Source organism: Hippoglossus hippoglossus, chromosome 5 (assembly GCF_009819705.1).
Source record: "Hippoglossus hippoglossus isolate fHipHip1 chromosome 5, fHipHip1.pri, whole genome shotgun sequence".
NCBI lineage: Eukaryota > Metazoa > Chordata > Actinopteri > Pleuronectiformes > Pleuronectidae > Hippoglossus > Hippoglossus hippoglossus.
Genome location: NC_047155.1, coordinates 21,733,790 through 21,849,956, shown reverse-complemented (window position 1 = coordinate 21,849,956; position 116,167 = coordinate 21,733,790). Strand labels below are relative to the sequence as shown.

Below are 116,167 nucleotides of genomic sequence, written 5' to 3'. Positions count from 1 at the left end.
GCAACGGCATGCTAAAGAAGTGCAGTTCCTTTGTTCTCATGCCACACGCAGGAAAAGGCCACATCAATGATGTTGGCTGTTTCCAGTGAATAGCAGAGAAACAGAAAAAAGAGTGGCGAGAGAGAGCTCGGCGAGAAAGTGAGCATATGAGATTCTGGAAGGGACTCAGTCCTCCCTGTCACTCGACCACCCTCTCCAGAAAACACAAAGAGCATTATGCATGAAGCCCAGAAGGTCTCTGAGCATGCACCATGCTGTTGCCCAGCTCCGCCGTTACAAAGTCGCTCCGACACCATTCCTCCAGGAATTCACAGTGCTGCATAACACAATAAAATATGTTCAAATCAATGAGGGGTTAAGAGGTGATAATTCTTACAGCTTTCAGCCTTGACCACCTCCTCGCTGCCCCTATTGAAGTGTGACTAACAGCCACCTTTCAGATATGACATCTCCTTCCCTCTGGGTGGAGGCAGAATAAAAATGGCATGCAGGAGCCATAAAAGATATTCAAATACGTTGTGTCCTTTTTCCTTTTGAAGTCTCAAAGTGCTGTCTTGGATTTTTCAGATTTTTGTGGATTTTCTCCTGGGTAGAGGAGCAAAACTGCCTTATTCTGCAGTAAAGTTTATAGTGTTGGGACGCCAGATACGGATTGTGGCAATCACCCAAACATTGTGCAGATATTTTTTAGCAGACACAGTTAGAAGGGGAACAAAGACAAAGATAAAAACCTGAATCAGACTGAATGAGCTATGTGATGGCATGTGCTGATAAAAAGGCACCTTATAACACAACTACTGGCACAAATCCCAGCATGTCAAGGAGTCTTATGGATAAAACCAGTCAAAGATCTTGCTGATATATTTTTTTTGTCTCCTTTTCCTGTATTCATCTGCACGGCTCAAGATTTATTCTCATTATTTCTTTACTGTGAGGGTGAGAAAATATGACTTGAAATTCATATCATGACACAGTCTTGACACTAATAATTCATTTATCGATATACTTTTCACCCTATTCATGTTAAATGAATACATGTGTAACCAAGGACGTGTGAGACACCATTCAGCATGGGGTGAGACAGTGAACTCTTCCCCTGAAGACCTTAAAGGGGACATAGCATGCCCATTTTACCACAAGTTGATATGGTTCCTTGGGGTCTTAATGAAATGTCTGTAACATACTTTGGTCAAAATACCACAAGGATCATTTAAAACAGCACCCTTTTTACCCTGTATAAAACAGCCCTCTACAGAGTGACCTGTTTTGAGTGCCTGTTCCTTTAAATGCTAATGAGCCAGCTCCCCCCTCCCCCCTCTCCCCCCATGATTTTAAACGATATAAATTACATATTTTATATGATATAAATTATCAAATATGCATCCCATACTTTGTATTCCCCTTCTGTTGTCCTGGAGTTTTAATTTTCCCAATCACATAATTAAATGTCCCCCTCTGCCCATCCACTACCAGCACACAAGCAGACAGACAGAGAGAGAAAGAGAGGGGTGGGGGGGGGGGGGCTATGAAGACCATCATTTACCCCCGGACCCCGACATTCAACGGGTACAACAACAAGCGGAGAAAGCAGAATCGCGGGCTGACCTTATATATACAGTCTATGGGGCTGACCAGCGCGGAGAAATGCACGTCCCGTGTGAACAGCCAGGCGGCTGCGCGCTTGAGAACGGCGCTGCGCTGCCTCGCAGCGGCGCTTCCGCGTCCGGTGTACCCCGGCGTAACTACTGTAACCCGGCGTAACTACTGTAACCCGGCGTACAGTAGAGCTGAACACTGCGGAAGTCTTCCACACTGCTGGCAGTGTGGAAGACCCGTGTGCTCGTCCCGTGTGAACAGCCAGGCGGCTGCGTACTTGGGAACGGCGCTGCGCTGCCTCGCAGCCTCGCTGCCTCCGGTGTAAACCCGACGTAACGAGTGTGGGGGGACGGTGGGGGGTGGGCCAAGACCATGTAAGGAGACTTCCAGTTCCTTGTTACGACACAAAACCCAGGAAGCTCAATCGAGTCGCTCAAGCATGACGTTTCTGACTTAGAGGAACTATAACAAAACGCGCAAGTGTTTTTTCCCCAGAGTTTTTGGGTTGGTAGACATGCCAGATACCCACATTAACCTGTAGAAGCACTAACAAAGTGGAATTTGCATGCTATGTCCCCTTTAAGAACATCTTGTTCTGCGAAAAATAGCAAACACATACTCTGTATTGCTGTCTTCATATACACCCAGATTTTCTCCGTGTGAAGTAAATTATTTGAGAAGTTGCCAACTTTTTAAATTCGAGAGCCTACTCCAGTCATCCTCACATAATCTATACGTGGTCAAGATTAAGGACTGAGGATGTTGAACCTCTTACATATTGTTAAGCCCTATGACAATGGTTGGGCACCGAAATCCAGTTCTAATCAGACACCAGGATGTGCAGCAGCAATAGCCACGAACCGAGTGCTGGGAGAAACAGCTTGAGATGGTGGCGGTCTGCACTTGTTGTTTTCAATCCGCCAGTAAACCGATGGAAGGAAGGGAGGAGCATACTGCTTGTGTGACCCCTGCACACCAAGCTCATCAGCCGTCAGTATGAGGGTCCCTGACCCCGGCTGTGGGGAGACAATTGATGACGAATGCGAAGCTGAAATATTTTTGCTGTAATAACCACTGAAACTCTTATTTGGTGGTAAATAAATGTCATTGGGTTAGGTTTTATTTAACGTAAACTTAAAACTGTTAAAAGTGAATCTGTTAAATTTCACGTTCCAATTTGCCTTAGCATTAAAAAAGCTGCTTTTATCATTAACCATTGTTTTGTTCTTATTTTAAGAAAAGAGTGTTGGTTCTGGCACCATTTCGGCACCGTTATAAAAGTATTGATTTATAGCACCGAAATTGGAAAAAAAACAAATGATACCCAAACTTACATGTGATTAGTGAGAATGGACTATACAAATATATTTTGATTTGATTATACATATTCCACAGTGAAAATGAAGAAAACGGCATCATTAAGAATATGGACTTCTGTATGTTGACCCTGATTCTAATGATTCAAGAAGACGCTGTAATAGCATGGACCTCTCTGATCAAAACTAAATCTCTGGAATACACTTCACAGAAACACTTTAAGAATAAGGCCACCATGAAAACTGCAGTGTAATGGCTGAGCTTTGTGAGGGGCAGAAAGACACGTGTCATTTAGAATTCAGCTGTGTCACCCCCGAGTCCGAGCCGGTCCAGACAAATATTGGTTTTGTGTCAAAAAGCTACTTGAAAGTAAGATGTGATAATCTTTCTGCTAATGGCCTGGCAAAGGCCTCCTTATTATTCTGGCCCCAGCCTCCCTCTACTTAGGGTGTCTCCACAAGGTTAATTAGTGGAGGGTCCCCTGAGGTTCCCCACGCGATGTAGGCTTAGGATAGTGGAGGTGCCTCTACACAAACAAGGTTAATGGAGCCTCAGATAACTGCCCTTCTTCTATCCCCCTCATCCACATGCATCCACATGGAGAGTGCATGCTACTGCTGTGCCTGGGTTATTCATCAGCCTTTAAGGTGGAATGGCTGGCTGCCTTGGGAGTTTGAACTGTAGGTATTAGCTATTGAGATGACATTCACATCTGCTTGCGGTCATTGCATTATTTAAGTAATACTTCAGGTGGCAATGGGGAATGGCAGTATGGTAAACAACCAGCTCCTATTTCCGGCTATAATGTGTGATGAAAACAAAGAGGTTTAATCATCATGTGTCAGAGTGCAGAAACAGCAACAACAGGAAACATTTTCGCTAATAAAAAATGCAGTTGGATATCATTTCGCTGGGAAAACCATTTTCAGAACTATCATCCATCAGTGATCTTGCAATGTAGCAGCTTTTCTGATGTAGGCAATAACGTCCTATTGAGCTAATCTGGAGCCCATGGATGTATCTGTCATCATTTCCCAGGAGAGAGAGAGAGGGAGAGAGAGCGATGCAGTAACACCAGGCCTAAATCAAAGAAATAACACAGAGAGAGAACGGGGCCCTGCGAAGGTCAGGGTGTCACAAATGATTTTGCATCAGGAGTCACACTCCGAATCGCACCCTTGAATAAAGTGTGTCTTGGAGCCACTCCTGAGATGTATAGTTGAGCACATTGCACCTTCACATTCACACCTCGCCTGCCCCACCTTCCTCCTCCTCCCACCCCTGTGACCTCCATCAGCAACAACATGATTTATCACACCAATATCCCCTTCAGCACCATGCCGATTGCTTTGATTTCTCTATTGACATTTCCTACCATCCCACCTGCATGCATTTTTCATGCTCGTCCCAGAACGCTGGACATGCATCCAGAGATGATAGTCATGAAGACACTCTGCGTTTCTGGAGTTTTATGTGCAACAGTCATGTCTACTTTTTGGTCTATAGGTTAAGACGCTGGCCAATGCAGCTCAGTCTGTCTCTGCACATCTTCTTGTCCATGTGACGACAGGGGATGAGAGGCATCCTGCTGCTTCCTCGAGGTCACAGGCAAGGAGGGCGCTGATGTGCTGGAGGTCTGTGAAGGGAATGAAAGGCGGGAGAGGAGCAGCTAAAAGTTTTAAAGCATGACCCAGTCCTCCTTTGGTGACGAAGGTGGCACAGCGTGTGCCGAGAGGCTTGTGAGGGAATCTGGCTCCTCTTACACTCTTATATGCACATCTAAGCACTTTCCCAGCCTTTGCTGTCCCTGCCGCTGTGTTTATGAGTGATTGTGTTTGTGCATGTGAGGATGTGTGCGTGTTTGCGGCCGTCTGTGCGTGCTCCTGTGTTTATCAGGTGCGGTGCTTGGTTTTGTTTTGGTTGTGAATTCCATGCTCCACAGTGCAGTAATCCATGCTGTGTGATACTGAAGCCTGAAATAAAACGGGGGCGATCTATTGAAGCCGGCATCTCAGATGTCACCTCTCCATGCTGCTGAAGTGTTTCAGCATCAGTTTCCCATTGTGGGAATACAGGGATGCCTCCATAACTCCTCCAATTCGCAGAGCAGCAAAAACTCTTAAATGGATATGATCTGCTTGGTATCTCCAGTGTAAAGATGTTCAGCAATGTTCGCTCATGCATCCGCTCGTGTGCACACATGATTACCAGATCGATCATCTTCATGAGTGCTTCTCTAATGTGACATCATAATGTGACATCTCTCCTGTTTGATCCAAGCCAGTTATTTCCATCCAGGGAACTGCTGCGAAAACCTGCAGGAACATGGCTCACATGTAGACCCAGCACTTCACGAGCTCTTTTTGATGCGTCTGTCTCCAAGCATGGAGACCCACTGACTGTGTTATTCCACCGCACGTTAATGGAGGGCCTCCAGCTGAGCATGGCTGACAGACATCTGGAGGAGCGAGATAGCTAAGATGTGGCAGCTCCTGTCGCTGTATTGATTCACTCTCCAGCACTGACATCCAGAGCAGACACGAGCCAGGCTTTGGCAGTCTTATGTTCTTGGGCTGTTATGGATTTAGTGAAAGTTATTGCAGGTGATGCTGAGGTGTGTCAGTCAGCACCGGGGGGAAAAGTCGTCCCCGCTCTTCTGCTGGAGTGAAAAATGTTTACTGTGTCATAATGTGTCCGAACTCTCAGGGAGCAAATGGTGGGATGAAAGGATGGGCTGGAGCTCATACATATGCATGGCTGTGACATTGTGAACTCCAAAGGTTAGCGCAGAAAATGATGACTAATTATGTTTGCCGTCTGTCATATCAAAGGATGTGCTGAGCACGGGGTGGCGATGACCGTCCCCTCCTCCGTCCATCTCCTTCACTTTCTTTCTTTGTCCCATCTCTGTCACTCCTGTGTCTATGTGGTGTCTCTCTTGCCTGTTTTAATTTCCCTGTCAGGCAGTCTGCTTGCTGTCTGTGTGACTAAGCTGCTAGATTCCTGGCTTGTTGACTCAGCAGTTAAGTGCATTAATTTCCCATCTCTCTAACTCATTTTGTATTCTGTTGGTTAAAAAAAGAAAAAAACTGTTCCCTGGTTCGCTAATGCCACATAAATCTATATGTAAACATATAGTAAAACAGAGTCTAAAAGTGCAGCTTTGAGCGGGATCACGGCACTGTAACCAAGCTGAATAGCTTCTTTCAGAACTTGCATGCACTGATGCCTCCTTATTCTGGGATGCGCTGTCTGTACTTCTGGCCTATGTGTCATATACATATATTCACCGAGGTCAGAGTTGGTGCTTGGCAATGTCTGATTTTCTTAGAATCTGACAGACGTAGTGTGAGTGCGGGTGGAATAAAAGTAAATTGACCAATCTGGATTCAGTAGGAGAAAGGGTCATTAAAGTGTCCAGACTATGTGTGTGTGAGTGTGAGACAGGCAGGCAGGCAGGCAGGCAGGCAGGCAGGCAGGCAGGCAGGCAGGCAGGCAGGCGAAAGCAAAACCGTTGGAATGCTTGCAGGCCCTTCTCTCTCCCTCTCTGGTGATCTGCTACGCTATGCTGTCACGTTAATAAGATGGGCAGAGCCGGGCAGTAATTGTCTCATTGACTTTTGAGGAGGGCCCTGCAGTCAGGACCACGGTGCAGAATTCTCCTTTGAACCCACATCTTGGAAACGAGTTTAACAGGCAGCTCAGACAGAAAAAGACGCACAAAGACGAGAGGGTGAGTGACAGTATGGAAACTAAGAAATACAAGGAGGACCACAGAGGGCAGGAAAAGAGAGAAAGTATTACACAAAACAAAATTGTTTTGGCCCAGATTTGGCTCACACTGTCATCCGGCCCACATAACACATAGAATGATGGCACTTGGGCAGTCCACTCCTGTTTGTCAGATCTGAGCCACAAGTAAGCCATAGTAATACCGCATGACAATCAATTAATTAAATTTGTTTTGTGTTAATTGGGCCATAGTCATTTTTTACCATATGGGCCACTTTAGGTTCACATCCAGATTACACCTCGCCCAGAGCTCCGCATGTTTGCCAAGAAAAGCCAACATTTGATCTGGGATATTTGGGCCACATTTGCTATTTTACAAGTGGGCCACTTTCGGCTCACATCCATTTTGTCCGGGCCACACGGAGGTCAGAAGTGCTGCATCACCGCCTGAAGTGGCTCACATCCGTAGGATATCTGGGATCAGAGGGTGACATCTGAGACTGAAGTGGAAAAAGACAGTGGGATGACAGATAAATAGAGATAGACAGTGTGGTCTAGACTCTGGGCAGGCTCAGGGTGTTATTTCCCAGCTGTGGGCCCTGTGGGTTATTGGCCCAGCACCACGGTGCTGCGTAAGTGTGACATGAGGGTCGGACCTAACCGCACAGCCTGTTGGGAGCTGTGGTTTTCCCTCTCTGCTACTCTGACAGCTTGCAGCTCACTGACTGTAAACTGACGATAGATTATTGAGGGAAGCCGCAAATTAGTCGATCTGCCTCCACGTTTGCTCACATTCCTCGGGGGAGCGGAGCAGAGGGAGGAAAAGATGGTACATGCAATGTTATGATTACCTAGGGGCCACTACGACTGGTTACAACAAGGAAAATGATCTAAAATGTACAAAGTCTGACTCATCACATATGTTTGGGGACTGAAATAAACATCTGCATTTTCACAGCTACACAGCCACGTGTGCTGTATCTGTAAATTCAGATGTTTGATATTTACCCACACATGCCGTTAAAGTAGGAGTCTCAGTCTCTTGTATTTCAATGTGTTTTCTCCCCAGAATATTCAATATGTTTTTTAAACTCCATGTGTTCTGTTTCAAATTCACATTCTCTCTCTTTGAATGATGAAAAAAATGCTGTTTTTCTCTCTATTCAGTTTTTATTCTGCTTTTTTCTCCCTGATAAATATATATTTTTTGAAATCACATAAATTAAGCTTCATTCGGTGTCATAAAGCTGTACTTAGAAAAAAAAAAAACATACAATGAGAAGAAGTGCAAGATATAAAATCATATAATCACTATGTAATCTTTTAAAGTATAAGAGGAACACATAATTGCAGTGGTTAATTAAAGCTATCTTTACAGCAGCTAGAAACTAAACTAGCTAAAGCGGTAAGATTTAAGTTTGGTGTTTAGTGTGTTGGCTTTTATTCTTTGTATTGATTTAAGTTTTAATTAAGCCTTCAAGGCAAGTAAGAACTAAATACCCTGCTTTTCTAGTCGTATGTTTTACAATCATGGATTGTTTTATACAGTTTATTAATTCTGAAAGTAAGAGTACCTTGACGGAAGCAATTCTGAATGTTTTGGTGAGATAATATAAAAATATACGAGATAAACTTCTCCTGTAAAGGGCCCACTGAGCTTTCAAATACAAAATTTTAAATGGTTTGTAAAGAAGAAACACCAGTTGCTTTGTATTCTGGCAGAATAATGACATGATTGTGATCACACTGCAGATAAAAAAAACTGAGTTTTTGTTCTGCGATAAAGGACAACATCCCAAATGAGAAAAAGTTGAATTGCATTAGGTAGGGCCGTTGATATTCTGACAGTCCTGTCTGAATATCAATTCCCTCGAGAAGAGAAAACGTCCCCAGTGAAACAAAGAAACAAGAAAATGTTCAAGCGAATCACATTTTAGTCATTCTGCTCGGCTTTGGTTCTTAGTGGATTCTTAGACTTAAGTTGCTAGTGCCACTCTTCACTGAAACAGAGACAAGGGCAGGCGTTTTATGCATGCGGCAAGAATTGTTGACATATTGAAATATTATGCCCGTGCAGCACTTTTCACTTCATTTGTGCTCTGACTCTGTTTTTACATTAAACAGCAACCGAAGAACGTTTCACTAAGAATATGGATCACTGACTGTCAAAACCTCTTGCTCAAAAGAAGAGAGTTAAGAGCAAAATATCAAATAAACATGAGGAAAATTCCCTCCTCGTTGACACTAAAGTGCTTCATATTCACATTTTGAACTTCGAGGTTCTACGCTGGAGATTTAGGTATTTGACCATAGCAGGGCTTAGAAAGAAGATCTATTGGCTGTAACTGTTCATCATCATTATTTCCTCCCCTCTGACTTGCATACCTGCCAACATTTTTCCCTGGAGTCTCATATTCAAGGTCACCACCTGACACCCTCCTGTTGTGTAATTTCTCTTGGGAAACTCTTTAAATCTGCATGGCCCTCAAACTTTTCTACAAATTCTCATCATACATGGATCCATTAGTTCTGTACGTTTGTCTAATGTTATGAAGTAGGCAAATGGTGCATGAAACATAAGCAAGACCATTTTCACCTATTTATCAATTGGTTAGTCACAACCCGAAATTCAAGTGGTGTGCATTGTGCAGGCAGGGTATATTTTGCAGAATGGAAGGTACTTTTCCTTCCATGGAAGGGTTCTCCCACCCATGACCTCACTATTACCATCAACAACTCTGTGGTAGCCCCCACCCAGACTGCTAGGAACCTGGGTGTGACAATCGACAGTCAACTCTCCCTTACAGCCCGCTCTACCCTCAACAAAATCACCACTGTTTGCTGTCCTGGCTCCCAAATGGTGGAACGAGCTCCCCATTGACATCAGGACAGCAGAAAGTCTGCACATCTTCCGCCTCAGGCTAAAGACACATCTCATCTGATTACACCTTGGTTAAGATGATGATGTCTAATAAACCACTGTCAACTCTGATGTTGTTGCACTTATATATTGAACTTAAATGTAGCACTTTTTAGTTTGGCTTTTTTTAAGCTAATTTACTTGCATGATTCTTGCTGTTTTGGGTTTGTACCTTCATTGTTGAATGCACTTATTGGAAGTCCCTTTGGATGAATGCGTCAGCTAAATGATATGTAATGTAATGGATACTTACAGCTAATGTAGCTCAAAATGTGAGGGCAGGACGGACCAGTGGGCAAGACTTTTGCAAAGTCTTAATGTTGATATTGTGCAAAAATATATATATATATATATATATTTGCGTTCAAAATGGCAAGAATGCACCATTTAGGCACAGAATGGCACACCAGTCATATTGACCTTCATCACCAAAGCTGCTATCAGACATGCACTGAAGTCTGGACATTTTCTTGGAGGTGCTGGATGTGGGAACACAAATGAACGCCACAGTTTAACCCGACACAACTCGACCAAATTTCAGAGAGAGTCTATGAGAGAATACAGCAGTCTTGACAATTCCCAGCAAGGGAGTGGGCGTGTCAATCATGTTTCTAACACGTAACAGATGAATAACTTGAATAATACAAATGTCTCAGGATCAATCAAACTATGAACTATGGTTCGGATCGTTTGTAAAAACATTTTTGGGACAAATTGCAGGAAATATAAAAAGAGGTGTCTTGCAGGATCGCTTGTTGTACCTCAAACAATATCATGTTTGTTCATCAAGCACATTTGCTGGTAGTAACAGAAGTCATAGTAGAAATGAACCAGTTCATTCATTTTCTCTATTCACACAAATAAATTGTTTTTTTTTTTGTTTTTTTCACTTTATTCAAAAAAGTTGCAAATATGAAAATACAACATTGTGGAGTTGGTTTTAAAACCGCTTAATCTCAGAACGTGATCGCACATTTAGAAAATGTAATTTTCATTTAAAAAATATTCTGATGTTGTCAAAGAAACTACTGTGAACATGTATCCTGATGGAAAAATTACAAAGAATACAGAAACACATGTGAACCCTGATAATAAAATAAGGAAAAGAAGAAATAAATACATATCGTGTAATATCAAACCTAAATGTTGGAGGGTATGGTCTTGTCTTCCTCCGCTCCCTGACACTTATGGTCTCTAAAAGAGAATCTCATCCCCTTCTCTCTCCCTGTGTCATAATCACTGCTCTTTATGCTTGGTTTGCCCTCTCTGCCCTTTCAAGATGCGGCATGTAATGAGGGCTCTGGAGGAACGTGTGAGTGGGCTATTTAGCTATTCAGACAAGATCAGCTCACACATCCCACGCTCTCTAACTTGACTCCCTACCAATACCTCTCAGCTGAGCACAGTGATTCTTTGTCCCGCTCACAAGGTCACATGCTGGATGAAGCTGCGGCCATTTGACATCTGCGTCTGGACTTTAAGCGTCTGATGAGTTTGTGTAAATCACATGGTTAAAAGTAGCCATTAGAGTATTTAACTCCAGTCCACTGACAAATGTAAAGATGGATTGTGATTATTTTAGAGTTTAATTGCTATAAACCCAGCTTAAAGAATTCCCTCTGCTAAATTACAAGTAACCAACCTACAAAAATGCAAAAGTTAATCCATTAGAGTGTCCAAAGACCTAAGACTCTTAAATGTATGAATAGATTATTTTATTTTTGTGTCTGCTTATTTACAGACTCCATTCCTCATGTGTTATTTAGAATCACAATTCCTGCATACACACACACACACACACACACACACACACACACACACACACACACACACACACACACACACACACACACACACACACACACACACACACACACACACACACATGCACTAACACTGAGTGAACTTTGTCTCGATTCAAAGTTACATGATGCACACAGAACCTGACCTGTCTCTAATGGGATTATCCAGATACATTAATCAGCAACTATAACTAAGATAACTATTTTTAGGCTGCACTCATTAACATCTTACAGCACAGCAACAAACAAAAATAGCATATTGGCCTCATGAATCCTTAAACATATACACACAGTCTGCTTATATAAAACCCCAAAAGAGCTCCAACAGTGGGATTTGAATAAACACATGCACACATCCCTGTGTAGGCATTCATCCATCCTTGCATGAATCCAAACATGCACAGCCAAAATACCAAAAATGCATAGCCTATATGCAGCAGTTAAATCTCCAGTAATGTATTATGAGCCAAATTCAAGTCCTAAATACTGACCTAAACCTATACCATAAAACATTTAAATTATAATGTTTTTTCTTGTCTGACAATTAGTTTAGTATCATTTTTCCTCTTGTTTTAGCATTCTAATCTTCTATTCATTCCCTCATCCTTCGAATATGAAAAATACAAGTCATCTGTGTCATCATTATCTCAAATCTGGAGAACGCGTTATATAAATAGATAATACATTAATAATAATTTCAATAATTTAATCATTTTCAGACACAAAAGTCAGAGGCCAAGTCAAAAAGGACACACACGCACGCACACACACACACAGGTTTGTGCAGGTATCCTTATGAACCCTGCCAAGGAGGATATTTTTTCATCTGTATTATTTGTTTGTTGTCTGATAGTTCGCAGGATTATGCAAAAAGTACTGGGTGGATTATCACAAAAGGCAATGTTGGAGCCCTAGGCGAGATTTCAGATTGGCGCCCCCTCACCACCATCACACACACACACACACCCACACACAAATTCCTTCCTTCACTCCAGGAGTTACATTCATTAGTTAATAAAACAAGTTAACAAAAAAATGAAAATGAAATACTGGATGTGTAGAAAATGCACATCAGAATCCATTTGGTGTCTGCATTTTAATGCTATATGAACAAGGTTTGACATATGGATATGTAAAACGTGAGGAAATGCGATACATTATTTATTTCACATGCTCTCCAATAGCCTGTCAAATTGGATTGTGTACAGATGCACAAACAGGCAGACAAAAATGTAGGCTATAAAAATATATAAATATATAATAAAAAATATAAAAAGAGTCTGAAATCTGCTGTACTGACAGCTAGCTAGCTATTCATGTCGACAAAAAGAAACATTAATGATGTCCAATTCTCGTGCGAGCAGCCGCCTGGCTGTTCACACAGGAACCGTTTTTTTCTCCTCGCCGTTCAGAGGTAAATGATGATGGTCTTCACAGGTGGCTGACCTACGCAAGCCTATAGCTGCACCCCACAAAAGATTGTGTGCTTGTGTGTCTGTCTGTTTAGACACAACTGACAAATGTTTGGAATAAGTACATACTTAAATGTATGGGGAAATTTCATCATGTGGGGGCAAAAATTGGGGACATTTCAAACTCCAGGAGAACAGCGGGGAAATAAAAAGTATGGGATGCAGATTTAATCATTTATATCATATATAATATATCACTTATATCGTTTAATATCGATTGTCAGTGTGTTTTCTGGCCCTATTCGCTCGCGGCAAGCGGAAATAACAGATCAGACCCAGAAACCATCGCTGCAGATCGCGAGCCGGCCGCGGCACTTCCCGGCGCTTCCCGGTGCTGATGGTGTGACGATGCTACATTGGTTGACATTGCATGTATCATGTCATGATAAATCAGCCTCTTGTGGCGCCCTCTTAGCATTTTGAGCCCTAGGCAACGTCTATGTCGCCTATGCCACGAGCCGCCCCTGGGTATGGGTCAGGGAAGAACCCAATCAATTATTGGAATGGATTTGAACTAGGATCTAAGATTTTTTTCACTTTCTTGGATGTTGATGAAAAAATCAATCATGTTTAGGGGACTGATAATTTTCAGTGCATGCAATTTGGCGGAGTTATGCGCTCTCTGAGTGCCATTTAGCTTAGGACATTGTACTGACTTCTATTCATTGCATACAACCTAATCAAACCTTATTCCTAACCTTAACCATGACCAATTCATGTCTAACCCTAACCTTAACCTAACCACAATGCACATCCTAACCTTAACTAACCTTAACCAGGACCAGGCTTTGGTCCCCATGAGGTGCACTGGTCCTGACAAGGTCATTGTTTATGTTGGAACTTAACAAAAACACAACCAAGTCTGCATGCCTGCACACACACACACACACACACACACACACACACACACACACACACACACACACACACACACACAAACACACACACACACAAACACACACGTTACTGAGAACATGACCTTGGTGTCACGGTGGCGTCGACCTTTGCAGGAGAGGATTTATTTTCTTCTTATCAGTTTTAACATGAGCATTCACAGAACAACAGTGGTGAATATTATTTAATATAATATGTGTCTATCAGGAAGATCATTTTCTAAAAGCAGTAAATAATGTGTTTGTATATGCTAATAAAAAGTCAGTTGCAGACCTGAGAACTTTTCATTAGACAGAAGTTTCAGGCTCTAACCTCTAACATGTAACTACACTTCATGGTTGGTTCACAGTTGACAGTGCACGTGTGTATGCGTGCACACTGGACTGTGCGTGTTCACGTGGTGCATGTGTGTGTGTGTGTGTGTGTGTGTGTGTGTGTGTGTGTGTGTGTGTGTGTGTATCCCTGAAGCCCCGCCCTCCTCCGCCCGTTGACCTATGAACGGCTCAGCGTTAACGCGCACATGCTCGCTACGTCATTACTCCGTGGCTCTCCGTGTCAACATGGCGGCATCCATGGCATCCCAGGCTGCGGCGAGAGGACTGAGGACAGCAGCTTCTAAACACGTCCTCCTCGACAAACTCAAGGTACAGCTGCAGCTGACATGACCGGGGATGAACGTCCCTCCTCTCCCGGGTCTGGTTTGCTGTCGTATGTTTGCTGTCATCGTCTCAGGGAGCTGTCAGTGTCGTTCGCCTGCTAGCTAGGTTAGCATGTGTGAGAGGTGTCAGATCAGAGTTGAAGGGGGGGACAGTCCTCTGCTCATGTAGCTCATGTCCTCACTGTGACCTACAGCTCCTGTAATGACTGTAGCGTTCATATAATGCAGTGTTAGTGCTGCTCGTTAAAATTACACGGACTTTACTGGGACTTAAACTGGTCACTTATGCACTCTTGTCTTGTTGCTACAGTCTTTTTCTACCACTCTTGACTTAAGTGTAAAATGCATCATGTTTAATAGCTTTGAATAACCTGTAGATTTGAATCAAGCCCTGTGCAGTGGCTCATCATTAACAGCACAGACAGTGCATGTTCTCAGTGTGGCCATAAAGCTCGGAGAGATAATGCTGTGCCTGAAGTTTCAGATAAGACCACAGTGTAAAGGTGAACTCCTGCACTTCGATCCCGATCTGTCCCTGAGCTGCAAACAATTGCACAACGCAGTTCGTCTGATTTGTCTTTGGACAACATGATGCCAAGTGATCACAGTTAACGTTGTCTTCTGCTTTGCAAACTGAGCATTAGACTGAATGATTTAAAAACAGGGGTTCTCAGAGGGCTGAGGTACTTTGGTGGTATTTTCACACTTTTACGTTATGTATTAAAGGTTCATTGTGTAGAATTTAGTGACATGCATGCATGTTGCAGCTGATAACCCCTCACCTCACCCTCCCCCTCCAAACATGAAAGAGAACCTGTGGTAGCCTTAAGTCTTTATAAAAAACTCAAAAGGTGTTAAGTTTGTCCAGTTTGGACTACTGTAAAAAAACATGGCAACCTCCGTAGAGGACCCGCTCTAGATTATTTAAAGGGTAAATAAACAGCAATTAATACAATTTTAGATGATTACACACTGGTGAAATCATCAATAGGATGACTATTTTACATAGAATTTTGGCCAATAGATCCCTTTCACCTAAATCTTACACACAGGACCTTTAAAGCAAAACGCATGTTGTTTTAACTTTACTCTCAGTCCATGTTCTGACGTGGTATCAACATCTGCCCGACTGCTCCCACCAGGATTTGTCAGTGCTTAGTACAGATGTGAACAGACCCAAATGTGTCCTGTGATCCCATCACTCAAACCACATTCAGAGGTGATCTAGGAACCATGTGGCCACATCCTCTTTGCTGAGTGAACGCAAATGATGTCTGCTGATCTACAGTTTTACAATGAATCAAACATCAAACACCCCCCACCCCCCTTCTCTGTAAGTGCTCTCGCTCATGCCGACACACACACATTGACAATGGACACATCTGTAAGCTCTGTACTGGCTAAAAACAATATAATTTAGTCTTCCCCAACAGAAATGATGTATGTTTGTCTTTGCATATAAAGCAGGGAAGTGAGATCCAATCACAAGTGGTCACAGGAGAGACATTCAGGAGTCTTGTGATCAGATCTCTCAGCACGGATGTTAATACCAGTTCAAAACAGGACCTTAGACATTGGCAAGAGGAAAAGTGAAACAATGATGCTCAATGAGGAAGTGAACACTTTGTCCTGAAGTAATCCTTCATATTTTCCGTGTGATTGCACTGGCATTGGTAAAAAAAAGAAGCCATATGGTGAATGGAGTTTAACTCCGATGTCCTCATCCTCTCATTGACATCTGACAATCTAACAGTGTTTGTCTGTTTCCCAAAAATTCAGTTAAGTTGGACACCTGTAGACAGCCCATCGTCCCAGTGGCCTCCAGGCAGCTTACTGAGTTGGTGTGGAAGTAGTTCAGTCTTTTTGAAACCTTTATCTTTGACAGATGTAGTTCTTGGCTGTTTGACATATTTTCTCATTTTCATTTCTGCAGTAAAGATGTCAGGAGATGCTACAAATTCCCTTTTCACTCGTCATGAGTTTACCTTCTCTCTGGCAACAGAACAGGCTACATCAGCCTTCTGAATCTCCTGCAGTTTGCACTGGACTGACCAAACAATGATTAACTCTGGAAGACTCTCTGTGAATAGACTCAAACACTTGCTAGCCTAGCAACATTAAGCTGCAAACAACCCATAATGCAAAACTCTGTAAAAGACTGTAATGGAATATTAGAAATAAGAGACAAGATATTGTTTTATAATATATCATAAGACAACATATGTATGTATGTATTTATTTATTCTAAAACAAATGATCATCTTATATATAAAATTAATCACTTTTTATCAGAATATATTATAAGACAATATATTTTATTTTAAAATATTGTAATATAAAGTGAGACAATATATTGATTTATAACACATTAAAAGAAAATATACTGTCTTAAATATATATATGATAATACATTGTCTTATTTATAGGACAATATATTGTCTTACATTAGGGTCATTACGTTTTTTCTCTCCCTCCAGAGGTGTAGAGAACTCTCAGCATAGGTTTTTTTTCTGTTCATTTTGTTTAGGTGCTGCATCTAAGTCTTACAATTATAGGGACATTGTGCTCCCAAAGCCACAAAAAGGAACCAGAAACAAGTGTCCCTGTCTTGTATTGACTAACAAAGAAATTCCCTCTTACAGAGATAAAAGCAGAATGGTATTTTTGTTATTTAATTTCAAGCTGTAAGACACACGCCTAAATAAATCAGCATGTTCTTGTACAAGCTGCTCCTCGGTTGGATGACTGAAAGGACAGAGCAGGAACCTGTCCAGTCAAGTAGGGACAGTCAGTTAGGCACTATTTTAACTGTACACATGGATTTTTTTTTTAGAATATTGCTTATAAGAAGGCTGTGTTCAGGGAGAAGGCTGTTAATCTATCATGATTCCCTTTTATACATTTTTTTTATTAAATCTATAAAGTAATGAGATACTCCAATGGCAGTCTCCAGACTTTTCAACAAACAATAGTTAAACAGTTAACTACTTTAAACAGTAATAATTCCAGTGCTATACTAGGTTTGTGCGTCCTAACTAAAGTATCATAACCCAAAAAAGGGTGATTTCATATCCAGGTAACACAACATATTGTTACTCGTTTGTCGTTATTGTAGATTGAGGTCACGTTATGACAGCTGTAACTTGAAGGTCATTACCTCCCGTGGGCAAAAGAAACTTGCAATATCTGCAGCTGGGTTTTGTTTTGAGCACTCAACTGTGATTCTCGTCCATTGGCTCTGTCCATCCTGTTTGACATGATTGTTGCAGATATACAAATAGACAAATATTGCTGTAAAGAGTGTGATTTATGATCCAAAGGAATATATGGTGGACCGCTTTATTAAACGATTTACGAAAACAAAGTTTTTCTGTTTTCCTGAGATGAGATATAGTGTTATATCACACAGCCTCTGTGTCGCACTATGTTCAGTGGCTGAAATCAGGGAAGTGAGTTTAACGACCATTTAGGATAAATGAGGTAACAAGACATTGGAGGTCTGGCTGTACTTTTTGAATGCGACCTTTTAACGATAATCCATGCACCAAAGACACATTTTACAAGGGTTTGGCATTTAGCCATTCTTTTTAATTTACAACATTGAATAGATGTATAGCAGATTTCCCTGTAGGTCACTCCTCAAACAACCAAAGAAATGTCTGGTTGGAGAGTGATTCATTATCCTCGGAAACACTGTTCAGAGTATGTCGAGAACAGAAAGCCGCTCAGAAGGCACAGGGTGACCCAATTAGGTTGCCGACAGGTATTGTTAGGTCTTGGAAGTTAAAACAAAAACAAAATGAATAGTTGAAAGTACAAAGTACAAGTTTAAAATTCAGCCAAAGAGTTCTTACACACACCCATCCTTTTTTGACCTACATTGAATTAACTAATCACATAGAAATAAACTTTCATCACAAATTATTATCTATCTTGGATATTAAAGCATGTCCTTAAAATGTAAACCCTTGACAAACTCACACTGGTGTTACTTACTTTCTTTCTGTCTGTCTGTCTGTCTGTCTGTCTGTCTCTCTGTCTCTGTTCCAGCTTCTCTCTCAGTCCATGTGATGAAAGTGATGATCATAGTTGTTCTGTAGCACCGTATCAGATACTGAACTGATTGTCAACAAGGTGTTTCTACAACAGAATCTTATCAGCCCGGACAGTGTATCAGCTCAGCTTTGTGATCATTTGTAAACAACAATGCACAATATTTGTGTAGTTAGGATTCACGATGCTCTTAGAGGGGTAGTGGGATGTCGTTTTTTTCCCCTGCCCTCGCGCTCATTCTCCCTCTCTCATAAATCAAATCTCCTGAATTCTTGTCTGCACAGCGAGATAATCCTCAGGCTGTTTTTCACTGTCGCTGCACAGTGGTGAATTTGTAAACGTTTGCTAAGTTTTTTTCTTGTGTAAGGTGTTCCTGCTTAGTAATAACCTAACGGCGTTGAAGCCCAGCATGTTTTGATGGGAAACACTGGGAAGAGAGGTGGCTCAATGAGACTCAGTCCTGAATATTTTACAGAGGGGGGTGGAGAGCCCTCTGCTTGCAACGACTTCTTTTGCTGGAACTTCAAACGACGGGCGGCTTCCCCATCTGTCTCAGCAAGAACACATTTACATTTCCTCGCCGCAAGGGATACTGGAGGACAAAGTTAGCTCTAACTGGATTTGAATATCGCTTCACCAAGGTTAATAGCCATTTCTGTAGCTGGTGAGGTGCTTAGGCTTTTTCAATAATTTAGAAGGGCTGCAGTCATTAGGAAATGTTGGCAGCCGCTGAAATGGGGAATACAATGAGTGAATGCGCTCCTATCAGCTTAACTTCGGCTGTTGTACCAGCATAGATAATGAGGGAGAAGGGGGAGTGATGCTGAGAATTAGTTACGAAAACAATGTCAGTGATTGCTGACAGCTGTAATTCATTAAAAGTGCAGTATGTTGAAGATTATGTTCAGCTGCCATATTAACTTATACATCATCTTTGAATTTAGATCTTCAAACATATTATAAGTGTAATTTGGATTTCATAATTGAGTTTGCCAGAGGCCACTCCCTGCGAATTTCAATTTTCTAGTCATGCCGTCCTGACTTGCCCTCGTCCATGGCTGAATCTGGTCACCTCATTGTGTGTCATGAAGACAGTGACGGTGCCGTTACTGTGTCCGTGGCGTGAACACACGTGACCCTGGTCATTACTTGCATTAACATATGTCATGTGTGATCCAATCAAAAGTGGACAACTCTTAAAACGCCAGTTCATACCTGGCATGATTTGTCTCCACATATGTCCCCAGTGACCACTTGCTGTTGGATCTCACTTACATGCTTATATGCAAATAAACATATACATCATTTCTGTCAGTCTAAATTATGATAAACCAGATTGTTTTCAATTTTTTTGTGTGTGCATGAAAGAGAGAGAGGGAGAGAGAGGCACACCTGAACACCTCTACAATGAAACATGATTTTACATCTTATACAGAATTGGTATAGTCGGTAAGAATGTGTGTTGAGTAATTGGATGTCAAATGCTTCCTCACTGTTTTCATACCTGTGCTCAGAGCTGAAAGCTTGTTATCAGATCACCTTAAACAGATGCTAATATTAGTTGTGAACAAGGCCCATGTTGTAGAGCAACATCACTGCTGCTATTGGTAATTGAGACTCCAAAGAACAAGATACCAAATATGTAATAAATTGTATCAGTACAACCAGCAGTTGTACTGATACAGACTCTAAGCTAGTATGGGTTTGAAACAAATTGTATGTTTTCTCTAAAGTTGATTTGATTCTTTTATTTTGTATTATAATTTTAGACTGTTAAGGCACCCGGTGACATGAGTTTTTTGGCATGAGTGGATGGATGTTGTTGCCATAGCGATTCAGCAGTTGTGGCTTCAGGTAGATGCTTGTTGTGGATTTATAAGGAATTGAACTTGATGCCTTCTTATTCCTGTTATCTTCCCTTCAGACTAAACACCTTTTTGAATATTACTCAGTACACCCTCTCTTATTAGCTATGCTAATTACTGAAATCCCTATCTGCAGAGACACAACAGTCAGGTTTTCCTTTCTTAAGCCTGTCTGCAGGAGATTAGACCTGCCATGCCTAAAGACCTGCCAATGATGCAAATCTCACTGATCTAAATCCTGGAGCCATGCTCTACTGCTCTCGCCTCTGTCTCAGCTCCTCTGTTCTATTCCTGGATCTTGAACAGACATATGTCATTTCTCGCTCGCTACTTTAATGGTCTGGATATGACCTTAGCCTCCAACAGGCAAAGACATAGAAAGCTACAAGTGAGAAATTGTGAATGGTCCACGTGATTTCTGATATCATTAGTGAGCAGCCTGTACATGATAGATTTATAAAGAAAGTCAATCTTAAAAACACCATTCTGTAGCAGCTCAAACAGAAAGTATAGGCTAATCAGTCAGTGTGCCTTTCAGGAAGATGCATTCAGATCCTTAACTTAATAAAAAATACCAATATAGCAATGAAAAAACTGCTCTGATCCTACTTAGATAAAAAGTACATGAATAATAGGAGTAAAATGTAGTTTAGGTATTAAGGTAAAATATATAATAAAATTACATCTGTAGATTAATACTGTAGCATCACTGCAAGCAACTTGTAACTGTTGCTGCAGCTGAAGCTAGTTTATACACAGTTTCATATCCAAGGACAACATACAAATTCAGTCATGTGACCATTAGGAAGAAGAAAAAACTAAGTTCTGAATAACAAATGTGTCTGTTTTCAGACTTTTTTTTCCCAATCCTCAGTTTCTTAGTTATAGATATTAGATCATTTGAACATTTATTGAAATGAAACCACGTGAGAAGTTTAGAGGGAAATATTCTGCCGTCAGCACTCAAGTACTTGATTAATTAAAGGAGACCAGGCTAGATGGTTTTCTGAATTAGCCCACTAATGCTTCATGAGGCATGCTCCTGCTACATAGCTGGATGGAAGTGGAAGTATGCCTGTGATTCAGACTAGCCTGTTTATGCAGAAAATCCACATTAACTCTGCCTCTTTGCCTCCTCCATTTCCTTTTACTGTGTGTCACCTCCATCACAGCTTACTGCGCAGTGCTTGTCTAATTGCAAGACTGCTTGTATTTATGAGTGGCAACTAAGTAGCAAACTGCCACCTCGTTAGCAGGAAAACATTCGACTGCAATCAGTGTGGCAATGATTTTGATAGGCGTTCAGAGTACTGCGCTCTCTGATTCAGCCTGTGCTCATGGAAGTGGACACTATAAAGTTCCCCTTTAAATTCCCTCTGGATGGTTAGCTAAATGGATAGGGAAAAGAGACGAGTTCATAACCTGAATGGGAACAAATCAATTACATAGAATTGGTGAACTGGCAATCTGTTAATTTCTTAAACATTTGATAATGCCCCTTAAGGAGCATTCTGGTTAATTAACTCTGCAGTAATTTGTCGTCACTAATTAGGCAGTGTCATTTCAAAGGGGTTCGGGTCTAGCCATGACAAATAATGAAGATTTTAACCCCACCAGACATCTGGGGTTATGGCTTCATAATACGAGATATTCTGTGCCTCTGGAAGCTCCAGTTCTCCCATCGCTGTGGTTTGCAGTTTAGAACAAAGTGCTCAGCTTTGTGCAAGAGTTAGGGATTTTGTTTGAGCAGGGGGAAAAAAAGATTTTTTTCTAGGACCCGATTCTACAGAATTGCACATCACATTTTCTGTTCCCACAATGTGGTGATTCATGATAAATAATGTTTTTTTTGTGTGGAATGATATGTGAATATTTAAATACATTTTTTAGGTCCCAGCTCTACTATGAGATTAAATGTTCCCATTATTAATGTTCATTTACACAAAAATAGTTTACATTCTCAAGGTTTAATGATTTGCTGAAATGTAATAAGTTACTGAACAGTTTACATTTACTGAGGGGAAAAAAACAACAAAAAACAAACCACTAGAAACAGCAAATGTCCGAATGTAAAATAGCAAAAAAAAAGCATGCTTCCAGTAGCTGCGCAGTAAACCAGACTAAGAGACTGTAGCCGTGCTAAATGCTGATGACTCTTGGTTAAATGCCCATATTTGTTCATTGACCAAAGTATTAAACAATGTTTGCAAATCTCATGGCAATTCATCCAATTGATTTAACTGTAATGGAGATATTACAGTTTAGACTGAAGCTGAGGAAAGATGGATGGACCTGTAGACTGGCCGGCAGATGGACATTGCCATCCATAGAGCGGCTTTTCTGGCATTTCTGAATCATCTTCACTGAAAGACAATTTTGCTTAAATTTTATTGCTTTGTCTTTTTTTAATTTTCGTTTTTTCCAATATTATATTTTTAGAATTTCTGTTTTTCCATTTCTGACATTTTAGCAAATATCCATAAAAAAAAATTAGCAGGTGCGATTGGAACATTCATTCAAACACGGGATTTGGTTATATAGCCGAACTGTAATGACCTGTTCAATTCCAAATATACAGTCTAGCACTGTAGCAGACCATCTTAAATGGTTTTAAATAGTTTAGTTAAATAGTTTTAAAGACAGTCTTGAATAAATACAATTTAGCTGACGATTTTATCCAAAGTGACATACAATAAATGCATTCATTTGAATGTTCAACAACATTGCAATCAACTTGAATAGAAACTTAGAAGACTCCATTTCCTTGTGATCCTCCGGAATTGGAGTCTTCTAAGTTCATCCTCTTGTTCTTCATGGAGTGTCATGCAGGCCACATCAATACAGATTTGCAATATATCCTCATGAATATGCCTCCTTAAAATTGTGCCTTTGACTCAGTAGAGTTGAAAGTAATAGCCTTTCTTTATTTTGCATAGACTCTCAAAGGAACCAATCCTGTATTGACATATTGAAATGTTCCCATAATGGAGCCTCACTATGTTTAGCCTTTGAACACTTGCTAATGTTTATAGCCTGTGTGTTTATTGGGATTTTGTCTTGTGCTCAAGTTATATTCTGAATTGCTGCCATTCTTTAATTCTTTAATGTAGCTCTTTGTTGTGCATGTAAAAGCTTTATCTATATTTATAATTTATAAATGGCTGGAATAAAACACCAATGAATAATGAATAACAAGGGTAATTTATAACATTTTTATTTGCTTCTGAAGGTTGGTGAGTGATTAAGGCTCTTGTTCAGGTGTCCTATTAGGTATCGATTGGCTCATGCAGCAGCAGCTTCTTTGCATGTGTTTTCCACATCATCAGTCAGAGCAGTCTTTTCAACATGCCGTTGTTCTTTATCAAACAGAGCGCTGGGTACTAGGGCTGCCAGTTGTTATTCAAACTTCAAACGCTAACTCGTATGTGGGAAAAATTATATTCAAATGACTGACCTGTTTAAATTCTAGACCTGCAGTCTATAATGCATCTGAGCATTTGCCTTGTGGTCCAGAGGAGAGTGGTTCTTAAAGTCAGCTTGACTAATTGCTACTTATTGACCTATCAGTAAAACTAAGCTAATGAATAAAAATGACACGTGGCAAGCAAAGCTGTGCTGATTGGATAACCAGGGCATAAAAACATCTGTCTTGTGATCATATGGAGTACAAGGCTTGCATTTTAATTAGTTTGAATGTATAATGTGCCAATTCATTTTTGTTTAAATTGACTTGTTTTTTTTTGGTAAAATCACTACTAGATACCAGAGCTATGTCATTTAAATAAAGAAATCCTGAAAGCACTGTAGGTCATATTTTTACCAATTAGGTTGGACATAGTATGAACATAAATTTGGCTCTTCATACATCCTTCACCCGTTAGTTCAAAACTTTAGAGCAAACAACTTCCGCATAAATACTGACTTACATCAACAAATATTCTACATCATGAAGATTCTGGATTTAACTATCGCCACAATTGGTATAGAGTTTGCATGCTGTCCCCATCCCTGCCTGGGATTTCTTTTAGTGCAGTCCGAAGACATGCAGGTTAGGGTTAATTGGCAACTCTAAATTGTTCGTAGACGTGAATATAAATGGTTGTCTGTATATCACCTCTGAAATAGACTGGCGTCCTCAGTCGGTCTTCCGCTACGTGCACCTACCTGTCTGTGCATTGATCAGGAATGCAATGCTTGACACAGTCCATTTAGCTGTTAACATGTCCCAGAGATGAAGCCGCCTGTAGCTGATTACTTTAAAGAACAAATGAGGACAGAGAGAGAAGAAGAGAAAAAATCGACCAAATGCTCAATCCTACTTCCAAGTAGTTACTTGTTTTGCACGGTATTCTGGGAATTTTCATCTACCACTCTGAACGCTCTGTTCGGAGGGCCATCTAGACCACTACTCGTTGATCTCTAAAAGAAATGGGACATGCAACCCTATATGGTAGTGGTAAGTATGCTGAAGAGGGGACTGCTAAGACACTATATGTTATGATCTACTGTCTAATGATTACATTTATTTTTGATTAATTACCCCCAAGCACCACATCAACATATATGAATTTTGTGGTGTTACTAAAAGATAGCCTTGGCTGGATGGTTAAAACCACAGTACTGCCATCCTTAGTTTGATATATAGCCCATGTTCAGACACAATGTTCCTTTAGTGTTACAGCTGCCACGGCAGAATCACATCTTCACTTACTACTCACTGGATCCTGACGGACTTCACTTCCACTCAAGGAATGAATGAGTTTTTTGACCTGCCATTTCAACCCTTTGAATTTTTGAGTGACAGATTGATGAGCGCTGCAGCATTGACTGGCTGCTGTTTATGGGCCTGATCAAAGGTGATTGCCTGCTTTGTAACCTTCCCCTGTAAATTAGGGCTTATGGCTCTAATAAATTTCCAAAGGGAGCCAGAACAACTCTGTCAGATGGCGACTTTTTGACATTGTGTCACTCTCTCACAGTGATAAAGACAACTACTTTAAATTAGCCCTAGGTTATTGACTCCTTAAGTTTAACAGAAGGGCAAACGACAAAGTAGTGGCATGTCTTAAAATGACTTTGCAAAGTGTCGAGATCAGATATCCCGCCACTGTGATGACACTTCTCACAACAAGTGTGGTTTGACATTGTGCATGCTGCTCTCAATCAAACATGAGACTGCACACTTTGGGCCTCTTAGGAGGAGTCCTGATGTTGCATGATGTTGTGCTGAATACCATATGGACTAGCCAAAGAAGTGTTGGAGTATCGTTGACTACACCAAGATTTCGTCCTTCAATGCCACTCATGGATTAGTACCACATAGACAAGGACATGTCAACCTGATGCAGCTGCTTCCATAGCACTGTCTGTCCTTTGTGTGCCTTTGTGTGGCCGTATGGTGACATGGTTTATTCAGCACTTTTCATTGCTCCAACTATTTTTTTTAACATATGCATTTCAACATAATTTAGTGTTAGGAAAGGTCTTTGTCAGTTTTTGTCTTAATGTCTGTTAACCCACTATTCTGCTGTAGATTTTGTATTTATCTTCACATTATTCCACTACCTGCTAGTTGGAGGTCTAATTGTGTTTATACGCTGCATGACTTTTCATTCTAGACATTGTTAACCCTTTTTAGAAAAAGGTCATGTAATGTTTTCTATTGCTAATTGTATGATTGCAAGGGGTTACACTATAAGGTCATGAGTTCATAATTTTACAAATATGATTACCATGGGAACATGTTTTAAGACACAATTTAGGCGAGGGTTATGGAAAGCCATCAAGATAAAAAGGATGCTGGCCAGCTCCTCTCAAATACACTTTGCTTTATAGTTTACCTGAAATAACCTCAGACAAACTGTTCAATTTAGATGGATTTGACACTTGCACTGGGCCGCACCTCACTATGTGAGCATTCCCTCAGTTGGAAGGTTTGATCAAATCATAAATCAAAAGCATCATTAAGATCTCACTGAAAGTACGACTTTTGTCTTCGACTTTAAAAAAAAAAAGTTCTTCAAGAAAGAAAGCAAGAAAGTCAGTATCCACCTCAGCTGCAGTGTATTGCCGTGACATTTTGTGATCACTCACTGAATATCAAGATTCTTGCTGTAAGCCTGCTGAAAGCAAAACTCCTCCGTGAAATAAGTGCTTCTACAATATGACTTCAGATTCTTTCTCCTCTGCCAAGTTTGATTTTGTTGAGAGGTTTTTGCTGTGGGTTTAAAACACAATGGAGATCATGAGGCTATTATTAGACTAGTGTCACATTAATACTATGTCTTCATGGATTGAGTCATGGTTTATTTTTACCTCCTGGAAATTCCTGAAGCAAAGGGAAAACCCAGGTACACATGTTTCTCCTCATCTCCCTTTATAAAAGGAGAATATTGCTGTTTTTCATTGTGTCCCACTTCTCTCCAATTGGATACATTTTAAGAGGAAGATCTTGAGTGCTTTTGTGTGTAGACGAGTTTGCTCCGAATACTTTATCCCATCTAGGACCTATATCAGAGCATACAACTTTGTTTGTGCTGTAGTGTCTCTTCATCAGTGTGTGTGTGTGTGTGTGTGTGTGTGTGTGTGTGTGTGTTTTGTGTTTGTTAAGATAAAGTAGAGCAGTAGTTAGGTAGAGGCAGTGGGTAAGGTTGTCTCCAGAGTGCTGCTGATGATAATTACTGTAGAGAGAGTGTCTCCTGGGACTGGAGGCCAGCTGCTTGCTTGCTTGCATGCATGCCGAGCTGCCATCCACCACTTCAGGGCAGACATGCAGCACTCAGATTATTCTTCTCCTGTCTTGTCCTGACTGCAGCAAGATCATGATGTGACTTTCTGATAGCATTAAGGAGGACTAGGAGTGACTGAAACCGTAACTGTCATGATTAGTATGCGGAGGATTTTGAATGCGTGTTATACAGGAGGGACGTCTTCATGATGTCTTTCTTCTTAAGGTTGCAGTTTAATCTGTAGAGTTGTTCTGGTGGAGTTGTTTGAAACAAATGTTTCTATTTGTGTCATCCTGTTCCTGTATTCATGTTCCTCAACATGGTGAGATGGGAGACTCCTTGATAATATCTTATACTGTCGTCAGTTTGTTTTGCCAGTTTTGTTTAGTCTTTATTTAATCTTGGCTTCTGAGAAGTCCAGTTTAGTCTTTAACTCTAGGATGGCAAAACGCTGCAGTTACTACAGTACCCAGGAACCTCAGCCATAATTGCTACAGACGAAGTCAGTTTAGATTTGATTAGTCAATTAAATTAGATTAGATAAGAGCTATAGCAAATTCAGAATGGATGGTTATTGCACAACATTACATTTAAATTGATAAACTGACCGAGAGTCTCAAAGTATTTGGGCCAGAATCTTTTGTGTGTTATTGGGATTCTACAAAGTGTAATTTTTTAGCTTCAGATCACCTTTTAGATGCACACAAAACAGAATTAGGCTGTAAAGTCGACTTTTTACAATCCAACCAAGACTATTTTGATCATAGTATTTAGTATGTTGTTTCCATAAACCTTCAAACACAGTTGTAGATTGTTTTATCGATGAATGTTCTTATATTGTCTTTTAAAGGGATAGTTCACCAAAATATGAAAATGCACCCATTATCCATCTTTATAAGCAATCTTTAGAGTTATAATCTCATTCTATAAATAATGTGAAAATATCTCACAGATCACAGTATGTTGGCAGGTAAAGCAACAAGTTGCTTGTTGTTTTGGTGTTCACTTCTGCCTGGTGTTGAACCAGATGTGCTTACATTTAGCTTCTGTTTTAGCATAGCTTGACTTTGAAATGACAGGTGTAAAAATCAAGCCTCACTTCATCTTTTAAATTTGGATTTCAAATAGTCAAGAATACTTGCACATCAAAAAGTCTTGAACATCATAAGAGTATTAAACAATGTAATAAAATAACAACTGTTGTTCTTCATGGCTCATTAAGGATGTGAGTTTCTGGCTTCAGGCTGCCATCAGAGCATAATAAAGAAACTCATAAGAGTAAACGATTCACACATGGAGAAAAGAAAGTTGATTAATGCAAGTAATCATGTCTTCAAATAATGGCAGCCAAGTCAAACTGATTTCTTGACTTAGATTTGGTAAATCGGTGCAAAAACCCCTATATATATATATATATATATATATATATATATATATATATATATATATATATAATGAATGTGCAGTTTCACCAAGTGCCATTTCATGCACTTTGGTCAAATAAAAAACTCAATAATAAACCAACTACATGCCTCAAAATGCTGGCTATAATTATTGATTCTGAAGTTATTGTAGTGTATTAATTGTAGATCCTCAAGAAGAAAAGGCAATTTGTTTCTGATTACTTTTTTATCCAGCATCCCAATGCTTTCACATTGCAGTCTTTACCTGCCAGCCTAGTGTTGACGACACTTTGCTTCAGTAAGTTAGTTTGGTAGCTCAGTTGTCACCTGTGTGGAAAATTGTGTTCAGCTTCAGTACTCACAACGTAAATTACAAATAATAAATTAAAAAATACAATGGAAATGTAAAAACATTCAAATCTGTCAATATGAAAGCATTTAGGGTTGAATTATAATAATTCATTGTAGAATATAGAGGACCAGGGTTTTGCCATCACCATCAAGATTACTATTTAAATATGGCACATACACATTATTCGGCTTGTCATTTCCTATCTCTGCAGGTAAATTCTCAAAGTGTCTGTGCAAGGAGGGAACGAGTACTACACATTATCTGAACATAATTTTTTTATGTATAGTATGAATTACTTGCTCAGTCAATTTATTTTTACATATATTTATATACTAATGTATAGAAAGTGCAGTGTAGAGTTGTGAGAGCGACAGACTCTGCAGCCCTCCATCAATCAGGCCTTAGCCACGTTGGGTAAAAGGCATCTGAAAACCCACTTGGAGTTTACCAAGAGGCATTTAAAGGACTCTGACAGCCAGGGGGGAAATATTCTCGAGACTGATGAGACAAAAAACCCTTTGGGAAGAACTCCAAGCACCATATCTGGTGAACATCAAGTAATGCTCACCACCTGGCTAACGCCATCCTTATGGTGAAGCATGGTGGAGGCAGTATCATGCTACAGGAGTTGCTTGACAGCAGGGGGACAGGGAGAGGGATCAGAATTGAGAAAGGATGAATGTATTTTGTAAATGTTAGATTAGAGTTTTTGATTTTGAATAAATATGCAAAAATAGTGTATATTAATTGCAGAAAAAAGGGCACAAAGTGAAGGTGCCTGAATACTTACGAAAGTGACTATATTGCAATGGCCAAGTAGAAGTCCATCTTTGATAAGGATTATCTATGTGTCTGGTACATACTAAAAAGTGCCCTAGGTTCCTTTCCACTCCCTGGTGTTTTGCCTCAAGTAACTGTCAGTGCCTGGAGGGACACCTCCAGCCCCACTTGACTTCCCCAGTAAGCAGCAGCTGTTATTTTGGGAAGTCTGCATAGCTCCTTTCTACCCTTATCTCCACTCCTTCTTTGTTTGGTTGACAGAAGAGCCATTTCATTCTGATAATGTATTTTCATTGGATTATGAGGTTTTGGAAGGTTAACAGCAGATTGTCATGGTTTTGCTTATCTTAAATGGTGAGTCTTTGGCAGGAATTGAGATTTGAATATTCTTGTCCTTTTAGACCAAGAAGGCTTCAGGTCACATTATTGTCATCTACTAGTGATTTTATAATATTTTCCATTTTTAAGTGTTTCTGTATGCATATTTGTCATATGACTCGTGTATTACAACATTCTTCCTTTAAGAGGTAGTCATTGTTTCCCATGGTTTCATTCTTGGGACATGGTAAAGTTGGTAAAAATGGTTCAACTTCTAATGAAACTGATTTCATGTGATCAGACATACCAGATTTACCAAACTCAGTTTTTATATCATGTTGATATTTCCATTAAATCCGACAGTCCAGCAATTAAAAATAAAGCCAAGGGGCAGTGGCAATTTCACAACCAAAAGCTTGAACCAATACAGTTTAGATCACAATGCTGATATAACCACCATTTTCTCCCTATCAAGTAATGTTACATGGTGAATGCACTTGTATAGCCTCTTTTTACCTTTGTGGTTTACAAAGGGTCTTACAATTTTTGCCTCTCATTCACCAAGGCCAGGGTTTTAACCACCAAACCTGCATTGAGTGGACAACCTGCCACCCGAGCAACATCTACCTCAAGGTCCATCATCTGATTGCAGTTCAAACTTGTCCTTATTTTGATGTGTTTGGGATCTTTGGATTCAAAACTTTATCTGAATGTTAGCTCTGTTAGTTAATGTGTCTCAGTGTGATCTGCTGGTACCTCCTGTTGAAATGATGTTTAGCCTGGTCCTGTGACAGGCTCTCATCTGGCATTTTCTTTAGTCAGATGTAGACCAAAAGGAGGACTGACAGATGGAGGACATGCACCCTGGCAGCAATGCACATCCTCCCAAGGCGAACAGTTTGAATGGCAAGGGAAGTGGATGTTTATAGAGTGAGGCCCTGCAGGTACCTGACAGCAGTCAAATGAGTCCACAAAACAGAGGAAACCTGCTCTGCAGCTTGGCTTGTTAAGGTTGTATGATAGGTTTCTGCTGAAATGGACATGTGGGAATAAAGGACTGGAAAAAGAGTGAATTGTCCTAAGTCTTGGGACACAAGCAAAGTTTGACTCAAAGATAGAAACCATATAGACAGATCCATGTTGTCCAAATTCATTTGACTTTTCAGAAATTATTTCCAGTTTTTCCTGAATTTGTTTTCCAGATACATCTTTTGTTATTAGTGTTGCTTTTCAGATCCTATTGCAGTTCTGCAGTTAAGATAGTGCCCTGGCTTTGAACCAAGTCTGCTGCAAGTGAGTCACATCATCATCATCAATATTGGCTGTTATAGAATGTCATGGAGGATAGATAGCACCACGCGTACACATACAGACCACTATAAGTGAAAACGCATGAATGGTAGGGTATCACAGACGACACTGCACAGGTGACCCACAGATGCCCCTCATTACTGCATTCAGTTATGCGAGACAAGAGGCCAATGTGGATCAGTATGTACTGTTCCCCTAGAAAACAGGCAATTTTGGCTCCGTAGAAGTCTCCTGACAGGCTCTCACAGGAGTTGGAGTGGAAAGGCTTGCTAATACAGTGTGTGGTGGCACAGAGAAGGTTGGTTTTGGCACGAATTCTGGATCTGTGGTTTTGTTTTCTGTTGAGGCACGTTGACAGTTGTGTTTAGTTTTAGATTAGAACTTGGCTTTCCTCCATATAGCGACCATGTCTACCTAATTAATTACTAATAACGACTTAGGGTTAGTTGGGGTCGCATTTTAATCCCTCCATTATATAATGGTTGAATAAATTCACTACCATGCAAACCCTCCACCTTTGTGTTCCTATTCTTTCCCCCTCATGAATGATGGAGTGACTGACGTCTTAAAAAAGTATAGAGTGGGCTTGTCGTGCCCCATGCACCACTGAATCAAATTGCAGCTTAAAGTTGCACACACAGTATTTTACTGTTTCTTACTTTATTAGCAGTCTTCATTCAATGTTTGATTTGCTTGCTCAGCTCTAATGTCTTTGGACATTTTGAATCCATCCTTCATTAGTCCGTCATCTATGCAGTGGTTTTATATATATGTTGGCACACATGCTGACATGTATATGCACTTTATATGCACACATTCAAACGCTTTAAGACTTATCTTGTGCTATCTCAATTATGTTTCGGTCACGTGGTCAACAATTTTATCATAATAATAATAATAATCTTTTTTTTTTTTTTAAAGTAACACTGCTTTGCTCTAGAGGGAAAGTTAAAGAAATCTGAAACTTAATTGTGGTTTAAACTTGTCCTTATGGGCAGTAAAATATAAACTGGCAGCTATACTTCATGTAAAACATAAAAAACTCTTGTCAGGGTTGATCCGCTGTGAGTAAGGGAGTCTTTAGACCATCCTCTGTAGCTCTCCTCTGAATGAAGCTGTTAGAAGTCAAGTTACCCAACATTAAACCTGTTTACTCTTAAACATTCAGAACGTGCTCTGAATGCTGAATGCTGCAGGTTTATAGATTTTTTTTTTTTTTAGTTCCCTTAAACTAAAAGTCTTTGTTTAATAATTGTACTTTAGTGTTCACCCGTCCAAACGAGACAGGACATTTTCTTAGGTGTAAAATTCACAGCTAATGAGTAAACACAATGAAGAGTTTTCATAGTTATTTAGCTACTCTGGATACCTCTTTAAGTAAATATATCTCGAATTACAATGAGATTTGTGGCCATATTGAAAATGGTGCTTTCAGCTGTAACTTTTCATCAAACCCAGCCTCTTAGCCGGCTGTTTGAGTGAAATAATCCACTCACGACTGCCATAATTCTCATCAGTCAGTTTACAAGGACCCAGATTCAATTTCAAGGTGTAGTGAGCTGCTTGATCCTTTTGCCATATTATGGCTGTGTGTTTGTCCCTGCTGTCAAGCACAGAAGCAACCTGGAGCAGCTGCTACTTCTTTTAAAAACTGGTGATGATTGTTAGGAGCAGAGTATCGACTGTGCAGACTTAAGCTGAGTTGGTGAGATGGAGTGTTTGATTTTTCTGTATTGATGTTGTATTGAAATTGTTTTACTAACAATATTCTGGTAGTATTATATAATGGTGAAAAACGCAAACTAAAACATCTTAAAAGTATCACAAGATGTCATTATTCTCTAAACTATAATATGCACATGCTATTGTCTTGTGTAGCCTTAACAGTGGATAACTTAACTTAAAGTCACTTTAAATTTGACTTAGTCAGCAACAATGCATTGCAGTCCTGATGTTATTATGTTAGTTTAATCCTCAGTGGGTGAGGAATACACACACCGAGGCATCATTTACATGCTGAGCCATAATTTACCCCGCAATCCTTGTTTTCACTTACTTAATGGCCTTTCTCTTCTTAATGACTCCCCGAAGATTTTTTCTGTGAAATCATCTGCATGCATGCACAACACATCCATAGCACGTAGTGTGTGCAGGTGCGGAGGGATTCTAGCTCTACCACAGACCGTGTCTCTCTGTCACATTAAAAAGCCAATTTCTTTTTAATAGCAACAACAGCTGGAGCTGATGGGCCCTGTGTCTGCTGATGGAGCAGACAGCTCCTGAGTTTGTCCTGCAGCCAGGGTTCGAATTACAGGGAGCTCGGCTAGGTTTATGTAGTAAACTGAACTCATCATCATCTGGTTGCATGCTATTTGAATGGACTTGATTTGAATGTTTTCATGCAGTATTTTGGGCGGTTTATATTTAAGTCAGAATGTCAAAACAGAAACAAGGTTCTCTCTGATAATTTGGATTCACCAAAAAATCAAAGATAACAACAGCGAGTGACAGTGCACTTCTACAGCTAGCCCGGCGAGTCCTGCTGGCAGCGACAGCTCTGCTGCGGAGGAACATGCTTCAGCAGCACCAGACACCACCACCGCAACCTACAGCAGCGAACCTGGTCTGAACCTGGTGATGGATCAATGCCTTTAATTGAACAAGGAAGCAATGGAGTGATTGGAAAAGCAGGAATACCTGCTAACCAAAAATCTAAAGTTAGGATGTACAGTATATGCTTGAAAATGCCCGAAAGGGCAACCGGAATACCCCTGTACTGGAAGAATGGATGAATGGAGATGTTGGTAGTGGGTCACAGAATAACCTACGGAATTGTATTTACAAACATTGAGATAGTGTGGCCCACATAAGGAAATGCCCATTTAATGCAGGAAATGTCTGTCTTTCAGATCTGCCTATATGGTGCAAAGGAAAAATATCCTACAGAAATCTCACTGCTGTACTGTCCCTACAAAGACTTAATGGTGCTTTCACAGGGTTAGCCTGTGCCCTTTAAAATAAGATACACGCTCGTACACCTACAGAGACTAAATTGGAGTATGGGATGATCTTACCTGGAATACAGTCAAGCCGGAAACTGCAAGGGCCCAATAGTTAAAGGGGCATTACCTAATGCAGAGCTGAGTTTTTGTGTTTCACCCAAGTTTAACTTTTATTTATTTTGTATGTTTTTTTCCGTCTGTCTTTATTTTCTTTAAAAATCAAGCACTGTAAATGTTGCTGAACGAGGAAATAAGTTGCAACTGAAAGAATATATACACTTGGACTGCAGAACTGGGTTTGTCTCACTGTTTGTGCCATAACCGCTTGGGGCAAACCTTACAGGTGGCAAATGTGGGAAATTTGCACAAATCAAACCATACTTGTGCTGAAATAATTAGGTGAAATGAGAGCTACATTTTTCTGGCATCGCACATTAGTATTACTATTATCAAGAGCACAGTTCATAGGCTGGCATACCTGATAATTCACATGTGGTGGAAAGGAAAAGGTGGACGATCCTTTTTTGGTATTGTTGAGCTTTCAGAAGGCACAGATGCTGAATCAATTTACAAGAATTTTGAGCAACAGCTTGAGACAATCGGGACTGGACGATGGGTTTATGGGAAAAAAAATCGCCCCTCCTGCTCCAAGAAGTAGCTGCAGATTTACACATATAAATCCTGAAAATAGGCCAAATCTTTACCATGCATAGTGTAGCTAGTAGTTTTAACACTGTGAAAGTGGTATGGAAAGATTATCCGGCATTGACATGCCAGTTCAGAATGATGGGAGACACATCTTGCTGTGACACAGAGAGGCAGAAATTCCGGGGGCCTGCACAAACTCCTCACAAGCACAGGATTTTGGGCTGATATGGCTTGTATGACGGATGTTCTGAACTGCAAAGCCTCTCACTAAAGCTGCAATGCAGAGAAAACATATGTGGTAGATGCATATGTTTCAACATTCACCAAACCATTGACATCTTGACAGCAATGACAACCAGCGGAGAAAAATCAATGCAAAAGCAGATAGCGCATATCGGCTGGCCTGTTCAAAGAATATCCTGTTTCCAGTTCAATCAGTCTATAATCTACACTGTATTGGGAAAGCTATTGTTTCAGCACCATGGACAGCTGCAGTGCTGTTTGTTGTGTGCCGCCTGAGCAGAGGCCACTTAGTTCGGTGTTTGTTTTTCGTGGTCTTAAAAATAACTTTCGGCTCTAATTCCTTTTTCTATTGTTTTGTTGCTATACCCAGACAGAAGTGTAACGTCAGGAAAGTGACAGTCAACGACAGAGACGGACGGAGGGAAAGAGAGAGGGAGCTGCAAGCCACAGACAGCTGTTTTATTTCGTTGTAGTAAAAAACAAGTTGGCTGAATAATGTTAAGCATTTTTTTTGTTCAAATGTTGTGTTGTTCTTGAAGGGGAGTAAATTGTGTATTGTGCTTTTGTGATTTTGTTTTCGCTTGCTCTGATTATGCAATTAAATGTATTCCTTGATTGTTATGTTGCTGTTAGTTAACCTGCTGACTGTATTAACTACCTGTAGTAGTAGTAGTAGTAGTAATAGTAAGTACTGGACTTGTGCGCACCAGAAAATAGGGCTCCCCTAGAACCCTGCCTGCAGCTCAGTTTGGGCTGCTTGTCTCATTCCAGGATAATTAGAGGGACTAAGCTTGTAGTGTAGGGTAGGCAAGCAGGAGGGAAGAAGAGAAAGGATGAGTTCTGCCCACTCCCAGGCAGGTGTTGGACATGTTTCAGTGTATAATGTAAAACAGCTCAGAAGAGAGCGCACAGGCTTGGGAAGATGTTGAGCTGAAGAGGGAACATTTGTTGTCATTAGGCATGATGGATTCCTCAATATGGGTGCTTCATTGCTCTGTCTTCACTCTTTCTTCAAAGTCAAGCTTATTCATTCTGCTCTGCCACCCTCCCTCCCCTCCTCTCCAGAGCACCTGGTTGAATCCCAGGAGATGGCTGAATCTGCAAGAGTACCAGAGCAAGAAGTTGATGCAAGAGAGTGGCGTTGCTGTCCAGCGCTTCTATGTGGCCGACACAGCTTCTGAGGCCCTGGAGGCTGCCAAGAGACTCAGTGAGTAGGACGAACACACTCACACACACACACACACACACACACACACACACACACACACACACACACACACACACACTGACACACGCTCAAACACACACACACACACAGCTATGCAGTTCATCTTTCTCTGGAGAGAAACAAGCCGTCTTCCTTGATAGGACTGCAAATTGCTTAATACTGTTACTTATGTACTAATACTAAAATTATACCTTTCTTTGACATGTCGCAGAATATTTACCTTCAGAAAACACATGGTTTATCTTTAATCCTTTTAGTTCATCTAACACAACCAGCCAAAATTGTAAAACAGAAATGTTTGATGTTGCAACATCAGCAGCCAAGGCCTATGTGAAAAAAAATAACATTTTAAAAGAGTATAATTTAAATGAGCAAATAATCATATCAAAGAATGCAGAAGACTCAACAGAGCGTTTTGATTCAGATTTTGGGTCCTTCACAGTTTTCAACACTTGGTGCGTGTCAATGCCGTGCCCTATTTCTTACCATAATAGGTAAGCCCTGAGGTTGAGATTAACTATGTGACAAATAAACTGATGTGTCTGCGTTTGAGCGGTAGTGTCTGTTTTGGGCCCAGTCACATCCCTTTTACTTCAAACTATTTTAAAATGACATGATCTGACATTGCAATTACTACAAACGGTCTCCTGATTTTTTTGGCGCTCTGCTTTGCCATATGCTTGTTGAAATACATAGGAAATGATCAGTTTGTACCTTTTTAAACATGTGGCCACAATGTTTCCTCACTGCACAAGTTTTCTCGTGTTGCGGATTTAAACATTAGTGGATTCTGTATTATTGTAGTGCTGGTAATGAGTTGAATTTTGGGATTTGTAAACCGTGATTTGGATGTAATTGCTGTGTAATTGTACTGATGCACACTGCGAAACCTTGACAGTCCTATTTTGTGCAGCATTGATCTTCGGCCCTGCCACAGGGCGTGCAAATGGCTGTGGTTAATCAGGTCTGAAGTTTTATCAAGTTTAATCGCATCTTCATGTGTTTGCTTATGTGTGGAAGCCTGTGTTTTTTTAACTTAGTGCCTGTGCCTGCTCAGTTTTTCATCATGTCGCTCATCCGCGCTAATTTGTTTCACAACCTCTCGTGTTCAGTTTCTCACGCTTTGCATGTTCTTTTTTGTTTTAATTCATTTATTTTTAATCCTCAGTAACAATTCAGTTTTTGCCGCCAGACACTCGCTCAAAGCCATGTCAGGAAGTGACTGGAACTCCAATATTATTCGTGTAGCACAAATCTTCACAAATGCATTTTGCGTGCATGAAAAAAGATGATTTCACACGCATTTTTATGCACCCACGCATAGCTTTGTCTTCCATTACCTGCCGTCCCTGTTCTTCTCTCTTGGCACACACCAAACTCCCTAACACATACAGTGTATATTTCCACCCATAGCTTTATATTTTATTCAGTGTCCTCTCCAACTATAGCAGCAATTTTCAGATAATGTATCCAGGTTTCGTTGTCAAACAGTGAGATGCCACTCTTACTGCCGCCTTTGGGTTTCCAGTGCCTGGGGCGCTGCTTTCAGTGGCCCTGGTAAGATGCAGAGAAAGATAAACTGAATAGAACGAAGAGGATATAGATTTTCATGACAGTACCTATCTTGCTTGGAACAGGAAGAAATGGAGAAACAGAAAACTCAGGACTGAGGAGTTAGAAGGGATTAGACAGTTTAATAAAAACCAAGGCTAGAATCAAGGGTTGAGTTACTTAAAACTCATCAGTTTCTTCCCACGTCAGTAGTGGCATCTGGCTCTACAGTATTTTAGGACATTTCCATGTTGAAATGCAAAATACGTGCAGAGGGAAAGCAGCCTGATGTCTAAAAGGGATTTATCCAGATTGTCCACAGAATTAGGCTTGTTTGCATGACTGCTGTTTTGAAATATTTTATTATTCCCTTCAACAATATCACTCTTTAGTTTGCACATTGTTGCTTCTACAGAAATGGACGAGACACGTGTTAAAAAGCCCAGCATCTGGATTAGTGACAGTGCATTCAGGGTAACTAGACTGTGGCCGTGACACTTATATCATGAGAGTTAGTAAATTCCCACCTCAATTGGAAACACGTGCCAAGTGCCCTTAGTAAATCAACCCCTCTGTGCTGGGAACAGCATACTTCACAGCTGCTTTATTCGCTCATTCTCCATTCATGCACTTATCTTTGGTCAGTGTCCTTGTATGTGTGTGTATTTCTCACACTTTTTTGTTTCCTGTGTTTATGGCTGGCTCACTATTAAAGCGTGCAAGAGAGCATCTCCCAACACTTTAATTCATGCCCCCTGTGCATGTATATGGCTCACATGTTGGGTCACACAATGAATGTTAGAGAGAGGGAAGGATGGAGATCAGTAACCTCTTAAAATCTGTTGAGCTGAAATGCAAACTAAGACTGCCAAGTTCTAACTCCCTGAGGGTGACGGTAGAGCAGGGTAGGGTTTGAAGCCAGTTCTGGATGGGGCTCTGTTTTCATGGCTTCCACGGTCGAGGACATGGACTTTGACTGTGTTGGTATGGGATGGTTGAGGTATCTGAGCTGACCGGGAGCGACTCAGATGGATTTCTGCATGGTGCTGATATCCTGCTGTGAGCCTCTGGTTTCAGAGAGAGAACCAGTCGAGCATTAAAGCACAGACACAGATGAAGACATGTAAGCTTGCACATATGAGCTTGCACGCACACACACACATGCACACCAACCAGTATCCTCCTCTACTCCCAACTCCCTGAACCATGAAGTGGTTAAGTTGACAGTTCAATTGCAGCTTTTCTGTATAGAAACTCTTCTCACTCCTCTTATGTAGTGTAGAGTCCACTCTCCTGAAGTGGACGCAGATTGATTGGTTCTATTACCGCTGAAGACAAAATAGCTTAAAAATGTTCTCCTTCGCTATTCAAAAATTTAAATAAATATCCCGACATAGACCACTGATTCCCATTAACCTGAATGACAACTCTGACGAAAGAGTTTTACATCGTGGCAGATGGGTGACTCGCAACCAGTTAATGGCTCATGGAAAGTAGGGTTTGTTTTTTGTGGCACCATACTGGGCGATCTGCACAGGGAGTTATCAGAAAGTCCAAAGTTTTTGTAATGTGTGCTCCACTGGGACACTGAGAGAGTGGCACATTAACTCCTGCTGTCTGTCCAAAACCAATGACCCAGATCCACACGTCCACACCCAAGCTCTGCTGATTTTTGGTTTTGTGTGCAGCACAAGCAGCTTTATGTTTGAAAAAACAAACAAGAAACTTTTGCCCCTTGAAGTTACATCAATTAATTTTGATATTGAATAGTTGTGATTCAAAATGTTGAAGATTTTTGTTAGTTTTTTGTTAACTTATCACATTTGCATGTTCTTTTGTCTGGGTATTGTAGTGGAAAAAAGTCTAGTGGAAAATAAGTGTAGTGGAAAATAACCAAGTGTGGTTGAAACCTATTTTATAGTTGAAGAGGAACTTATTGCATACCTGTCTAAGACTTTTATGACCTGAACTGTTTGGGACCTGAAACCTATATGACCTTTCTATATACCTGTATGACCTTTCTATTACTTATTGACTGTCCAAGAACCTAATGGAAATGTATGCAAATCATTTATTCCTGTGTTTTAATTCCTCTCTCAAACTGCGCCTACAGAACCAGTCTGAAGTGGCTCGGACAAACAGCCTTAGTTCTCCTATATAAGATCCTTGCATTTGACTGTTCTCCATCTTCACTCTGAGATCCCTGTGACTCTCTGTGTTGATCCTTTCTGCAGAAAGCCCCTATTAAAATACACATAGACAAATTTGGTGTTCCAGCCTCTTGTATTTTCAGATTTCCATCACAGTATACAAGTATGACATGCTCCCAGAAATGTGCTATGCTATTCAACATCTATTTTACATATAGATGTGTTAAGCAACTAGCACAAAGGGTTAGGTTTTTTATCAGACCACCCTATATTTGAGCGGTCCAGATCGAAATAATTGTCCAGAACAGATATTAGAGGTGTCAACGTCTGTGTGTAGTCAACAAATGACTATCAAATCAATAATGCAATACTTTTTAACGATAGTTATTTTCAGTTTCACATTGAACTGAAGGGATAATAAAAAAATATTCTCTTCTCATGTCAAGTTGAAAAGCAGTGAAAGTGATTAACTTGGTCATTCTAAAACCTTGCACTTTCCCCCCTTTTGAAATCTGTAGTTGTTACTTGGTGTGTTTTGGGTTATTTTCTTGCTGCATGATTTTATGTTTCTATAGACTTTTGAAATCATTCATGAGCTACGTCATTAATGAAGAATGGTGAGCCAAGAATTCATGCAAGTCATGATACCACCTCCACCATTTTGGATCATGAGCAGAATATGTCTTTCTCCACACTTTGGTCTTTCATCGCTTTAGTAGAAGCTCAAAGTCTTCCCATCTGTGGATTATGATAACTCCACTCTTTATTTCACCTGAGGGTTGGTGCTGATGTCACTGACTGATGTCTCGGGGGTTTTCTCAGAGCTTTCGCAATGTTCCTGAAATCATCTGCTGTTATTTGTTCTTGGTCGTCCTGTTTTATGCCTGTTGAGCGATACTTTCTTTTTAAGCACATTCAAAATTCTTGTATTGGCTATGCAATGTGTTTGGGCAAAGGCTCTGATCAATTTATTCCCTCTTTTCTTAGCTTCAAAATGGCCAGATTTTCTCCCATTGACAGTTCTCTGGTCCTCATGTTGGTTTGCCCTTTAAAACAACAAATGCTGTCTTCACATGTGGAACCCAAGGCTAAAACCAAGAGTAGACATTCAGAGATATTTAATGTTAAACACCCGAAACCAAAAAGCACCTTTGAAACAACAAACAGTCATATGTGCTGATGAGCGATGTGTACTGCATTTAGATGTAACTGTAGTTATTTTACAAAAGCAGACATTTTTAACTTTTAATTAGCCATATATATATATATGTTTGTATGTATGTGATAGAGAAATTGCTGCACATAGATGCACTGTATAAATGTGTCTGTGAATGGGTGGATGGCAAAACTATAACGTAAAGCACTTTCATTGAGTGGTCATCAAGAATAGAAAAGTATATACAGTATACTGTATATACATACATACAAATACATACATGTCCAACGCATGACACGTATGTATTTGTATGCAGGTTTTTCTACAAAGGCCTTTTTCCAATCTAGCAGTCATGAGATATCATAGCAACCCCATTAATGAATATAGATTATATGTTTTCCTTGGAAGCAGATAGTTTCGGCCATGCACATGCAACACAAATAGTCACATAGATATACACATATACCTGTGCCCAGCTACAACCAAAAAGAATGTGATTATGCAGTCCACTTTTTGTGTCGCCACCTGCTTGACAGATGCATCTGTTGAACAAATCTTGATGGATTTTCAGCCTGAATTCTAAATCAAAACCACATTTTCCCTCTCCTTCCTTGCTGCGAGAGCCCATCATGTCTGCCATGTCTCCTGCCTCCCCAGCAATCATTCATTGACAAAGCGGCGATAGAAGAAAACATCGCTTCAGATTCCGATCTTCACTGCATTGTGCCTGTGTGATGAATGGGGGCTTCATACAGTTGCAAATATCTATATACACTTCATATCAGATGAGTTAGGAATATGTTGTCCCTCTTTATTGTTGCCATCGTCCTAAAATTGTGTTGCAATTTGTATATTCATATTTTTGTTCTCTCTGCCACGTTCTCAGTTTTTGAAGTTAAATCATTTCTCCGACTCCTTATTCACCTCACTCTACCTCTGCCTTACCTCTTCTCTTCTTTGTGCTTAGCACAGCCTCGCTGCCAGAATGACAATTAACAGAGGTAGGAATCATTCTAATTTATTTCACTTGTCTATGAATATTCAGTGTAACAGAGCAGTTTTTATGCATGGCTGTCAAATCTCATGTGTGCTTATTAGACGCATAGTTAGTTTGATATGTTTGCTCACTGAATAATAGCAAGCTACCTTGACATTAGCCAACTCTTTGAAGAGGCAGGTGTGTGTTTGTGTGTGTGCGTACAGATGTGCAGGTTTGTTTGTAATGTGAGTGTTTGTTAGGAGATGGGGAAAGAAAGAGATATATGGGATCCACTCCGCTAACTTGTGTTCATCTGCCATATATTTATGTCTCAGGTCGACTTGCTTGAAAACACACAAATGTAGGTAGCTGAAGTAAATATAAGTTAATGCTTCGGGGGGAAAAAAAAAACATTTTATTGTTCTGGCTATATAATGCCTATTTTTTTGTCCAGAAAGGAGAGAGGCTCTTTTTTTGGAACTGTGGATTTTGAAGAGCCCTTAAGTCAAGAGAATGAGGTTCACGCTGTGCTTCAGATGATGTGTAAATACAAGTAGCTCAAGGCCAAAGGCACTTTGTTGTGTGTATCTTAAAGTGATTGTTTTCAATCTGCTCATTTAGTTGTCGGCGCTCTGTGGCAGCTCAGACCCCCTCTACGCCTCTGGCCTGTGATCTACAAATAAAGACAGATCTCACTGTAAACCTGGAGCTAGCATCTTATCCATCCATACAATGCTGGCTTAAAGTGTATTGTGCGATGTTTGCTCAAGTGTTAATGCCCTTCATCTAAGGGAGACCTTAGCATTTATGGTTAGTTTGAGGTACAATGCATGAATATAATCTTGAGTAAATGCTCCCCTGGATAATTTAAAGATTAAAATGACTTATGTCGGCGACACAGCCGGCTTCTTACAACATCAGAGGATGGGTGATAATTTGATCTCTTTCGATGAAGTCTGGTATGGTATAGGTTTTCCATTGTTCACTGAAGTGCAGAGGAGACTCCCTGCACAGCAGCCTCTGCTGGATGGACTTCCAGACTTATCCACTGTTTCCCCTTCACTAACAGTGTGGAGAGACATGGGTTACACCAGACATAGAGCCAAGGGCATGTTGAAAGGACCCAGTGGCATAGAGGGCTTGGAGGAGGGAAGTGCACAGGCTGTAAAACCCTGTGCTTTGGTGTGGAGAGGAAAGTGTATACTATTATACCGAAATACCTTCTGCACTTGAGGTAGATGAGTAGGATCATGGCAGGTACTGTACATTTGTTGTTCTCTTTTGACCGTGTGGAAATTAGCCACAGACCAGAAATCAGCGGTCAAGCACAGAATGTGCGGTTGCATTAAAGGCAATTCTATACATCAATGCCTTTCTCAACTTGTGGAATATATGTTACAAAGGTATAAATATTTAACTGTAAGTTTGCAAGAATATCATGTTGAATGTGGGTGTGGCTTTGTAGGGGAAAATGGTGATTTTGACTTTTTGTTTCACTGTTTGCATTTAATAAACATTCAGAGAAGTATATCTCTAAAAAACAAGTTGTCAGTGGTGGTGATACAATAGAGTGGTTTATTAGTAAGGGTGAGGAAAAAAAATGCTGAAGTCACAAAAGATATGGCGTAACACCCGTTATCACACTTGGTGCGCCTCCACATTTTATCTTGCTGGGGTATCAACAGCTCTGCTTTCTGTGGCAGGGTGCAGAGAAGCATTTACACCTCCGACTGGGCCTGGCGCTGGTGTATGAGATCATCTACATACCACCATATGCTTCCCCACCAACCCGATACACTGTCTAGTCTGTACCATCTGTCACAGAAAGGCTCCTCCCCACTATGGATATCACCCCCAGCCATTCAGAGGACTTGGTTGTCCATGTGTGTCATTTGCATCTCACCTGAATCCTCCCGGTCTGGATTCCCTGAAATGCTTTCTCAGTCAAATTTCTGTTTAAACATTGGAAATAATCTGTCCAAATACATAGGTAATAGAAGAGTTCCTTAAATCAATGAATCACTTTGAGTGTTTTTGAGTTGTATTTCTCTTTTTTGAGAAAATATCAAAAGTTATTTTCTTGTTACCTTAATTTTCTCTGATAGTACGATGAGTATCTCTTGGTATGGAGAGGGATGTTGAGAGAAACATGACGATTTCAAATTAAAATGCCGACAGATTTGCATGACACATAAAGCAAATGATCAACAAAGTTCAACTTTATTTGAGTGTCAATGATATGAGTGATTTGTACTGGACATTTGTTTTAATAGATTTGAAGCCCGGTCATGGCCGCTGAATACTGGCTACTGTGGCACATGAGCATCACTCATGCTTCAATTGGTCTTTTATGTCATTGTGTCCCAACACTTGCTCAGTGATCGAGCTATTATCTTGATAATACTGGCCCTAAATTGGATGTTTTATTAAGGCTATTTCATGCTTCATGGAGCAGTGAATATATAAGCGGCAATGCAGTGATATTTCTTTTCTCTATTACATTTCCTCTGTGTGCCTTTTCTCCAATTTTTACCTGCCTGGATTTTAATTTAGCTAAGATCCTTTGTCATTGAATTTTATTATGCTCAGCTTTCTCTTTGTGATACCAATTCTATCTCACCAATGAAAACGTATGGACAAATTAGCCGTTAAATTGCGTGCACACTGAAAAAAAAAAAAGGCGATGTGTTCCACCTTAAGGACACATGGGACCCCTCTTCCTTTTCAACTAGGAACAGACAAATATATTACTGTCAAACATGGTTAAAGCATGAAACATGGTCAGACCTCTCCATACCGCACATCCCCTCCCTTTTCATTCGCACTGTCCCCACTGGAGCCGCCTCATGCACTTCAACACTTCAAGCGCCTTTTAAGACCACTTTCATCTTTCCCTTTCAGAAAATCAGGCAGAGTCTCTGGTGAAAAGCGCTGACAGTAGCAGTTAGTGCTGAGAGGAGTTGGCTCGACCACGGCCCTTTCCCTTTTGTATGCTTCTGAAGTGGTGAGGGGTGAGAAGACCCTCTTTGAGCTCTGTGTGTTTCTGTTCGAATGTACACCAGCTGGAGCCCATGTCATGTCCTCCTCTCGTTGGTCGACTGGACAGAGGCCGTTGAAGCAGCTGCTCATCTATCGGGGCAACCAATCTTAAAATGGGTTCTTGAACTTCAAAAGAATATGCGCTCTCAGTCTTGTGGGATATTGCAGTTTTATCGCTGCCATCTTCCATTTCCATTAGTGAACAGTTTCCATTGTCCCTTCCAATGTTTCCAATGTAAAGGCTGTGGCAGCCCTGTCAGGTTATCACCATTGACAAGAAAGAAGGGTCTCTTTCATCGTGTCTATTTCAAATGAGTGAGCTGGTGTTGTTGTGGTCGGGGAAGTTAACAAAAAACATGATGCTTAAAGAAACCGAAAAATGTGTTATCCAGTTGTTCTAGCAAGGCAATCGATAATGAACTAGCTAATGTCAGAGTAAGGTTGCTTGTAATGATCCTGGTCACAGTCACATATATTCCTCACTTTTAGCTTTTACACTCATACACCAACAAACCTAATCTGAATTTTTCTTCTTTTGCTAAGACTTAGCATCATATGTGACAACCCCCAGAATTGAATTTGATTGGGTCATGTCTCGTGCCTTTGGCTTTGACTTAAAATGACATGACTTTTATTTACCCTTCTGACATTTGGCCATTTTGTGTTTGACCACTTGGGACTCATTTAACACTCAAAACTGCGTCATGGCAAAAGAACAAAATTACGCATTTCTGCGATAAGTCTGAATTCACGTCGCTGTGGAATAATTGACTATTATTGTTGAAGCGTATACTGTATATACTTATGAGACTGATGTGGTCTGTGCACACTAATGGAAGAATTTCACATGATAAATTTACAACCATTAACCATCCTGCTGCTTTTACGTGGCCAGAGTTTGAAACGAGTATTATGTTCATAAATTCTACGTAAATGGGTTGAGGCTCATTTCCATAGCTATTAACTGGTAATGTCAAGTCAAAACAACATTGCTCTTTCTTTCGCATTTTACCCACACATTGTGACCTTTCCCTCCTCCTGTGCCTCACTCCCTCTCTTTTTTAGCCCCACCATCTCATATCTCTGTCCTTCGGTTGTCGCTGTCTCCTGCTTATCCTCTGCACTACAGCAGCACCTCAGTGTCCTTGTTTGCCACTTTGATCAAATTGTAGAAGAAATAAACGAGTGTAGTGAGTTAGCTGGAGCGCGCTGCGAGCTGCGAGTATCTCTGCCTCACCACAACCACTCCCTGCAGTGCTCCGGCTGATGGACAGAACACCTCTCGTATGTTAGGAGGGCCGGCCTGTCACACAGAAAGACAGATGTTTGTCTGCATTTTTTTTTTCTGTCTTCATTACCTGCCAAGAAAACCCACACATCCAATAATGGGGGAAAAGACGGGGACTGTCTGGTTAGAAAGAAAAAAAGGTTATTAGCTTGGGCACAGTGGCCCACTGGCAGAAACGTCCCCAGATTAATTAAAAAACACATTCTAGAAAGGAAACACAATTATGAGAATCTGCAAAAACATAGTCAAGCACACGGACAGTACAGGAGCTAAGATTCACAATTCTCTGGCCTCTCCGAAGACCTGTTGTCATCCCATACATTAGCTGCCTCCGAGTTCTTTCAATTGGTAAGAAAAAGTCATGCAACTGAAATTGTCTTAACAGCTGTAAATAGGCTTTGCAGGGTAAAGCGGCCTGTCTCTCAAAGGCCTGATTTCTGTAAGCAGCTTAGTGTTTCCACCTCCTCATTACGCACCCTAACCTATTCATGTTCTGGGTGAGACTTGGAATTATTTCTCACACATACTTCTGTCATATTAGGATGATTCTAATGTGCCAGAAGAAGTGAACATGTCGCATATTATTTGTTGTCAGGGTACTTTGCATATATGCAGCCCACATAGATGCGTTAGCATGGCCTGAAGTTAAGAGTTGAGTTAAGATGGAAAGAGTGGTGGAGGGAAAATGTGTAAACACTCTTGTCTTCTTTTGTAGGGAGCTCGAGCCATCAGGTATGCTTCATTACTCACCAGTGGAAATGACTGTGACGAGTCCTCTTGCCCATCAGTGCATCAGCAGCAGCAGATGTCGGTAGCTCTATAGTTTTATCTGCTATTGTTGGTGCTGAACTGATGCAAACTATTTAGTGAGCAGCTCATATTTTCACTTATTTGAAACATTTTTTATGTCGACTTTCTAGAGTCTGTAACCAGGGTTGTATTTTTCCCAGTTAACTCTCTCATGATGTGACTTCAAACAAGCAAGTTCGTTTTACACAGAGGCTTCCAAGATGAATGAATCTCCCTAAAGATACCGCTGTGGGCCTTTAGCACCCATTGTTCCACGACATCATCATCATTACCGTCACCTCTGTGTTTCTACGGCAATGAAAAACTCTCTGCCAGAAGTTTGAACTGCACCTCTCTGTCACTGAGACGAGAGCAGGGCCATCTCAGGATATCATTAGAAGTGCTCTCTATGTCTGAAAGGCAGGTGGACTTGTCCTCTAATGAGGAGTCAGGTATCACACAGAGGGGCCACTGTCCGTCTGGGACACTGATATTCTCCTTGCCTTACGGACATTGAGATGGCATCATTAGAGTCAGAGATGGCTACAGGGACAGAGGGATTCACCAGACAAGATAGTGAATTGGTAACGACATGGTTAGTTGTGGGGAACAAAGAGTCGTACTGTTATTACCTCTGACTTTTTTATATCTAAATTTGATTTGTGTAAGTCCCAACATTTGGTCCTACAGACAGGCCACTAGCAAGAGCGTGGTCAGGATTTCTCAGTGTGTGTTGACTTTTCAACCTCAACTGAACTGGCAAATATATTCAGCTTTAAGGATTCCTAAGCCATTATATGTCAAGGTAGATGAAAACCTGCAGATTGTATTGCCCTATCTTTCCTTCCGGTTCATCCGCCATCAATGCATGAATGAAGAGCCATTTTTTGTCTGACCTTTTCACAGCCAGGCAAAATTGGAAATGGTGAAAGTTTACGAATAATATCAGCTTGACCACTGAACAAAGTCATCACACAAGAAGTCAGAACAATACATATGGTCTGCTCCATTTGCTAGCCCTGCTGGCTCCAAATTGTAATTAAAAAAACATAATTTGCATCTAAGGCAATTACTCTCAATATTTTACAGAAGTGTTTTTAATACACATGCAAGGGGAACAGCATGAACATATTCACCTCCATGCTTATGCAATTATGAAAGCAAATTGCAAAGCTCCGTTTTGAGTTATTAATTCCCTTCATTGCCTATGGTACTTTCAGCTACAGTACGTTATGACTTCATAGTTCCCAGTATCAGTGAGCCATGGCTGTGACACAGCTAAAAGCCCTGTGGCGAAAAGCGGGAGTTGCTCCAATCGCTTTCTGTAGCTATCAATATGCAGTTGACAACATAATTGAGCCAAAAGATGAAAGCAGCTGGAATCAAAGATTGTTGTTTCGTCTACTCTATAGGACTTGATTACCACCTGAATTATAAATTATAATATATGAATTACACTTTAATGGTCTCTGAGAAATAAAGACTCCATTTTTTTAAATGTATGTGTCCACCTGCTCCATACAGCAGTCAACACCGTCATGCAGCATAACCAAGAGTTCGGTTATAATGAGCACAGAGACTAACACTTAAGAAGTCTTTTTCTGGGTTTTTTCCTTCCCTGTAGTGTTAATAGCATTTATTGATTGGAAGGCTCAAGTTCTTGTTGGTGTTGAATTGTGGCTGTGTTAGTTTGTGTTTGTTTTTGCCTCCCTCCCAAGAGTTTGATTAGTCCTCTCCATTTAGCTGCTACATTACTTTCATTTCAACACACATGCAGGCTGGGGAGAGCCACCCTGATCTTTTTCTCTCCTCATGCAGATGGTAGCCACATCTTTCGCTCTCTGGATTGGCACTCAGCCTACATCTGTCCCACACCAGCCAGAATCTCCCTTATGGCACAGCCTCGAAGGTTTAATTAAATATCAGACCAACGCTAACTCTGCTGCCGGCCACCCATGGGCTACATGGAGCACAGGGGGGGTAGGCCTTTTTTAAAAGTGCACAGAGAGAGAGAGAGAGAGAGAGAGGGTGAAGGAGACGGTGATTGTAGAAGTTACATCCTCTTTGCCAGCTGCTGTCACTGGCAAGCAGACTGGGAGTTGATTTGCACTCATTACTGGGAAATGAGTAAGGCCCGAGGATGATAACCGCATTACTCCGATTGCATGTGATGTGATTGGAGATGTTGTGCGATGTTAATCTCCTCCTCTGTGTCCCCAAGATATAGGAAACAAATGGAGATGAAAATCTTTCTCTGCATGTTCACAGTAGGTCATGTATGATACAAATGGAAGTAGAGGACTATTATGCAACAATATGTCCCTTTCCCCAAGAGAGCTAATAATCACTTTCTGTAGGAGCAACTTGGAATTTTTTGTGGTAGAAAGTCAATAAATAATGTTTTATGTATGTAGTACATCTGTACGCTAGGCATTGCACACTGCAAGTAATGAAAACATACATTCAAGGAAACATTTTGGACAGATTCCACAATATATTGCTGCCTGATAGAATGTACTTCATTGCTCTCAGTTTACAGGACTATTATTGCATTTTTTCACTGTATGACCACCTTGAACTTCTCCAACCGTGCTCGCTGATGTCTTTACTGATTAACTGCATCACAGTGTCTGGGTTCAAGATAAAAGCAGGACTCCGGTGTTACTACTTCTACTGTCTTTTCCCGTTCACTCTCCACTTTGCTCTGCACTCATTAAGGACCAACCTTTGTCTGTTACTGGCCATCTCAGGACTGTCAAACTACCAGATAATGGTCACCCTGGTTTTTACCATGCTCCATGTTCGCCGTGATCTTTGAGGCCATCATTATCCCCCCCATGTATTCCAACCGAGTGTGGTGTTCCACTGTTAATCAGAGGATTTGATGTGATTCAACAGAGATTTTTTGTTTTGCAGTGGGAAAATCTTGTTTTTCATCTACATTGACATTTCCGTTCCTCTCGGTTTGTCTCTTCTTTGATAAAGTTTCCTGTTATTATCAGCACATTGCTCCTTCAGTGCCCATTCATAATTGCTGATATTGCGACAATATCTTGTTGTGTGCCGCATAATAAGCAGGTTTGCTATCAATTACTAGTGCAGCAGGAATGAACACCTGCCTCCTTCTCACCCCATTACCTTTCCTGGCACAATACACGCCGTTTAATATATTAATATGTCATTTTAGAACCACATCTAGCTTTTTTAAGGTCATCATCAGTGGGTCGATACTCTTCATCTTTGTCCACACTTCAAACAATGCTACCTCCTTTTTGGACTGCACCTTTCTTCTTCCACTTGTTTCTTTTCTTTTTTTTTCTTTTACAGGAGAAGTCATTTTCTCTATACTGTCCCCCTCTGCTGCACATGCCCGCAGGACACTATTTCATCTTGCTTTGAACTCTTTCTAATTTTGCGCAGTAGCAGTTTTTTATTAACATATTTATTCATTTATGACTCCTCTCAAAGCCCTTTGCATAAGAGCACACCTTCTCTCTCTCTCTCTCTCTCTCTCTCTCTCTCTCTCTCTCTCTCTCTCTCTCTCTCTCTCTCTCCGCAGAGACTGGGCCTCACTAATGCAGTGTTAGTTTAATCCCTGCCATGCTGTCAGGGGCTATTTTCTTGGGGTCCTTGTCTTACTACAGCTACAGTGAACACATTCAGAGTTCTTAGGTTCTCTTGGCTCACCAGCTCCTGTCTCCACTCCACCCTGTTTGTAGAGTTTTGTGTTTTTATGCATCTCAGTGAAGGGAGCAGCTTGTCTCCAGCCCTCCCAAGGTCAAGGTGTCTTTGTAGACTTTCCACGGATCATCCCCTTCCACTCTCCCTACCACCCACTTCCCATCCCGATGGCAGACACCCGTCAATGGCTGAACTCCCCCACTTAGATAATAATAACCTAGCCAGCGACCATCTTTCATCATGTATTCTCACTCCATTTGAATAGAAGGAGATTCTGAATGCTGGATGCTGAATAGAGAGCAGAGGGCCCTCCTCCTGATTTGGCAGCTCTCACAAGTTGGCAGTGACAGAGAAGGGGATGGTGTGTGGTTCAATAGTTGGAGCAAGGTCATGTGGCGATTTCCAACAGTCCTGCAAGTGCTTCTTGAACTCAGATTGTGCTCTTGGATAATAATTGTAAGAAAAACCCAAGTAAACCGTTTAGATATTGTGCGACTTTTGGGAGCTGATACTAATATTAGGAAATAAAGAAATTCCAATGTGTTCATATATATATTTTAAGAAATGGTAATAACTCCTAAGATGTCGCCATTAAGAAATGTAATTGAGGCTTGATCTTTTACTTAAACCATAAACTTTAATAAAATAAGTGTTAATCAAAAGTAAACACAAATACAACCAAATGTATAGAACTTGATTCAAGAAAAAAAAAAGAAAACATAAGAGCATGTATTTTCTGCTTTGTGTTTTCTGTGAAATAAGCATTTGCATTTAACATTATGGTTCTTGAGATGGCAACGCAGGTCTATCGATCAGTACAACACAATTCTGGTCTGATTCTGATAATGTATAATTCAGGCGGTAATCAAGTCCTATAAAGTAGACGAAACAACAATCTTTGATTCCAGCTGCACAAAGTGTCTGATAGATTACAATCAAATTTTCCACAGACATTCATAATCATGAGAGGATGTAGCTCACGTTTTTTATTTCATTGAAAATATATCCAAAAATTGCCGTGAAATTTGGTGCAAATATCCATATTGCACAGATGATTATGGATGATCCTTGACTTTTCTGTTCGTGCTGCAAGTAGGTCTAAATATTCCAGTTGATTGTTCTGTGGCCAAATACTTATCATACCCATCAGTCTCTACTCTGTTTAGTGCTAATTAGCAAATGCTAATATATTTCACACCAAACTATGATTTTGAACATTATAACCACTAAACTAGAGCATTTTAGCAGTAAACCGACATTAGCAATTCACTTAAATCATCTCTGTGCCTAAGTACAGTTTCACAGAGTCCCTCACATGGTTGTAGACATTTTCTCTGTCCAGTGGTATTCCTACACTTTACTGTAATTAGTAGTACTGCTGGCTTGTAGATGGCAGCTGGGCTCTGGTGTACAAACTTACTTTTTTGCCGCCGTAATCCTTTATCTTTTTACACATCACATTAACCCCTCTTTTCTTTCCCTCTTCCTCCCTTTCTTCAATAAGATAGACGGATAAGTGGCAGACTCAAGGGGGCATTCATGGTGCTGAGCCTACTTAAGTGTTTTGTTACACATTCTCTGTCCTTCTTTCCCCCACTTCTCTCTCTCTCTCTCTCTCTCTCTCTCTCTCTCTCTCTCTCTCTCTCCCCGTCATTCAGATGCCAAGGAGATCGTGTTGAAAGCTCAGATTCTGGCTGGTGGCAGAGGCAAGGGTGTGTTCGACAGTGGCCTTAAAGGTGGAGTGCACTTAACTAAGGAGTAAGTATGCCCCTATGTGCATCTCGCACTGTGAGTTACTGCAGGAGGAAGATTTGTATTATTTTGTCAGACGACAGCAGCTTTTAGAGTGAGGATGCTCAAAGAGCTCTCTGAAGATGTTCCCCAGGCACAAAGACACAGTCAGGATTACTTGTGCTGCAAATAAACAGTTTTTCTGTCTTCAGCGTCTTGTTTTGGAACAACTACCCTCAATTAAATGTTGAAAAAGGGATTTTAAGGTCGGCAGAAGTGTTATGCACCCCATACTGAGTTTTCCTCTCTCGGGTTGATTGGGTTTTGTGCTGCTGCTGAGGTTCATTTTGTTCTGGCTTTGAATTACAAAGTGTGATCGCTGTATTCCTTCAATCTGAGATCTTCTGCATTTTTCAAAAGGCTAAACAACACCTTGAAAGAGATTTTCTTTGCTCAGATGCTGGATTCCCCTCCACCAAGTTCCCATGTACAGACACAGTGCTGTCTTTTTAGTTATGGTGTCTGCCGTTAACTGATGCCTTAAAGGCAAAAAGGTGATTTATGACAATTGGCCCGGACATGTATCATCGTCACCCTACTTCAGGGTTTGGAATGGCTGGAAACTTTTTCAAAGTGAGATATGCTAAAGTTCATTGTCCCCAGACAGTGACATGAGCGCGCAGTTCATCTTCCTCTAATCTATCAAAGGAAGAATACAACCCCTGGCTTCATTTGTATTCACTTACAAAACCAGAGCAGGCTTACAGAAGCAGACTCGGCATGCGGGCTGCTTTTAAAAAAGAGAGAATGAGTAGAGATTCATTCACAGCAATGTGTACATGTACCAAGTGTCTTCAAAAGCTGTGCTTTGTCAGAATATGTTACATCGATACCCAGAAAGTGCTGAGGCATATCTCGCTTCAACTGAACAAAGCTCTGGAGAGATAAAGAAATACTTATTCATCTGTCAGTACACCTGCTTTCCTCATCTTTCATTTTGCCAGTGTGTGATTTTCAGTGATTGTTTTTTCTTATTTATTAAAAAAAGACTTTAAAAAGGATATTGTTTGACCTATAACCTCTCTCCTTCAGCCCTGCAGTGGTTGGCGAGCTGGCAAATAAGATGCTGGGTTTTAACCTGACGACCAAGCAGACACCTAAAGATGGAGTAAAAGTTAAAATGGTGAGCCACTGTGCAGACAAAAGGAAAGAAATATATTCTTTACTCTTTCTTGTTGTTTTCTGACCTCATTTCAAGGCATTTTGAGTCCAGTAATACAGTCCTGTAAAATTAACGACCGTGAAGGCAGTCTGGCTCTATGGGTTTTATTTCATATTACATTTTTTGCTCTGTAGAAATAAGCTGTCCACTGTTGTTTACTTTGGGTTTGTGCTTCTGGTACTATTGTTCATTGCATAAATAGAAGACCTAATATTAATTCAAAGTGTTTCCATGAGCCACTAACAAGCAGGAATATCATGTTCTCTACTCGCATGCTGCATGCAGTACCTCCTCTAAACAAACGTTTCCAGGTGATGAAGCCTTCTCAGTCTGTGGCTTTTGTGTGGGTCCTGCACTCTCTGTTTGTCTCTCCCCCCATGTTTGTTTACCCCTGCTTTTCCCCACAGGAGCTCCCACTCCTGCAGAGTTTGTCGAATCAAATGAGTGTCACACTTTTGAGTGTCACACTTTTTTTTCATTCAGTTTTACACAATGCACCTGCAGCAGCCAGACGTTAAGAATCCCCCAAATAATTCCATGACTTGGATGCAGAAGAGAAAGGCAAACGGAAAACAAAGTTAACTGTAAAACTTCAACTTGAATTGGCCTTTACATAATTGTCTCACCAAGAAAATCCTGTTGCTGTGAAATCAGACCTGGTAAGAACAGCCATCCACTAATCTGAAGGATCAAGCAGCGTGACAGTGCAGTCAGAGGCTGGTCTATCAGATGACAGCCAGAGCTCAGCTGTTAACCTGCCCAACCCTTTCTTTACTCAGTGCACCACAGATCAGGGGATGCCACAGAAAACTGGGGCAGCACCTCTGCAGCTACATGGATTTGCTGTCATGACACTGATAGAGGGATGCTGTGAGAAGATCAGGACAGATGTGAATGATGGTTGTGGAAGAGGAATATTTGAGACAAAACTTTGGGTGTGAGTAAGAACAAAACAGGATAGTGGGGAAAGACTATCTTTAGGTTGATAGAATCAGGCTCCTATTCAAGTGACAGGAAACGTAGGAGAACATTTGAATGACTGGTGGATGACTTTTTAGCACTGAGGTAGGAGTGCTGTCTGTAAACATGGAGCTAAGAGGTTATCCATATTCATATGCTTGGATAAGTGGAACACAAGAAAGGTGTGGTTGTCCAAAACCACTCTATCTAGAGTAGACAACTTGCAACATATTTACACAACAGTACAACATTTCTTTTTTCCCCAAAAGACTCCTGCTCGCATCCTCTCTCTGCTTACCTGTTTGACACCCCCCTCTAACTCTTCTCGATAAAAACATGGGATTTCATTCGAGAAATGCTTAGTAGATTTTTACCCTGCTTACTTGCCTGTGTGTTGAATCCAGTATTTGAAATGATGTAACTTTTAAAAATGTATTCTAATGGGATTTTTTTTGTTAACTGCGTAAACTTGGTATCATAGTGTCATTCCTCCATCAGCCCCTTGTTCTCTTGCTGTGCCATGTCCAGGTGATGGTTGCTGAGGCCCTGGACATTAGCAGGGAGACATACTTTGCCATCTTAATGGACCGCTCCTGTAATGGTCCTGTCATGGTTGGAAGCCCCCAGGGGGGTATGGATATTGAGGAGGTGGCCGCCAGCACCCCAGAACTCATCTTTAAGGTACATGGTTTGTTGTTACGCTGCAATATCAAATCAGATAAATATGACGATGACATTTATCTGCCTCAAAAACAGTGCATGCTAAATCTTGTTAAGCACAATATAACTTAAACGTATTGAAATCTTATCAGGACCTGACCACTCAGTGAGTCTTACAGATATAAGCTGTGCTCTGTTTGTATTTCCTGCAAATCTAATTAAATCTATCGTCCTGTCTTCATGCGCACAGCAGCTGAACACTGCTAAAAAAACACTGGCACTTAACGTGAACAAATATGCACAGACACACATAAAAAGCATTCTGTGTTTCATATTGCTATTAATTAGGTTCCATTTACAGAACGTAATCCTCTGTAGTCACCCTGCTACTTGGCAACAGGACATTGTTAACAGATGTACTATGTAAGCATTACAGATGGAGTGTGCCTGCATTTACAATCATTATATATATCTTTCTTTTACTATAGTCCACAGACGTTGCAGCAGATTGTAAAGATCCAGCTGACATTTAGATCATCCATTATTTCTGCTCAAGATTTCAAATTATATAGGCATCGCACAGCTGTGGTATTGCTATCTACATAATAGCGCAGTATACCTTTCACTCATCTCATTAAAATCGATTTTAAAAAGTCCAGAGTTTATACAGACCTTGTCCATACCTGCTAAAGTCAGTTTCACTTTTATACTTTTGTTTTCTTCACCGCTGAAAACCATGAAATCCCTCATGCATTTTTATATCTATGAAAAAACGTTCTCTATCTGAAAGTCAAAGATACGAGCGACTAATGATCATAAATCCACAGTTTCAGTCCCAACTGTCGATTTTCTCCATGTCTGGCAGCTTGCCATTACTTAATTATGATGTCGGCAGTTTAATGTGAACATTCACTTTGTGTCAAATTATAGCCCAGTGTTTGAGCCTCCAGTTCTCTCTCACTCCCTCTCGCCATTTGTTTCTCTCTCTGCCCCTCCATCACTTTCTCTGCAATTCTCATAGGAAGTCATAGATATATTCGAAGGCGTGCGCGACGACCAGGCGCTCCGCATGGCAGCTAATTTGGGTTTCAAAGGACCTCTGCAGAGACAGGTAATGGGCGCTGAAGGCTTTCAAGCCACAATGCAAAGTTAACTTGCAAAATGAAGCCAGGAAAGGAAAACAACACACTGACAACTCAGGTTTAAACTCACTATAAGTACATGTGCTTAGCTGTAGAGTCCATGTAACTCTTGGCATCAGATCCCAATTTTGTATTTTTCATTCATGACATGAGAAACCAGATTAGCTCAGATCTGCTTCTTAGAAGCAAACTGAGAGTTGAAGATGTTTAAGCTTTGGTTGCATCCCATTGTATGAGATCCTTTTTTGCAGGACACTGAATAGGCATTGATTTTAAATGTGCAAGGAGATTGTTAAGTGTCTGCATTGTCAGCTTCTCTTCGGTTACCATGAGTCAGCTGCTGCACTGTTTAATTACAGCTTGATGCTGTACGATGCCGATATTCTATGATAACTACCTGTATTGACATTTGAAACAACAAAAAAATGTTGTTTAGATAAAAAAAAGCTTTTGATCTGAAGCAACTACATTAGATCATAGTGTGCTATTCTTTGTTTTAATACATGTATTATTTTCTTATCCTCATACCTCTTTGAAACAAGCGAATCACATTTTCTCTTCCTGCTCAGAAACATGCACATTCATGCCAAACAAGCTCAGACAGCGTGATGTTCAAGGTGATTTGCCATGTTTTATGTAGCCTGTGTGGGAGGCTGAGTGGCCTTGGCGGGGCCGGCTGCTCAGACCCGAACCATCAGGTAATTACTGTCCTCTGTGGACCACGCAGGCAGCAGATCAGATTAAGAGGCTCTATGATCTGTTCCTGAAAGTCGACGCCACTCAAGTCGAAGTCAATCCTCTCGGCGAGACTCCCGAAGGACAAGGTACCCTGTATCATAGAAAGTGTGTGTGTGTGTGTGTGTGTGTGTGTGTGTGTGTGTGTGTGTGTGTGTGTGTGTGTGTGTGTGTGTGTGTGTGTGTGTGTGTGTGTGTGTGTGTGTGTGTGTGTGTGTGTGTGTGTGTGTGTGTACTATTTTCGTGAGGTCTTAATACCGCCAGGTCCCCACAAAGCTATTAGGCCCTTACAACCTTTTGGGGGCCGAAATCTTGGATCCCACAAGTTTACATGACTGTTGATTAAGACTTAGGTTTAGGGTTTGTGTTTGGTCCTGATGGTTAAGGTTAGGGTGAGGGGCTAGGGAATGCATTATTCTAATTTGGGTGCTCACAAATATAGTGAGACAAGGATTTCCCTGTGTGTGTGTGTGTGTGTGTGTGTGTGTGTGTGTGTGTGTGTGTGTGTGTGTGTGTGTGTGTGTGTGTGTGTGTGTGTGTGTGTGTGTGTGTGTGTGTGTGTGTGTGTGTGTGTGTGTGTGTGTGTACTGACTTGGCTTCTGACTTGTGTGTGTGTGTCTGTGCATCCATTCATGTTTTGTTCCCTCCTGTCAATAAGTGCTCCTAAATCACATTAAAGCTCTCTGATATTTAAACACCTTAAATAATTAGACATGGCTGAGAAATTAAACATTTTAGCATGAACTTGCAGCTGCCTACTAATCACTTACTGTGAGGTACAGAGACACAACCTCCTCAGGTCTGAATGAATTTAAGGATTTGTAATTGCAACACACTAACGTCAGCTTCTTGTCTGGATCCAAATCCAAGATGCTGCGGGGAGCGGAGCTTTCCATTTTCATTGCATGTTGTTGATGTTGATGTTTCTTAGTTGTTGATGATTAATTAAAGGCATTGAGTGTATCATCAACTAGTAATGAGGAACTAGAAATTACAGCAGCAGTTACAGGCACATCCGTTATCAGTATCCACTCAGGGATATTCTATGTATGTGTAGGAAAACATCTTGTAAGCATCACATACGGTGTCGGCACACTCTTAAACATACTAAAATCTACGATTACAGATTGTATATCAACTCTTTAAAGTAACTGAAATGTTACATTTGAGGTTTTATTCTATGTAAACATTATCAAATATATTTTACTTATTATTATTTTTGTTTTATAAGTGGTCAAATTCTTCAACAACCAAATTTTAACTTCTAGTGTTTTAACAGAAAAGCCCCATTCAGAAAATGGTCACACTATTCTCTTATCTGTGTGTCTTAGTTGTATTTCTGCAACAGTGTGCTGAAGTAGAAATACATGACTCACGTACACTAACTTGGAATAGTTCTGTTAAATGACTTTCAATGAATGAAAGGGTGATTAGAACAAATTGGAACATTAAGAAATAACCATTCTGGATTATTTATAGTTGGGCAGCCTCGTCCATTTCATGTTCAGTGTGAAATTAAATTGAAATTAACTTAAAGTAATTAGGTTGAGAAAGAATGTATTGTCCAGTAGAGCAATGAATACTGTTTCTATCGAATCAAGAGCTCAGACCCTGCCTCAGTCCACTGTGATATAGTCTTTGCATGTTCCCCGGGAGATGATAACACTTGAATTAATTTTAAAAACAGATAGGGGTGAATAAATATCAGTCCCTCTGTCACCACTCGCGATAACATCAGGAGGTGGAGTGGAGGTTCAACATTTCAAATACTCTTCATTCAGATATAACAAAGTCAGCACACACAGTCATGAAGCCCATTGTAGCTGTTGTGATGCTGCTCCTGCTGAACTTGAGTTGAACTTTGTTTTTCTTCCTAAGAAATAAGAGTGATCGTCTTATGTGTGAACCTGAACACAGATTGACTGTGATGACTGCTATCGAGACGTAGTACAACACCCTGCTGCAGCTGCGTCACGTCTTTGATGTTATTTAGTCTGCTCAACATCAGATTCTTGTTCAAAGTATGCTTTATCAAAGACTGACAAAATAAGTTTGTTGTTTCGTGATTCCTTATGAATATTAATAACAAAAAATGGCTCCTTACAAACAGCGGAGAGGTGCGAGTTTTCTTTTCCCACCAGCAGAGAGAGAAACTGGCTTGAGCTCAGGTGGTGCTGTGTAGACAAGCTCCACATTAAAACCAACTCTCGGTCTTTGGTTTCGATTTGTTCACATGTCACAAGGGAGCGCAGCTATTTTCCGGCAGGCATTTCGACGAGACGTGTATCGTCAAGGAGAATTTCTCAAGGGTGGAAAATTTGTATTTTTGTGTCTCATTCGGTAATAGCTGAATTTATTTTGTCGATGGACTGCAATAATAGATGTGTCAAAAATAAAACAAAGAGAATAGTGTAGTGGGAGAGCTACTTTACCTGCAGGACACAGTGTGTCCACTCCCCAGTCCCAGAAGAGGCCGCCTGCTGCATGTGCTGTGTGTCTATGTGTGTGTTTTAAGTTTCTTTGTCTGTATAACAAAACTCAAGTCAATTCCCATGCTCCCTTATTTTCTTTTTGTTTATTGTGTGGTGTATCTGTATTTCTACAGTTAATATACTGTTGATTAGAGAACTTTGTGCTTCAGGTTACCAAGCCTAGCATTACCTTACTCGCTCTTCAAACCATAGCAGCCATATTGAGAATGGTTTGAAGGTGTATGGCTGCTCTCTTGGTTATTTAACCAAATGGGTAGACAAATTCAATTTTGCCTCAAATTTGTAAACTCAGATTTGTTTAACTTAGTCTCTTGAACCACGCATTTAAAGATGTCTATCACCCTGTTCAGACCTGATATTAACATTCTTCCTGAGAGATCCGATCAGAAGGGGTCAGCATCTCAACCCACCCAAATACTTCCTCAATGCGTCCTGTGATCCAATCACTCAGGCCACATTGTGTGAATGCAAATGTGTCCTGGGCCACATATGAAGGACCTCCTACTCAGCTCACATCCTCTGACCTGCTACAGTTCCACAACGACACAAATGACACAAAATATTTTTATGCATCTCAGTGTCCATACGTTAATTTCTTTGTGGTCACTGCCACAATATCAACACTAATCACCACTTAATGAGTGATCCCTGCAGTGGATTAAAAACCTCATTTGGTCTTCGCGAACGCTAATGATGTACGTGACTATTTACATATAGATCAGCGGAAGTGAGATCCTGTTTTAAGTGGTCAGAGAGACGCATTCAGGATGCATTTTGATAAAAGGTGTGAACACAAGAACTTGAAGCTGACCACTTGTGATCGGATCTCTCAGGATGGATGTTCTTAGCATGTCTGAACAGGGCCTACCTGTTAAAATGAGTCGGAGAGGGCTTGATCACTTTCTTACTGACAATTGAATAAAATGAATACCACTCTCGTGTCTCTACAGTAAATATGAAACTAGCACTAGCAGCTGCTTTGCTTAGCTTACCATAAAGGAAACAATAGATTTTTAGGGATATGGTGCCTAACTAAGAAATATTGTCTGCCACAGAGCTCTGTTGGAAACCACAGCTTGTTTTTGAACAAATTAAAGAAGAAGAGTTGATTAAAGAGCTTTAGGAGAGCTGGTAGGCAGAATTTCCAACCTCTGCACAGAGCCAGGCGAGCTGTTTTCTCCCGTTTCCAGTCATGCTAAGCTAAGCGTGGTGGCAATCTTCTCATTTACGTCTTGGCAAGAATGCAAAGAAGCACATTTCCGCTAGACATTGAACTATTCTTCTAAGTTACATTCACTGTTTAAGTGCTGTTGTGTACAGAGAAATCTCTTCGACTAATTTATTACATTTCTTACCTGATATTTTTTCAGGTAGCTCTGAGTGCGTTCTCTTTGAAATGTACTCTCTTTGAAGTCTTAAGGAAATGTCAATTTACTATAGTGGTCTATTCCATGGAGGCAATGTCAAAAACACATGCCTTGGTGAGCCCACCTCTGAAGTAATTAAGGAAGGTAGGCCAAAGGGACACTCCTCAGTTCATTAATTTCAGGTTTTAGAAAAGATAATTAGCTTTTTTTATGTCAGAAACCCTGCGTCTCTTCCCTTTTCCCTCGCCTGCCGTTTTCCTCTGTTTCACTTTTGTGTTTCCTCTGTTGCCTTCTTTATTCCTAACTCTGTCTTCGTCATATCCACAATTCCTCCGTGTCATTTGCCCCAGTGGTTTGCTTTGATGCAAAGATCAACTTCGACGACAACGCCGAGTTCCGTCAGAAGGCCGTGTTTGCCATGGACGACATGGCTGAGAGCGACCCCATAGAGATGGAGGCAGCCAAGTGGGACCTCAAGTATATCGGACTGGATGGAAACATTGCTTGTTTTGGTAAGGAAACAAAACTTCATGACAGAACAGGCTGATTCCTGCACACAGACAATGACACACACACATTCACCTAAAACGCGAACCCCCTTCTGACACAAGGCTTTAATGCGTCTCCTAAGTCACATAAGTGAAAAGCTCGGACACAGTTAAAACTTAGTCAAAGTAAAGGCTGCCTGGGCTCTCCTCCAGTCCACATTTACAAGCAGCTTTCTGAAGACTCCAGAAGGAATGCTGCCATAACCAATGCATTCTAATTAGCTATAATCCGCCCAGAAAGTCTCCAGTGAGCCAGATTGTTAGCATTCTCATTAAAGGCCCCCTCTCTTGTCATAAATCAAAGCTTTTACAGTGTACAGCAGCACTAACAGGTGCTCTCGCTTCTTACCCCGTAGCCTCATAAACACATTAGATGTCTGTTAGTGTTACGGCATCGCGCCCCCCCCCCACTCCTTCACATAGACACACACGCACCCCATCCTGCATCCCCAGCTCCCAGCCTCTCTTAAAGTAACAACAGCTTTTAAGGCCCTGCAGCTTCCTTGAGAGCTCTGTGAGCCACCAAAGTGACAGCTGTTAAAGCAAATTTCCCTTTTATTGAGACCTCGGTCGGGGAGCTTGCCAGGACACAAGTTCAGCTTGGCTAAACCAAATGAGGTAAGACATTTTTGTGTGCACTTGGCTCCCACACAACTCAGCAGGGTAGCCGCGCAGGCAGTTGGCTAAATGATGACACGGGCCGCAAAGAAGCATAGCAGAACCTCTTTTAATCATCACTCTTTTCTCTGAAGTAGAGTGTCGAGTCATAATCACATTTTCTGTGTTGCTCGACTTCACTCATTGAATGTTCCTGATTAGGAGATTTCCAGCTGATTCACTTTTGAAGCGTGACTTTTTTTTCTGCTATTTGCTCTTTGGTTGTTAAATTACTGCTAGTTTCTTTTATGGGGGTTCTTACAGTACATGGCATCCGTCCTTCAGCGATAGTGATGCTATTTTAATTAGCTCACTGCTGTTGGCATCACATTTTACACTCCGAGACTTTTGTTTCAATCTTTGATACTTAAATAGTGCAGTGCTTGTTCTTGGCATGCCTGTTTGGAATGGGTTGTTTGTTTGGCCTGTGGTGATGCTGGTTGATACCGACTGCTGGACTCAGTCCACAGAACCATGAAGCTGCACAAAGAGCTGTTCACCTGTTTATTCAAAGTTGGGGAAGCTCACCTTAGTACACAGAACCCTAAACTGGAAAATCAATTGTCATTTCCATTGTCTTGAAAGCCCCCATTGTCTTGGTTGTGCTTTTGTCATGATGGACAATGTACCTTACATTGCTGGTCGCCTTACATTGTTTATTCAAAGTTTAATATCATGTCACATATCTAAATCGCTCCAAATGCAACAAAATTCATCTCCTTGGACTCTTAACAATACACATGCCAAGTGTGAAGCTGATAAGATTAATGGTTCTCGAGATATGTGTTCCACATACACACATACAGACACACTGAAATTGTGATGTTAGTTAAATACTTTTACTACATTTTATCTACATCAGGTTTTAATACCACTAACACTGGCTCATCATGCCTGGCATAAGTCTCACTCTGAAAAGACATCATCCATTTAGCTAAATCTATATCTGCTTTTGAGTTGCTGGTTTTTTTTGCGTTGTTTGAACTGACCTAGTGAATTTTCACAGTGAATGGAGCTGGACTGGCTATGGCCACATGTGACATCATTGACCTGCACGGGGGAAAGCCCGCTAACTTCCTCGACCTGGGCGGAGGAGTCAAAGAGAGGCAGGTGTACGAGGCCTTTAAGATGCTAACTGCTGATCCTAAGGTAGGAACAAATACTTGGGGAAAAAAAGGTTGATGTTTTTTTGTACTTACTGTAACTTGATTCAATCAAATGCAGAATTTATTTACTATTTAATTATATAATTGCTTATTTCAAAGCGGACTCGCTTGTATTTCATACTACAGTCGTGCATCTTGTCATATCACAGCACTCATTAGACGAGGGACCTTGGCATATGTCCATGTTTCGCTGAGTGAAGCAGACTCTGGGAGCCTGTCTGATTATATGCCTTCGTTTTCACTTGCAGTGGCATGGCAAATCTCTCCTCTGTAAAGACCTTGGCTTTCTATAGACGGCACAAAAATCGAGCATGTTTCTGAAAGGCTCGCAGCTCTAGTGGATGGCAGTTTGGGGTCTTTTAGAAGTGATTCAGCTCCATGTTCAGAAAGCTAATAAGTCCAAACTAAACAATACGAGCCCTGTAACGACGCTGCAGTGCTGATTGCGTGTTGACAGTCATCGCACTGCAAATACCCACCTCCTCCTCCTCGCTGTCACTCCTACACCGCTGTACTGGTCTCAAGTTGCCGCCGTATAAGCAGCTCTGACACAGCTTGGTTGTACAGGATGAAGATGAGCAGTTGATACTGTTGACACATGCTTTCAAAACATATGTTTCACGCTAATTTTAAAATATATCTACTCATGTGAGAGTTGCCAAATTCAGTTACAGCTTTGCATTAGTGATCTACTAGAGATGAAATACTAAAGCAAATACACCTCAACAGTTTATTGAGGCACAAGCTGTCGCAGCTTACAGCACTCGAACGTTTCCTTAACATATCTATGTCGATTTTGTAAACTTGCTGGATCACTCGATTAATGTAAACTTTAAAAAATAATGGAGAGGTTGTGAACACAAACAAATCAATAATCTGCTTGTCTTTCACAGTCTGCTGTTTAAAATAAACATTCTGTCAATATTACACTTTGGGATACTTGAATATATCCAAACCTAATACACAGTTGGATGTTTTTTCTCAGTGTTAGTGGTGAGGGCCTGTAAATGGCATCAACAGTATCTGCACCATATTTATCACACAGCAGTGAACAGGCCAACGTTAAAGCCCACCAACCATGACCCCCCAGCAGGTGATATATTGCCTTACTCACATTTCCACTGTGTGCAGATTCTGTTCAGTGAATTCATGTGGTGGGAAATAAAACTGAATATGGTGGATAAAAAAAGAATTGTGATCAATAATGGAAACGGAAAACTACAAGACTTGTCACTCTCTCCTAGTATGGGGCATCTGTTTTTATTGAACCCTTTTTAACCAAGGTAGAAAAATTAGATTTTAAAATCTGCCCCCCCCCCCCCCCCCCCCAATATATACAACACTGGAGTGATTCTTCTCCACCTCCTCCTGTTCCTCCTTTTTCTGTCTTGGGCCGATTCCCCTGATCCAGATGGGGGAGTAAGTCTGCTGCCTGTCCCTCCTGCTGCTGTGTATGGAAATAGAGACAGGGTGCTCCTCCCCAACGGGGGGGGGGGAGTAAAATAGGATTGACATTAAACTGGGTTGTAAGCACCATTAGCATTTCAACAAGGGGAGTTGAGAAACCTGCTCTGATATGTGGAGGGAATTTTAATCATCTCAAAGTAAGAATGAGAGAGGGAGCTGCTCATTTGCCTTTAGTTTCTTTTTTATTTTCCATTCCCAAAGTCCAAAATATGAGATGGAAATTTTACATTAAAATTTAACATCAGCAAGGTGAAGGTGACGAGGCAAAAATTATTGATTTCATTTGTGAATATGATATGATGAGAGGGCTGTGCTTCCTATTTGCCTTAATTGTAAAGACAATCATTACTCATGGTCTTCAGATATCCAACCCTTTGTTGATTATTTATACACAGACTCACATTTTTCATTGTTATTGTTCTAAAGAATGGGAGAACAATATTTCTTCTCCTCTCAGTTAATAGTTTGGAGCACGAGGGCGCCTGCTTTCACCGGCACGGCATGAAATGAGTTTAATAGCTGCTGCAGGGAAGGCCATTACTGTTATGCCGCGTATATGAGTCTGTGCTTTTTTATTAGAGACCACTGTGACTTTTGACTGGGAAGATTTAAAAAGTTTATGCACTGTGGAAAAGAGAGAAGTGCATCGAGCGGCCAGGCAGATGGTACAGCAGGGAATATCCTGCTGTAATGACAACACACATTTCCTCAAAAACAGGTATTTTGCCGTCTTTCTTCCTCGTTCGCTTTCCACACTTTTGTCCCCCCCCCCCTCCCTCCGCTCCGTCTCCTCTCGCGCTCTCCCTCTCGGTCTCCGCTTTGAAGTCTCAGGCTCATTGTGCTGAGACGAGTGGAAGCGATGTGAGTCTACTGCTGGCACCGAATAGCAGAGACGGAGCCTGAGATGACAAAGCCTCCTTTTTCTTGTTTGCTCACTTTCCCCTCTATCTACCCGCACAGCATTCATTAACTTAAACATTATTATTCTCTGAAAGAAAGGGGATACTGTATTTGAAGTTGGAACAACATGAAGATGGGAAAAGAGTCCAAATGAAATCATCAGAAGAAAAGAGTGAATCATAACGCAATTGTGTGGCCTAGTGTGTGTTTTTAATGTGTGAGATGTTATGTAGCTCTGCTAGACCACTCAGCTTTGTTTGAATTTTGGCCCCCGGCTTTAGAAGCGGAGACGCATTTATTTTTCATGCTAAAATAAATAGCTCCACTTTCTTCATATCCACATAAGGAACAGTTTGTTGACAGAATGGCTGAATTTATTGAGGTTTCCCTCACATCACCTGTAGGCAAGCAGGACCAGGCAGCAAATACCAACAGCCAAATAACCTCGTTATTGCCTTGTGCCTGTGCCGTACTGAAAGTGGCAGATGGATGTTTTGTCCATCTCAACATCCATTTTGTTCTCGGGGCTTAAGGCTGTTCTCTGTAATTTTTATAGGCTAGAGTAAATGATGACATTTTTATAAAGCACAACCTTATTGTTACTGTGTCTGTATTGGCGCTGTCGCTGTATCAAACCAGTAATTATATTGCCCAAAAAATGATGTCACAAATTAAAATCAATTTTTTATGCTTATTTGTTTTGCCACATTTAATATATTTTGTGCTAATTCCTTGTTCTACACTTGAACTGTGTATATATATATATTTCAACATTGCTATATTTAAAAGTAGAGTTAAATGGCTTCATCACAAATTTGCAAACATTTAACGTGTTCAAATTTTTTCTATCTAAAGGATTAGCAGAGTTGTGACAGTAGAGAGAAATGACGTCCTCCAGTTAAATTCCTAATCATTTATTTGAATTTTTGTTTTGATCGGCAATCTTTAAAACCCTTATTCTTTGTTCATGCCCATCGTGTTTGCAATGGGTTGTTACCTGTTGGCTTGTTGCATGCTACAGCCGCATTCTTGTTTAAGACCAGTCAGGCATGCAACGTGCTCTGCTCCAATTAGCACTATTTCAGCTAGGTCACACACCTCCCAGGCAAATATGGAGGTATATTGTATGTGCATGTGTTAATGTTGCATAATCACATTGCTTTTGTTTGCCCCTTGGTGCTTTAGCCCCTGAGAAAAGTGCCAGAGTATTTTGCTTCTTTCCAGCTCAGTGACTCTGCTTTGACTCACCTGTGGTCCCCCTTTAACCACTCTCCTTGTTGTCACAGTTACACTCCAAAGTCTCATCTCCACCTCTGCGGGGGGGGCACCACTGTTACTCCCTCTCCAGCCCTGTCTTCTGTTTTCTCTGAAAGAGTCTTTATTGATATTATTCACCGGTGATGCGTACCTGGACATTTACTGAGTAGTGGCACCCTGGTGTGTCTCCTACCAATCTCTCATCTAACTATTTCATCAACTGGGTCTTTCCCCTCCCTCCTCGTCTTCCTATTCCTTCTTGACATCCCTCTGCTTCTTTGTATCCCTCTTTTCTTCCCTGTTGCCTTTCATCCAGCTAAATCCTATTAAAGTCACTGTGAGGAGTTCCCCTCAGTTGCATGCCTGCTAGCTAAATCCTGTAAGAGCCCAGGCACTGTCTTTCTCATGCTCGTATGGAGATGTCTGAGCCCATGTCTAATGTGCTTCAACATGTATGAAGTTAGAGAGAGCCAGTGCCCCTGGTTCAAACCAGAGGAATGTGTTATGAAAAGTGCATCATCCTTTCCTGCAGAGGAAAGAAGGAAAAAGAGGCCTATTTTACAAGGCGGTGTCTCTTGAATATTGCGACAAACCACTAAGATGGAAATCACACAGAAACACACGCGGGTGCGAAAACATGCTTGTGTTGTCACACCCACGTCATACATACATCTGCACACACATGCAGCCCCCCATGGAACCCAACAGCTTTTAATCAGAAGAGTCACCTGTGATGTGACAGCCCCATTTTGTGTTATTTTAGAGGGAAATAAATCCCCTCTACCTGAAGCGGAAGACCTGTGGGAGATGCCAGCTCCCTGTGTTATAAACACGAGCAACGTAAAGCCACAGAGAGAAGGAGAGAAGGGAGAAAACATGCTACCACGGTAATGGAGTTCATTCCCAGTGTGTAGAATATTATATAAGTACTAAATAGGGACCCAGCCATGGAGGGACGAGTACTTAGCCCAGCCAACACACTGGGGCTGCCATATTGAGGCCAGGCCAGAGGAAGAGTGAGCATTGCTTGTAAAAGGCAGATAGTTTAGGGGGCGGCTGTGTGCTTTAAGGGAGAAGTGACTCTCTGCCTGATATATTTCTTATTTGTTCAGTTATGGGCTGTTTAGGTCATTGCATTGGTTTGCCATTATATGAAAAAAGCTCCACCTCATATAATGGTTTTTCCTGCAGATTTGCTTACAGTGCATTAAAGGCCTGTGTTAGTGACAGATATACGCTGGGTTTTTCCTGTATCATGGGACCTCTTCTGCTCCAGCACATTTAAAATCACTGCGGTAATGTAGCCTGTGTTATGAGCTAAACCCAGACTCTACTGACCCTGTGTTAGACCTTGAAATATATATTCACCAACAGCTGAATAAATGTAATTGCTCTGTGTGTAGGTACATATGGCCATTCTCTTCAGCCCACTGTATTATTATGTTTTCATTTGTGCATATAGCTTGTGGGTGTGTTTGTGCACTCAAGGCTGCTGATTCAATGCCTCTAACATATAGGGGCCAAAGTTCAACACTCATTTGTGCAACATTAATGAAGGACAGATCTATAGAATGAAGTGGAGTTGATGCGCTTGCCTTCCTTCTCTTCCGTTTCTCTTATTTCACCCTCTTTTGCATACATCGAATAGACAAGCCTATAGGGACCATGAAACAAATTTCCTATACTTCAAATTTACAGTAGGTGTATGTCTGTTCTGTCAAAGTATTGATTTAAGTGGTTGAGATGGTTTTCCCCAAAGAAGATTTAAGCTTTTTAAACTACCATTTATTTGTAAAAATGTAACATTGTTAGCATAGGTGAGGTTTTGCCTTCAAGTTTTTTAATATATCATATCAGTGCTGTAATTTGAACATGATGGAATCATAAATGGCATCTGATATCTGTTCTCATTGAGTCAAATAGATGCAATTTATATATAAAGTATAAGTATGTCACACTGCTCACTTTAATGTTATTGCTTGGCCTGCATTAATCCAGTTTGCAGCTTCCTTGAGAGCATCATGCAAATAAGTTGACACAAATCACCCATTCGAGAAACGTACTGAATATACAAAGGTATCAAGCCTCTGTTAATGTGCAGGCTGTGGTTAAGAAGTGTGTGTGTGAACAGTTTATAAACCATGCTCTCAGATTCATAGTCCGTGTCCTCAGATTAGTGAACTGCCCCCAGAGCCATTTGCTCAAAACTACTTAGTTGGCGAGTGAATAGCACAGTAAATACAACACTACACAATGCCAGAGGTGAAACATCCAATGCACAACAAAATATAGCATAGAAGAATCGTATCTTTAGCACAAAAAACTTGTAGAAAAGCGCAGTAAATGCCATGTAACCCAATGAGATTAAAATGGCAAATTGCCCTTGTAGTATAGATCAACAATTTTAATATATCAAGTAATATATAGAAAAGGATGTTTTCTCAAGGACCACTCATCAAAACAACTTCACAGGCAACTCTACTTTACCTGGGTCCTCAGAAATACACCTGCCAAGTTTGAAGTCTAACAGATGAGCTATGGAGAATTCTTAAATGACTTTTTGGTTATTGCAGAACATAATATCGGACAAACAAGTTTATTATACTTGCACATCTTTTACAGCAAGGTAATCTCTACAAATGCACACCCTTTTTAAATGCGTGTAGTCTTAATACAATTGCCTGAATTAAAAATCGAATGTTAGACTATATAGAAACTACACCACCGTCACATGACTTCAATATCACCACCGCTGAGTGTAAACACAACTTAGAAAACTGATGTGTTTTATTTCATAGAATAAATTTCAAATATGTCTTGAGCTTGTGTTAACCGCACACCCTATTTCAGGCATCTAACAAAACACCTTTATAATGAAAACCCTGGGACATGGGAACCAGATGTGACAAAATGTTAACAAACTTCCAGGATGTAGCACTCTGTGTTTATGCTGTTCATTCCTTACTTGTGACTCTTGTGAGACACACTCATGTGTCATGATCACTTCTTTGATAAGAGAATGGAAAACACACCTCAAAGTAGTGGAATGTTTTTTGAATCTGAAGTACAGCTCATATTGACTTGACATTGCCCAGACTTCAGAGCTCCAGCCTATAGAGTTTGTAGGACTTGAATAAAAGAAGGGAGAAGAGTTGATTTAAATGAACTGACAGGTGGATACAGCTGAATAAGAGCAGTTCTTGTTAAAAACAGAATACCTTATGAAGCAGCTACTAATGTAACAGGCAGTGATGTGATTCTATTTTGAGGAAGTTGCTATGATACTTATGCAAAACATTATATTTTTGCCATACACAAAAGATGTGTTATATTTATTGATGTGCTATAGGCAATTACTGTGTTCTGGGAAACTTTGAAAATAATAGTGTTGCAGTTGACCTGAATGGGTGAGGGCAAAACTGCTCCTGACCAAGGCTGAATGCATGTTGGACACTGGCTGGGAGTTTCACCCAACATTGTGATTATTTTAAAAGCATGTAAGTTTTAAAACAAACTATATGACTTGTCTTAAAATAGTCAAAAGACAGAAAAAGTAAGATCAAGATCGAGACAGTAAGACCCAGCTGGACATATAGTACTCAAGTGGGTGAGCAATTCTGCAGAGTTGTGCATGTGTGAGATGAAGTGTAACACCATTAGTGGTATTCATTTATGCATGTAACTCAATTACCCATTTGGGTTTGGGCAGGGTTAATATCTCTTACTTGAACAGTGGACATAACATATGAGGTCACATCCACGCTCCCTCACATACACTCTCCATTGCCTAAACTCTTTAACCCAAACTCCGAAAATACAAAACATCCGTACACTCTAATGGACTAAATAACAAATTGGTTTAAATGTCATGAATTTGGGCCAAAGTGTACAATTTGCACATAGGAAGGAAGGCTCAAGCCATAAGTGAAGGACAGATGGGGTTGTCACACCCTATACATTCCTATCCTGAAGGTTAATTTGAGGAAGTGAAGGAATTGTCCAGAGATGCACCAGGCAGCTGATGACTTTTCAGATTGATTCGCCCATCAGGGAACTAATGCCATGTCTATCTCTTTTTTCCATTTGATTTGGGTGAGGACAGCGCAGCACTGTATAAGGTTAGGGTGAGTGTTAGCCCCACCATAAGACAACACTATCACGTAACTATCATGTATGCAGAAAGATTATGGATTGCTGATGTATTAATCCTGATCCCGACACCTTGTCTGGCACCAATTCATCCCCTGGTGATTCTCACACTCTCTCACACACTCATATACAGAGAGAGAGAGAGACAGGTCTCGTGGGCATGTCTGATTGAGCTTTCTCCTGTCTGCCATTCCTCATCCGTGGGAAATCAATAGAGGATCTGGGATTGGAGCTCGGGCTAATTGAGCTCTGCTCTCTCTGTTCTCTTATTGCTGCCAGGAGTGTTTTGTCATCGCAGCACCTGGTTCACACCATGGGGCCAGGGGGAGGCAGCCAGTGATCAGATGGAGCCTTTGGATGCCACAGGGAGGGGAGCTGCGTGTGATTGAGCGACCTTGTGAAGTCGAGCACTCAGGGAAGGGCATAGCAAGGAAAGGCTTCATTTATTCTCATGTACCTCAAAGGGAGCTGCTTGATGTTTCTTGCTCTTCACCTGCTGATTGAGGAAGCACAAGGGTTCTTCTTTTGCACAAAGCCCGAATCATTACAATAGTGAGATTATCAGTCGGGATTTCATGCGACTCTTCTCTTTCAGCGGCACAATAGTGTGGTGGTTTGCACAGTAGCCTCACAGCAAGAATCTTTCTGTATGTAGTTTGCATGTTCTACCCATATCTGTATGGGTTTTCTCTGGGTTCTTCTTCCCACAGTCCAAAGGCATGCAGATTGGGTTTTAGTTAACTGAAGACTCTAATTGGCCGTAGGTATTGATGTAAGTCTGAATTGTTGTTTGTCTCTGTAGGTCGGCCCAGTGATACACTGGCGACCTGTCCAGGGTGAACCTTGGGTTGACTTCAGCTTCCCTGCAACCCTGAAAGGATAAGCAGTACAGATAATAGATGGATGGATGGAATGGATCTACTCTTTTAACATTTTTAGTTTTAGCTTCATTGAGGCAGGTCCTTGGTAGAATACTTCATAATATTAATTGCATTCATATGTTAATCACATCCCACCTCTAACCCAGAGACAGTGGTTGCCTAAAAGACAATGTCCATGATAATTTTTCACGTTGAATTTAGTATGCTGTTGCTAATCATATTAAGGGTATTTATGTAAATAGAGATTCCATCAATCCAAACCTTCAGCTTTCATTGTGCTACCATTCCAGTTCTCCATCTGTCCAGGACTTGAACGAGTATCACCGTCACAGACAACCCTGTCCAGTGCTGGGAAACATTGCGGCAGAGCCCCCCCCCCACTCATTTCACGCTCCTCTGGCACTTATGTGTGCACATGCTGAGGGATTATGGGAGGCCACTCAAACAGTTGATGAGATCATTCGTGTTCTCTGAACCATGTAGCAACACCACAAACACTGTGCCCTTTGCTGTCCTCGAGGGCTATTATTTTTAAAGGTACTTGTCGAGGTTAAGCCACATCATTGAAACTCAGGTTAATTGCGGGGAGAGCTGTTGAATGTTTCTGGGAATTAATTAGCCAGTTACAACAAGCAAACAAACAAATGAGATGCCGTCGGCTTGAAAATGCTTTTTTTCCCCTTTTCCCTTCAAATCGATAAAAGCCTTCCCTTTCAGAAACATACCTTTTCAAATGGCCGTTATTTTGGACAGGATTATTTGTTGAATTTTGGAAAGCTGCCATCACAGCCGCAGAAGACAGTATACAGCTTGGTAATATTTCAGTCTGCGTCACAGGTAAACTGAACTTTATTTGTGAAATCAATGGAGTGTATTGAGTAGTCTGAAAATTGTAGACAACTACCTACCCTTATTGAAAATGCTCGACACTCACAAAAAGGGGATTGAGGCTATGATGTTGTGCAAATTGCACTATGGAATTATGGGTTTTAAGGTAAAGTTGAACCATTTTGTGCTGTTTTCATTTATCTGTAGCTGCTGTATGGTTATATTTGATCCACACAACTTAGTGTATGCATTCAGCTGATAGCTTAGTGCTGTCATTCAGATTGCATGCTTGTGCCCAAGGCTATGTTCCAAGAAGGCCATAGCTATCTACCGACCCACATTAACCTTCTGGTTTTGGTCATACACAGGTCTCAAATCGACCAGCCTTTCTGTCCTCTGTCTTGTCTTGAGAACCCCTGGGTTTTAGACAGGGTCATGCAATGATGTTACAGTTCACCTAAACCTCATTGCTGTCCACCCCCATAGGCCATAGTATGACAGTTGCAAGCACAGTGTTGCAATGTGTCTTCCTGAGAAATCAAGATTTTGTTATCTTAATTAACAGAAAGATATTCATTAGACGGCGAGCAAACTCCAAAAAAGGCTCTGCTTACTCAAATATAACATATTTTTCTTACCAACTGTGTTACCTAATGAGCAAGCATTCACAAACACACTTTGTCTGTTTAAGTGTCTTGTCTTCCCGCAATGACCCTCCACTTTGGTCCTTGTATTTCAGGTATTTGTTGCTTCGTTTGGAGACACGCCGGCAGCAGTACAGCAGGAGATTATTGTCAGTGTAATTGGCTTTTCCAGGCCTGATTTGATATGAGCCTCATGTTTGATCCGCACACTTCTATATTATCGTACGTAATGGAAAGATGATGAGGCTCACATGAAACGTTCGTCTCATCATATCTCCAGAGAAATCGCCTCTTGCGTCTCGTTTCTGTGCTCGGGGTCAGGATAGAAAACAGCATATCTTTGTGAAGATGAAGGACTCACAGCATACCCACATCCGTAAGAATTGAAAAAACTACGATATCTAAGTATGGTGTGTGGCATCTCGCAAGTCACGTTGTTTGTTTGTGTGTGTGCTGTGCGGTGACATTTTCTCTCGCCAGTCACGTTTTGTGTGTGTCCGGTGTGCTTGTTTGTGTTTGTGAGCCACCTACCTGAAACGTTAGTTGAGAAGAGGCATGCTCTAAAAATGTCAGAGGGAACTGACATACCAGCCTTATTTCCTCCAAAAAAATGCCTTAAATCTAAAAAATGACCAGGGCATCATTGAAGAAGATTGATATCCAATCTGCAAAAGGTGCCAGCGAAAAGTGACTGCGAAAGGTTCCAACATGTCAAACATGTTGCAGCATCTTTGAGATCCTCATCTTTACCTGTATTCCCAGATCAATGTAAAAAAATTAAACTAGCTAATGAACACTGGCCCTAAAACTCCATCGGCGCAGTTGACAGTGAGAGGAGAAATCCTTGTTTACTTTCGGTTTCTGACCAGTTTGAAGGAGGACGCACACACACACACACACTTTTTCTCTCTCTTCCTATTAACCATTGTAAATTATTTTGAAATTGCCAAATGTTACACTATAATAACTAACTGGATATAGTTGATGATTATAATAATAATTATTCATGCATTGTTCATTGCTATATTATTAGCTATATTAATTAGCTATATATTTCTTGTCTTTTTCCTTCTATAGTATCAATCATCGAGAAAACTGTGAAACGGTGATATTTCCTCAGACATTAGTCGTGACACCAAAATCTCATATTGTGACATCCCTGTTACACATACACTGCATTTATATATAGAGTGCCTTTATATTCACTCTCTGTCATGCATGCAGTTAAACATTTATACATATGCAAGGATTTGGCAAGAGATTTTATTTTTGCATTGTCGGTGTTAATGCATTTTTGCCACCCCACATTTCCTTATCCAGATCTAATTGTCCCTGTATTCCTGATTAGTGACAGCCGGTGCAAAGAATTTGGTATCAGATCGTGTGATCCAGTTCAGTCCCTCGTACGCTGCCCAAGCTGACATGACTGTCTGCTGCTGCAGCTGTCTGCCTTGTTCACCAAGCAGCCGAGCCAATGTTGAACATGAATCTCCTACACTATTATTTCAGTCAATATCTGCTCCTGCCAGAGGAATACACAGATGGATAAGAGATTTGGATTGGGATAACTGAGAGGCACTGGGAGAGAAGAGCAAAGGCTGAGATCTTGCAGAAGCACAATGTAGAATCAGACGTTTGTGGATACCATTTACATATTAACGAAAATCTCAGTTTGTCATCACAATAAAAATGGGAAGGTTTTACTTCAAAGAATAAAATCGTGGGTAAGGAATGTTGCCGTTCTCATGTAATTTTCTAGCAGCAGATATCGTCAGATTGTTCTGTGTTCGTCTTTCTAAAATCTAGTTGCATATGTCTAAACTATACAAGACAACATGTTCTTAATACTTGATTTATATCCGTACAGAATTTGATTCCTTCTTTTCATTGCCACTCTCACATTGTTATGGATGATGCGACATTTGCTTTATAGAGGTTTGGTTGCCAAGACAACAACCTCTGAGGCCTTTTACCCTCAGATTTATTTTAAGCACAGTAGCACACAATATCAGTACACTGATTTATTGGTAAATACTCGATAAAGGAGAAATACCTGCCTTAGACTTGTGAAAATCAAAAGTGCATTCTCTATAAAAATATTCTCTCACCTTAATGGATTCTTAATGTATCTGAGTAGCCACTTATTTTGAAGAAGTTCAAGTTTTATATTTGATACCCTCTTTGTGAACTTTTAGCAAAGGGTTTGAGAGAATAAAGTGCAGAGCTCCATCAGAATTTTTTCTATAATCCAATGTGAAAGATGTGGCTATGACATGTACATTTTGTTGAAAGAAGTATCCACGTCACTAATTGAAGATATTATTAGTCAAGAAAATGAATAGAAAAAGGGATTTTTATACACAAACAATGGCACAAGGTTTGATTGAGTTAGATTTAATCTCCTCATGTATGTGTCTTGTCTTTATGTACCAGATATAATTCTCATTCACTCTGTATGTCTGCAATAGCTTATCCTGAATTTCCTCCTTCCCTTTTGTCTTTTTTTTCCTGGTCCCCTTTTTTTTCCCCTATATTTACTATTTGCACCGTTTTATCCTTTATCTTATTCCTACCGCTGATTGTTTCATTCAACAATCCTGCAACATTCATAGTTGGTATGGCATAAATACTGTGAAGGGAAACGAGAATAGAAGAGGAGTACTGACAGAGAGGGATCGAGGGAGAGAGTTGTGTTGAAGAGAGTGATAAAGAAAGGAAAATGAGAGTCCAGTGGGTGAAGAGCAAGAGGGGACTGGAGCAGAGAGCAGTAAAATGGTTGGAGGAGTGGGGATGTGGGTGTGGGGTGGTGGTTCCTAGCAGTGATTACATTGTCCATCAGGCCACAGGACGGCCTGCATCAGCCCACAGGATTGATGTTTGACAGAATAATTAAAAAACTGTCTCAGCCTGTAATCACTGGAGCTCATCTTGCCGAAGACTTCCATTCGCTCTCTGCCACACATGCCCACACAAGCACGTGTACACACACAAACAGGCTAGTCTGAGCCATCTGTGGTTGACTTGTATATGGGACAGTGGGTTGATAGAGTGCTAAAATGGGAGTATTCCTGTTTATTTTGAAGGATCTGAAAGAGTTAATCTGCAGAGACTTACTATAGCGGGTTGGCAGAATGAATCGATGTGGGACTGAACACTCCCTAACCCTACTTTAACTCTTTCAGTGCTGTGTCAAAGATCGGTGAGAGGACTATCATGTTTATTAAACAACAGTAAATAACATGATAATAATGCCCACCACAAGTATGTCACAATTTATTTTTACAGGGCCATATAGTTAAAATGTCCAGTGGAAATAATGTAGCCGTGTTTAGATTTTGTTTTTGTCTTTGACACTATCATCAACCATAAAAGATGGATGACATAATGGTGCCCAAAAAGTGAAGCCAAAGCTTTGTTATCCTCCCCCAGGTGGCTGTATGCAGTATAGGTCATAAACGCCACCACATCCATGTTAGTGGATGGGACGAGGACCAAACGAGTCAAAATGGATGTCAAATAGATTGACAGCTGAGACTGACTTGTAATTGGTCGAGTCTGTGTATCGGCGGGACCTTGATCCAGTGGCTCCATTCCCGATGGCTGCTGATCAGACTCTGGCTCCAAATTTGCAAGATGACAGCGTTCATATCTGTCTATCTGTATCAGGATATGTTAGCTTAATTTCTAGATGGTGAGAGAAAGTGAAAACCATCTCTAAATATAGTCTATATGGCCAGGTAATTAATTGATAAATAATTCATAACAGTTTCCTTAAAATAATAAATATACGCTTGTGTACAATTCAACCTCGTATTGTCATGCAGACATCTTACTCCACACCCCACTGTGAGATAAAATAATTCGAGTGGTATTCTAGTGGAGGTGGAGGAATACGTCTTGAATATTGAGTTTGAAAGTTAATTCATGACCTTGTGGCAATTGAAGTTAACTTAACAGTCTCGCCAGGAGGTCCACTTAACTGCTCTGGTGCTTTTGATCATATCAAACAGTTTTCCTCAGCAGTTGCAGTGGGCTACTTTCATGTAACTGAAGATGTCAAATTTTCCCGAGCACCTAAAAGACTTAATCTGTGTTGTTTTGAAAGTTTTGCTAGTAGTTGATGAAACAACGTGAGCCATTCATTTTTCAGTATAATAATCTTAATAATATATGTTTATATCCAAATTCTACTGTATGTATACATGCACCATCATACGAATGCATAGCTCCTGCATTCATTCAAAAAGTCAAACAGGTTTGTTCCATGGTTTGCTGATGTGAATATGTCTGGCAAAGATGGCAGGCATCAAGACAGTGAAAAGACAATAAAATTACTCTGTATTGGATTTGATACTAAATATCTTAGGTAGCCATTATAGGACGTACCAGACAGAATCTAAAATAAACAAAAGTCGATTGTTTGTTGTTTCAACATATAAAGTGTCTTGTTGTGGAATCCGGTATCTCATACCAGTTGCCATTCTCAGCTAGAAGAGGCAGAAAATGTGTGGATTATAGCTTTGAATAAGTTTCAACCCAAAAATCAGCTTGAAATCATTTGCATTTGGAATTTAAAGATTTTTACACATGATTTTCTTTTTTTCTTTTCATTATGTCACTCTCACCAGGAAAATGATGGATTATCTTTTCCACTGTTGTTACTGGTCTGATCAACAACAGCTCGCCAAATCAAAAAAGCGTAAAGCTCTGAAGGTCATAGGTCTTCATTAGGATAATAGCCCCAGCAGACACCTACAGTTCAAAGGTCACATTATTTGTCCACCTTATATGCCTCCCCTGACATGTAGCAAGCCCCTAGATGAGACCTCCATCGATCTGGAATGTACTCAGCCTCTCCTTTTTCCTCCTGAGGCTTTTATTGGTTTCTCTAATCCCTTTAATACCTGAGCAAACCCTTAATGGCTAATTTATATGCTGCTCTGTTCTCTGGAGCTCCATCAGAAGTCTGTGGAGCAAAATGTCAGCCCTGGAGCCATTGGCCACCCCCCCTCCCCTGAAAGACAACTAAATATCTTTGCCATTATCATATGCAAGCAGACCACTTCTATATTTGATGAGGCTTGAGGACAAGGAAAAAATGTCATGTAACAGCTCCCACTGCAGCGGAAAGTGAGCATGCTAACACGCCCAATCAGTATATCGATGTCTGGCTTTTTGAAAATTAAACCCTGATTGTGCCCATCTGTTTCTACCAGGTTTGGGTGTTTCTGGCAATTTAGCACACACATACCCAGACCTCACAGCAGCGCGGGAGGAGGGGAGAGAACACTGGAGTGGAGTGAAAAATATGTCTATTCTATCAATTTCGAAATTACTCATTTAGCCAGAGCTGAGTGGTGTCGAAAAAGCAGGCATCGCCTTTCAATAAATGCCTTGATTCGGTCATTGACGAGGATGAAAAAGAATCAGTGGGTTTGTAGAGAGGGGTTCTATATATAGAGGCTTAGAGGGGGCTGGCAAAGGTTGAGGATGTCATATGGAGATAACCTTTCATTAATCAGAATTACAGCTCTCTGAGGTTATTCCAGTCCTACTAAAGTGCCTCTCAAGCTAAACTAAAATATTTTTCTTTTCTTTATTCACTTTTTATGTGTCCTGTCTTTTTATAATGGCACCAATTGGAAACCTTTTACTTTTACGTGTCATTTGGCCGACGCTTTTATCCAAAGTGACTTAGTGCATTCGACATCTATTAGGGGCCATTTTAGGGGTTCAGTGGGGGGGGAAGACTGAGGATTGAACCGCCGCCCTTCTGGTTGGAGGACGACCACTCTACCCCTAAGCCACAGCCGCCCCTACTTCAGTCCATCTGCAAATTCTATGCTACTAAGTGTGTTTTCTTGTTCTCTGTCATTGGCCATAAGTTTGGTAACATACTGTATGTTGTTTGTACATGTGATTAATTCCTCGCTGTGAAAGTCGCACCAGACGACTAAGGTTTGCTTGTACTTGTTTAATTGGCTGCTTTCGCGTTTCCTTACGGCTCTGACAAAACTCCTACTGTACTGTTAATGAACATGTATTCTTAGAATATTATTGAGTTGTGTCTCTACAGGACTCTTAATAGGCTTTAAGGTGAAAATTGCAGGAATGCCACTTGTGAGTGGGAAGGTAGTTCAGTTGAAAAGAGTGAAGAAGCTCTGTAAACAGTCAAAGCATTTACCAATTAGTGAGATGACAGGAACACATGACTTCATAGATTTCTCATATCTACACTGGGAATATGTAAAGAAGACTCTGAATACAACTTTACATTATTAATCATAATTATTTCTCTCTATTTGTCTTTTTAATAATGAGATGACTCAGTGCAGTATGATATAATCAAGGTCAAATTATCTTTAGGTGTTTTTGTAGCAGTTGCCTATAGCTGCACTTACTGTATCTTGTTCCGTGGCTTGGCTCGACACAAGTTAAATGCTAAGTTGTTTATCCATTGTGGAATGCATTTTACAAAAGGTGAGCGGACGGCCTGCACATTTAGACATGCAAATGGTGGGGAGGTGACAAAAGAAGAAGGCTGGGGCAATGATTTGCCTTGCAAAGCACACCCATCTGCCCTTTCGATGGCTCATTGGTTCTCAAGATCAGGTGCAATCTGAACTGGAATCATTTGGATAATTGACCTTCTGTGTGCATACATTAGAATAAATTAATTTTTATTGGCTATGCAGCATTAGGAACAAAGCAGGAAATGTTGGCTCTTTTATATTCAGCTGCTGGTTTGTTGTAGCCAGTCTCTGAGATGATTATGTATGCCTTTCCCCAACTATTATGCATTTCTTCAGTTTAATAAAATAATTCTTGAGTTGAGCACAACATAGCTAGAGACATAACGAAAGTCAACTTTTTAAGTAAACCTTTAGTCTTACTTAGTAAAAGTCTATGTTAATGTGAGTGGGTGCATATGAATGTAAATTTATCCTAAAATGTTCTGGTGTGTGGGTGAGATTTTGTACATAACTCACAGATTCTCATGTAAACATGCTGAAGCGGAGTATTCACGCCTGCGTCGTGTGGCTTCTTGTCCACCGAGGTTTTTCCAATCTCCTTAAGTGACCTTGCAAGTGCGGTGAAAGTGCCCACACTGTGTGTCTATGTCAGGCTCACGCTGCTCTGAATGTCTCATTGCTGCCTGATGGACAGCCGTTAACCCTTGGTGAAGGGGTTGAGGAATATTTATGTCTACTTGTCAGCAGTGACACGACACCCTCTGGGGATGAATAATATGCCTGCCCTACACCGGCTCCAATTGTTGAGTCCAATTCACGGCAAAGTGGTTTGTGTGTGCATGCTGAGGGGGGTGTGTGTGGGTATGTGTCTGCTCATAGGTCTACAGTGTGTGCTTTGCTGCATGTACAGGAAGTGTGTGTGGGTGGGGGTGGGTGGGGGGGTGTTCAGGGGCATTGTGATACCCTGAGGTGAGCAACGGGAGACAACTTCCACATCCGTCACTGACGTACCACCCACTCACCGCAGAGGTCTGTCTCTCTCCTCACTCTGCGTCATGCATGACAACTCTCCATTGCATTGTATCTGTTCTGTCCTTTTCTGTGCATCGCTCCATATGCTTGATAACACCCTAAACGTGTTAATAATAACTGCACCTTAAAAAATATTTTTTTCAATGTTTAAAGTTGCTCTCCTGGCATTAATTAAAACCCCAAAACATATCTCTGTTCCTCAAAAGTACATATTTAGGAACTTTATTCCCTGAAAAAGAAATCCCTTTATGTCTTGAAATGACTTGAATGCAATGCTCTTTTTCTCATTTACTATTAACAGAACTATGAATATGATAAAACTATGAAGCCCTGCCTCTACATATCCCTACCCCACATTTGCTTGACTGTGATATTAAACTTTATTTATTTCCATTTTACTTGTTTGACTACAATAATAATAACAGTTTTCTGTATCATCATAATTTAAATTCCGAATATCTCATAATTCAACGTGCCAACCTAACTTCTGAAACCAGACCTAAGCCCTTGATATGATTATAATGGAGTGAAACACGTATATTCTTTGCAGTAGTCTTTATTTCTTACGAATTTCTTCTCTGCTGCTATTAAAATAATTTATTTAAATAAAAAAAAAAAAATCTTAAAAAACGAGTGTGCACATGAGCAGTAAGTGGTGCATTCATAGCAAGTGCTATGCATAACAGTACCTGCTACACGTGCACTATCAACCACTGTGCGAGTGTCTTAACAGGTCCTTCAAACCCTTCAACAACAAGGTTATCCCAACACTATGCACAGTCAGACTATCTCCATGACAAAGAAAACAAAATATCAGAGTCAGCTTCCAGGTGATCAGGCACCTCAAGTGAATAAATAAAGTCAGTCAATGACCCTATGAAAAGTCTAATCTATCGATATATATGTATTTTATCATTGGAATGTCTGTATTTAATTAGTATATATTACTGTGGGAATGTTTCACAACTTTAACTTCTATTATTAGAGCAGTGTAATAAAATGCTAGATTTAACACTGTAAGACAGCAGTACATGCAAGATGAACTACAAAACCAAGCGCATCTTGACAAACATATTCAGTTTAGCCCAAGGCAACAAACAGTCAGTCTTAAATTCAAACTGTGTAAAGATGAGAGCTTGTTTTTTTAAGGGAATCATAATAATGTAAATGATGACTGGATGTTTTCCCAGTGTGTTGTCAGGTTTTCGTTCACGGATACTACACTTTTCTTGAACTTGTCATGTCGTGTGTTGATTAGTCGCACGACTTCCACTTGAATGTGCCATTTGCCAATGTATAACACCCCACACAAATGAACAATACGTGAAAAAGCTGAGGGCAGCTGAGACTGATGCATCAACACTGTGACGGCATATGGAGACTGAGTGGAGCATTGGCACTCTTTCATTTTAATACATTGACTTTGTGTATTCTCTCATGGCCACTACAAACTCTGTCTCAGCTACATCCAGGAAGATAGTGATCCAAGTTATAAAACACAGATTGCCTCAACAGTCAGAATCTCAGTTGACTTCTATTTACTATTGGCATTTTTCCAAACCATTAGCAGCACGCATGCTGAGCCATCTCCACCATTAGCAGCCACAATCAAGCTCGTGATGTGTTGTCAGCTTGAGTGTTCCTATGACAGGATGCAAAGGTAAAACAGGCAACGATAACAAGTTCACTGTTTTTTTTAAATGTTTACTAAAGTGGTAAATACCATTTTATGTCCTCTAACTGATATCACAATAAAGGTCTCTCTGTGGCTCAGCATCAGGCCAGGCACTTTGACACAGGACATGGCATGGCTTTGGGAGGGGACCGTCACAGTTTGGCCTTGATCCATAACATATACACAGTTTTCCAGGACATCACATTTATCTCCTGAGATGAAGCTGTTGTCAAAATCCATATCTACATGTATTGGTAAGCCATGTGGCTAGAAACTGTTATACTGGGCTTAGATTGGCCACTTAGCCTAATCCTGGTGCAGGCCAAATGACACATACACCAATTTTGACACCAATTTGGTTGGATTGTTCCTTGTGCTCCCAGTAATCAGCCTGAGCTCTGTTCACTATTCGCTGATTTTTAGATTGTTGAGAACGTGTTGAATGACATAGTAAATGCATTTAACACATTTAAAATATGAGTGTGTTACTAGGCAAACCCCAAGTCCCAGTCATATGACTGCAGCAAACACAGAAATGGTTATCCATCAGCTTCCTTTGCTCATATGCTGCATTTTCACAGAAAAATCAAACTAAAGGTTAAAAAGAAAAGAGACAAATATGGTTGATATGAGGGAGACATAATACTCTGTCACAACACACTGCTCTACTTTGGTCTTTAATCACCATTTTAGACAGTTTTTTTATTGGATTGGTATTTTTTTGCCATTCGCACCAGTCCAAATTAAGTCAGTGGGAATGGCTGGCAGTTACTGGCGAAAGACAAAGGATTGCAATCATTAAACACCACATGCTGTATGATTTTTATCTCCCAACTGTCAACACCAACTGGCCCAGACTGAAACAGACTTGAAATTTACTTCAAACAGCCATTATATCCAAATCATCAGTGGCCCAAATATTGTCAGATTTAGTTTGGCAGTGACTTAATCTCTCACCACAAACATGGCCCTGGTCATATTCTCACTGGGACCATGTCAAAGAAACCCGGCCCATACTCCAACAAGATGGCTCATTCATAACACTGTCTACACATCTCATCCATAACACATCCTCCAAGCTACCCTGTGTACTAACTCTTCACCCTAAACCCTATCTTCTTAACGTCTGAACCTCTCTTGGAATTTGATGATATGAAGAACCTTTCCTTTTATACGCATGCAAAGCCCATTGAATCCTGGCATGTGATATTGTGCTACTCAAGTAAACCTGAAGCTCAGTGTATAAAATACTGGCTTACTTATGACAGAGGACAGGTCCAGAATGGCTAGTTACACACAGCTTAGAGGCAGCTGACCTGGCCCATGACCCTGTTGCTCACTCACAAGAAGGACCATCTCCAGGATACATGCTCTGGTCACATGGGTTCTGCCAGATCTCACCTTTCCTCCTCTCACTCCCTCTCTTCTACCTTACTGATGCCTTTGCACAAACCTCTCTTGGCTGGGGGCAAAGTCATTCTTGCCTTTATTTCTTTTTCCTGGAGTCAGAGGGGCCAGGAGGTAGCTCAATGTTCATGAAGTACTCTTGGGCAGATGTGAGAAGACTAAAAGAAATGTGAGTGTGACATATCAATGCACAGTAGGGTTCACACTGTAAAATAGCACAGTACACCTCGTAGGACATGAGAACGCTGGTCTTATGTGGCTTTAAATAGAATCACTAAAGCACTAAGCACAATTTCTAAACTGGATTATGTATATTTGTCAAAGAATTAAGTCAATGCAAAGGCTAGACCATTCAAACGGCACATGTAAACATTAGTAAATTAGGTGTATGTACATTGTAAACTGAGTTTAGTGATCACATCTTTCAGTCCTCCACATGAAACCTCATCTCCACCAGGGATTGATCAGGCAGGTATCCAGCTGCCTGTTGTGGTGGATGTTTTACCGTCAAGTGAAATTTCAGATGCCACTGTCTGTCAAGAGGTGTCTTCGCCAGTGACATGGCCCATCTTTGACATAATGCTCAGTCTGTCTCTCCACACTTCCAAGAAGGGGCTGTCATGCTTCAGCAGGCCAGATAATTATTTGCCTCTTATCCCTCTTTGCCAGGACCAATCCTAGCCCTCAATAGAAGCCAGAGACCGCACCACTTCCCATCACCTCTCTCTCCGTCTCTTTTCTTCTCCATCTTCCCTCTTCCATCTGTTTCACTTCGCCTCACTCTCTGACTTCAAGACCCTCTTTTCCCTCAGTCGTCCTTTGTGTCATTCTCTTTCTAGTTCGTATCCTCTCTAAGAATAGATTTGCACAGGCAAAATTGCTCCTCCGTTTGCCAGAGCAGATGCTCAAAGTAGTAAACGTTCCATAAAAGATTGCCATATGAGCATCTTTATTACATAGCTTGCATTACTCATTTGATCCTTCCTACACATGACACTGTGCTCTCCCTTTTATTCATAGCTTTATCGTGTTGAAACAAAAACATATTTACACCGTGTGAGCTGTTTTCAAAGAATAAAATGATTCTATGAAACTACTAGCAGTACAAAGTTTGTGTTAAGCCTTATCTTTTGTAATGGGTGATATAACGCTTTATTTCTTCTTTTTTGTCATCTATATGCAAACAAATCAACAATTCTCTGCACCGATAATTTGGTACCACTGGAATTTTAGTTAGTTGCTTGTGAATTCAGGGATTCAACCAGTTTGTCAGGAGATCAATAAACTGCATCTAGTTCTCACACCCCATTTAGCTGTCACATCACCTAAAATAAATCTTGGGAAGCCAAGTTCTGTACTGTCTGGTTTGGATACTACTTGACATTTAGCTGTAATGTCAAGTCAAGACAAAAGTGTAAAGTAATCTAAAATAACACTCTGACCATAGAAGGTAATCATGGACAGAAATAGAATAATTGTTTCTCGCCAGCAGCAGTCCAGTGATTCCAAGATGTCCGATTAGAGCCAGCAGGCCCTCCTTGATTTGGAAGCCTTGCATGTTAACCTGTGGCCCCAGGGCCGAGTGAAGGGCCCCCAGCAGATTGAAAACAAACAAGGCCTGCCAGCACAGGCTGTGACAGTACAGGCTGTCTCCAGTAGATAAGACGGAACAATAGCCCTTAATAGGACACAGAGAGACACACACCCATATCAATCCCTGCTTTTTTTCCATTCCTATCTGCTTGCTGGTAACAAAGGAAACAAGATGCTTTCCTCTTTCGTTCTCTCCTGCAGAAGATTAGCAGTGCTTAACAGGGGTATGGGCATGAAAATGTGTATTTGAGTGATAATTCTGCAATGCACGCTCAACACGTGACAAGAAGCCTTACAGAATGAGACGGAACACAATGCTTTTATTCCCCCTTCGGTTGAAACTTAGAGGAGAAAAGTACAGCATGTTTGTTTATTATATATTAGTCTATGGAAAGAATATGAAGACTTTCTGAACATGAAATGTTGCTTTCCATTGTTATCTTCATGTTTCATTCTGTTCAGATGACTATCAACGTATAATTTGCCAATTTTATACTAAGACCTTGTGTCTACGATAACGGTTCACATGTTTTGTCAAACATGAATCCAAGCCACATTTCATGAAAACATGAGGGGGTATATACAGCAGTATAATTCGAGGCCACGTGAGCATGTCAAATTGTCTCGGTTACATTTCTTTTTTGTCCTAAATGCAGTTAGTGGGGCGTATAATAGAAGGCAGAAAAGCCTGTTTCTCCTGTGAAGGCCCTTTTTTGACTTTGACGTAAAAAAGCCTTGGCAGGGTATCGCAATGCCGGCAGCAACGATCGTATATTGTAAAATTTGATTCATTTTGCCGTCACCCAGGTAGAAAGCACTGGCTCATGCTGTAACACTGCCTGAAAGAACACACAAAGATCCTCTAAAAAGGGTAAGTTGGCACAGTATACCTGATGCCTTTATGCTGAGCTCTGATGAAAGAAATCCACCCTGCTGCCAGGTTAGCTCACCTGAAATGAATGCCTTTAAGGAAAGAGCCTGATATTGGTTCTGTGACAGGAGGTAAAATGCTACAGAGTGTGATGTTGGAGATTTTAGATGGATTGGAGTGTGCAATGCTATTTCATACCTTAAGGCTGGATTTCTGAGATGCTGAGAGCTGAATGGAGCAGAGCAGAGTTGGACTTTTGATTGTAAATGGCACCAAACCAAGGGGACTTACCTAAAATTGAGCTTCAATTCTTTCAGCTGGTTCTTTCAGTAAATAAATGTAAATAAATGAGTCATACTCAAAGTGAGAACATAATTAGAAATATATCCACACTTTTACATCTAGTGTTTTTAATGACATTTTTTATTGTTGTGTGGTGTCGCAGGTTTGGATCTGTGGTTTTCATTTGGAATAGACAGAAGAGGTACAACTTTAAGACAAAACACCTGCTTATTTGGGTTGTGGGTTGGTGCAGGGAAAACGATGTCTCCTAGGCTGCACACTTGCTGCTATACCTAACCCAGAGAAATGATATGGAATAAGAAAACAAACTTCCAGCGAAATGCAACTCGGTTTCAACACATCCATATTTCTATAAACTACATTTACTTCTGTGCCAAGCAGCATAAATCATGCCTTATGTATCATTAATATACATCGGTGTCAATAGGAGATGCATGAATGGAAGAAATATGGTTCTTCCCAATAGAGGCAGAGTTGAAAAATGGGCTGCAGATAGAGGCGAGAATAGAACTCTATATTGAGGCAGCAAAAAGCCATCTAAATCTCTGCTGCCCCCCAGTGGGCACCAGCCAATGGTGTGTGTGTGTGTGCGCGCGTGCGTGTGAGAGAGAGACAGCGAGAACCAGTTTTACCCTTCATCTACCTAGTCGTCTTTTTGCAAAAACGTGGCATCTCATAACATATAATGATATATATGATAAATGTTGAACTTTAGGAGCACTCTGTCACTAATTATATATTGTAGAATACATTCTTCTGTCTCCACATTCCACTTTGCATGTGGTGATGATTCAAGGATAAACCAGTAAATAGTTTTTGATGTCTTTTGTGCATATACAGTTGTTATAGAGCTGTTATTCATGAAAATCTATATTGTAATGCCATTACAGTTTTAAGCTATTTGAATCAATTGCAGATCAGTGGTGTTCAGGCTACAAGATGTGAAAAGATGTAATTGACTGTACAAATTATTATGGCAGCAGCAGTGTTGACTTTGTGCCTGTGCTATGGGCCACACCTGCACAGGACAGTGGCTGTGGAGAAGCACGCACTCACACGTGTGCCCTCAGGCAGCAGAGAATATAGATTAATATACACACACATATAATGAGAGGAGGAACTGTTTAATATAGGTCTGAGAACCAATCCGGCCTCATTTCCCACCTCGATCTTTCCATCTGCTTGTCCCCAACTAGACTCTGACAGTCTTTTTCACTACCTGACACTTTTCACACATTTACTTTCACACCAATAAATTGGTGGAATATATATTTCTGATATAATTGATTTCTTGAGAGTGGGAATGTAGCTTCTTTCGACGGCGCATTTTCTTCTATAGTTGGACTAACAGGTGAGTGTGTATGTATCAACAGTACATCTGACTTCGCACCAGGAAGCTGTGATCACCCACGGTCATACCTGCTGGGCTTGCCAGTGCAGGTCGTTCCCATCAGTGGCTGCAGTGACATGCACATTTTTTTCATTCTGATTGAAGATTTCAGGTCAACTGTTTACGTAGGATGAGATTTAATAAGATCTGATATTAACATTCACCAATGTATTTAATTGGAATCGCTGTGTGACATCCGCAGAAGTGATGAATACGTTTACACATTTTCAGCCACTTCTCTTTGGCATAATGAGACAGAACACTTTTAACTGATCACTCTCCAGCCACTGGAGATGTTTAAATCGACATTAAAAAGTTAGTTTGTTTTGTTTAAAGCAGGAACATCTGTAAATTTGTCTGCAACTATCTCTTATTCTGTTTTTTTGCTAAAAAAAAGCTTTCTCCTCCAGTGCAAATGCTGGTGACATATTTTACTCAATCATGTCAGTTGTGTGTTTTTGTGTTTCACCTTATCTGGCAAATAAATACGATAAAAACTGTTTGAAGATACTTATGTATGTTCTAACTCAACAATTCTGTCACACAGTCTTCTCCTTCCTCTGCTTTCTTCTTAGTGGGACAGTTATCTTTGTAAAGTCAGCTAAGAAAAATTTGGTGGACTATGCTCACATACATTATATTTTGTATTATCTTATACAAATGCAGTAAACAATCTTTGAGCGCTGTTATGTAAGAGGGTGATAAGAGGGTTTTTTTATATTCAGAAAGGAAAACCGATGTAATCCATGTCAACAGAACTGCATTGAACATGTTCACAATATATTCAACTTGGATGGATCTGAAGGGGGATGGTGAATGGGTTTGTTTTTTGGGGGGGGGTTGGGTAAGAGCTGGGTGAGACAGGGGTAGGTAGTGGGTAAGGTAGGGGTTTCAGATATTGGGATGTGCTTTTGTATCCAACCCCTGTTCAACTTTTTCTTCCCGTTCTTTGTATTTGTCTTTTTTTTCCTCTTTCATTTTTTGTGTCCTCAGTCCGCTCTGTCTCCTCCTCCCTGTCCTTGTTCTCCATCTTTTTATCTTTTTGAGTCTTGTTCTTCCCCGGTTTTACTTTTTGAATCTTCTTCTCCTCCAGTTCTTTTTGTACTCTCTGAGCCAGCTTCTGTCGCCTTCAGTGCATCACACCTGCTTTTCCACTTCTTCTTGACTCCTCTTTACTTCACGGTCTTTTGACTGAGGACGGTCGGCCAGTCTTATGTACTCTTTTTTGCGAGCCAGCCTCTTTCTTATGACTGTTTTGGGGAGCTTATTGCTCCATCTGCTGCCATCCCTTTTCCACCAGGTTAACTTGCTCTATTAGAGCCTTGTTTTCCTCTGTGAGACATGAACTCTGCAATAGCAGAGTAGAGAACATCTCTGAGGCCCTGTACACCGGCGTTTTGAGGGAGCTGGTCAATGTACTGCAGCTGCACTGCGGCCCGTCTGTACTTCCTTGGCGCAGCACTAAACTGCATTGACCCAAATGCCTGTAATATATAACCACCATAAAGTATATTTTATTTTCTACTGTCCCTTTACCATGATCTTTAAGTTAAGCATCTTCTGCACATGTCTGCAGGGCAACCCAGTGGATCTGGTGTGACCTATAAATGTCTACAACAGTGCTTAACATCTGAAATATTTGAAATTACTCCGTTTTTTTAAATGCTAACATCACTGAATGAAAATTGTGTGTTTTGAAATTGTTACATTTACATCTGTTATGTTTAAGACACATTTATGCATTGGATATACTTCCTGCCCTTTCTCTCTACTCTTTCCTCTGAATGTACACGAGTAAGAAGTGTGTGTATTCTTTCAAGCTGAAAGCTGCTGTAACAAAGTCCTACCCTATTATGTACTGCGCATTTATTTTTCCAACACCTAATTATTGAATCAAGGATTTGGTTCTGCTTCCCACTTTGAGACTTCAAGACACAGAGGGAGGGCAACCGTCTATCACTCAGGGCTCATGTTCACTCTGTAAGTTCAGTGAATGAATCACTGAACTTGCAGCGTTCCCTCGCTGTGGAAGGAGCCAGCCATTTATTTTTTTAAGATTGCAGATTTCACCACTTCATAAACTACAAATCATTCTCTCCCATTTTGTTCTATTACTGCTTGTTTCTACACGCTTTTCGTGAACTGTGTTATACTGCACATGTAATTTGCTTTGGTACGCTGTACACTGTTTACAGTCTGACTAGTTTCTTTCATCACACCAGTCGAACACTTTTCCACGCATAGATCCGCCAAGGCCCAACAGTCGCCTTATGAAACCACATTTAAATTCACTAGATCCAGATTTTTATTTGATTTTGCACAAAAGTAGATATCAGTATCCTAAACCTCACTGCTTTTTTTCCACTAAGATCTATAAATTACTCCGGAAATGTTAGAAAAAAACATTCAATCTCACAATCATAAAAAAAAGTGCCTGGATCAGCCCCCTGATATGGATCTGTACCAAAGTTTAATGAGAACCCCTCATCGCGTCTTATTACTTGAAATCTGAATTGACCATGTAAACATCTGGGTTGTGCTCAGTTGCAATTTGCAGCTACTGTCTTACTCTTCCTCTCTTTCTTTGCGTACCTCATCCCATCCCCGAGACGATGTATCGGCATGAAACAGTTCTCAGTGTTGACCCAACAGCTTGCTCAATTTCCTCGCACGGCGCCTGAATCTTTATGCCTTCTGCCTACATCTGTGTTTGTTTTGGTGCTCTCTCCTGGTCTTGTGTCACTCTCTCTGCTGTTTATAAGGAGATGCTCATTTGGATAGCATGTAGAGGACAATGTCATGGCTGTCGCTCTAATAGCTCTCCAAGTCCTTGATCTTCTCTCCCTGTAAACATCATTACCACACACTGAAAACATACACATTCACAGCAAGCCTGCATACACACACACAAACACACACACACACACAAGCTGCTCATCCAAATCGGCGCTAACAGATTAGCAGTGATTATAAACAAACATGGGGGATTAATCCTGTTTGCTCTCAGTCTACTTTTCCACTGAGCTAGCCAGGGTAATTACCAAGTGCTAGATTGTTAGTGTAACCACACACGCATACACACACACACACTGCCTGCTTCACTACCAAGTGATATCAGTTTCATACTTATTTTGTAAGAAAGTTGAAAATGTCTTTTACAAAGAAGCAGCAGCTTAAGTGAACACAAAAGCAGTTAGGTTGTTTGGCACAATTTCAAAAACTTAAAGGTATGCACTCAGATAGCTGTTTGAGAAATGTGGACTTACTTGAGAGAATGAGGTTGAGAACTGACGACTTGACCCTCGGACCACTGTGTGTGTACTTGATTCGGTTTTATGCTTATAGGCAGTCGTATTATTTTTTTCAACACACAAGGTATGTAAATCAGTTTTAAAGGCTAAACATGATGCATGGCTCAGCTACGGTAAAGGGTTTGAAAACCAGCCAGGTTTGCAGCTGCTGTTGTTTGTCATGTCACCACTTCCCATTGAAATATTGCTTTATAATTTGGCTCCAGTGTTGCCTCTTTCTTCTGCTGCTGGCCTCTTCACTTCAACAATGTATTGCTTTATTCTGCCTCCGTTGTGACAGTGTTGTATCGCCTCGGGTTGCATTGCCTCTGGGTGCATGACCCATTGTACACAAGGTTGGTGGTGACGCTGCTCCACTGGATGTTTTAGAGAGATTTCAGTCTTGAAACTGTTTTTGCACCAATGTGATAAAAGGTTTCACAACAATATTTGAACAGATACTGCAAATGTTAATATTATAATGTTGCAAATTATTTTGCTAATCGTTGACTTCTGTGTTATTAGTTTGGGAGTTCGTCCACTCGCCACAGTTGTTTTTGGCACTGTGTTTTTTAGCATCACTACCCTGTTCTGATATGCAGAATATATAACTATCTTCTTATTATTGAATTTGCCTTTTGGCTACACGTTTGTTAAATCCTTTCCTTCCCTCCTCTTTCACAGGTGGAGGCCATACTGGTCAACATTTTTGGTGGGATCGTCAACTGTGCCATCATCGCCAACGGCATCACCAAGGCTTGTCGAGAGCTGGAGCTGAAGGTGCCTCTGGTGGTCAGGCTTGAAGGTACGAATGTTTGTACTCATACACACTCACACATTTAGGCAGAAATCCATGTTCTGTTAGCTGTTAAGTTGAGTTGAAGTGTGATACTTTTATTTTAACATGTAAGTATCAGACGTTTTTGGACTTGCTGCTTGCATTAGTGCAATGAATCCTGGGATAGGTTGGCCTGAGATGGATCCCTCTAGAGTCTGTGTTCCTTAGGGAGGACAGGATGCATTTTTCTGCTGTATTTGAAGAAGCCTTTAAAATGGAACAGCTTAGTTGCATCCCATTCGGCCTTCAAGCACAGCCTCTGAATGAGGTCGCCCCTGACCAAGTGCTTCTTTTCACCATGTCTTCCAATGGGACTTTTTCTATAGCTCTTATATCACTCTGACCTTCCTGACCTTTTTCGCCACCATAACAAAATTGGCCACGGCATAAAAGCACAGGTCAATAATGACTCATTTGCTGTTACTGAGGTGACAAATGTATATGATATATTACCACTTAAGTGTTGCTGTAAGAGAGCAGGGGTTAATGCTCCTCTTTCCCACCTTGTTTCAAACTTTGGAGCCATTCTGTTATAACTGCTGTGTTTCCTGGGTCCTATCCATCTTCTTTTGGTGCAGTGTCCCAGTCAGAACAGCAGCGAATTTCTCATACATGTCATATTCTGCCGCACCCATCATTAGCGGCAGAATAATACACTAGAGTCGACACTGATTGGCTCACCCCTCACCTGTAAATGCTAATGAAATGTGTGTGAGTGTGATGGCATCGGCGACTCCCAGAGGCAAGAGGCCAGTTGGTGGTTAGCTTAATTGTCAAGATCCTGCTGAGTGGTGTGTCCAAAGCATATAGAAGGGGGAGGTGTGTGTGTGTGTGTGTGTGTGTGTGTGTGTGTGTGTGTGTGTGTGTGTGTGTGTGTGTGTGTGTGTGTGTGTGTGTGTGTGTGTGTGTGTGTGTGTGTGTGTGTGTGTGTGTGTGTGTGTGAGCGTGTGTGAGCGAGCTCTCAGCACGTCTTACACTACGTCCTCTCTGCCAATATGGTTTGTAGGTCAGGTCGTGGAAGCTGCTTCTGTGCAGCTGAGGTAGAGTAGTGTTGGATGAATGTGGCTGTTCAGAGCTCAATAGAGTGGGAAAAGTTAAGTTGTCAGATTTACTTTTAAAGTTAGGGAGGGTGTGAACAAACTCAATGTGCATCTTTATCTGACTAAGGCCGATCCAATACACATCTCGATACCCAGCAGACAGTCCAATAGATATGAAGCAGCTACTAATGCAACACAGTTTAGGCCCATTGTGATGCAGTGCGATTCACCATAGATGGATTCAACACAATGCAACGAGATACTATGCAATGCGAACAAATGTGATGGCAGGCAAGTCAATATTGAACAGTTTTATTCTATTTCATTAGCAGACAGCAAATCGTAAATTAACTTTAAAAACAAATAAGTGAATGTCCCAGTTGTGAGGCCAATAAAGGAATATCTTTTGACAGCGATCAACATCTTTTTTATGATGTGTGATGTCGTTTTCACTTTTATCATGTGCACAGTGTGATTTGTTAGACATCTTGAATCAAAAAACCTGCAGCAAGAATAGGAAAAAATGTTGGGACTTAAAACAAAAATCTCACATTTGAACCTGCACACAGATTTAACAGAGATGCAAGTGTGAGTTCAAACACTCAAGGTGCAAAGTATGTAACTGTGAAATGTACCTCTTGGTCTTCATATTGCTTATTGGGAACACAGCTAAACATAGAGTAGTTTGAGGTGAGTGCACCACTGCTGTAATGTGTCACTGTAGAACAGATTCTGTTGGCAATTATAACGGAACCTTTATTAGTCACCACACATTTCTCATACTAGACCATGTAATTCAACCTGACTCGCAGAAAGCCTGCGTCCAGAGGGTCACTGCTGGTGGTCGGTCCAACCACATTTTCCTGGCCCGGGCCTAATCCAAGCTTTAGCTGTGGGTCATTACATCCTGGGCTGCAGTCTCGTGGAGTAGATTGGTTCAGAATCAATCAGCTCAGCTTGCTAGGCTGAGTGCAGGGCAGCAAGAACGGCCCAGCGCTCTTCAACAGGATCAGGATGGATTAACTGGCACACTTTTAATTGGGGAGGCTCTTTTCAAATGCCTGGGCTGATTACATTTGGGTCATCCCTTGTCAAATCAACAGAGGCATCCTGACTGACCATCTTGGATTTGCTTCATACTAAATAATGTCATTGTGCCCAGCAATTAAATTCAGCTTGTATCTTCTTTAAATATTGAGGCTTTTTAAAATGGGTTGTTGCCCTGAGAAATGAGTGTTGCCAAAATAATTGCTCTATAATTTCCATGTCATTACTTTAGTATAATTGTTTTATGTTAATGTTGCAGTCAATTGTTTTACAACATTAAATCTCTCTAACTTGTTTAGCCTATAGTTCATAATTCAACATTTCGGTTCATGAATCATTAAAATGAACACACACCTATATTTCAAGGGTATATTGCCCAGTATGACTAATTCTTTCCTCAAAACAGTCATTCCACTGGAAATAGCATATTTACAATATTCATCACATACAATAAGAAGTTAGAACATTGAACCAAACTTGCTATGTAAACTTTTATTTACATAGCCACATGCTTCTGTCCCTTGTGTTTCTGTCTCTGCACATTTCCTTATTCTTTTTAGCAACACAGACCAAGACATGTCAAACACTCAGGTACACAAGGGTCATGTGAAAACAGTGAGTCAATGACAAGCTATCATACACAATAAACATGTCTTATAGATGCTTATTGGGTTTATTTAGTTATATGTATTAAGTCTTGGTTGTGGCCTGACAGTCTAACTAAAATTCACCTGTCCTGTAAGCTTCAGAATGTGCACTCGTGTCCATCCACTGTAAATTGATGCAACATTTCAAGAACAGACAGGAAATATAGACACTTGCCCACAGACTTGTTTAAGGTGTGATAAGGAGAGATCCCTGAGGAAGTACTGCACTGCCCCCTTTGGCCACAGTGTGAACATGGACGTACTTCATCGTTCTCTGAAGATGCTGTCTTCCACTGAGGAGAGGAAATAAAAAAATTAATACATAGCCCAGGTGCTTGCATTCACTTTACTCTGCTCCCCAGCCTATTGATTTACTGAGCCATCTCACCAGTGTCTTTTCAACCAGGAGGCTGATTTCTCCCTAAAAGGAGATCTGGCCATTTTTTCCTCCATGTAATTTCAAGCAGATACAAGATCCTCATGTAAGATTGAAATGTCTCATTCAGTCCTGACTCTGTTACTATATAAAACTTTATTAGCCATTGGCTGCAGCCGTATACACACAAATTGACAGGCACATAAAAATACACACTGCATTTTAGTCTAAATTTAACAAAGGGTTTCTATCGCCTTTGTGACTCATGAGAATGAAAGCTTCACATTCTCAAATTCTGTAAGCAGTTATGTCATTTGTTAACATGAGTTTCTTTAGTGATGGAAAACTATATGAAGTCTATAAACTGTTGCTCTTTAAATCTAATATAGTCTAATATAATGTGCGTCGCTCTTAAACAACAGTCTAGACAGCATACGAAACATGAAAACTCTGATTAATGAATGGCTAGCACATCAAAAGAGAAAAAAACATCTGCACTGTTTAGGCGTCTCCTGCTCTGCGTGCAAATGAGAAGCATTTGATGTTTGACACACAGGATGAGGGAGGGAGGAGCAGGCCTCATCCATTTTTGGCTGTGAAGGAAAAACTCTCACTGTTTGCTGCTGATTATCGTTAGGATTAATAATCAAAGTCAGAACGAGAAACTGTTTTTACACCAATTATTTGAGATAACTGGGGTTGCATCTTTTTCTCCTCCAGGGTATTAAGTGATATGATGGACCGTTAGTAATTTTAATTTGTATCTATATCAGCTGCCGTTTTAATCATCTAGGTCTTCATCAGGTAATCTATCTACTATCAGGCTAGTTTGGAGTCAGTTTTGGTATAAAAGAAAAACAGTAGATAAAGAATTACAGTAATGAAGCTAAAAAGAAAAAAGTTAGTTTCAAACTAACTTCATTAGCTGCCACACTGCACTGCTAAACAAAATGAAAACAAACTATGCAAATTTAAACCGGCCAAAAATATTCCTCATTAAATTGATATAAATATAAAGCTAATTAGAAAGTCAAATTAATTGGGATTTGCCTTTTTTCTCTCAATCTAATGAAACTGCACAGGTCCTGCACTCAAGGCTAGTCTAAGGCTAAATCAGCTCTACTATGTTTTCATTTAAAAATGCATCAACTCTACTACAGATACGCCTGATGTGTACACTTCTCTAGAGTCTTAGTGCTGCTAAAACAGAGAACTTTAGAAACACTGCTGGCCCTGTTTGAAAACTCCGGAGCAGAGTTTTAGTCTGGACGAGCAGAAACGAGGACGTAGACACTCAAAACTACTTGCTGATTGGGTCTTTTCAGTCATGATGTAGCCTTCACTGATTTGTCAGGTACAAATCACATGATCCCTTCTGACAGAAAACAACTGGCATTAGCCTTGGCTACCAGTGTTGAACGCAACATGGATAATCAATTACAAGCATTATTTACCTCATTGTCTTTGCTAACACCTGTTGTGCAGTCATATTCTGCATTTTACAATGATGCCAACAGCTTTCATGTGTAGGAGACAAGCTATTTTTTGAGGAATCTGTGATAATTTCTAAGTCCGGATGCCCATGCCTTCCTGTTTACGTCTGCATGCACGCATGTCCACTGTTTGAGAGCGGTCACGTGATTTGCCTTTTCAGGGACGATAGCATGAGTTGTTTTAGTTTAGTAGTATGTCAGGAAAATGACTCTGCAATGTCAATGCCACAACAATATGTGGTTAAAGTTTACTAACATTAGCAAACATTAGCTGCTAGTCAGACGACCGATTAAAATCGGTCAAGAGTTGAAATACCTCGTGTGTGCACCAGCCCTAAGTTATCAACCTTTGCATCCTTTCTTTTCTTAGGACACACAAACACATATACACATATAATGGCAGAGTCTATGGCAGACTCCCATCCGACTTGACCTTGTTCAGACAGAATTCGTCACTATTTTACAAACTGCAGCATCGACACAAATTCCTCGAGCTCAACTCTCTGGCTCAGGCCCAAACCCCATTATCCTGTTGAAGTATGGTGGCCTGCAATTGACGAACACATTAAAGTGACATTTAACAATGGTCACAAGTCAGCTTGCTAATTAGAGCAGAGGTCCAACAGAAATGTTGGTGGCAATATATCACAAAACACTGAGCGCTGCCTGGTCTCTTGTTTTGGCCAGAAGTATGACATCCAGAGATCTTACATGCTTTAGGGATCAGCAAGTCAGTGCTACTGATGAGTAACCCTGTCTAGCCCTGGAGATTTTGTATCTGTTATGCTTGTACTTTTTAAGGCCTTTATTTTCTTTTTTTACATTTAAATCGCATGAATTTCACATTAAAATAAAAGGTGTTTTGTGTGCCTTTCATTTATGCATACGTTATACGTTATGTCCCTACTGAGGCTGTGAGTAGGTCTCTGGCAGCACCTAGTGGTTGCAGGTGAACACACACATTCATATGCTCGGCATACTCTACACACACACTCACACGCACACACACATAGTCGTGCTGTATCCAGCTGGGCTCTGTCCTTGCCTCTGCTGCTGTGAGCTATCAGTGCTCCCTACTGCTCACAGTGGAACTGCAGTCAGCTCACACACACACACACACACACACACACACACACACACACACACACACACACACACACACACACATGCATTGCATCTCTTCTTTCTCACTCCCACAGAGGTGTGAGTCCCTCATACACCACATGGAAAACACAGGTAACATGAATGCAGTATTGTATGAGCAGTGCCACAAACACTATATCTGCTCATGAATATATATGGGATGAGAACATATGTAAACTGCATGTGTTGTTCATTTTCTTTCAGTGTTTTATACACTTTCGATATGCGTTTTTGTCTTTCCAGATTATCTTTTGCATTATGTATCAGCTATAGACATCTCCTGTTGTTTCAACTTTCTTGTACCGTAACTTTGTTCCAGTCGTCTGAGACTGTCAGTGTGATAACATGGATCTGTAAATCCTGACAAAGTTCACAGTTCCGCCTGAATCATGTAAATCACACAACACTGCCCCTCTCTCCTGACTCAGCAGCAACATCGTCAATTAAAACTATAGATTTGTGTATGCTCACACACACACACACACACACACACACACACACACACACACACAGATATTCTGTGCAACCTGATGAGAAAATGTCCTCGGACACTCAATCCCCTGACTGCGTGCCAGAGCAAGGTCTCTTCCTGCTCCTATTCTAATTAATTACATTGCTGCATTGATTGTTTGGAGTGTGATGCTGCAGAAATGTGTTTGGAATGACTTATTATCTGGCTGGACAAAAGAGATGAAATATTAGGCGTTAAGTGGCACTGGTAATAGAATTCCTCATGAAAAGTCTATTGATCAGGGTGGTCGGGCCTCCGGAGAATTCCCATATCATGCAGTCTTAATTACACGCCAGCTAGAAGAGCTAAGGTCAACCTGGAAGTGTCAAAGCATGCACGTGCATGTGCACACACACACAAACACACACAAAACACATTCATACCTCCACTCATTTAACACAGATTTAGTGACAGTGAGTGCAGAGAGACAGTAATGCCCATATCACATCACACATTTTAGGCACAAACATACAGTAAATACTGATCGTGTTTGTTGGGCTGCAGCTAATGATCTTTAAAATTTTTGTTTAATCTGCAGATTATTTTCTCAGGTGATGTTTCAGTTACGTGAGAAGTTTTCAGAACCTTTGGAGACTTTTTCAAATGTGTTGTTTTGTTCAGCCAACACAAGATATATTAAGTTTAATGATAAAACCATGTATATGTAAATGGTGGATGTTTCTGAGAACTTTGAAAAGAAAAAGTCAGATTCCTTAATGCAGTTTTCCTTTTTTTGTGGTATATGCAGGAAAAAAGACTGGGAGGTAATTAGAAAAAGAAAATGAACAAATGGACTTCACAGCAAATGTAAATGCTCTTTTCTTTGAGACCATATTCATGTAAATATAAACAGCTAACTTTTGCCGTTAAAGCAGCGAGGGGCCGAATCTGCTTCAGTTGACCTTCTGCTCCATCGCTCTCTTTTTCTCGTTCACACACTCTCTCCTCCATTGTCCTCTCACTTCATGTGTCCTTCCGTCCGATGCAGCGCCCCCTGCCCCGTGTTGTGACAGCCTTGTCAGGCTTGTGTTAGGCTGCGCAGTGTGCAGCGCTGGGAGGCAGCCAGTTCACTGTGTAGAGCCACAGGGCTGTGCAGAGTGTCTCCTGGTCTCTCTGCTTGGTCGCAGGTCTATCGGGGCATAGGCACCACCGCACCATCCGGCACCTGCTTCCCCTGACCTCTGTACAACCAGTGGCGTACACACATACACCATTCACAAATTGTCCTTCTGCCTCGCTGATGTCGTTCACAGACAAAGCCGCCTTTGGATCAGCAGTTGAATTTGCCACCACTCACCCATAACTCCATCCATCTGTCGCGAGTGTGGATTGATTCCTCCAAAGGAACTCTTCGTCTTTCACACAGTGCGGTTTTTAACATCGGTGCAGATGGGAGACTGCGTTCAACCTTGTTGGGCCTGTTTTTTCTTTGTCTGTTTCCTGTTGTAACCGGGTTTTCTCTTCTCTTTCTGCCAGGGACCAACGTTCATGAGGCCAAGAGGATTCTGAACGAGAGCGGCCTGCCCATCACAGCAGCTGAGAACCTGGATGACGCCGCCAAGAAAGCAGTGGCTGCGATCCAAAAATAGAAATGCCTCAGTGTAACCTCACTGCACTCTTCACACCATTACTTACCTTCATTACAGCCTCAGATCATCAGCTCTTTTTTTTTCTTTTAAACATGCAGACCTCCCTTACTTTAAGCCTTTCCTTTTTTTTTTTATCACCACCTCTCAAATCATAGTTTTCATAGCCATATCACAGGTTCTAAGGTGCTGTATCACCTCGGTATCGCCCTTATCTCCCCTGTGTAGTGCTAATTGGCTGCTTTTAACTTAAATGTGTTTCAATTCAGATAAATCACTCTGTAACTTTCAGGCTTGTTGTTATTTGACATCGTAAAGTTGGAAAAAATCTCATCACAGAACATCACAAAAGCTTTACCGTCGTCTACCAGAGATTAGATTGGGCCCAACACTTTGTGCATTCCGTTTCCCGAGGTGAAAGACGTGGCTTTCTCGCTGCGTATTATGGGATTTGTGTGGAATATTAATTAAGAGAGGCATTTCCATTATCAACTCCCCTGCTCTGTTAAAAGAAGAGCTCGACTGACGGACAGCCCGCTCATGAGACGTGAAATCGTTTGATGGCACTCAGCTGAAATGGATTGAAGCAGTTGACTTTTATTGTTCATGTGAGTCCGGGTCTGTTAATCCATCCAATGCCTTATCTGTGCCACAAACCAGGTGGAAGAAATTCCTGTGAATTTTGTACATCATGTCTTATTTGTAAAAGTGCTACTTCACTCTGATACACAGTGTGTTCACTGCTGCCTGTTCCATGAAGGCTAAAGGGTTTTGTACACTGTGCTGCCAGCAAAGGTTTCAGACAGAAGGGTTGAGAAAAAATAATCAAATATATAAAAGTTATTTTTATCATGAATGTATATTGATAGAATATCTTGGATACAGTGTAAAAACTGTGTATATAATTTGAGAGATTAAAAACAAACAATTCAGAATATATGTTGTGTTTATTTCTTCACTTCCACATCAGAGTGTCCGGGGGAAAAAGACAGAAGCGGACTGAAGAGAGGAAATTAATAATTGTGAATCAGTGTGGGAAAGTGAACCCTCAGCAGTTTGTACACTTTGTGTGTCTTTGAGGCCTTAATGCTGAACCACCTGAGCAAAGGAAACACGGGCACCATGCATGTTTGTCTAAGAAAAAAATGATCCCTCTATTAATTAATTTCCATCAATCTCATCATAATCAACTTTGATAAGGTTGCAATCGGTTTCATAATCCAGACATTTTAGTTTCGTTTGAGTAAAAGTTTGTTTTAATGGGTCAGGCCATGTGGATTAATCTGCATTAGTTTGAAACATTTCCACTGAGCTTAAAGAACTCAACATGTAAAGGCAACACGCAAAATATGCTCTACAGAATATTACATCATTTACACCATTGTCCTCAGGGCCTTGCTTCTTCATCTGCAGATTAGCACAAACACTTTAACTCCTCGATCGCCCACCTTCTCGACTCAAATGGAACTCAAGTGTACGTCATCCCAGGAGAGAAGAGTGACTGTCCTTCAAAGGCTGTGTGCAAGTGCTATGGAGAGAGAGAGAGAGTTGAATGAGACCTCTTCCTGTCAGGCACACTGACTGTGTGATGGATTATCTGTCAGGCAATCTGAGAGGACGCCCAGGATCAACTGCCACCTCCACGAAAGACACACACACACACACTTTTCTTTCCCTCCTGTTTGCACCAAAGAGAAACACTCAGAAAACGTCTGAGTCTCTGTCTCAAACTGAGCTCGACTCTCAAACTCCACCAACTTGTTTTTCTTTTGGACAAATTCAAGGGGACTCCAGTCAGACCCTGTTGCACTCGCTGCCACACAACTCTGTTTCTGTATGAACCGCCAACCTTGACAAAAAGTAACGCCATTTATTGGGAGAAAAATGTTGGCTAACTGCTGTTATTTATTTGTAATGTTTTAATTTCCAGCATCACTATCACCAAGAGTCATCTGAAGACACGAACTCCGAGGTCTGTGTCTCTTATCCGCACCGTGCCCACCGTCCGAGCCGTAGAAATGGGCTGAAGGGTTCGATAATTGCTTTATTTCATGCTCTTCCCTCTGTGTGTCAGAAATATCCCCGCTGATGGATTGGACGGAGGAATTTAAGGCTTGTTAAAGCAGGCTTCTCGGGCCCTGATATTGTTTAATTCAGTGTCAAGCTGGAGGTCACAATAAAGTGTGCACACTGATTTACTGGGCAAAATTAGTGCCGCTCCTTCATATAAATATAGATGAGGGGGAGAGAAGCTTTGGAGGTCAGCCTGAAGACTTCCATCATGTCGCCCGCTGCTCATAACTCGGCTAATACCTCCGGAGGTGAGGGAGAGTTGTTTTAAACCACCCTCTGGGCAGGCCCCTCCTTTAATTAAGCTGAATTATTATGCCAGGCGACTTTTATTTTTCACCCTTGGTGCTTCACTTTGTTTGTCTCTGTAATTGTCCATTTTGCTTCCTCAAAACGCGGCAGGTTCTTTTTATACGGCTCTGAATGGATGTCAAAACGGTAATTGCCACTTTATGAAGCTGCCTTCAGTGTTTAAGTGCGCTAGCAGAGTCGGTGCTCGTGAAAAAGCGTTTTTCAGACAACAGGGTCAAGGCCGTCTCTCAGGAACTATTGGATATTTATTGAGTAATTTGGAAGCAACAACTGTGAACATATTAGTTCATAAAAAAAAGCAATAGCAATATGAATTGGCTCCGGAGATTGTACTTCATCTTTCAGGGACAAGGGTTTGCTCAATATTTACAATTTTCTGCCTGCGCCCCGCGTCGACCAGTGGGCTGACCGATAAGGGCCACGAGCATGTGTGTGCGCATGTGTGTGATCGATTCTCTGCTGAGCTGTTGGAAGCAGTAGCAAACGTCAAGAGTGAAGTAGGAGGCGAGTCTGTCGGCGGCAGCGTGCTGTTACTGCGCTGCAGTTGCGGTCCTCAGCTTTGGCCTTGGCTCGCGGATGAGCAGAAAAATCCATTTCCCTCTCTCCAAACTCTCGTGCGTGTGTCTGTAATTGAAGGACTCGGAATCGATTTGAATTACCTTGGCCGTCTCCAGAAATTGAGCGAGGTGGAGGCAGATTTAAAAAAGTTGCAATAAGCAAACACACCTCCTGGATCGTCCACTTTCCATGACAATCGCTTGTTTTCGAGCTGCTCGCACAATCAATACAATTTTGAGGCTCTCTATTTAGTCTCCAGTGCAAAGTTTGAAACTTCCATCTCTCCACGCTTCCCTCTTTCACTCATCTGTTCTTGTTTCCCTCGTGAATTTATTAGTCTCTGTTTTTCTTCATTTTATCATCCCTTCTTTCCTGTCAGCATTTCTTACCTGAATACTCGAGGAAGCAAGGAAGGAAGGAAGGAAAGAGTCATTTCAAAAGCATCATTCCATCCATGATCCAACCCTTTTGATTTTGTCATCCCATCCCTCTATGATGTTTCCTTCTCTCCTGCCACACCTCTGCCCTTTCTATCCATTTATTACTTCAGCCATTGTGCTTCCTTTCATCACTTCTTCCTTCCTCTCTTCCTTTAGCTCTGTCAAATCCTCATTACCCCTCACTGTTCTCACTATCTTGCCTCCATGCAACCCTGCTTCCTTCCTTTACTTCACACCTTTATATACCATTTGAGTCTGCTTTTTGTGTACATTATTCCTTTTGTCTATCCAGATTTTTTCCTGATACCTTTCTTCTTTCCTTCCTTCCTTCCTTCCTTCCTGACTTCTTCCTTAGTAACTTTTCATTTTCCTTTCTGGAAAAGTAATCGAGACGATGAGGAAAGTGAGGATGAAAACATCCAACTCTTAGTCATTTTTCATTTTGCTTAGCTGCAGGATAATCTTTTTGCTTTTGTTGTTTTTGGCCGGATGCCCAGGGTGCACAGCAGCATCAGGAGAAAAAGGATCCAGGAGGACGACAGTAGTTAAAAGCTCATTTGGTGTGACCTCTGAGAGCCGACGCCCCCTAATTAAAACAGCGGCCGAAGCAACAGAATGCTGTTTGAATTGCTTGATAATTAGGCTCCCGAGTTATCCTGGTGGAGCGCTCGGCAGGTGTTCAGCTGACACGCTCAGACACTCCATTGTCCCACAATGCTTCGCTCTCAGGCTGTCTGCTGAGTAAAAATAAAGGTGAGACACAATCCAGAGGGGCTGACAGTGTGGCACGCTGATGACAACACGGTGCAGAAATTCATGGAGACACTTTGGTTGTTTGTGAGGTTTTTTTTCCTAAATCCTTCGTGTGTTTGGTGAACAGTGAGGTGTGCTGATCAAATCCTAAGACTTGCAGCAGCTGTGTGTGCGTGTGTGCATGCATGTGTGTGTGTGTGTAGCGTGCTCAGTGTGGCCTGTGCCTCGGGTTGAAGGTGACTTTGACAGTTAATAGCGATAACGGTAGCTTTTCACTGCTTCCTTTTCTCCCTCTGCCGTCTCATACTCAGACTGAATATATGAAACCTGTGCATGTCGGGTGCTATCGCCGTCAAATGGCTCTGCCTGCAGCGAGAGCCGAGAGGAGGGTTTGTGTCGAGCGCCCGGGAAAAGTGGCCTGTCACCTGTGATTTTGGCAACAATATAAAGCGGAGCGGTAATGGCAAGATGAAGGCTGCCGCGGCGCTGAAGCACTCTCGCTCATCCAGCTATAAACAGACGCGGTAAACAAGGTGAAGAAGTTTAGCATGCGCGCTGAGGTCTGCCACGTTGAGGATCTTCTGATGCAGGAGCTGTGGGTAATCAGAGTAGGTGTGTTTGTGTTTATTTTTACTTGTTTTCTGTGGATGTGTGTCAAAACCGCATGAACATCAGATCTGTTTGTGTGTGTGTGTGTGTGTCTGTGTGCATTCATCCTCTGTGGAACAATGGGATGAGCTGTTTGTGTGCTCAAATATGCTTGAAGGTTTGTTTGCTAGTGAATTGCATTCTCACCACAAGGTAAACTCCTCTCCAGCTTAAAGCGTCTGGAATATTTAAATCAAACAGAAGCAAATTTGCATGAGATGAATGCGTTGGACAAAACAATGACTAATTGTTTGCTGAACACACAAGAGCGTTTGCACTGTAGCACACATTCATTAGTGGAGGTTTCCACCAACTGTAGACCTCAGCCTTTTCTCCTTTTCTCCTTTTCCTCTGCTTGCTGAAGTGCTGCAGAGACTTGGCTCATCACAGTTCCTGAGCATTCAGACCAAAAACTACCATAAAGACCAGTATAAGCTGCAGATCTGTGAGTCTGAAGGTTTATTCAACACCAGCGACACTCCACAGCGACTAGTCCTCTAAGACCAGAAGTTGCATTCAGTTACCTCATCTTGTCTTTCCTTCGAAACTGAGTGTATCTGCAGCTCATTTTACTCATTTACCTTTTCTAAAAATCAAGTTCAAAGCCTAAAATAACACAAAAACTGAGTCAGACTTCAATTTCCTGGATTTATACCATTACAATTTATTGGAAACCAGTTTATTCAGTACCTTAAATCAATCTACTAATTCAACACATCTGTCTGTCTGTATGTGGAACGCATGTCTCAAGAACGGTCATATTTCTTCACACTAGGCGTGTGTATTGTTGAGGCCTCGACGAAGTGCAGTGTCAAATTTGGGGTGACAATTTTAAGAAAATTTTAATAAACAGACAAATAGCACCTAGCAGTCAACGGGGCAGAAGTGTAAAGCTGCAGTTAAGCTTTATGGACTGGTCATTGCTCTCCAACTGCGATGTCAACACAACACCCGGCTTTACAGGGAATTCACGGGCGGAGTTGAACATACTACTACTTCTACATCCTCAGTTAAACTACGGGAACAGCTCTTTTCACTTCCTGTGATTAATAACAAGCAGAAGCAGATGATCCACAGGAACAGCATCACTCCACTGCCATCGGAAATCTAATAGTAAGTTTGCCATACTTACTCCATGGGTAGATTCCAGAAATCTGTTTTTCTGTTGTGGTTCACGTGACCATTCATTTTATTGGCATCACACTTGACATATGTATTAAGGGTACAAGGAAGTGCATCGCAAATTTGGTTTGATTTGGACACATGATACATTCAATAATAATAAACTTTAAAGAAACAGACAAGCAGCAGCAGCAGCTGGGACTCATGACCGTAAGAGACAACAGCACCTTCACGACAACGGATTCTCCAGTTTGGAGTTCTGCTAGTCGAGCATCACAGAATTTACTTAGCAGGTGTGTAATGTTTCTGTTTAACTGATATATAATTGTCCGAACAAACAGAAGATACAGACATCGTTTACTGCGGGCGTTTATTTTTTTACACAGCGGTAAAACTTATGCACCTTGATTATCAACAACAGTCGACTTAATCCAAAACACACCACAATACCACAAGGTGAACTGCTCTTTGCAGCAGCGGTGATGCAGCATCATGGTTCTGTGGACCAGCAGCAGGTCTTTACTTGCTGCAGCTCAATTACTGCAGGTCACTTTTACAGTTTCAGAAAGAAAACTGTAACCTGTATTACCACAGGCCAAACAAACAGCCGATTCCAAACAGTCATGCTGAGAACAGGCACTGTGCTAGTCCATTTAAAAAGAGAAATGTAAGCAGGCTATAAGATACTTCATTTTGCTGTATATATAATGTATATAATGTATTATATTCTAATGTGTTTGTGTAAGAGGTAGCGACAGATTGTAAAGGGATGAGAACAGGGCCCACAGATGAACACATTACCTACATCCAAAGGATATTTCAAACACTTCCCCTTGAAGAATTCTCCATTACATGGGTCAATAGAGGGCAATGGGAGAAGAATAAATACCCACACCTCTCCCAAAGCCTCTCTGTTGCCTGCACACACACACGCCGACTGACACTTGCTGTCAGCTCATCTGATTGCCTGTTAGGGAGCCTCACCCATCACGACAAGTGCCCTTTTTCGCCAAGAACCATTTTCCCCACCGTGTCAGATGCGGGAGATATTAATGAATGCACAATGACAGTACTTATGGAGCCGAGCAGCCATCCTGCCTCTGCAAATTTACCCGCAGGTCACTTTTTGTACAACAGGAAAAAGAAACAGCGGAAACAAAACAGGTGCGGGTCAGAAACTCATCTCCGTTCGCAGATTAAAAACTCATCTCTCAAGGCGGGGCAGTGTTATTGAGACTGATTCTTGGTGCTGTCCATGCAAATAGAGGTGTGATTAGGCACATGAAGGAGGGAGGAGGGAGGGAGGGCATTGTCCCTCATTCTCCTTCCGTCCAATTACCTGTGTTAGGATAACTCAGAGAGAGGGACAAAGGTTGCCTCTGCATCCAAAAACATTGATCAGGAGTTAGGATTTGTGTATTTTAGACACAAAATCCATTTCATACTTGCACACCCCTGCCATATGTTTAGATAACGTTAACCACCACTTCAGTTTCAGAATGTAAGGACTATTGTTGTTGTACCGCTGGAAATGCTAGCGTCGCTATCTCACAGGAAGTTATACCCACAATCATTTTCACGACATAGCGTTCCAAATGCTTAGTGCTGAAGCACCACAGACTGTAGCTAACCCAAAGAAGACAGTTTAATAACGAAAGGGCAAAGACCAATGTGGAAATCAGAATAGAGACCTCCGGGAGTTGCCTCTGCCTCTGGCTGCAGCCTGTCACTAGCTCCGGTGGTACAACGTTAACGCTACATCAGTGTCTGCTTCATCAAGGGCAGACAAACACAAACTGTTGCGGCTGAATCGTGTCACTGAACGTGTAGTTTGTGTGTGCGTGTATTTAGTTTGAGATCAGTGCTGAACCTTGGCTATGCGCGTGCATGAGTGTGGGGGTTGGAACTTCTGAAGGAGCAGGGAAGGGAGGCGTGTATTTGTTTTCAAATATTAGCAGTCGTTCCCCCAGGATCAGTAACTCCACCTTTAATGTCATGGCTCAGACAGAGCAGGTTGGCCGTTCATTCCCTGGCACCCCCAACCCAGGCTGCATCAGGGAGAGAATCTGATGTAAAAGACCTTTGTCAAATCAGAAATGCGGATGGTGATCTACTGTAGTGACCCATCAACACATGTGTTTTAATACGTATGTGATCTTACAGTATGTCAGTGTTAGTGGATAGCAACATGGAAAGATTGGTTGGAAAGGGCTGGAGAGGTTAGTGCCTGCTTTCTCACTGATCCACGGCTGCTAAATTAGACTGAGCAGCTCTTTGAAAAGAGGAAACATTCCCTCTCACATTCACGCACGTGCCGTAATGTAAAATGAGGTGAGACTTTGATGAATTCACAGATTATTAAAGCACTGCCTCTGATGCCTTTTTAATGAAAAGCACTACAGTGGAGCAAAGCCAGCCGGGATGATAAAGAAATGAGGAGAGAGATAGTGTCTGCTGTTGTTTCCTCATTAACCTTAAATTATGCAAACCAGCACAGTGCAGTCCACATTCCAGTTAGTGGACAGTGCGCGTTCACCCTCCTCCCCCTCCTCCCCCCGATAGCAGAACGCTTTCATGTTGGCTCCAACAATCCGAGGGTCATGTCTGCTTTTCATTTCCACCGATTCCTCCACTGCTTTCCTCAGTAATGAGCTCTGGTACGTCGACAAGGTCATATGGAATAGATACAAGGAAATATGTTTTCTTTTTGTATGTGCAGACTGGGTGTGTTTGCACAGGCTCATCTCTCCATCTATAGACATATGCTTTTTGTTATAACATACACACATACACACATGTCTCTCGAATAACCCTGTACTCCCTTTCCCTGACACTTCAGGCACTTCCTGTTCTGTGCTGGTTTTAGGTGGAAGCTCTGCTGTGCCCTCAGTGTACTGCTTCTAAAGATGTGCACATATTTATCAGCTCTGCTGCCATCGATGATTCTGTCTGGATCGATGAGGAGGATTAGTGTGTCACACTAAATCTGATGAAGCCCTGAGGCCTGAATAGCAGCTACTGGCCATTTAATGCAGGTTCATAATAGAGAGGAATATAAGAGCATTATAAGTATGGGATGAGGGGGATGCCATCCCCTTTAAACCAAGATGACCAACAATTCATCCCCCTTAATTACCTATCAATTCTACTCTGCACAGCAATCCCTGTCCTCTATGAGAGACGGCTGCGTGTGCAGATGGAGAAATTGTGTTTGCAGGTGAGCATCCGATAGTTAACGCTGATATCTAAATCACTGGATCCGCAGTTTGTTTTTTAAAGTTGAAACTGAATGGCATTAAATAGAACCGAATGACGGAGCTCTGTGTCTTGCTCGCCTTCTCCTCCCACCACAAACACATTGATTGACTGTCACAGACACATTGATCATTAGCAGCACCAGGAGAAATTCTACCGGCATCAGCGGCTGTTAAAAGATCCATAAAGATTTTACCGTCTTCGGTAGGCAGTCAGGATTCAGCATAAACTCGATAGGTACCGCTTTCGCTGTGAGTGTTCACGCAACAAGTATACCCCTCTCTACTGCAACTGTGATCAGCTCATAGTTCATCTGGACATACACTCACCAAGTGATATTCAAACAAGTTTAAGGAAAATCCATACATGCATTGTTGAGTTGTTTTGCTCTTGCATGCAAAAACACACACAAACACGATATGGTAATCACCTACTGATTATAAGCATGGAGCTATTACATGAATCTGTGGTGTAATGAATAACTCAACATTATACTACCATATAAATACAAATACCAAGGTAATTGATAAGCTTGTTGCTACAACAACATGGCATGAAATGAGTGTTCAGATCCAATGTATGACCTAACTGCAAGAAAACCTGAATGTCTATAATATTTCCTTATTCCTCATGTCAAACCAGGAAGTTAGTTTTAACTGTGATGGACATTTTTCACGGACAACATGGATTAACGTGCCTGCATCACCCACTGTTCTTCATGAGCCATTTCACTGATGTGAGGAGAGAACAGGAAAAATAAGGATTTCAAAACAGGCCTCTCAAGCAGGGAAACAGCTGTCAATTTGCCGTCTTGGTGGAGCTACAAAGCGGCGGCTGCGAGCTCGGAGATCCCTCCTGTCTTCCTCCACCTGGATCCATCGCTCTTTACGCACACTTGCCAAGGACACCTGACAAACTTCACGCTGGAGTTTGATAATGTAGGCAATGATCCCGAAGAGCCTCCACCAGCAGCTGCTTAGGCGTCCGCTCGGGGAGAGGTGTGTGTGTGTGTGTGTGTGTGTGTGTGTGTGTGTGTGTGTGTGTGTGTGTGTGTGTGTGTGTGTATGTGTTTGTGTGAGGGAGAAAGAGAGAGAGAGAGTATTTTCATAGAGATAGTGTTTATGTAGATTTATCTAATGATCCGAGAACAGTTATTTTGAAGGTCCCAGGAGTAGTGGGTCACTTGAAGAGAAAAAAAATTTCACGGGACACATGAAAAACACATGTGACAAATTACTATAAAGTGAACAATAAGCCCATTAGGAACATAGCTGTATTTAGCAATCCTGTAATTTAAGCAGAACACTGCGACGTGTAATATGCCAATCAGGCTCACACTGTGCATTCACTACAACACTGCTACAGGTTAATTAGATCTTATTTATTGTGACATGTGCTTTAAAGTGACAACATGGACAGAAGAAACCAAAAACACGGATACTGAACTTTGTCTCTTGTCCAAGAAAAAAAAATACCACAAAATGTCCCCTCCCTAAAACAAAAGTCAAGAAATGAATGGCAATTAATTTAAGAGAGAACAGCTCAAAGTTCCCGAACCTGGCGAACCAGCTGCAGAAAGCATCATCATCATCGTCATCAATACCATCTGACATCAGGTGCCTCGCCAAAGAGAAGCAGTTAGATTAATGTTTGTGTTCAATCATTACATATTGCCCTCAAAGACTGTTACAAAATGGGCTTTGATTGGAGAAAGGTTCCTTCTTCTCGCTCTGCACTGTTTTCACAAGACTTCTGACCACCTCCTCATATACAAATGGAACAATTTTGCATTGAACATCATGAATATAACTTCACATCTGTTTTAGAAAATAAAAAGATGAATCAGTCATACAAAGTATAATAATCAATTAATAATCAACACACATCCATGAAATGTGCTTCAGTTAAAGATCTTTCATGTGAGCTGCTTTTCAGACACTCAAATTGTGTCTCTAATGTTGCATCAGTGCGTTGTAATGGATTGTTTGTGTGGGAGAAGCCATGTGAAGGGACCCAGGGGAGCAACAAAATAGCCGGAGGTCTGATTGACTGACAGGTTTCTTTGTCAAGCAACTTACAAGTCGTATCACTGGCAAACAGAAGAGCGGCAGAGCAGATCACTTTTCATATTTTACAACATTTATTGACAGATTCTGATAGTCTCAAAGGAAGTGATGGCTTCTCAGAATCTGTCGGTTGCTGTGTGGGACGTGTAGGATCACGTTCATGGAGGATGTGGCACAAATATGATGACTTACAGTTCTACGACATGTTTGCAGTTTGTCATGAAAGATTCCCTATGGACCCTCTGCAAAGAAACACTGTTTGTTTAGCATATATGCTGCTGCCTGATAATATGATCTGTTCTTCTGTGCATACCTGTTTGTGTGTGTGAAAGCCACGCCCTCTTCTCACCCCCCTCCCAGCACCTCAGAGCAGCGGTGACATTTCATCAAATATTTATGAAAAACAATCTCTGAACAGTGTAATTAGAGGCCGGATTTAATGTCGGCACTAACCCTTGGTCTCCTATTTCGCCGCTGTCCTCGCTGTGTGGTTATGGGAGCCAGTGCCGCAGTGTCTCCAGCCAAACAGGCGGGCCAATGAGCACCCTGCCCAGTTATGTCACGCAGAGCACCTCCTTGGTGCCTCACCTATGAATCAACATTTGATTTCTCCCCTCTCTCCCCTTTCTACTGTCGTTCCTATTTATCTCACTCCTAGATATGCATGAAGCGGCCGCACTGTAATATGCTGATAAGACACAAACACACACACAACAAACACACACACACACTTGGCAGCAGCCGCTACATTGCCCCTGAATGGTGGTTTGCACAAGAAGAGCTGCTGCTGAGCACATTATTATATTTGCAGGTTATTAATTACTTTCCAATTACTAAAACAAATATGCTACATTGAGTGCCTAATTTCCCTGCTAAACTGCAGCAGATGGATATGGCTTTGGCTCAAGCCGGCGATCGCTCGGTAACTCAGCATAAAAGGGAAGCGCAGAGATGGAGGGGAACATCACGCACTGGCAGAGGCTGTGTGCTGTCCTCGATGTAGCACATTAGTTAATTAGTGAACCCTTTAGCAGGGCAGCAGGACTTGGATGATTTCTGTACGGCTTTGCAGAGAAGCAGCTGTTATTTATTATTCATGTACCTTAAAGAAGAAAACGTGCTGATCTGGAGTTTTGTACTCAGTTTTACAAAATATATATATTTGCAATAAATAGCATGTTGTTTGGATTGCTGATTATCGCCTTGGGAACATATTTCTTCTTATTCATCTTTATCTTGAAATACATGTACATACATAGAACACATGCAGCAGCCAATGCTTGTGTATGTTTGTGCTCATCTGTTTCCACACACTCACACGGACTCTCGCCCAAAATAGGAGCAAAACTCTTCAGTCACATTTAAAAGCCTAATGGGAAATCTCTCCCCTAATTAAGATGCATGAATAATTCAAGTGGTGGCACGCTAATTAGTATTCCATCAGTCCTCTGTGGCGATGACGGCCTGTCGAGGCACATCGCAGCTAGTTACCCCCTGTACGCGGGGAGGACTGGTGAAGTGAAGGAATGCAGACGTCTTGAGAGCTGCTTGACAGAGTATCCTATCATTATTGTAGAGAGCATGACAAGCTTCCTACTCGCCTCCTCCGTTATAATCAACAACAACACGAACGCTTTGTCTGCGCAGAATCTGCTGAATAAGATTTAATTTGAGGGGGGAAATGGGCCTCGGGTGATTGACTTGGGCCGGGGAAAGGCCAAGTTACATTTATTTGTCTGCCTGTGTCTTTTCCATTCACCCTGGGCGCAGTGAAAACTTGTCTAATCCACACACTGAACTGCTTTAAATGCATGATTTAGCTGTGTTATGGCCCCGCAGTTATTGCCTCCCTCTCAGAGGGGCTGTTTAATGCTAGTAAAAGCAATAAAGAGGTGTTAAGATAGAAATTAAGTCTGGATAAATCACAGAGGTTAACTCTGCTTCGGCTCACAATTCCACTCCTCCCCCACTGAAATTCATTACTTTATTTACAACAGTGGAATTAACCCCCGCAATGGAAATGTGCTAATGTAGCTGTCATGCTGTATAATCCCTGACTGTATTGTTTTCACTGCTAGAATCTGACCCCATGTCAGCTTTAATTTAATTACAGCTATAGTGACATATAAATGATGATTAGAAATATGTGAAAAAGAGTTAAGTGTTGGCTTCTGTCGAGGCCTGCGGTGATATGTGAGTTGACTGTTTAGTTGCCAAGAGGCACACACACACACACACACACACACACACACACACACACACACACACACACACACTGTCTCTCACACACACACAATCTCTGTCTCCACACATGGAAAGAAGAAAGGCTCCTGTGAGACCTGCCTGTGTGAGTGTATGTAGCCCCGGGGAGGCAGGCTGAGGTTTTGTGGCGTCTTTGTGCGGGGTTTAACCTTGGCTCTGGGCTAAACACACAGGGAATGTTCTGAGAGGACCTTCAGCCATCAGCGGCGGCTTTTCATATACTGCTTCACTCCTGTGGGAGCGACGCCACAAACACAACTATTGATCCACTGTCATACTCTCACACACTCCTCCCCTTGGCATTTCTCTTTTCTCTTAGCCGCCTGGTTAGTGTGTGTGTGCGTGCGTGCATGTGTGTGTGTTTACATGTGTGTCAGTCAGGCTAAAACTCTCCGAAGTTGTCACAGATCCCATGATGTGGTTTTGGGGGTATTGATATGTTATTGGTGTCCTGTGTCCTTGCATCATGTTTCAATTTATTATCATCTATTTATTTTTCTAATCTATTTATAGCCATTCAAACAGTGGATGTGTTCCATATATGAGCTATGATCATTTAGAGCCCACTATACAAGGACTTCCTGGAAAACTGAATAATTCATTGTGACCCTAGGATGGTTCTTGTATTACCTTTTTGTTTTTATTATTATTTTTTTCCTTTTTTAAGAACTCATCCTGCTCCACCTCTCCTATCAATCAAACCAAAAGTAATGACACATGGAAGAATAACAAATCAATATTTTTTTATGTGATGCCTTTTTTCTAGCATATATTACCAATAAGAAATGTTGGTAGCATGTGCATTCTAAATATTTTTGTTGGAAAAAACAATGTAATGCTGACACATTTATTTATTTAATTCAGAGTTAGTTTTTTTAAGTAGTTTTGTAGAATTTAGAAGTTGTGATTGAAGCTCCATATGAACCCAGGCCAATATTAATTCAAGGTTCCTTATCAATATTTATAAGTGGGATGATTAAACACTGTCTCAATTTTCTCTTTAAACAGTGTTAATGTTATCTATAATAATAATAATAATAATGATGATGTTTATCCACTTAAGAAAACACTTAAATTTGTTAAGTTTGTTAAAGTTAACAAGATATGTTAACACTATTGCTAACTTTAATTTGAAAAGCTTAATTAATTTAAGCTTAACTGAAATATTTGTCGTTAACTGAAATATTTTTTTAGCTGGTAAAGAATTTTTCTTTTTTCAATTAAGAGTCATCTCTAATTCACTTGTGTAGAAACTTCCAGTCCCAGCAAAAGCAGAGTTGTAGAGTATGGTATTAATAAAAAAATCTATAATCAAGATTTAAGATGGAGTCCTATTTACCCAAATAAACTTGGTGTTTACAGCCAGATCAGATGAAAGATTTGAGTTACACAATTCTGAGTAAATAAATTGTGGAAAAAGTATTTAATGATTTTCCAAAACTTACAGTGGTCACCACAGTCTGCCTATATAGCTGAAGCAAGATATTTGAAGTAAAAGGGTTTCATGTGCTTCTCTGATAAAATAGCCTTAGAAAGCTTTGTTATCCATTTGTCAACTTCCCTAAACTGATGGGTCTGTTGTATTTAGAAATCTGCACAATCATTTCTCTGTCATCAGGCTACCACACATTACTTTTGCAACATTAAGAAAGAACAGATATCATAAAGAATTGAATAATTATATCTGTACTGTTAAAAAAAATCACCTTTCACTTCTCAGCTGACCCATCTTTTTTTTATCACATGACCAGTTGACCCACAGCTTCACCTCAGCACCCTCAGACTGTGACTCAACCTGTGCATCAATAATGTAATAAACTCAGAGAGTTGTAGGCACACTGGGAGTCTTTCAAAGTATGGATAAGGGAAATCTTGACAGATACTGAGGCAGGAAAAGAAAGGTGGGGGAGGGAATAAAAATGGAGAGGAGGAGAAAAGAGTTGAGAACGATTTGTGGGAAAAAAATAGATAGAGAGAAAGAGAAGTTCGAGGGACTGCGATGAATCGTCTCCACATCCTCTGTGTGCTGAATAAATAGCAGACCATTTCCACATCATAAATATCATCCCAGCTTAATGTGCTGAGCTCCAAGGTGGGCCCAGACCCTGCTACCCTGGGGGGGCGGGGGCTGGCTACCAGAGAGGATCCCTTACCTGCAGCCTCAGGAGAGGGGCGAAGGGCAGCTTAATCCCTGAAGCAGGTACC

General features: G+C 41.1%; 1 protein-coding gene across 1 annotated transcript; it reads left to right on the top strand.

Annotated features, from left to right (window-relative positions):
- Positions 1 to 14,253: 14,253 nt before the first annotated feature.
- On the top strand, positions 14,254 to 101,411 carry suclg2 (succinate-CoA ligase GDP-forming subunit beta). Its single transcript, XM_034585700.1, is given in 12 exon segments — positions 14,254 to 14,273; positions 14,275 to 14,377; positions 36,160 to 36,301; positions 52,614 to 52,713; positions 53,779 to 53,869; positions 55,397 to 55,549; positions 56,550 to 56,639; positions 57,398 to 57,494; positions 61,615 to 61,776; positions 63,476 to 63,618; positions 92,480 to 92,600; positions 100,367 to 101,411. Coding segments are annotated over 12 exon segments (1,335 nt in total). The 3' UTR covers positions 100,480 to 101,411.
- The last annotated feature ends 14,756 nt before the right edge of the window (positions 101,412 to 116,167 follow it).